The sequence below is a fragment of the Elgaria multicarinata genome, chromosome 3, assembly GCF_023053635.1.
Source record: "Elgaria multicarinata webbii isolate HBS135686 ecotype San Diego chromosome 3, rElgMul1.1.pri, whole genome shotgun sequence".
In the NCBI taxonomy this organism is placed as follows: domain Eukaryota; kingdom Metazoa; phylum Chordata; class Lepidosauria; order Squamata; family Anguidae; genus Elgaria; species Elgaria multicarinata.
In genome coordinates, this window is record NC_086173.1 from 115,698,421 (window position 1) to 115,832,129 (window position 133,709).

General features: G+C 42.3%; 2 protein-coding genes across 4 annotated transcripts; both read left to right on the forward strand.

The window, feature by feature from the left end:
• Positions 1-10,902: 10,902 nt before the first annotated feature.
• Positions 10,903-108,261, forward strand: FLNB (filamin B). 3 transcript variants are annotated; one of them, XM_063121340.1, is made up of 47 exons: positions 10,903-11,207; positions 46,127-46,375; positions 46,835-46,932; positions 48,607-48,754; positions 49,799-49,917; positions 51,324-51,401; positions 52,817-52,979; positions 54,218-54,415; positions 56,451-56,588; positions 59,463-59,589; positions 61,908-62,044; positions 62,794-62,987; positions 63,504-63,617; positions 64,375-64,518; positions 64,916-65,039; positions 65,285-65,445; positions 67,335-67,425; positions 67,676-67,845; positions 71,641-71,758; positions 74,015-74,277; positions 75,080-75,677; positions 76,233-76,406; positions 76,706-76,868; positions 77,474-77,634; positions 78,726-78,893; positions 80,664-80,756; positions 81,590-81,713; positions 82,712-82,868; positions 84,445-84,634; positions 86,051-86,298; positions 88,663-88,740; positions 89,384-89,486; positions 89,736-89,876; positions 91,828-91,956; positions 92,767-92,940; positions 93,928-94,086; positions 94,597-94,800; positions 96,178-96,330; positions 96,732-96,854; positions 99,572-99,838; positions 100,091-100,228; positions 100,331-100,446; positions 102,435-102,567; positions 103,558-103,734; positions 105,499-105,717; positions 105,929-106,132; positions 106,562-108,261. In XM_063121340.1, exons 1-47 carry the CDS (start codon positions 10,916-10,918, stop codon positions 106,747-106,749), a joined length of 7,908 nt encoding a protein of 2,635 aa, XP_062977410.1. In that variant the 5' UTR covers positions 10,903-10,915; the 3' UTR covers positions 106,750-108,261. The 3 variants fall into 3 exon arrangements, with proteins under 3 accessions (XP_062977410.1, XP_062977411.1, XP_062977412.1); XM_063121341.1 differs by lacking the exon at positions 80,664-80,756; XM_063121342.1 differs by lacking the exons at positions 80,664-80,756; positions 88,663-88,740.
• Positions 108,262-110,560: 2,299 nt separating this feature from the next.
• Positions 110,561-114,132, forward strand: LOC134396812 (protein SPMIP1). The gene is made up of 2 exons (XM_063123393.1): positions 110,561-111,037; positions 113,496-114,132. Exons 1-2 carry the CDS (start codon positions 110,599-110,601, stop codon positions 113,612-113,614), a joined length of 558 nt encoding a protein of 185 aa, XP_062979463.1. The 5' UTR covers positions 110,561-110,598; the 3' UTR covers positions 113,615-114,132.
• Positions 114,133-133,709: the final 19,577 nt, after the last annotated feature.

Below are 133,709 nucleotides of genomic sequence, written 5' to 3' on the forward strand. Positions count from 1 at the left end.
TTTGCCAAACGTTCTCTTGTTTACTTAAAAAGTCTTGGCTTGGCTGTGATTCTATGTAGGTTTGCATACTTTTGTTAGGCAGGGCCAGGATGAATTGTAGATAGAAGTGTCAGGAAAGAGACTTGGAGCAAGTATTTTCTGGCCCTATTCAAAAGACACCTTAACCACAGCTTTAACCATTGTGGTTAAGCCAGAAAGCTGGGCTGTGTTCAGAAGACACCTTAAACCATGGCTTTAACCATGCTTAATAAGGCTTTTTACCTTTTTCACCATGGTTAAAGCCATGTTTAAGGTGTCTTCTGAATGGGGCCTCTATGTTTCACAAGCTTGACCCAGAAATAGAGATGAGGCTGGGGTTGAAGTTTGTAGGAAGTTGTGTTTGTGGGCTTGCCTAGGTGAGGGCTGAAAACCAGATTCTATATTGATGCCAGGTTGGGCTGATCCAGAACATTTTGCTGCCTGAGGCAGAGCAGGAAATGGCCCATGCCAAGGTGCATAGTACCCAAACCTAGCTAAGTTATTTTGGCATGTGAGGCAGAAAATCTCACAAGCACCTCCATGGCAGTAAAGAAACCAAGAGTAACAATCAATTAAATCAATAACAATTTGCTGCCCTTTCATGACATCCAAGATCTGCTGCCTGAGGTGGCCACCTCACTCTGCCTAATGGCAGGGCCAGCCCTGATACCAGGCCTGTCCAATCCAAACCCGATCATAATGTGATGTTGCACAGTTTTATTCCCCTTTGTGCTGGAAAAAGGTTTATGAACTGAATGTGCAAAGTCCTGGATTGCTCACTTGGTTCCAGCCTCAGATTATGAGGTTCCTGTTCAAAACCCCTGGTTCTCATATGATGATCTTATTTTTGAAAACAGTAATGAAGGAAAGGTAACATGCCAGAGCAGAGCCTTGACACATCTCCATGAAGTGCATTTTTGTGGTTCTCACACTCACTGTGATGCAGTGGTGTGGCCCTCCAGATGTTAGTAAACTGCAACTCCCATCAGCCCTAGCCAATGGTGAAGGCTGCTGGGCACTGCAGTGCAACAACATCTGGAGGGCCACACGTTCCCCATCTCTATTCTAATTTGTGAATGTGCCATTCACAAAGGGAACAGTGAATTATATTTATGTGGTGCTGTACAGACATGGAAAGAAGGATGGATGTTGGTGCATGAAGTTCCATGCCCATGCGCCTTCTTTCTCAGATACTGCTATATTTTTTAGTTTCTCAAAGCAAAAGTAAGTTCCTAGGCAAATGTGCCCACCTTTTAAAACAACAACAACAACAACCTCCATGTAGAAAGCTAGCATACCAGGGGAAAGGATTCTCACATAGCTAATCCCAGACATCCTAGTTTTCCATGTGCAGGAAGTTTTTTTAAAAAAAGTACTCAGATATGTGACTCTTTCTCACTCCACCTCAGTATTCTGAAATGGTACAATTTCTGGAGGGCTCTATCATGTAATATTTCTAGGCATGCAGTTTGGCTCTGCATATAAGGAGGACATATTTTGATGAGTTGGTGCATGCAGTTGCAATAATGGAAACATACCAGTCATCCTGCCTGGTTTGCTCCAGTGCTTCCACAGCTGAAAGCACTGACCTGATGAGCATGCATCCAGTTGCCCAGGCATGGCCCAGTCTTAGTTTTGCCATAGGATGCTAGAAAAATATATGCCCCCATTCCACCAAAAAGGTGGCCACATTAACTTTTGTTTTAGAGGGGGAAAACTTGCTAATTTGCGACAACAACAACAATATAATGCTGGCTGTCCAAATATATAGTTCTCCTCTTACTGGGTGTTTTTTTTAAAAGCTGGGTAAATGTCTACCACTTGGATGACTTAGGTTTAGGGAATCTCTTAATTCAGTGGACCTGTTCAGACAACATGCTAAGCCATGGTTAGGATGATAACCCTTTTTCAGCAAATGGTTAGTGAGTGTGTTTAAACCATGGTTATGTTGCCACCATGGTTAGGAATGGTTCACATGACATGCTAAATCACGGTTTACGTGACACGCTAAACCATAATGTTTAGCTAGAAATGCTTAACCACTGTGGCTTAGTGCATCATCTGAACAGGGACAGTGTAATGCATATAGCTTAACAACACTGGAGGTCTCCTCCAGTCTTATGGTTCTATAAATAAATACCAACAGCCCAGCAGAAGATATAACACCATCAAGCTACAATGCTCTGAATAGCACTTTGATAGGCAATTAATAGGACAATGTAGGATATAAGTTATTAATAAGGAACATCATGTTCAAGGAGTTATCTTTTGGCAGGAAGAATCTATTTAGTAGTTAAAGTAACACGTCTCCCTATCATTATTTCAAGAAAATGAGAAAACCATAGTGGAAAATGCCCTCTAGATACATATCTGAACTGTGCAATATGTAAGGATTGATGAGGAAACATTCCTTCTCACTGTTTGCCATAGAAGTCAAACAAAAAGGAACAGGATCTGATGCTGACTATAGTGTTGAAATACATATGTGTGTAATGTACACACATACACAAACATTTGCTCATAAAATATACAGCCAAGGTCTTTCTATGTGAGCTAGTTCCCTTGAAATAATATACAGTACCAGGAAGATATTCCAGAAAATGCAGACGTATGTTTCCAATGTATGTTTTGTTTCAGTGTCTCCTGATGAAAACATAACTTGGAACATGTGCTCATTGTTAATGAACATTCAAATTCAGTTTACAAGCAAATGTTAGTGGTGCTCGCAGCCAGCATTTGGGGGCCAAAGCCTGGCCACACAACAGTCTCACTTAAAGATCATGGATGGCATACTTAGCCCTCTGCTGCATTATTGCAAGGGTAGGGATTTTACCTCCTCCCCTCCCTCATCATCCTGTCTCAAAGCAGCTACAAAACCATTCTGTGATTACAACTGCTGTGTTATATATATCTATTCATGGGAGGTCCAACCATCTCTATGGAACAGTGGGGCTAGAGAGCTGCCACCTACATAGCTTTCGGCTCTCACTTTGATCCGCAAGAAGGATATATCCAAGAGGGGTGGGGAATGACCCTTTATTCACTTAAATATGTACCTAGTTCTGAGGCTGATTGTATACAATCATATAGACAACATGAGCCAAGATGGTGCTTGGAAGGTAGCTGTGTATCAGAAATTCGGAGTGTGATCTACCCACCACTCAATTACTATTTTAAAGCATATTTGCCATACTAATTTGATGGAATAATCTCAACTAATAATATATTTTTGAAGACAACTGTAATCTCTTGCCTGTGAGAATCCAGCCTTCTGAATAATGTTGCTGGAGAGAGTGATATTCTTCCATTGCAATCTTATGTATACATACCTGGGAGAAAGCCTCATTGAACAGAACAAGAATATTTCCAAACAAACACGAATAGGATTGTGCAGATAGAAGTGGAGGTGATATCAACAAACAGACCTAACTATTGCAATGTATAATTCAGGTTGCCCCTGAAGACTATTCAGAAAAACTGCAGTTGGTTCATAATGTGGCATCTGGATTATTGACTGTTACTGGCTGTTTGGAACGTATCTCACTAGTATTTAAACAAACAAACAAACAAACAAACAAACAAACACGCAGCCTCCACTGGCTCCCAATTTCCTTCCAAGCACAAATTCAGGGTCCTGGTTTTGACTTGGCATAATAGAGTTAGAGGGTCTTGTAAGTGATCTATTCCAACCCCTACTTGATACAGGAAATCCAAAGCTAAAGCATCCCCAACAGATGGTTGTCCAGCCTCTGCTTGGAGACCTCCAGGAAGGGAGAACTCTAGGCATTTGGTTCCATTGTTGAACTGCTTTTGCCATCAAGAATTTCTATTAATATTCAACTAAATCTGCTCTCCTGTAACTATTTAATTTATAGCATTTTTACTTCACTCTTCAGCTGAAAAGGGCTTCCAGAGGAGCTTACAAAGATTAATAATAAGACAGTCCCTGCCTTCAGGCTCACAATCTAAAAGACACAACACAAAAGGAAGAAAGGACTGGGAGAGAGGAGGAAATAACTAATGGAAGCACCAGTTCTTCATTATTTAAGCCCATTATATTTAGTCCTGACTTCCAAGGCAGCAGGGAAGAAGTATTTGCCCTCTTCTGTGTGACAGCCTTTACAGCATTTCAACAGTGCAAACATGCTCCAACCCCGCCCCACACATACTCACTTATAAAACTTTAAATGGTTCCTGGAGTATCTGAATAACCACCAGCCTCCATTTGAACCTGCCAATTCATTAGGATCTTCTGCAGGGCCCTGCTCCAGGTGTCCCTCTCTAGAAATTAGGTAGGTTGCAGCCAGAAATGAGGCCTTTTCTGTTCTGGCACCTTGGCTGTGGAATTCATTTCCCAGTAACACTTGGCTGGCTCCTAGCCTGTTTTAAGTATCAGTTAAAAACATTTTTTTCTCGTGCAATTTTAATGGATAACATTTTATTGCACCATTTTGTAGGGTTTGTTTGTTTCCTTGGTCTTATTGTAGTTTTCAGCTTTTATTGTTGCTGCATTACTTTTACACTTTAAGATTTTTTTTGCTCATTGTCATTTTAGTGATTGTTGTGATTTTTAATATTGTTTTCACATTTTTTGAAACACATTTGTTGTAATTAATTACAAAATGGGCAGTATCCAATGGAGGAACAACCACTTATATAAATTACATTGCACTAGTATTTACTATGTCTAGAGCAAATCTGTTAGCAATTGCTGGCATACTGTTTTCCCCAGAAAATACAACATACCAGCTAACACTATGGGGTTGTGCTAGACATAGTTATTGGATACTGCCCAATGTCTTTAGAACACAGTTGTCTAATCAATGCTACAAAGCATTATTCTTTTTGAAACAATGTTTAGCCAAAGTTTTGACTTCTATGCAGCTACCATACAAGAATGCCAAGGAGGAGCTGACGTAATAGCTAGTGAGTCCAGCAACCAAATAATTTTTCATACCAAAGGCCAAGCATTCATGTTGTAGCCAGCATCATGACTTTATAAGGAATTCCTTTTTCTTCCATTCACCAGGCACTGAATATTGATGGACTTGTTGCCCAGCTACAGGGGAACCTGGACAGGAATTCCAAGTGGGCAATTCTGAGAGCTAGTGACCTTTCAGACCTTAGATGCCTCTCCTATCATGATAACGGCACCAGGTGCACATTCCTGTATCTCACTATGTGTGTTCTTCTATACTCCCTGGATAAGACAAGTTGTATATCACATAGTGTATTATTCCTAGTACAAATAGTGATTTGTCCATGGTTGCCCTCTGAGAACATGGCTGAGTTAAGATATTAACGTAGGTATTCCAGATCCACTGGCAACACTGTATCCACTGGACCATAGTGAGTTCAATAGTTGTTAGTTAACCTCTGCCCAGAAAATTAACGCACCTGTTCTATTTCGCTTTTTTAAAAAACCCATAGGTTAGAATCTGCCCATTGCCTCCCTGCTTACCACTCTTATCCATTGGCTTGGCTGCTCTGATGTCATGAATGTTCTGTTTGCTCATGGTGACCTTTATCATACAGTTTCTATGAAGTTAGAAGTCAGTTTGGCTGGGGGAAATTTCAAGGTTGGATGAGCTTTCTGGGCAGGCAAGGAAGCCAGTAACTGAAAAACTAAGTGAGATAAAGATCAAGGGAAGTAGGAAATCAGATATGCATATCCCTAATAAGGAATCCATTTCATATTGCTTTAAGAGGACACCTCCTTAGCTGTATGTCTCTCAACTAGAGTCTCAATATGATGGTTAATTGGAGGGGCTATTCCACAGGGCATAGCTATAGTTGGATGCTCCTCCCAAGGACCATACAAGTCAATCAGGTTAAATAGACACAACAGAGACGGATTCAGATAAGTGTGAACAGGTACAAAGCAAGACATACATTCCAGATTGACTTTGGGGTCAGGGGCAAGTACGTTCTGTGGATTTTAAGACAGAGTTACTTTCTAGTGCACCAGCTTGCAAACATTTTGCTAAGTGGATTGTTAAAAGAAACTTTTTTTAGCTCCTTGTCTAAGAAGTTTGTGTAAATGTTTCATAACATCACTTACCATCAGTTGCCCACACCAAGCATCCCCCTTGTCAATGGCATAATTATTTCCCCCCTCCACAGGAAGAACTGGAAAAACTAGAACTAAAGCGTTGCAGGGACATGCAGCATAACCATGAGTTTCAGCTGACAACTGGGTGCATCGTCCTCTATCTCCTACAGGCTCAATACCATGTGCAGATGACCTACTTATTCAGTGGGTGGGCTATCCCTGTACCAGGGTTTTTTCATACTTGTAAATAAAATGTATAATACTTTTATGAGCAGGGCAACAGCAAAAGTTTAAATTCAAACAATGACATGGATATGCATATCCCTAATATGGACTGCACAATATACTCTGATTTGAAAAGGTTATTATGAAAGGGGAATATCAAGATAAGTATTGCAAAACACTTTTCACATTTTTTAAAACAATGAGCAAAGAAAATCTCTGCCACCCAGTTCTACTGCGCAATATAGACTACCTGGAACACTGTAAAAGTGCAATCCTATAATGTCTTCTCAGAAGTAAGTCCCACTGAGTTATTTGGGACTTACTCCCAGGTAAACGTGTATGTAATTGCGGCCGGATAACTGCCTCCGACTACACCATTTGCCTCTGACCAACTGGGTTTGACAAGGGACTGCAGCCAAGAAAGCCCTGTCATGCATTCCCACCAGTTCCACGTCTGATTCCATATTTATTCCCCCACCCCACCCCGTCCCCATTTCAATCACTCAACCTCTAGAAATATGGCAACTGGCCACCATTCTTCTGTGAAGCAATCTTTTTTCTGCTGATTGGGTTCAAGTTTGTTGTGAACATTTATCAAAAATCCAGTCCAACTGGAATGAAGGGGACACTGCTCCTCCGCCTATTTGTTTATTTCTAATATTCATTTGCAATTTAAGTGCAATAGTTGCACAGGCTGCTGTTCTTGTGTTAGCGCCTCAGAGAGCAAATGCAGGTTCCTCATTCTCCTATTGGGAGTTGATGCTCCTGCGCCAGGAGCAGGACAGCAAATGGACTTCCTTCCCTCTGCTATGGGCCATTGTTAAATTGGGATATTTGGTCATCATTCTATTGTTGCATTTCAGCCAATAAGGATGAAACACAACTGTCCTTCTTGAGCTGTGACCAGTGCCGGCTCCAAGTTTTTGATGGCCCTTGGGAAAGACACCCTCAATGGGCTCCCTCTCTCGGTGAGTCTACTTTCTCATCCTAATTGTCACCAGCTGCTGTTGCTCCGCCACTTCTTCCTTATCACTGCTATCACCTACTGGCTTGGAAGGCAGAAAGCCAGCAAGCAAGAAGACACAGGTATCTGCTGCTCGGCCTTCTCATGTAAGTCCAGGGAGCTCTTGTGGGCCCTCAGCAGGAGCCCAATCATGCCTGTCCTTGACATCAGCCTGGCTGTGATTTTTGGCTTTTGCCTTCGAGTGTGATTTCAGTCTTTTCCCTCTGTGCATGTGCATTTTCCCTCTGTTCACTCAGTTGGTTCTGGATCTGTGATGGGTGGTTTGCATAGTGATGTCCTCCAAAAATATTCTGTCATGAGGGAGTCAGATGGCAGTGTTTGGGACTGCATCAGCCTGATTTCTGAATGGAGCTTATGTGGACAAAAATTGAACATCAGAATGGAAATTCCAGTCAATGGGTATTAAACGTATTCCCCAAGGGATGAAACCCACAAGTATGGCTCACTGCCTTTCTGATAAGCACCACTATAAAGGGACTCTTCTTCAAAGCTTCTGCCTACTGTGTTTGTCTTCCTTTTTTAAAAAGCATGTGTTTGGCTCCTCCAGCGCTATGTGCCCAGACTTCTTGTTGACATTTATTTGGAACGACGTAGGAGGATGGAGTCTGGCAATTACAACCTGCTATAGCCAATCCTAATTTCCTTAGCTACGCAGACGTCCTTTGAAAAATGGCACCTGTGGTGCAAATATCTGCAGTTGGCTTCCCCCTGCAACCTGAGGCACAGTGTAGCTGCTGTTGCTTAGTTCCCCCACCGGTCCATCTCCATAAACACCTTGGACTTGGCATCAGCTCTGGGGGCACCTCACAGGCATTGCTCTTCACGGCGTTTCAATGGTTGGCTAGGAAATGCAATGACTCTTCCTAACTAGCATGATGACAGGAAAAGGAATTATCCAAGTATGACATATTCCCTTTAAACTTCAGGGAAGGGCTTCCGGGAGCACACCAAAAAAACAGAGCAGATGGAGGCGGCTGGAGTTCTTCCCCACTGTGCCTCACTTTTCACTCGGGGGACCAAAAGTAACAAGCAATAGAGAGTGAACTGGCTTTGCCACTTAGTCAAACGGGTATGCTGTGTACCTCTGTTATCCTGGGTATGTGTCAGCTGCATCCATGGCAAATGGCTCTTCATTTCTGTGTTGTGGTTGAGCAAATGGCTATGCACAACGGTATAGCAAGCACTGAATGACTAATCCAACATTACATAGAAAGGTATAGGAACCTGAGCTCAGGATATTAGAGCCCAGTTGCCCGTACCAATAAATCCAAACATAGAACAACCCACAGTCTTTCTTAGAAAGGATCAGGCTCTTAGCCAGAATGTTTGTGGTGAGGGGCAGGAAATAACTGAAGACAAAAATGCAGGTAATCTAAGTATGTATAAACTTCTTAGTGAGCAATTGAGTAGGAAAGTGCCTGTAGCACATACACTTAATATCTCCACAAGTAAAAGGATCATATGGACTGAATTTTTTCAATGAAAGCTGAAAATTTAAGGAGGGCCTGGAATATTGGTCAGTCGCTTGCCAGCACCTCCTGGGCCAATGGTCTGGGAGAGGACTTTCAGTTTCATGCTAATAAATGGCTTCCTTGCTGGTCAGCAGTATTCCTCATCAGAGATGGAATTTGTTGCATTGTAAACCACACCGTATATATCAGAGATGCAGAACCTCCAGCCTGGGGGTCAAATTCAGCTCCCCAGAAGGCCATGCCCCTTTCATCTATCTACATCCTCTCCCCCCCCCTCACTGATTTTTTTTGTGGTTTACCAGCTTTCATACAGTTTTTCTCCCTGTTCTGAAAAGTTGAAATATCTCTGGGGGGGAACTTCACCCATTGGATTCCTCCTAGTCATGGAGCCGTTAAAGGCATAGAGGCCCTGTCAGGAAAGAAAGGGGCAATCCTAGCCCCACATTTGAATCCCACTCTAGATCAGTCATGCCAAAGGGGTGGGGAGGACTCTTGGGCAAGTTGCCCTCAGTAAACCTTCTCCTGGTTGCTTTCACAATTGTCCATTTGCACACCTCTGGGCCAAATCTGAATCATTGCCGAAAAGGAGAGGTCAAGGCAAAGGGAAGGGTCTCCTTTTCTTTTCTCTTGATGCTGCTTACAGGCTTGACGATTACAAGTAGCCCAGCAAAAACAGGGAGGCAGAAACAGGAGGGGGGGCATAGGAACCCAGCAACAGGCCCCCTGCATGGGGCTGGCCTTGGCAGGTGCCTGACACAGCCAACCACTGGCCTAGCCATAGCTGGATGGCATTATTTTCTTTTTGTTGTTGTTTAGCTCAAAAAGCAACAAGAGCTAAGAGAAGAACCTATGAGATGCAAGGAGAAGGGTTCCTGCACATCTTGTGTGGCTAATTTCTGGGATTTCCTCCCTGTGACAAACTGGCCTTGCTGAGATCCTCTTTTCTACTCAGATGGGTAGCGACCTCCACCTGTTAAAACCATGAAAGACTTGTTGGAGTACTTTAAGCACCACAAATATATTATGGCATAAGCTTCCATCCACCAAGATTTCTGACATAACACATTTGTTAGTCTTCAAGGTGACCCAAGTCTCTTTGGTGGTCCTTCTACACATGTGCCCCACTGATCTCCTTTGTATCTGGCCATCCCAAAAGGCAAAAATGTGCGTGCGTGTGTGTGAACGTGTGGTAGTGTGACACAGCATATGCAGTAAATCCAGAGGCTGGATTTGGGACAAACAGGGCGGCGACCCTTCACCTCTCCCCCACCCACCTGTGGCAAAGAAATCTCCCCACAGCCAAGTAGATTTTCTTCAATGCACGGCATGCACGATTACCACCCATGATCTCCCCCTATTCTCCGAATATTAGGTACCTGCCCTGCCCACCAGCCCTAATGAGCATCAGCCGCCGCTGAGTAAAACAATTACAACCGGGTCAGGCTGGGTGTATCGGTGGGTCATTATTCTGATAAGATTAAAGGTAAGTTAGATAAGGGATTGGGCCTGGCGCCTCCGAGGGGAGGGCGGGTGAGGGGGACAACGCTTTCCGCCCTCCGCCGGCTGTGCTGTCTTGCCGGCTCCACCCTTTCTCTGGCCAGGGTCCAATCCCTTGGTCGGCGAGGGGTATTTAAGCTCCCTGGGAAGAGACACGCGCCAGCTAGCCGTTTTCTCTTGAGGGCTGCTTGTGAGCGAGCACGTGTGGATTCAGCGGGAGAGGTTGGTTTGGGCTGGGCGAGCTGCCTGGAGCTGATGTTGCTAAGCTAACAGAGCTGCTCTCTTTCCCTCTGCAGAGTTAATACCGTTTGTATTTGGCTGCGGCCCAGCAGCGGGCGGGAGGAAGCCAGCCAGCCTAGGAGGGCGGACGGGTTGGTTGGTTGGTCGGTCTGCCCGCTCATTACCTCCCGGAGGAGGCGGGGCGGCCTCAGCATGAGCACGCAGGCGCGGGGCCAGGCGGCTCGCAGTGACTGGAGCGGAGGCGGCAACTGCAGCGAGCAAAGTCACGGCTTGCAGCCTCGGCAGCGGCAGGAACAGCAGCCAGAGCAACAGCAGCCGGAGCAACAGCAGCCACAGCCACAGCCTCCCCCTCACCCCCTGGGCCGTTGCGAGGTGGACTGCGCAGCCATGCCGGTGACCGAGAAGGACCTGGCGGAGGATGCGCCCTGGAAGCGGATCCAGCAGAACACCTTCACCCGCTGGTGCAACGAGCACCTCCGCTGCGTGAACAAGCGCATCGGCAACCTGCAGTTCGACCTGAGCGACGGGCTGCGGCTCATCGCCCTGCTGGAGGTGCTTAGCCAGAAGCGCATGTACCGCAAATACCACCAGCGACCCACTTTCCGACAGATGCAGCTGGAGAACGTCTCGGTGGCGCTCGAGTTCCTGGAGAAGGAGAACATCAAGCTGGTCTCCATCGGTGAGTTTGGCGCGCGCGCGCGCGGTGCCCGTCGGGGCTGCTGGTGAGGGAAGCGAAGCCTCGCCTCGCCCCTTCGCTGCGCGTGGCTCTCTGGCTGGTGGAGATAAACTGCTTGGTTCTACCCCCCCGCCCCACCCCGCAATTTGAGGTGTTTGCACGCGCCCCCTCCCCTATGCCAGGTCAGATTAAGGGGCTTGGCTTTGCCTCGCACACCCGCAGCCCTCGTAGCGCCCCTTTGGCTTGCTTTGGCGGGTGAAAGTTTTGTCTCCTTCCCCGGCTAACATCTGCAGCCGCTCTGAAATGAGCGGGATGTACCGGGGTCCCTTTCTCCCCGTAGCTTATCGTGCTAGGCGGGGTTCGCCTGGCTGTGAGTTGGAGGGGCGCTGAGCGGAAGAGGGTCGTCTGTGTGGGCGAGGCGGAGGGCGCGGCTTCTCCGACCCCCAAAGCAACCAAAGGTCACCGCGCCTGCTTTTTCTATCGGTGCTGCTAAAGAGACCCCCAGGAGCAAGGGTGGAGTGACTGGGCGAGGCTGTGGGGGAGGAGCCCAACCTGACACGCCCGAGGAGGATACCCGCTGGCATTGGTTTTACCCGCTAGGACGGCTTCGAAGCAGTCCAGCTCTTACACCCGTGTCCGCCGAAACAAAGCACTAAACTTTCTAGAGTCCCCATTGTCTTTTAGTGGTAGCCCAGGCAGGATGAGGGTAGCAAGTTATCTCTTCCCTGAAGGGAGAAGGGTGCTCCTGTTTGGGGTGTTTGCATGCTCTTCTTGCCCCCTCCCTCCCATTAAACAACCTACAAACCTCAGGCTAGTCTGGAACCCTAGCAGGAGATCCCAAACATGGTGTTGGGAAAGTGCAGAAATGGCTGGCCCTGCTCAGACAGGATTTCCTGAGGTGCCTCCCTCCCAGCAGGTAGAGCCACTTCCTTTTGGCTGCAGGACTTTGATTTCTGTGCCTGAGGCTTATGAAGGGTTTGCACTGTTCAAAGCTTGGTCACTCGAATTCAGAGATCAGCCTTTTTCACTGTTGGTCTTCTTTTCAGGGAGAAGTCTGCATCAGGCTGAGCTTTGTGTCAGTATAAAAAAATAAAAGAGCAGTGTGCGTAGTGATGCTGGCTTGTCCAGGAGGGTTCTGCTCCTCAAAAGACATCTGTCAGGAAAAACAGCCTGCCCACTTCACACCTACTCTAAAGAATATGTGAATTAGCCAAAACAAATCATGCAGTTGGGTGTGCAAAATTTATGCAGTGGGTCCAAACAGGTGCAAGGAGCATTGGTAACTTCTCACCTAATACTGTTAACAAGCAACTTCTCACCTAATACTGTTAAGCATTCGGAAGTCCTTGGTGTAGTAATATTGTAAACTTGTGCTTTGGCTGTTAAGGTTTGATTACTTCCTAGACTAATTCAGCAGATACTTGATTACATCTTTTCACTGATAATGCACTATCCTGCTGCTCTCTGTACAGAGAACTCCTGTGCTACTGGGTTAGAGGCAGCTAGCTTCCTGGTGTTATGGGTGGGGTTGTGGAAATTAATTTGTTCCTTTGACAAGAAGTCCACCAATTGGAGTTGGGTGCAAAAAAAGGTGCAGACAGACATGGGTGCAAAAAATGGTGCAGACAGATGTGCTAAGAATTAAGGAACAGTATTAGAGACTGTAAGTCTATATACACCAGTGCTGGGGAATATGGGCAGGAGGGTGCTGTTCCACACGTGTCCTGCTTGTGGGTCCCCAGATGACAGGTTGTTGTAAACTGTCATCTGGGTAAACAGAGTGCTGGACTAGATGGACCTTTGGTCTGATCCAGAATGGCTCTTACATTATGGTACTTCAGAGCACATGCGCAGCTCAGCAATTTGTGATCACACAGGAGTGTGAGTCTTTCCTGTCTCACACTCCTGAGCCAGATCTACTACACCAAGCAGGATATGACACTTAGAAAACAGTTTGAAGAGTGTATATTAAGTGTGTCCTGGGCCCCAACATTTCTTACCCCCAAATGTCTAACAATAACTAAAAGGCTCCCATCCCCCAAACGATTAGGTTGCAGAGGAATGTTTGGAGGAAAACCACAGCAGGATCATTCCTCTGCAATCTAATTGTTTGGGGGATGGGAGCCTTTTAGTTATTGTTAGACATTTGGGGGTAAGAAACCTTACCAATCTACTGAAAATCTCCCAGACGTCTACCAGTCGCTGTAGCTTCTGCCCACCTTAGTGCTAGTCTAAGAATACATATCTGACATAATTCTATGTCAGTCTAAACATATGTATGTAATTGGACTCCAAGTAACTGTCCCTTTTTTTTTGGTGATACCAGAAATATTATGCGATACAAGAAATACTAATGTTTATCATGGCCTAAGCTTTCATGAGCGAGAGTCCACTTAACTCTTATTTTCTACTCTATTTGAGGTTGCATTTTGCTTAGATTATATGAATTGGGGGTGGGCCAGGGAAGGAAGATACTACTAAGCTTTAAAGTGTCTCATGTGCATCCATTTGTGAAGGACTAGACATTTGAAAAGCAGTGATTCAGAGGTTGCCAGTGTTGTAAATGAACATGACTAATACTGACTTCTTGAATATAGCTCAATTATAAAATGGATAGATGTAGTGAGACTGAATAAAAGTGCTGCCTGTAACATGAGTACAAGCACTATTGCTCTGAGTGGCTAGGTTTTGAGTATATTTTGAGAAAACATTTAGCAAGACTTAGTAATTATGCCAAAAAAGCAGAGAGAGATTTTGAGTATTGTTTGACTAGACTTCTGATTAATATCTTGAGGCTAAACCTTGTAGACAGTGAGGAAGTATAATTTGTATTGTTACTTATAGCTCTTGTCATGGAAATGCTTCATTGGTATGATCTCTCTCTCTCTATACACATACACACACACACACACACACACACACACACACATACATACAGTTACTCTACTTGAGCCTTGAAATGCACTTCTCTATATGGGACATACCATATTTCTTCAATTGTAAGATGCCATCAATTGTAAGACGCACACTAATTTCAGTACCACCAACAGAAAAAAAAACCCTAAGACACACCCGCGATTCTAAGATGCACCCCATTTTTAGAGATGTTTATATGGGGAAAAAAGTGTGTCTTAGAATCGAAGAAATAGGGCAGTAGCTTTTCAGCAGCTGAATCTCTGTACCATCCTACCAAGACAAAAATGCATACATCTGCTTTGAACAGCCACCTAAACCTTTATATGTTTCCTGATAGATATGTCCAGGGCAGATAATTGGAATTTACTTCCAAGTAAGTGTGCATAGGGCTGCAGTCCAAGTAGATTCGTATAGTCTGCTGCAGCAAAAAGTTATTTTAAGCTTCAGCCTCCTCCTCCCCCCCCACTTCAGCCTTTTTTCCACATCAAAGAAGATATTTGTCCCTAGTATAGTGGCAATTCCTATGTATCATAGCTGCATGTTATTTGAAAGTTCTGAAATTAAGCTGGAAACTATACATGACTACTGGAAGAGTTCTCGTAGAATCAAAATAGGAAGACACTATTAGCCAGCCAATCCTGTACCCCCATCAAAACTGAGTATTGCTGTTTTATTCTGTCATTTTTATTGTGCTGTGGCTTTCATTTTTGTATGCTGCTTTGGGAGGGATTTTCTTAAAGAGGCAGCTTAAAAACTTCTTAAACAGAATACCCTGAGGCAGAGCATCCCCAAGAAGATACTTGTCTAACCTGTTCTTGAACTTTTATGGATGGAGGCTACAGTGTGCAGGGAGGAACTTGTGTCTCTTTATGACTGTATTAAGATCTGTAGATTGGTATGAATTATCAGTGTAGAGACAAACCCTAATAACTTCTCATGCAAGATGAAAAGGTGTAGGAAATGAGTTATTAGCTGGCTTTTGCACTTCTGCAAATGAGCGCTCTCAGCTGTGGAACAACTGCCACTGGTCTTTGTTGGGAAGTTTTATACTGTCAGATGTATGTACAGATCTCTCTCTTTTTTTTAAAGTGACTGGTCCTCCAGAAAATGGTTTAGGAAAACATGATAGCGTTGCACTAGTAAAGATAAGCACATCTCATCCTGCTTGGTGCTTGGATAGACTTTGGGAGCATCATATGCTATTCCGAGCTTTCCAAAGGAAGTGTAGGGACAGGAGTATAATAGTCTAAAGTGAAGGCAGCCTTTACACTTTTAAGATGTTAATAGTTAACCATTCTCATAGCCAAATCTTGCTATGCACCCAAAATCAGCAGCCAAGTAGTAGCATACAAGTGGTGTGTTAACAAGTAAAGCAAAATAAAACTAATACCTGCCTGTGGGAGCTAAAACATAACTTTCTAACAATTGTTACCCTGTTTGGTGGAAGTCTGTCTGAATTTTAACTAGGGAAGTAACTCGGTTCTCTCTGCAGTTTTGTCTCTGGAGTATAAAACTATGCTGTTATGAGCAAAACGTGACCTTGAATTAGAGACCTGAAGCATAACTTCAGAGACGTTGTGTCTGTGTAAATAGACTTAAGGCTTCAAGGAAAAGTATAGGAGAAGGAATGTTGATTCTCCGTATGTAATCCATATGTTTTGAAGCAGGGAAACCTTGCTGAGCTTTGAATCAGCCTCCTTGTGGGAAAATACCCCTGACAGCTGCTACAAACTTGCTTTTCCAGGAATTACTTCACTCTACTTTTCAGTTTAAATATTAACAGCAGAAAGTATTGTGTAAAGTGCCAACTGAAGTAACAATAGGAAATGTGTACTCTTGCACTTACTCATGCTGGGTGCTGCTAGTATAACTAGAAGAAACTTGGCAAACATTTTGGGTTGTGTGGATGGGGTTGTTTTCACATAATGGTGGCAAATCATGGGTTAACCCACAATTTGCGATAGCACATGTCACCAACATTTCTTCAATTCATTGGAGGTTGCTCTGTGATCTCCAGGCCCAGAAGCTATGTATTAATCATGAGTTATACAACCTACAGTTAACCTAAAAACAAACCATGGATTTACTGTGGTTTGTTTAACCCCATTAACCCATGACATCTTGATTCGGATGTCACAGAGCAACCTCCAAACGGAGGTTTCATATGCAAAATGGCATTAACACATACCAGCATGCACCGTGGCAAATCTTGGTTTGATTAACCCAGGATTTGCCACCATTACCTGCAGACTGGGTCTCTGTTTTTCACTAAGCAAGACCCAACTACTTTTATATTGAACAAGGGAGATGATTGCTTACTCTTATAAGCTGGTTCTACAATTAATATTTGGGAGAACAGGATGTGTTTCCTGAATCACTAGATAGTTGTAATGTATTGAATTCCAGCAGACTTACAAAGGCTACTACTTGTTGCATCAAGACTAATTCTAGAAATGGCTGCTTCAGACAGTCTTAAAGTAAGGGAGAAATATTTCAAATGCCATTCTTCAAGCTGTTTGAAATTGGTGACTTGTGGCAGGAGATTTATCCTAGCTTATTTTTAGACCAGGAGATGGCATAGATATAACTCGTTTAATTGCAGTATCATTTATCACAATCTTGGTACAGGGTGGTGTCAGAGGATCAAGCTTTCCTTGACAATCTCTTCAGTTTCCCATGGGGGCTTCCTTGAGGCACAAAAAAGAAAGCTTATGGGCCTACAGGGGCTATCTTCCTTCCTTTCTCAGACACTTTGTCCCTTACCCTGGAAGTAAGTCCCAGTTCAGTTATTCCCAGTTCAGCAGGTACAGGACTGCAGCTTAAGGCCAGAACTACACCAAGCAGGATAATAACATTTTGAAAGTGGTTTGGAAACGGTATATGGAGTGTGTCATGGGCCCCAACAGTTGTCAATACTGTTATAAACTGTTATAAAGCAGTAGTGTAGATCCTGCCTAAGTCAAGAGAAAAAATTTCAAAATCGATGAGGGAATACTATAAGAAGGAAACTTCCTGTCAACTTTAGCTATGCTTAACATACAGAGAACTGAATGGTCTCAGTAGTTTGGCACTTAGGCTTTCACCACATCCTAGCCTTGCCTGAAGTATCTAGATCCCTGAAACTAGTAGATAAGTTGCATTGCCTTTTAAATTCCCCTTTCAGCCGAGCATTGGTTTATAGTTTGGCATTTCAAGTGTCAATATATCACAAGAAGCAAAAATATGTGCTCGCAGTGTGTTCTGTCCTCCATAGTCCTGGTAATTTTTATCTAGATGCAGATTTCATTAACTATGCTAGTGATTTTAGCCAGCATTTAGACTTTTGACATAGAAGCATTCGTAGTGAGCAGCCTTGATATTGAAAGGTGCTTTAGTCATCAAGAGACATATTAATCACCTCCCCTTTTGTTGTTGGAAGATACATTTTTAAACACCTGTGTGTTTTGGCAGTTACATGCGGCTAATGACTGACTATCAAATTTAATGGCTGGTATTTTACTGAATTGTTTTGCTTCACTTTCCCTAAGCAAGTTACAGTGTAGCTTTCTGCTTAGTCTTAGAATTGGCTCACAAATACAAGCCTTGTGGATGCTACAAAAATGGGAATTCATCCAAACTTAAAATTGTTGCATGATTGAGAGTGCCACTCCTGAAGTACGGGTTATGGTGTGCCTTGTGTTGTAGACATTACCTGATTTTTATATGGGAACAGTAAACCTGGTAGTTCTTTTTTCATGAGCAATAAAATGCTAGTTACTAGTTTAGTGGTTGCACTAACGTTCTGGAAGCCTCACTCATACAAGCGATCATGTTGCCGTCAATGAACCAGACTTGTACTCAATGCAGTAGTCTGATGGGAGTTGAATGATGGGCTTGGAGAAAACATGGAATAAAACTCCATGAACCTTATGCGAAACTATTTTTCTCCCATGTCAATTTATAGTTCTAAAGTCTCCTAACAACCCCTGCAACATGCTGTCCAGATATAGGTGCATGAGTGGAATGAGGTAGTCATTTTGGGAGTGACCAGACCTTTACCACCACCTCTTGGTGTCAAAGGGTAGAATTTTTTTAAAGAGAGAAAGCACCTTGTCACACCCATGCTGGCTAAATAAGGGTTGACTCAGTTTAACAGGAACACTGATAAGCAACCTTCTGATGATGACACTGTATGGAGCTATGCCAAGCCCAGTTCCCACTAGGTGTTTAGTTCAGTCACTTAACAGTTGTACTATTATCAGTGGCTCACTAGGGTGTGTTTTTGGGTGTGTTGACGGAGCTGCAATTAGTAATGCTATTGAAGCAACTTCCAGTCTTCATGTTGCAGTTCAAGTAGGCAACCTGCACTCTGCTTGGATTTTAGGGTGTAGTAGCTCAACTGAAACTTTTGATTTATGGGTTTCCTCATATGCAGTTGCCTTATTGAACAAAAGTTGTAGCTTTTAAATAGAAGGGTGGTTTCATTGCTGCTAGGTAATGTCCACACCCCGTGTTTGTTTATGTATTTATATATTGAAATACCTAGGTAACGGCTAAAGTAGCTGCTATTACCTAGGGATTTGGTGTGTGGGGGTGGAAGTTGCTAGATTTCTAATTTATACAATGTGGGAATAATTTGTACAATTGTAGCATAGATAGGTTAGGGACCCCCACCCCCATTCATGCGGCTTTCTTATTAATGCAGTATTCTTAAATGTTGCAGGCAAGTAGCAAAGAGCTGAAACATCTCCTTCCTCACTTTCTTCTCATCACTGCCTACCTGCTTATGCCAGCCTTCTGTGGCCAAGGAAAATGTCATAGCATAACATTTACTTTGAGCAACATTAACACTAAGCTGTTACCTTAAATCCAGGGGCTAACTTCAGTCACCACCCCCTAATTTAGAAAAATGATAAACACAAACCTAGAAGTTTTGGGGGTTGGATAGATACCTTATACTGAGTAGGATTTTATTTATTTATTTATTTATTTATTTATTGCATTTATATATGGCTCCCATAGCCAGGACTCTCTGGGCGGTTTACAGAAATTCTAAAATTGAGGTAAAAACAAGTATACAAAATTTTAAACTCTAAAGCACATAAAACATTAAAAACTGATTAAAAACTAAACATGTGGGTAATTAGGATGTGCCACCATATGCCTGGGCAAAGAGGAAAGTCTTAACCTGGTGCCGGAAAGATAACAGTGTTGGTGCCAGGTGAGCCTCATCAGGGAGATCATTCCACAGTCTGGGGGCCACCACCGAAAAGGCCCTATCCCTCGTTGCCACACTCCGAGCCTCTCTCGGAGTAGGCACCCGGAGGAGGACCTTAGATGTTGAACGTAGTGACCGGGTATATTCACGTCGGGAGAGGCGTTCCGTCAGGTATTGTGGTCCCAAGCCATGTAAGGCTTTATAGGTCAAAACCAGCACCTTGAATTGGGCTCGGAAACATACAGGCAGCCAGTGCAAGCGGACCAGAGCAGGTGTTATATGGTCAAACCTTCTGGTTCCCGAAATCAATCTGGCCACTGCATTTTGCACAAGCTGCAGCTTCCGAACCGTCTTCAAAGGCAGCCCTACGTAGAGCGCATTGCAGTAATCTAACTTGGAGGTTACCAGAGCATGGACAACTGAAGCCAGGTTATCCCTGTCTAGATAGGGGCGTAGCTGGGCCACCAACCGGAGTTTGTAGAAGGCACTCCGTGCCACTGAGGTCACCTGAGCCTCCAGTGACAATGATGGGTCTAAAAGAACCCCCAAGCTACGAACCTGCTCCTTCAGGGTGAGTGCAATCCCATCCAGAACCAGTAGAACACCCCCCATCCTGTCAGCGGAATCACCTACTAACAGCATCTCAGTCTTGTCTGGATTGAGTCTCAGTTTATTAGCCCTCATCCAGTCCATTGTCGCAGTCAGGCACCGATTCAATACATCCACAGCCTCTCCTGCTGAAGATGAAAAGGAGAAATAGAGCTGCGTGTCGTCAGCATACTGATGACAGCACACTCCAAAGCTCTGGATGACTGCACCCAGCGGCTTCATGTAAATGTTAAACAACATGAGGGACAAAACCGACCCCTGCGGGACCCCATACTTGAGAGTCCACGGGGCCGAGTAATGTTTCCCAAGCACCACCTTCTGTAATTGACCCGCCAAATAAGAGCGGAACCACTGCAGAGCAGTACCTCCCACTCCCAGCTCAGCGAGTCGTCCCAGAAGAATACCATGGTCAATGGTATTGAAAGCCGCTGAGAGGTCGAGGAGAATCAACAGAGTCACACTCCCTCTCCTGTCTTTCTCCCAACATAGGTCATCATACAGGGCGACCAAGGCTGTTTCCGTGCCAAAACCAGGCCTGAAGCCCGACTGAAATGGATCCAGATAATCAGTCTCATCCAAGAGTGTCTGGAGCTGGCCCGCAACCACCCGCTCAAGGACCTTGCCCAGTGTTTTAAATTATAAAACAATTTAGCCCAGTGTTGGTTATTCTGAGTGGCAGCTGTTCATTCTACTGGACAGGAAGATAATAGTCTGAATGTGCAGGGATTTATATCTGTTTCCTTGACATGATGAGACCATTTCCTTTTGGGATTTAGGCTTGCTGTAGCTACTTCCTCTGCAGGGGTGGGAGACCTATTAAGATAGGCCATCCTTGGAGACTAATGAATTCTGATGGTTCTGGTTCTCTCCCCCACCCCCACAGCTAGTATGGAGGGTGACCCTGTTGAAACCATGGTCACTCTGTGGAATGCGGAGATGATTTCGGATGACATGCTTGATTTTGAGCACCATCTTTTGCATGGCACAGCATTGTCGGCTTCTTGGTATACTTTTAAGCTGAGGGCAATTAAGCAAGTTGGGAGATAAATATACCACAGGCAGAGGAACACTTTTCAAATCAGACTGAACATTGGAGTTTACTGTTGAGCCTACTCTGTTGTGGTGACAGAGACAGATAATGAGTCTTTCTCCTCTACCATTGCATCTTCTCAATATTGTCCAGTGGAACGCTTCCAAGTGCTTCAGGGCCTCTTGCATTCTATTCCCATGGGAGAGCTGATGGAAATCTCAGTAGCATGATGTGACTTGTAAGTGACGTTATTCTCAAAACATCTAGCAAACATCTGTCATGACTTAAACTTGTGCAGTTCAATCAGTGGAGGTATCCAGGGTACTGATTGGTGGGATATTATTGGATGACTTTCAGTTTCAGGTTAGGCCAGCTCATTGTTTGCTCGACCGCTCTCATGGCTGACTGCAACCAGCAGAAGGGATGATGAGCTGGGTCCTGGCAGTTGGAAACTTCTATTTAAGAGTGGGAGTAGTCCTTCCTCCTTAAGCAAAGCAGCAGTGCAACCACTACTAAAAAAATGCATATTTGAACCTATAAGACCTTGAAGCTAGTGGCTGACATCCACTTCTTGAAGAAGGTACTCAGGTGCAGGTGGCCAGCCAGATACAAGGGTTTTATTGTATTTAATTGGATTGTACATAAATACACAGTAACATCAATACATTTCCCTGTAGTGGAATTCACAAGTTGAATGAATAATACAAGCTAGTGTCCCCCCAAAAGGTGTACTAGTTCAAGTAGGCAAAACCTTTTTTCGAACAACAGGAATAGAAAATCATGGATTCACATGGCCAGGTAGCTTTCTTAATGAAACTGAAGCCTATCCTACACAAAAATAGTACCTTGCAATTTTGGGAGGCTTCCATCACTCAGCCATGATGTGACTTTGGGTCTATTGCATTGGCTTTGACATGGTCACAATGGGCAATATTTAAAAAGGCAGCCTGTAAGGGGAAGAAGTTAATATATGCTTGGGTCCATTATTCCAACCTGCAAAAAATAAGTAGATAACTCATCAAGCCATGACTACCATTCCTTGGCAAAGAGAAGCCTTAGGAGCAGCCTTCCCCAACCTGCAACCCTCAAGATGTTTTGGACTACAACTCCCAGCATTCCTGACCATTGAGCATGCTGGCTGGGGCTGATGGGAGGGCATTGAGTTGGAGAGGTCTGATTTAGCGTATAACAAATATTATCTGGAAGGTGGAAGAACCCACTCAAGAAAATGCAATTGGTTTAGAAATTTTCGCTTTAGCTGGAGGGTTGACTGAATTGTACAGAAATCATGGTTGCCTTTTAGCCAAGGGAAAAAAAAATCCTATCTCCTGTTCAATACGGATGGTTTTGTTTAGGCTGCTCTGTCAAAAGAACAAAAGGTTTTAGGTAAAATTAAAATGGCTTTGCTTATAGCTAATAATTTTTTTTAAAAAAGGTAAGAACCTTTGCCACTACTTCAAGTTTTTTTTTTAATGGTAAAAAAAAAATCTGCTTAGACTGTGGTCCTTTTAACAAGAAATGGAAATATAAGATACTTAAAATACTGTGGCATTGATAGCTCAAAGATTCATTCATGTTTTGCTAGTAACTTGGCTTTGCTGATTCCATTTCAGTATTGTACATCTACATACTATTCTCTTTTAGCTTGTCTGATCAGAACACATGGTGTATTTTATAACTTACTGTTGAAAGTAATGTTGGCAGTTTTTCCTCTTTTCTCCTTCCATGTCACAAGCCTGCATTTCCAAAAGAACCCTGTATGGGAATGATAAATGCTTAGAGATTATCAGAATGGCAATGTTCTGCAAAGCCCAACTCAACGCCTTTGCTACTAGAGCAATGATTTAATACACAGACTTCCTGCAGAAGAGACAAGGTTCAGTTATTGATCTCTGCCTGATGATTCGGTCCTTAATCATTCTTAGTTGAAATTTCTTTATTCTTTGTAAAACTAAATCTTATCTTCAGACTGAGTTTCAGCTGGCGTCCCTACTTTATTGAAGGCCAAATTATGATTCCTATGATGAGTTGGGTTTTAATAAGGGGTGATTCAAAATCAATGCAGATAAAATGGTTTTCACCCAGCTCACAGGTTATGATGTGGTGTCCTCAAACACTGACTCAGACACTCCCTCTTACCACTTGTGGTGATATGATGTCACTGTTCATGTTTGTGCACCTCATTGCCTGGGCATTTAAGTGTGCTGGTAACTTGCAAGTGAAATGTTTTTCCACCCCTAGCAAGCATGGGCTAGATTAATTTCTGCCCTTGGCATATGCCAGATTTCCCAACCTGGTGCCATCCAGATATTAGTCTGCATTCCCATCCACTATGACCATACTGGTTGGGGAAAATTGGAATTGCCATCCAAAGCAACTGGAGGGCGCCTGGTTAAGGAAGACTGGCATACTTCTACTTGGTTCACACATAAGGACAAACTTGAATAATTGTGGTTGTTGTATGAGAATCCTACATTGTGATTTAACTATAGGTTGTTAACCACAAACAACCTAGAGTTCACAGACAACAAATCATGGGTTCTCTCCCTTGGTTGTTCGTGGTTAACAACCCATAGTTAAATCATAGTGCAGTGTTTGCACATAACGACAACCCATAACTCAATGACAGCCCAAACTTAACCTATACTCTGGGTTATTGCTATGTGTGAACCAGGTCATAGTCTTGTGCATATATAGTGCAGGCAGATATAGATGCAGTGCAGGGCTTTGATCCACATAGGGACTACCAAGTAGCTTCTAAAGGAGACATTGGTTTCTTGACTTACTCCCTTTTATTTTGAGAGGCCTCTCCTTTAAGAAGGAAGCAAATACATTTGGGACTTTATAGACTTGAAGGGTCCACAGGATTAACTTCTCAACACATTTCTGAAAAAAAGAGAATGAGAATCTGGCTGTGCTGCTGCTGGCAGCAAAATCATGTCGTGTAAAAACGGAACATCTGTGCTGAATTTCATTGTTAATCTAAAGGATGGGTATTGGCAAAGTTGTATTCCATGCATCATTAAGTGAAATATGCTTCTATAGAGCTTTAGAGGAGAAAGCTGTAGGCCCGTCATAATTTTTGCAGCTATTGAGCTGTCCTAGTGGAAGTAAATAACCAGGCACCAGGTTATCTGAAGGAACAACTTCTCCAGCATAAATTTTTCCATAATTTGAAGTCTTCTTCAGAGGACCTGTTTTAGGTACTGAAACTAAGAGGTTAGGTTGGTGGCTGCACAAAACAGGGCTTTTTCTGGAGCAGCACCTCAACTGTGGAGCACCCTCCCGAGGGATGTCAGGCTGGCTCCATCCCAGTTGTGTTTGGCTTTTAAAAAGGTCTTTGCTCTGTGTGTGTGTGTGTGTTTTTTAAAAAAAATGCTTTATTTTTGTCTTTATGTTGTGGTTTTATTTATTTCTTACATATTTATACTTCCCAACAGCCTAGGCTCTCTGGGCAGTTTACAATTAAGACCATAATATACCAATTCAGATTAAACTTCAAAAGTCACGTAAAACTAGTATTAGTTACAGTCCAAGAAAGGCTTGTCTAAAAAGATATGTTTTTAGGAGGCTTTTAAAAGATACTACATTTTCCGCCTCCTGAACTGCCCGAAGAAGGATGTTCAGAGGGTGGGTGCTGCTACATAGAAGGCCTGCTGTTGAGGTTCTTCACGATGACCTTCTCTTCGCCTCAGAATGACGAGCAGGGCCTCCTCTAAAGATCGTAATGTCACCTGGGTGTATATAAGGAAAGGCGGTCTGCTAGGTATCCTGGTCCCAAGTTGTTTGGGGCTTTATAAGATAATAGCATGACCTTGTACATGGCTTGGTAGCTAACAGGCAGACAGTGCAGTTCTTGATGTTACTGTATATAGTTTTGAGAGTGCTAGTGGGCAGAGCAGTGATACCTAACTACTTTTAATAATAAAAATAAAATAAAAGGCTAATGTGCTTAATATGTGATCCAATAAGGTTAGCTGAATAGGATTGTCACATTTGATGCCAGGAAGGAATAATTTCCTTGACTCCAGATTTGTTTGGCGCTGGGCCTTCTCATTAATTCTCATGTAGGAGTTTGCAAACAGGGCCACCATTTGTAATCTGTACATTTAATTCTGGCTAATGCTACTTGAAGGAAGGAAGATTTTCTTATGTTTACATCTTGCCTTTCTTCCATTATGAAACTCTAGGTACTGTATATGACAGTTCTGGGTGGACTCCCATCCAAGTACTGACCAGAATGTGGCCTTAGCTTCACCAAGATGGCTGCATCATCCATGCCCTGGGGTCCCATTCCCTTTCCTGAATTCTGCACACATTGTGGAAAACCTTGGCTTGGAAGGTGTCTCTTACTTTGTGGTTAGAGTTCTGGCCCCTTAGAAGTCCTCTAGGATGCAGAGAACCTGGGAAGGAGTAGGTATTGTTTCATGTTTTCCTAAGCTTGGAAAAAGGTGGAAGCAACATATCTCTCTGCTTCCAGCCTTTCTCATAGTGGCCTCTTCTGACTTTTCTCAAAGGTTAGCAGGAAGTGAGATGAGAACTTTGCCTCTCCTCATGGGGTTCTTTACACAAGCTACACATATTCCTGCTAGGTGAGGGGAGCAAGATCAGTATCTGATAACAATAATGGCTACCTAGCCCAATCAATTTGTGGACCCCTACTCTTATGGATGGGAGCTAAGGTCCTGAGAGGAAGCAATGAATTGAAGTTACAGCTTGCTACTTACCTGGGTTAGTGCCATCTAAAGGTCATACTACATTTTACTTTAAAGATTTAGTAGCAGCTACATTTCTGTTCTTAGTCTTTCAGTAAGAAAAGTCAACACAGGAGATCTGATCTAGATCAGGATCTTAGCAAGGGTGATAGGAAGGTCTTTAACCCTCTTCTCCCTGCTGCAATCCTGATCTGGATTGGGACCTGCAATAGCCATTGCCAAGAAGGGATTGATTTAAACTTCTTGACAGTGTAAATTGTAGGGGCAGAGCCTCTGTCTGTATAAGGATCATGGGGTGTGAGGGCAAAAGATTAGATACATTTTATTTGTCTATGGTACAAAGGCTGTTACAACCACAACAATAAAACAAGATGTCTCTACAAGAGCCCAAATTCTTACGAATAGGGAGATAATTCATTAAAAGAACCAAACTCAGAGAAAAGGCTGAGATTTATACTGTTGAAAAAATGATACAGACCCTAGTAGCAATAATAACAGAGAATTATATTATAACAAGTGGTCCCATCTGCAATCTACACCTGATTTCTTTAGAAAATTGTGGTGAATTTTTTGAGCTGCTGCAGCAAACATTGCAACCTTGGTTGTAATTGCTTTACTGTAATCTGCTAACAGATCACAGATAATATCAGCAGTGGACCAACCTGCTCATGCTTTCATGAGATCTCCCAGAAAATGATTCCTAATAACTTTATACAAGGAGCAGCGTAACAAGTAATGAACTACATCTTCCACCTCCCCCGCACCACAGATACATGTCTGCTGGTCATAGGGAACCCCTTTATACTTCCCCTCCAGGTAAGCTGTAGGCATTGTTTGGAAACTGAGGGCAGTAAAGGCCTTTCTGAGGGCAAGGAAAGTCAGGTCTTGAAAATACAGAGGTAAATTTTGTTCTCTTTTAATAAGGCTAAACCACAGGGAAAAGGCCTGCAGCTGGCTAGCAAGTATGTTTTTGTAGAAATCTGCCTCAAAAATTCTTCTTGATATTAAAAAAAATATCCTTGTGGTCCAGCAGAATCTGAGCATCCTCTAAACAAGAATGTGAGAGTGCCAGCCAATTGCAAGCCCACCCACCTTTTGCAAGCTGTTCTGTGAAACATCGTTTCGCCAAATTGCTTTCCTCAAAATGCATCAGTCTTTTCCCATAAAGGATGATTGCCTTGTGAATTCTTGGCTTAATGGAAGGCAAGTCAACTTCCAATCTTAGTAAAAGGGAGGGTACTCCAGGCGGGAGTGACAGCAGTTCTTTCAAGAACTTAATTCTGTAGAATCTCTGCAGTTGGGGCAAAAAACCTGGCCCCATAACTCCACCCCATATAGAAGTTGGAGGAGTGCCTTAGCTGTATATAGCTTCAGAACAGGGACTACTAGGGAGCCACCTTTGTCTCCCATAAGATAGAATTACTTTTGCTGTTCCCCAGGCTGAAAGTTTTGCAGCCTCTAGATGAGATTTCCAATTGCCATTATATGAAAAGTGTATCCCCAAATATTTAAAGCTACCACATTGTTCCATCAGTTGTCCATCTAAGCACCATTTATGAAGGTGTTTTCTCCTAGAGAAAACCACCACCTGCACCCCAATAGCATGCAAATCCAGTTCAGGTCTCCTGTGCTTACGCTTGAGAGAAAAAGTTATCTGCTATCTGTAGCTTTAAAAGAACAGGTAGCTTTAAAGTAACATTGACCCTAATTCTAGGAAAAATGTCTGACATGTGGACTGGGGACTTGGCTACCCAGAGCCCTTGCCCCCTATTCCTGTTTAAGACAAGTTGAAGATACAGCATGGAGCCCTGTGACTGTGCAAATATTGATAGCAGTTGTGCAATGTAAAAGTCTGCTAAAGCTATGGTATTACATTCACATGGCCTTCTACAAGAGGCCACCCAAGCAGTGAATGTTCAAGGCACACTTTCTATAGCTATGCCCTGTGTTATGGAAATATTTTAAAGAGATATGCAAACAGTCACCATGATCAGACAAGTTAACTGGGCCTTTGGCCAACATTCTTATCTCTAATGTTAGTTAGAAATGTGGTGGTGTAAACCTGACCATCTCATGTACTGTACTGATCTGATTTGTCACTGTGGGATGCCTGACAATGATGAGGTAGAAATAATATTTAAAGGCATTCTTTCATTTTATGAATGAATTGCAAAATAGTTTAATATCTTCAATGCCATAGCTTTATTTGCTGCTGCTTAGTAATTAAAGGCCCATCTGGCATAACCCAAAATCTTATTTTGAGTGGTAGTATAGAATCAGGTTTTGGCTGCAGTTAAGTTAGTGGGGGGTGGGAAGGAGAAATGCTAAATGAGACTTCATTTCGGAGTAATGGCTGAAATAGGATAGCTGCATTGCATCCTCTTGTAGTTTCCAAGTGTGGCAGCTTGAAAATATGCTCAGCAGAGCTGTTTCTTGAACTCATCAAAGCAGCCTTCCTCAACTTGGTGACCTCCAGATGTGTTAGATTGCACCTCCCATCATTCCCGGCCAGCAAGGAGGTGCAGTCTAACACAGTTGAAGGCTGCCAGGTTGGGGAAGCCTGCCCTAAAGGAACTGTGCAAGCTCAACAAGCCCTTACCTCTGTGGATCTTGATATGACAATGCAAGAATGGGATTTCTGAGAAAGAGCTTGTAGAATTGGAACTTCAGCAGAAAACTGGTTCTGCAGCCCCTGTAGTTTCCATGGCAAAGGGAAATTGTGACCAACCCCAAAACTAGGAGGATCCTCATCTGAGGCTGTTGATGATAAAATTATGCTTGAGTTGGTGTGGAGTCAAAGAAACCCTCTATAGTTAAGTCTCTCTGTGTGTAAATAAATTGGAAAGGGACAAAGAATGCCAAAAATCCTTCTCTATGGCTTCCTCTCCTGTGAAAGTGGCTAGCTTTTCCAGGATATTTCTAGGTGGCTTACAATCTATGCTTTCAAATCATGGCATGTTAAACTGAGCATGGTGGCCATCAAAGTACCTGCAAAAATACAGTTTTGGAAAGAAAAAGAAAAGTAGCTTCCTAACCTCATGATTATCAAGGGTTTGTGAAAATAAATTCTTCAGTATGAATTACCTTGCCTAGGCACAGAAAGCATCTAATATCTGTAGAATGTTTGCATGAATCTTTTTTGAGGAGTTCTTCCAGCCCCACCTCATGGCAAAGCCTTCTGGGGTGGGGAATGTTTGCAGAGGCCGTGGGAGTTGGTTTTGGGAAGTGCTGTTCACCTGCATCCCTTGGAGGCACAAGTGAACTATTTCCTGTGGCTGGATAGCCAGACACGTTCCTCCATGATATTGAGTAGAAAAAGATGGCTTGACCTGCCATGCAATATATTTCTGACCAAATTTAAACCCAAAGATCAGTATGTACACCTTTTCCTTGTCAACCTCTAGTGATATACAGGATGCATGCAGATCAATCTCAATTTAAGCAAAAGAAAAACCCTGAACATTATGTGCTAACAAATACTTTGATTACTTACAATAAAAGTCTCACTTGGCAGAACGTGAATAATGTATATTATGCTTTATACTTCAGAGTCCAGTCTCCAAAGAAGCATTTTATATTGCTAAATATAAGGAAAGATGAGCAAGACCTGTATTTTAGTCCTGTGACAAGGCTTCCGGCTGTTAAAGGAAACAGCTGGATTTCCTCTAATTCTAGGTGATATGGCAGCTGAAAAACAGGATGGCTCTACAATAATATGCAAAATATTAAGGACTGTGAGTTGTAATGCAGTAGGGGTGGAGATGAAGTAACCCTTAGGGAATAGAAACCGCATAACTAAGACTGAAAGTTGTTCCTCTTGCCGTAGTAACCTTGATGTGCCAGCTCTTAAAAAAAAAAAAGCATCAAGGTTCCTTCACTGTTTAACTTGGCCCAAGGCTGGATGTGGTGCCCATGTTAGGACATGAATGAGCCATCACTTGCAATCTTGGTTAGCCAATTAAAATGGGAGTACCTTTGGGATTTATGTTGCAAGTCTGAAGTTACCAGCATGATCTTGATCAAGATGCTTTAAAGTGTTAGCTTGAGGAAGTATCATGTAGTAGTGTCAACTTTTGAAGAGGTGTAACAGGTAGTGAACTTTAAAATGTTTTCTTGAACTAGAGCCTTTGCTTTTTCTGAATGCTGCTTTTTGGCTGTGATGAAGCCTGGCTGAACTGTGCATGCTTGCATGAATGGGATTTCTTCTCGCCAATCCTGTTAGTGTGGTGACTCTGGATGGTTTCACATGGAAAAACTGAATCAAAGTGTACATTGTAGTCAAGGATTTCCCCAAACAGTAATCACTTTTGATTACTTCCAACGTGTTGGTTTTGGCTTTAAAACTCCATCCACTGTGGCTCTAGTGTTTGGCGTGTGCTGCACAGAAGAGATTTGGCTGCACCATATCTGAATAGCTTCAGTTATCTGTGCAGTCCTCTGCTGGCGGCAGCTGCCTAGAAGCATCTTGACCCACACCCAGTGTGAGTAAACTTGCTTGCTAATACCGGGGATGTTAGTCTTGGAAGCTTCCTAGACTTTGTCACTAACGTGCTTTCTCTAATATTAGCTGATTCAAGACAAGCTGTTATCGATGAGTAACTGGAATTTTTTGAAATGGCGTTGGGGAAGATGTCACTAGATTGAACTGTTTTATGTGGAGCAAACACATGGCATTTAGGATAAGAAATAAAGAGAACCAAAGGTTGACTAGAATAATAAAATGTTAAGAAAACCGGCTGTGGAAGGATACCCATTCTCATCTTCATCCCATTTCTGGCTGGTCTTCAATATCTTGAATTTGCTCTTATATGCAGAGTAAACCAAGACATTTTGCTGCCTGAGGCAGAGCAGTAAATGGTGTCCCCAACCACCCAAGTTAAGGTATATAGTATTGGTTTCTAGTCTTGTTTCCAGGTCCAATCCAAAGTGCTGGTTTTAACTTTCAAAACCCTAAACAGCTTGAGGGCAGTTTATCTGAAAACCTGACCTGTCCACTATATACTTGCCCAGATCTTAAAGTCATCTTCAAATGTTCTTCTCCAGGTGCCCTCACCAAATAAGGTCACACGGATGGCTACTAAGTGGTGGCACCATGGTTGTGGAATGAGTTTCCCAGAGAGGCTTGCCTGGCGCCTACTATGTGCTCTTTTTGGCACCAGGTGATGATGTTATTCTCCCAGGCGTTTTAATTCTTTAGTTCTTGTATTTATATCTGTAATTATATTTTTAAATCTTTATACTGCTGCTGGTTTTTACTTTGGCGTTATACTGTTTTGTTCAGTACTTTTTGGTTTTAATTGCTGTGAACTGCCCAAAGAGCTTGGGCAGTACAGAAATGTAATGAACAAACAAATAAAATCCATTCAACTTATTTCGGCACCTGAGGTGGAAAATCACACCATTGTCTTTTCCCTCACTAGCAATAAAAAGAGCGACAATAATGAATAAGTAGTTACCCTCATGACCCTTAAAACCGGCTGTTCCACTCTGCCTAATGGTAGGGCAGACTTGACTGTTCCTCTCCCGTGTTAATTGAGCACTTCTGACCCCCACCCAGACACCAGGTGGTGACTTGCTTGCTATGGTGCTGGTGACAAATGAGTCCAAGGCATAAAAGGAGATACTCCCTGAAGAGTTCTCACAAGCAGCATTGAGTTGTCAAACTGAACAGGATCCACCAGCTGGGTTGTTTGAGGCCTAGCTGGACTATTACCTGAAATGCCAAACAGTAATTGGCATGGTGTTTGGATTGGATTGTAAGTTTGGATTGTAGCTTCAGCAAAAGCTAATAAAAACGAGGCTCCTGCTGTGCTTTTTAGAGACAACAAGGTCTAATAAGAATGGCCGGGGTGGTGGTGGTGTTAACTGCCTCTCTTGTCTTCTCAGTCCTGTAATAATAAGTTTTCTTGGGGCAATGCCAAGAAAGTTCTGATTTTCTCTAAGGGAAAAACCTGAGGTAGAGCATTCTGTACAGAGGCAAAAGGTAAATGCATCCATCTAGTTCATATTAGAAAAGGGCTCTTCTGTTCATTCCTCATTTTATGCCAACATGTACCTAGGATGTAGTTCCAATTTGTGCATGTAAACTGCAAATAGCAATAACTGTCTGCACAAACCATATATTTTACAAGCCTGTGTATTATCAAATGAGAGGGTATTGAGATTGGGGAAATGAGAAGGCAACAGCTGGCTTCAAGCTGACATAATTTGTGCTCTCACATTGCCCACAGACACTGAGCCAAACATGTCTAAAAGATAACTGCAGGCTTAAATGAGGGTCTGTTGTCTGAAACTGGTGAATTAGGAATGTGGTACTGATGGTCCTTCCAGCCTCAGTCTGAGGTGGCACTATTCTTGTCCTCATGGGAAGCTGCCACTCCTATTAAAGATGTTTACTTGCACTAGAAGGATATGCATTGAACCATGGCATATGTCAATGCAGGCTGTGTGGGTTGTGAAGCCCACAGAACCAGCATTCCTCTGCCTAGTCTTTCTGGAAGCCTTGTTTTTTGCCACAGCCTCTTAAATGTCAAATTGAAAGACTGGCCTGCCTTTTGGAGAATAAAGTATGTGGCTAGTGAAAGAGGCATTTAGTGGAAACCAACAAAAATAAATAAAAAATGCCGCTGCAAAATAAAAATGGGCTAAATCTTCTCAGTATTTTCCTATTGTATGTTTTAGATGGATTCTCTTTCGCTCTAAGCAGTGTGTCTATGAGTTTTGGCTGGCTGGCTTGGCGAAACCAGAATTTGTGCTTGCCAATTCCCCTATTTATCAGGCTCCTTTGCTGGCCTTTTTCTTGGGAAAGGGGGGAGGAGTGAGCACACCTTGTTGGGATTTGCTGCTGAAAGGCACCCTGTGCACCTTTCCAGCAAGAGAGCCAGCCCTGCTATTAGGCAGAGAAGTCTAATATTCCCTCTCTCCAATCTCTCCTGAGGGAAAGATCAGGTGGGCAGGGACCTCCAGCTACTTTTGTGTGTGTGTGTGATAGAGAGAGAGAGAGGGAGGGGGGGTGGAGGGAGGGACAATTTGGTCCTGCGAGGTCATGGCTCTTCATCTTGGTCATACAGGTGCCAAGCAATCCTCAGCTTCCCAACTCTGAGGCGGGGGAAGGGACAGGGATTGCGCAACTGCCTGGAGGAAAATGGGTTGGTTGTCATGCTTGCCAATGCATGGCACCACACAACATACTGGGTTTATTGAAGACTGAGTGTGTTGCTTTTAAAAACACTTTATGTCCCCCGCAAACTATTGTCATAAGATCGTTAATGTGTGTGTAGTACTCAATGTCCCCAAACCCTAATATTTCCTAACAAGTGAATAACATACACTACACTGAGAGCCAGTGTGTTGTAGTGGTTAGAGTGCTAATATCTGGGTTTTAGTCATCACTTGGCCATGAACCTCACTGGGTGACTTTGGGCCAGATGCAGACTCTCAGCCTACCTCACCGGGTTGTAGTGAGGATAAAATGGAAAGGAGGAGGACTATGTAAGTCACTGGGTTCCTTGAAAGGGGGGGAGGCAAACTATAAATGTAATTATAAATGACTAGGATTTTAATAATAACAATAGAAGAGTATCCAGTGATGGGTACAGTTCACTCAAGAGTGGGGACTCCATTGATGCTTTTTAAGAAAAGGCCAGGGTAAGTAGGTTATTGAATAAATGCTCCAGGCCTCATCCTTGAGTTGTAAACTTCCATTGTTTCTCATGGAAAATGGCAGCCATGAACAATTTTGTGTGGAAATACCTCTTTATTGAGGTAGTGACATGGCTGAAATGAAGTGCAGAATTAAAGTATTAATCAACAATGCTACCGTTGAATACTACTATTCCGATACAGATGGATCCCTAATTACTGGGCTTTCCAGACAGCAGTTTCTCCTACTGCTTAACTGTATACTGCTGTATCGTTAAAAAAGTTCTGTTAGAAGTAACTATGAAAGGTAATAACTAAATTTCTCATAGCCTGTAGTCTTGGACTGTCCCACCCATGGTGCTTGTGAACTGTCACTTGGGCTATCAGTGATTAGCATAGTCATGTGTCTTGAAGGTAGACATGACCATTGGGAGTAACTTGCACTGGGGGCTCTTCTCCTTGATTGTCATTGCCTATATCATCAATACATTCTACAAAATACTTGCTTCCATAGCATCCCTCCAACAAGAGTACTTAAAACAATGGCCTAAGTCCTAGGTTCTCTTGTGGAAGATGGTGTTCACCGAGATTGAGCAGATTGTTGGAATGTACATTGATGGTGCTATATAAATAAATAAATAATAATAATAATTGGAATGAAAATAGAGGACACACCAAGGATTGCATTACTCTCACTGCAAGAAGATCTTAAATGTACCAGAGAAACTAAGGAACTGATAACGAATTTGCTGACGGCTGCAAGGTTAATCGTAGCTAGGAACTGGAAGACACAAGGAGATTATTGTATTGAAGAATGGTATAAAGAAGTGTGGGATATTGCTATTAATGATAAATTGACATGTAATATTAAAATGAAAAGAGGTATAGTAAAAAAGAACGATTTTGAGGGAACTTGGAAAAAGTTCTTAGTATTTGTGTTTTCTAAGGGAAGCGGGAAACCACCAACAGAAGGAACTATGAGTTTCTGGAAACAGGAATGAGATCCCGAGGTGGGGGGTGCACTTTTATGTTTAGCATGAATATGTTTAATAGACTATGATACAAATGCTATTTTATGTTTATGTATTATGTTTCTTTATTTTTGTTAACTGTTGTAAAAGTTAATAAAAAGAATTTTTTAAAAAAGTCCTAGGTTCTCTTTCTAATTTTGACCTGCTTTGTTCATTGAATAAATCTCTCCCAGGTGACAATATGGGGAAGGCTTCTAGGGGAGGTTTCAGGACCTTGGATCTAGATGGTTCAATTGCACAAGTAGTGAGAACTTAGAATCCCAAAGCACTTGAGGCAACCTGCATTTAAATGAATAGCTGTATTGAGGAAGTGGCTCTGTATACTTGCATGTATAGGCTAGTATCGCTGCCAAGAAAAATCTCCCTGGAATACTTGCATCGATACTCAGTTGCTTTGGAAGGCATCATTTCAGTCAAGGCAGTAACTAAGCGAACTGATCTCATCTGCAGTTTCTGGGGGCTTTTCACATACATGGGGAACTAGAGGTGACCTCACTAATGTGGAATGTGCTTTGCTAAGTGTAAGGGGGGGGGGCTGCTTTCCTGGGGCTTACTGTTAGTATAACAAGTTTGTCAATGATGTCATTTATCTAAAGCATGCTGCAGCAGGCTTTAAGGACACAGGAAGGACTTGGAAAGTTGAAGTTTCTGTTTTTAGTAATAAATGGAAGCAAAGTTCTATAGGCTGGGTGTAAAAAAGTGAATCAGATACAAAAACAAAAAAAAAATGGAAAAGGAAGCATTACCAGGTGCTGACTCCTGTTGGACCACCACTGCCAGATCTTAATAACCAAAAGGCTCTAATTTGCATTTGCCACCACAGTTTGAAGTGATAAATAGAACTGGTGACAAGCTTGAGTCTCTAAACCACAACAATGGCCACTCTGGTATTCATCACAGTAATATGTAGAGCCCCCGCCCTGCCCCTATGCCTTGGTGTAGTTCTGCCATGATAAATTAGGGTGTAGCACACCACAGGGGATACAGGCAGGAGTGTATGCCTGATGCTGCTGATACCAGCACACTAGTCTTATTGCTCTTGTAAAGATGTGTCACAAATCTTATTCCCTATGCTACTTTTGTAACTGCTCGGCAAACAAATAAGAACTATGAGCTGTGGTTGTTAATTTATAAGCAGTACTTATATGAAGATTGGTTCATACTATGTGCCCAAAGTGAGCTATGAAAACAAAAACTTCACATTTTTGATACTTTAGTTGGAAGCAGCAGGTGATGGAAAGTTTCAGATCGTGTTTATACTTTCAGTTCATGTTTATATGTTACCAGACAGTACTCTGTGAGTCAGTAAGGAGGGCAGGTCGCAAGTACTATCCCTAAATACTGGAATGTTTCACACAATGCCTGCATGACTAAAACCTTCTTATAATAACCACAAGGGCTGAAATGTACTTTAATGTCAGACCGAAATGGCTTCTATGTTACATATTACAAGTGCAGACAACAAACAGCTATGGCTAAGTATTTTGTGTTTGTGTACTAAGTACTTGGAATCTTTGACTAACACTTGTCAAAAGCTAGAGGCCTTCTAATAAAGGAGCTGCAGGAAATAGGAATAGTGTTGTCCTCATGGTGATTGGGAGCATAAAGGTTCTTCCCTTAAACTATGCCACAGATGTGTCTGCTGCAAGCTCTTGATAGACTGCCTGCTCAAAATATTCTATTCATCCTCCCTATTTTGCAAACAGCTAAGGAAGTACTGCAGCAATTTTTAGGCAGTTGACAAGGCTATATGCAACCATTGTGTTACTTGACACTAATGCCATTCTCTGGTTTTGCCTGTCTTGAAAGACCAATTTTGAGGGGGGGACACACACGTTGATTTAACGGGGGGGGGGGGGGAAACAATGTTATGTGGCAATTTAAACACTAATTTACTATGGGATAAACTTTTGTGGAGTTGACTAGTCCATGAGAACTTATATTGCAATATTTTTTTAGTCCTGAAGGTGCCATAAGATGCTATTTAGATGAATAAATCGGTCCTCTTCAGATCACAGTTCTGGTTGAGAGCTTGCTATGCTTATTCCAATGACATTTGTCCTGTGCACCATAATTTGGAAATCTCAGTCCCTTTCTATGGATGGACCTAGGAGCTAGATTCTTAAAAGACATATGAGGTGGTTTGGACATCGTGATAAGCTATGACTTACTGACCTAGTTTGCACATAATGGTGGCAGATCATGGGTTAATTAATCCAAGATTTGGCATGGTGCATTCTGGGAATGTTCAGCTGCCATTTTGCATATACATCTTCCAGTCGACCTGATTGGAGGTTGCATATGCAAAATGGTGGTGGATTGTGCTTGGGATGCATCATGACAGATCAAAACAAATTGTGATTAATCAAAAATGGAAGCAAAAGCTTTGAATCTTCTCCTTTTGGCTGTGTCAGAGGAGGGGGTGTGTGAGCAATGCTCAAGCCAGAAGCTCACTAATGAGCTTATCCTTGTAATGCTAAACCATGGTTTATAGTGATGTGTGTATGTGGTTGCTTATCACATGTGGGGAGCCTTTACTGTGGCAGTTGTTCACATGGAGCAACTTCAAAGTTGTCAATATTTGGAAGAAGGTTACTCTTTCATAGAATCAGACACTTGAGTTCTCTCCTGTACTCTCTTTGCTTTATAAAACGCCTCTGGTTGTGAGGGTTTCCTTTGGTCACCTTAAAAGCAAATATCTATCATATACAGTGGGGAATAAGGCAGGATTTAACTCTTAGACATGGAAATGACTCATGGGAGTCATGCTGTGTCTCTAAACTAATTGGGAACTGCTTCTCATATGTATCTTATTTCTTAAAGTATAACTGTCTGTTTTTTACTTCACTATATTTGATCAGGATTTCACAAATTCAGTTCAGGTTGACATTAATAATCTCTTCATAGCAGCCATGTTTGTGAATAAATATGAAGAGAGATGTTTCCTCTCCAGGGTTCTCTTTGTATCAGAATGCAGGAGTGGTGTTTAGGCTCCTGCTGGACAGGAGAGAACTTGTCACTCCTTTGGATCTTTCAGTGGGGGCATCTTCTCATTTTACATTGGGCTGGATGATGCTCAAGAGTGGCAATACTAATAATAAATAATAAATGTATGTCTTACCCGCCTCTCCCATTTTGATCGAGGCGGGGAACAACAGTAAATATAAAATACATTAAATTGAATTAAAACATAATATACTTTGTTAAAACATCCTAAAGGCATTCTAAAACCATCCCAAAATCTCTTGTTTGCCTCAGAAAATCTTTGAAGTATGGCACAAGGTGAGAGGATGAGTGAATTCTCTCACCTTTCAATTCTGTGAAAGGGGGCGGGGCAGCATTATTCACTAATCTTGTGCCGTGCTTTGGAGGTACTTGGAAACACTGAGATATTTTGCTCCTTCTAAATGTCATCCCGCCTGGCACAGTTGTAGGCTGATATTTCCCCACACAAATTCTGGGTATATTTTTATTTTATTTATTATTATTATTATTTATTACATTTCTATACCGCCCAATAGCTGAAGCTCTCTGGGCGGTATATGCTGGAGGACCAGGGGAGGTAGTTTAAGTGACCGTAAGTAAGGGCTGCTTACAAAAGCCATCCAAAACTTGAATACTTCTGTATTTGATTATCATTCATGCAAGGTAAGTCACTGCAGTTCTTTCATATGGGAGAGCTTTGGCTATTGGGTGGTATGGAAATGTAATAAACACATAAAATAAATAAAATAATGCTTGTTAATAACAGTGGTGCACATATGCTATCCCCTTTTCCATGGCACATGAGACCAGTAAAACTGGAAATTTGGGTATTGATCTTCTGAACCATGGCTTACTGCTATTTAAAGTAATCTTGCTAGCTTATGTCCAGAAGTCAATACATCTGTGAAAGAATTTATCAAGTTGTGTTAATTATTACCTGTTTCCTGACCATAAGCAGTTTCCACTTAATGTTTTTAGGTAGGTCTAGACTGCTTCAGTTGTAGGCAATGTTCTCTGACAAAGGCGCACACTCTGCCAACTGATTTGAAGATATATTTTCCCCACAGAGGATGTGGATAATGGCTTTAACAGGGAGAGTGTTTGGGATATGAACATATACAGTGCATTGCAGCTGAGCTTCTTCTGCCCTTAAGGCATTTAGTAATTTCTGCTCAGTGTCTTATTACTGGCTTTGTCAATGGCCCAAGCAAATGGTATGAAAAATAGCATGCCTCAGGGTTGCAATCTGTTTCAATGGTCAGTTTGTCATCTGAAATTGTGAATGTGTCTTTAGGTCTTTCCCCTCCCATTCCAGCAGATAGCCCCGCCCCGCAGAGGAAAGGTTCTTTGCCCTCCTGGCTACCAGTTCTTGCATAGCCTGTAGTGAAGTCCACATCTTTGACAAGAGCCAAGTGCAAGGCAAAGTAGCCACATCATTAGATGTTTTTTATTCTTTTTTGGTTGAGGAATCTTTGGTACATGTGATACCTTGCAGAGCACATCCCCTCTCCCTGCTCTCACCACACAAAAGTAAAAACTTGGCAATAAGTAATATGACAACTACAAAACTTTACAGAACCTAAGGGGATCCACAGAACCCTGATTGAAAACACACACTCTACCTTAGACTATAGAAAGCGACAAGTGTGTTGCTAAAACACTAGTTGAGGCATCCCGTTCTGAATGCCTGGAATCCAACACAAGAAGATACCCAAAGCAAAAGGCCCGTTTGGTCACATAGTAAGCCCTGCACAAGCTGTTGTGGCCAGCATTCTTCACACGCAACAATGAATGGGAGAGAGCACATGTGCTCCCTGTAGCTGTTCTGCCACTTTCACTTTTACTTGGCAACTCACAATTGGCTCCTTTGTAGGCTGTTGAGCATGACATCTGAACCAAGACTGCTGGGTTGCTTAGGGGCTAAACAACCCAGCGGTTAACCCAACAACAAACCATGGATTAACTGCTGGGTTCTTTAGTCCCTAAACAACCCAGTAATCTGGATTTACACATCACACTCAGCAACTTTTAAATTATCAGATCGTGAGTGCTGTGTAAAAGCAGAAGTGGTGCACATGTCTGGTCTCTTGCACTCCTGCATGACAACACTTGGGTTGTTTAACCAATGGATTGTCATTATGTCTGAACTAGGTCAATGGTGAATGATTAGATATTATTGGTTGGGGATATTTTCTTTGGAATAATTGGAAGTACAATGGCTACTAGTCCTAATGACTATATGCTACCTCTGGTTTCAGAGGTAGTATGCCTATGTACACCAATTGCTGAGGAACAGGGGTCAGAGGATGCTGTTAAACTCATGTCCTTGCGGATTTCCCATGGGCAGCTGGTTGGCCACTGTGTGAAGAGAATGCTGGACTAGATGGATCTTGGTTTGATCCAGCATGGCTCTTCTTATGTTCTTAATTGATGTTAATTTGACCTGAGTCAAAGGGATGGGACAGAACAGAATTTTTAAAGCATGTCAAAGTGGCATTGTCTGCAGGCACCAAGTTCATAAATAACAGATATATCTGTCTGCCTTCTGTAGGAGATGGATGTGTAATCTCAAATCAAGGCTAGACAATGAGGATAAAACAGCTTATTTACTCAACAAAACTCCTTACTGATGGGTTTGCATAAAGTGGATTTGACCGCTTTATGTGTTACAGAAACTGGGTGGCAAATTCATACAAGTGAACTGGAGGAAATAAGCTTTGATATGCCCACTAGCTACCACCAAAGAATTAATGGCAGTTAAAATGACCTATATTGGAATGGATAAGCATGAGTGTTGCTCTGAGCTGTTGAGCTACATAAAAATAAAACAATCCAACAATTCTGTTGTCTCTAGAAGCTCTGCTTCTCATCCCTCAACTTTCCTCATTCCAGCCACCCTAAGCAAGCCCAAATTTCTTCTGGGCTCAGGCCTAGGAAAATCTATTGGAACAGGAGGGCAACTGCAGTGGGGAAGTTGCTCCCTCTTCATGCCTTTGCCCTTAAGCGGATGCATTGGTGCTCTGTTACAAAACAGTACCAAGTTTGGAGTGCCTGTCTGGATTGCACGGTCTGCTGAAGAAACTGCTTGCTTCTGAAATAAGTTCAGATGAGTGTCAAGCCACTTGATAAGTTCAGAAGCATGTTCCCAACATTTATGACCAGTAGATCAGAAAGAATGTAATAGACAGAATGATACCCCAGCAACGCCACATCCAAAGTTTGTGCGCCTAATTCATACCACTGTTCTGTCCACATGACTTGCAGAGTCAGGCTTGGTATAGCAGATCAGTTAGCCAGGTTCTTTCAATCTGCTGAATCCAGTTTATACTGTCCTTTCCTTGTCCATGTTCTAATCTCGTCCTTGCTTATGTCAGTAAAAAGCAACACTCTTCTGTGTATTCTAGTTACCAAGGAAACTGACTACAGTAGCTTATCATGTTTCCGTTAATTGTTTAACAGCAAATTCCTTGTAGTATTGCAGCAGGACAAAGTTCAAGAAACATCCAATTTATTTAACTCTTATGTTAAGTGTTTAGTCTTTGAAACCCAATGCAGACAATTCTATGGGTTGTAAGTTTTCTTTTGAACGGCAGCATGGTTCACTAGTGAGCGCTGCCTGATATTTGGGAGAATTTTAAAAGCAGTTTGCATTGCTGCATGGGGGAATGATTATAGAAACTCAAAATATCGTATTGCATTTAATTTTTTTAAAATTGTGTTTAATGTATTCTTTATCAAGTTTTATTAGGGATTGTAAGCTGCCTTGAGTGCCATATTTGGAAGAAAGGCAGGATACAAGTCAAATGAGTATTGGGTCACACCCTTGGGTGTGTTTACAGGCATTCTTTGGATTGCAACTTAGCTTTCAGATGTAACTTAACCAACAAGCAAGTGCCAATAATAAAACCGAATGACCATCTGCACAGGACTTTAGTAAATATTTAGCATTGATCTCCAGGATGAATAATTACCAGAGATTGCTAGTACATACCTATGAGATTGCTCAGTCTTGGTATTGATCAGTCATGTGGACTTCACAATTGCCTGTGCATAGGAATAGAACAGAATGCTGCTACTGTTGAGTATATCTCAGTTTTAAAATATTTGGATAGTGTCCAATGGTGTATTGGAGCACATTTCAGTATGTGAACTCCATACTTCTGTAGAACTGGTATTTGACAACAACAACAATAATAATAATACCCACATATTGAAATCATTCACTTAATAGTACGATAGCAAGCCATTGGGCTAAATCAAACTGTCTTCTGAATAACTCTGGATGCTAGAGGGCACCATACCAGGCCATGAGGCGGTCTCACCAGTGCATTTGCTATGGACTTGGTAGTAGCCTTAAAACCAGGGCATGTTACCTGTGATGCCTATAACACAGTGGTGCCTGATCTGAGCTTCTGTTTCCATCTTTTTTTGGCCTTGTAGGCCCCTTCCAACTCTGCTATTCTATGATTCTATGATTCTTCACAGGTGCTGGCATTCAGGGCCTACACTTGAAGAATACCTGGTGCACAACATGAAACAGCTAAATATTTCCCTGTAGTTCATGCCTATTACAACTATTTAACTATATTTCAGACTTAAATCTTAATTTCTCTAGCACTCGTTCTCTGTGCAACTAATTTAGGGTCAGTCCTGATATGACTGACTCTATTTTAAGTTAAGAACTAGGATTCAATAACTTTAATGCAACGATAAAAAAAAGGCTTACTACCAAATGCCTTAGCTTTTGTCTAAAAGATTTCCATGTTAAAAGGAAATCTTTGGGATTATCATTGCCAGTTGGGCCTTTCTACTAATGTGAAAGGAGTTCCAACAATTTGAGTAAGGGATAGAATTCTGTTAGGCTCCCATTTTCTTGCAAGTTTTTTTTTCCTGCTATGATCTGAAATGTTCGTGAAATGCCTTTTATCTTATGAGCATGTTATGGGTGTGTACTGCATTGAGTAATATTTTTTACAAGTTAAGTCCTTGCATGTTAAAGGCTAAGATGTGGCCATAAAGCTAATTTATCAGCAATTAAATCTCTACCCTGTAAACTTAGTTTGTATGTCTGCTTCTTAAATGATGCAATTTAGCTAAACAGTAATCCTCAGGCCATGTACCTTAACAATCATAGACTGATGCTTAATTGCTTAAGCAGTTTAAGATTGCAATTAACAAACTACAGTAGCTAGATATAAATTACTGTTAATTGCCTATGCGATAGATCAGGGCTTGGGGCCAGAAACATCACAATAAGGAGGTATGTATGTGGAATGATGCTGATCATGCAGTGGTCACTTTGAGAATAACATGAAGGTCCCGCCTTTAGTCAGTTGGCCTGCCAAATAATTTCTGGTAAAAAACCCTTAAAAACTTGGGGAGTTCCCAAGGCTTACATTGTATGGCTTAGGAGAATTTGTTTTAGAAGAGGAATTTGTTTGTATAACAAAACAACTTTAGACTTCCTTGGTGTGACCTGCAAACTGCATCATAAAGTTTTTAACTATAGTAACCCTTCTTGCACTGTCCCATTTTACCTAAGTTCTTTTTCTAGATCTCTTTTTGGTGCACAGCCTTAGCTTTTGTAAGAGTGCTTCTATTTAAAACCAATCCTTGGTTCTTGAATTTGCACGTGGTAGTAGGGAAGCTAACTTTCCAAATCTATTCTGTCAGCACGATGGCATTTTAAGAACATATTAATAGTTTCGCTTTCTATTTTCTAACACTGAAGTGTCCAGTGCAAACTTTGATGATAAAAGACTGTGGAATTTCTAGCTTGGAAGATAGTCTATTCTAACAGTTTAGTGATAAGAGGGGAAAATACTTGCAGTAAAAATAAAAAAAAATCTTCATATAGATGTGAATAAGCAATGGCCTAAAATAAGTAATGGGGAAAAATGTAGCTTGGGTAAAAGCTTCTTTTGTTCTGTAGATTCTAGATGACTGATACAGCTGGACCAGTTTTGTGTTTCTCTATCACCCTGCTACATCATGTCTACTGATTAGAACAAAAGGACCATGTTGCAGTAGTAGAGCTCATGCTCTGTATGTAAGAGTTCTCACCATCAAACCATGGTATTTCCAGGTAGAACATACCTGTCCACTTTCTCCTGAAACTGATCCCGGGTGTTGCACAGTTGATTTACTACTGTACAGTGCCCTGAGATCTTAATGATATAGGGCGGGATATAAATGTTTAAAATAAATAAATAGCACAGTATGGCTGAGATTCTGTGTCATAAAATCTTTACTTTTCCTTCCTACTTAGGGCTAGAAAGACTCTCTGTATGAATCCCTGGAGAGTCACTGCCAGCCAGTGTGGACAATACTAAGCTAGATGCAATAGCTTTACTCTGTATAAAGCAGCACCCTATGTTCCTGAAGGGTTGTTTAAAGAAGGTTGGCTGCAAGTTTTAATCAGGGGTCGATAAATCTCATGCTAAGATGTTTAGTGGGATATACAGGATAGATGAATGGAAGTACTTCACACAGCACATAAACTATGGAATTCTTTACCACAAGGCATAGCAATGGTCACCAATTTGGATGGCTTTAAAAGGGGGTTAGACAATTTCACAGAGAATAAGGCTGTCAATAATTACTAGTCCTAAGAGCTCTGTGCTACCTCCAGTATCAGAGGCAATATGCCTATGTACACTAGTTGCTGGGGAACATGGGTGGGAGGATCCTGTTGCATTCATATCCTGCTTGTGGTTTTTCTTTGGCTCCTGTGTGAACATAATGCTGGACTAGGTAGATCTTGCTCTTATCCAGAATGGCAGTTCTAAAGTTCTTAGGTTGGGCATGAAAACTATCATCTCCGGAGCATATAAGTATTTCTTGCAGTACTGTGATCTTCTTTTGAAATATGTTAAATAAAATGCATGGTAAAACTCAAATGTAGTTTATAGGCCAATCCAAATGGCTGTTTTGTCATGAACCCAAAAGCAAGTGTTCAGATTGCAGATTGCCTCATTCTACAAAAAGCCTTGGGAAGCACTGGGTGTAATGACTCATAATCTAGCATTTGATCCCTTCATAGAACTATCAAAGGCATGAGGTACTAAATAACAACAACAACAAAAATAATATATTTCTTACCTGCCTCTCCCTCTGGATCGAGGTGGGGAATAACATCAAATACAAAAATATTATAAAATACATAAAACTGATTAAAGACATATAAAACTAATACATTATTAAAATAACAGCCAGGCATATTAAAATTTGACTGGGTAGGCCTACCAGAAGAGATCAGTCTTTATGGCTTTTTAAATTCAGAAAGACTGTTAAGTTGGCAAATCTCTCCCGGCAAGCCCTTCCACAGTCTGGGAACGGCAGAAGAGAAGGTCCTCTGGGTAACAGTTGTAAGTCTAGTTTTGGCTGGCTGAAGTGTGCAGGGTGGATTGCATGGGAGAAGGCGATCCCGCAGGTAACCTGGACCAAACCATGTAGGGCTTTAAAAGTAATAACCAACACTTCATACTTTGCCCGGAAACTAATTGGCACCCATTGAAGTGATTTTAAAATTAGTGTAATATGGTCGGTCACCCCTAGGTGTTCTGGTGTCCAAACTGGCTGCCATATTTTGAACTAGTTGAAGTTGCATTTAAATGCAAAGATTGTTCTTGTGATTAACAATGCACTGTATAAACTAACACAGAACTTGAATCTGTCGGTAAATGGACCATTGGTAGCTTGCGCCTCTAGAAATTACATGCCAGCCGCTGTCTTAGAACAGTGTCTTAGTTTCAGCCTCCAAGCCATGTGGTTTCCAATCTACTTCACTGAGCTTGAAACAGTAACCTGGAATCTCTAGGCAGATGGCTGAAACACTAAACTTCAAGAATGATTCATTCATTCCTGAGAACTAGAACAAAGGATTTTCTACCTTTTCGGATATCTACCCAAAAGTTAGCTTGCCTTACTGCCAGCTATCACTACTGTAAGTGTATAATAAAGCTGTATAAACACGATTTTATCTTCCCCTATCTTTTTATAAGATATCTATAAAAAGCAATAAATATAATAAATAAAAGGTCTTGGACTGAGGACAAAAGGGCTAGTTGTCCTCTAGTTCCCAAAATCTTAGTATGAGCTGGAGGCTGACAGTAGACAGTTGCATGTACGACCTGAATATTAACTTGAAGGGAAGCTGTTTCAGTACTGAATCAGGTGCAGAGTGGGCAGACTCTAGGCTTGTGGGATCTGCTTTTCTTTCTGCTAGAATCCTGAGGTGTACACCAACTGGAGCCAGTTGCAAAATAGTAGCTCAGGAAGGTGGACACAACTGCGGAGTAAGCTGCCTCTGAGCACATACTCAGCCCAGAAATTTGTTTTCAGAGCCAGGAATTTGCACACAGATCCTTTCACACACATCTCTATTCCTGTTTCCCTCAAACCTTCCTTGATTTCAGCAGCTTAATTTAGGGGGGAAATTAGCCTTTTTGTTACTGCCATTGTTAAACCATTGAGAATCAAATTCTTGCTGATCTACTGCAAATCACCTGGAGATCTACAAATCTATCCCTGTCTACCTTCTGCCTACCCCAATCTTGTGTATAACACAGTGCGGTCTAGATGCTGCTATGCCATGAAATTGTTCTTCTTGTCTACCTGGGGCTGGGTTGTGTCTGCCAATGTACATGTTATCAATATGGGTCGAGATAATGGATAAATTAGTGGTTCAACCTAGCAAATACCTCTCAGTTGATTTACTACTGAAGTATCCTTTAGCTTCATAAACATTCTTTATGGTGGTTTGAGTAGTAATCTTGTTTCTCTTTGTTTCTTTTCAGATAGTAAAGCTATTGTTGATGGGAACTTGAAGCTAATCCTAGGGTTAGTATGGACCCTTATCCTCCATTATTCAATCTCTATGCCAGTGTGGGAAGATGAAGGAGATGATGATGCCAAGAAACAAACTCCTAAACAGAGACTCTTGGGATGGATTCAGAACAAAATCCCTTATTTGCCAATAACAAACTTCAACCAAAACTGGCAGGATGGCAAAGCACTGGGTGCTCTCGTTGACAGCTGTGCTCCAGGTAAGTCTCCTCCTCCTCCCTTTTCTCTCCCTCTGGCAATAACTGATGGTTTATCATATCAGCCTTAATGTAAATGAGATTCCGTTGTTTGAAAAGTGTATTAAGTTGAAAGTGCATGTTGTTGTTGTTGTTGTTGTAAAATGAAGAACACGTCCTCGTGGGAAACTCACATAGGTGACAATATTGAGTGCTGGAAGCGCCAACAAATTGTTCAGCAGCCAGTGTAGTTGAGTGGATATTATGGAGCTCTGGCATGATAGATTTTTGCATTGCTTGGCCTCAGTTTCCCCTGGCAAGGAATGCTTTAGCTGAATTCTTTTGCTGCCAATCCTACTTCACTGCGTTACAAGTGCATTTCTGAAGATCATAAAGTTATTAGCACAATGCTATTTAGTCTGCTTAATTGTGAATGCTTTTTGTAAGTCCAGAGCTTTAACCTTCGTAATTCCTCCTCCTCAGGTCTCTGCCCAGACTGGGAAACCTGGGATCCTAAGAAGCCTGTTGATAATGCTCGTGAAGCCATGCAGCAAGCAGATGATTGGTTGGGTGTCCCTCAGGTAAGGAACCGAGAATGAGACTTCGGCTTAGCATATCCCACTGTTGGGATATAAACTGAACAGTCACTTTTCACTGGTGGCAGCTGATAACTTCTGCCCTAGAAATTCAGCAACGCTTAGGAACATTATTTGCCATAATGTGGAATATCACTGGCTCCAGTGACAAAATAATGTGGTTGCTTGAATTAGTGTAGTTCAAATTGTGTACTTCCCTTTGCAAGATGTTAACTCCGTGAGAAGCCACCCTTTGAAAAGCTGTCTTTTAGCATATTGAAAAACAAGATTCCTCTCATACACATAAGCATGGATACAAGTTCTCATTTTTCCTCTCCTTCAGAGGGTGAGCTGGATCCCACCCTTACCTTGCCTAGCAATTCTACTAGAGCTAGCCTTGTTCAGACATTCAAGAGAATGCGGGGAGGGCTTAAAGTATGTACTGTGATGGGGCCGTGCATGCTGTCCTCACCCCCAATGTCTCTGGGTGTTCCAGCCCTGCCTTGATCAGTTCATATCTTGCCATGTTGAACAAGCAAGGTCTGAAAAGGAGTTCTACTTGCATCTGCTTGAACACAAGTAGAACTCTCAGTGTGATTGGAAATTCTCATTAGGCAGGGTCCGGTTCAAAATGGCAAGGTCTGAACTGAGAGTAGGGGCAGGGTTGGCACGCCTGGAAATGGAGGGGGCAGGACCAGCTTGCATGGCCCTGTCCAGTACAGAACTTAAGCTCTCATGCCTTTCCTTGAAAGCTTGGAACAGGGCTATTGTTTTGGCTTTGTTGGAAGAATGCAAATGTATTATGCCTATGCCTGAACTACTAAAAGGTGGTAGTTGATCCTATTGCATTGGTGTGATAACATCTATCTAGCTGCCCTTGATCTGTTTGCCATGGCTGCTCCTCTGTACATTTGAGTTCATGCTACTGAAGTCATTTGACAGCTTAAAACTGTTTCTGCAGAGTCTTGAATGAGACTCATGGAAATGAGCAGAACATTTAATGCAACTTCCTCAAGAATTGGGCTAGATATGGGTGTCATAACTTCCTTATTTCTCCTTTGGACTGGTAATACTAGTGTTTTTTTTAATGCGCTTTAGCTGTGTAAGACATGTATGAATAGAACACTATGTACACTGTCAAAAGATTCTTGCTCTTAAGAGTGCTTTCACCTTTCTCCTCCTCCATCATCATCATCAACATATTTAATTTATAAACCACTTAACATATTTTAAAAAATATTTCTAAGCAATTTACAATGAGGCTTAAATACATTAAAATACATTGCAATATACATTAAAATACTGAAAAAAACATTAAAACCAATACTCAGAACATCACCGGTAACAAGCAAACAGGGCAACATGATCACTTAAGAAAGGCCTAGGTAAAGAGATGGGTCTTCAATTGGCACCTAAAGCAGACTGCAATTGGCGCCTTCCAGATACCAGGGAGGAGGGCATTCCATAAGGCAGTTACCAACATGGAGAAGGCCCAGTTCTGGATTCCTGCAAAGTAGCAATCTGCAAGTTGTGGTACAGCCAGCAAGACTTCCTCCAATGGTCATAATGATCACTTAACCATATTTCTAAACTTAGAGAAGTATTTAAAAGGACAGTGATTTAGATATGTAGGAATGTATGATGTAATTTTTGTTAAATTTGTCCATAACTCTTTACCAGGTAATCGCTCCTGAAGAAATAATTCATCCTGGTGTGGATGAACATTCTGTAATGACTTATCTATCACAATTCCCCAAAGCAAAGCTGAAGCCAGGTGCTCCTTTGAAACCTAAACTTAATCCAAAGAAGGCAAGAGCCTATGGCAGAGGTAAGGTCTTTTCTTGCTAGTTAGCAGTTTAGTATGGTATTATTCACAAGTGTTTTTTTTTAAAGCTGATCCTTATTTAAATCCTGTTTGTAGAGAAACTTCCATGTTCTATTGTATTTACTTGGTGCATTGCTTGAGATTCAGAGACGTGGAAATAGTCCAATAGCCACTCCTAATTTTATATGAATTCCCAAACCTCTAAGAACCAGTTGAGCTAGCTCGCTGTCTTGTATCTGTAATGTTTCCCTGCACCATATTCCTGAGTGGGCTCATTGTGCATGCTCCTTCACACCCTTTTTAAAGGTGTAAACTTAAGCATCAATAATTCCATCACTGTCAGGGGGGCATGATTAGTTATTTGACTTCATGCAACTCATTTGCAGAGAAGGTGGATTTAGTGCTGTAAATATCAGGAGAACAGGAAAATGTTTTCCTCTTATGATGGAAGCTGCTGCATGTTAATGATGTATTACTGATTATTTCATTATCAAAAGTGCCCCATAAATGCATAGGAAGCTTGAAAGAATGGATGGAAACATGGAGGTGGTTAAGTTGTGAACTTGCTTCAAGCAATCTTCTTGCACTGGGGAGGGAGGATCAATAACATCCTGGAGACTTTTTATGAAACTACGCTTTGTGGGGTAGAAGAAAAATGTATCTATTTGGAACATGAGAATGGTGGGTCACTGGTTCAGGACTATAAAGGCATTGCAAAGCAAATCCTCTGATTAACAAGTACTTCTGGCCACTAGATCGGATGACTTTGGGCTCCCTGGAGGAAAAGGTGGGATATAAATGTAACCGACAAATAAATAAAACGTCTATTAAGCATGATAACTACATATTTATTGGTGGTGTGTGTGTGATAATCAGGTGATGGGGACAAATAGGCTCGGACCCTCTTTTTTATGCCCTGGTAGTACTTTTAAGAGCAAGGATAGCTGAAATTTTATGCTGGTAACTGAAAATGCTGTCTTCACGCCAGCGGATTAGTAAGTGAACACTTTCTCATGTCATTTGAGCCTCGCCTTTATGTGTTTGCAGGAATTGAACCTAATGGAAATATGGTGAAGCAACCTGCCAATTTCACTGTAGACACTATCAGTGCTGGCCAGGGTGAAGTAATGGTTTTCATAGAAGATCCGGAAGGAAACAGAGAAGAGGTGTGCCTTTGAGAGGTTTTGGGGAAGACGGGATTGGTTGACTGCTTGGTGTTCTTATACACTTGGAAAGTAATGGCTTTGGATGAGTGTTGAGTGATTTACAAGCATGGTTCAGTGGAAGAGTGTGCATATAAGAAGTCCTAGGTTCAGTCCCTGGCATCTTCATTTAAGCGGCTTGGATAGTGGGTGATGGGGAGACTTCTACCTGAGCTGCTACCATAGATGAATAATCTAATCAGGTATGGCAGCTTCATGTGTTACCATCAGATTTAGCATTACAGTCCCTGATAGCTTGAGACTCCTAACAGTATGCCTCTGAATACCAGTTGTTGGGGAACATGAGTGAGCGGGTGGGTGCTAGTGTGCTCATGGCCTTCTGGTGGGCTTTTCACAGGCATCTGGGTGGCTACTGTGGGAACAGAATGCTAGGCTAGATAGTCCTTTGATCTGATGCAGCACAGCTGTTCTTCGCGATGTCTGTGGAGTAAAGAGTTAAGTAGGAAAACTGACCATAGTCAAAGAGTCTCTTCAGATATTTTAATATGTGCTTTTGTAGCTTGTCATCCTTGCACTGCTCTGTTGATGCGAGAAATTCCAGGTCCTTTGGGAGGAGCTCACAGCATGGTCTTTCCCACACCAGCATTTCTTTAGTTTTTGGAAGGGATGCTGTTTGTGTGGGAAGGAGCTGTCATTGCCAGCTTTTCCCACAGTATTCGGGATGTTTCCAGAGCAGCGTAGGGAAGATGTCTGTTGCTTCTGGATTGCTAAAGTAACATCAGAAAGTTCCCGAAGTGGGAACTGGTGAGACATGGCGGATCAGTTTTTCTCTAAGCCGCTAATTATTGGACATCTTCTGTAATGCTGCTGTAGGGGAGAACAGGGCTCTGCTCATGTCTCTGAGAGAGCTATTGCAACTCCTAGTTGGCTTGAAAGAGGTGCAGTCTGGAAGTGTGTTCTGTTGGGGAGGAGCATATTTCAAAATTCCCATTTAAAGCAGTGGTGCAGAACCTCAGCTACTGGGGTCCAAAGTGTCCCATCTGAGGTCCCAATCCAGCCCTCTGCTGCTCCCCAGATGGCCCCACCCCATTTTCCCCGACCACCACTCATTTGGTGGTTTCCTGGCTTTTGTGCAGTTTCCTCCCCTCATTTCAAAATGTTGAAATGGCTCTTCTAAGGCTTAGTTATTAGCAATAAGAGCTTTAAGCTAATGATATTCCTGGCTGCCCCTTTTCCCTTCAGTCCCGTCCACCCCGGGAATGTGTCCCCCAAGAGCTTCTCCACAATGACATTTGGCTCTCATGCTAAGAAAGGTTCCACACCCCTGATTTAAAGCCAGACAAGCTGGAGAGGGTAATGTTGGAGGTGCTTACTGGAAAGATAGACGAAACATTTCCCCTCTTTCATAGGCCAAGGTGACCCCTGACAATGACAAGAACAAGACCTTCGCCGTTCAGTATGTGCCAAAGGTTACAGGACCTCACAAGGTAAGAAGACCTGAAGATGCTGGGCACTTGAGTGTAACTGACATGCACACTTGCCCAGGGCAATGTCATAACAAACCAGGTTGTTTAGTACAGTAGCTTTATCTGGGAGTGGCAATTCCCTGCCCTTATATAATAGTATGAGCTTGTCTTCTCGGAATACTGGCTGGCTGATCTACCAGTTGTTCAAATAAAACAGGACATGCAGGCATCATCATCATCATCATCATCATCATCATCATCATCATCATCATGTCTACTTAATAATAATGATGTCTACTTAGCAAATAGCTGTAAAGTTGTGTGTTTCTTAATGAAAATTTATATGCAATTTCAGAGCTGGTTTATCAACCAATTTGGTCCAAATAAGATGTGAAGGGTTTGGATCTGTTTGGGCTCTACCCTCCTGTCCTGTGTGGTCTAACCTAGTAAATAACTTGGCAGTGCATTTGAGTTAACTAATAGGAGAAGGCATTTCCTCCAATGAAGAATTATTTATTTGCAGTAGTAGTCTGTAGAACATTGTGCAGAACATGTGGCCCTCCAAATGTTAATTGGACTGCAACTCTCATCAGACTTAGTAAGCAAGGCCAACAGTGAGAATTAATGGGAGTTCCAATCCAACAGTATTTGGAGGGTTGCTAAAGAAATTGCTTTGATGAAGGGGCTTTCAGGTCTCTTCTCCTAATTATGGAATTACGGCATCATTTTGACCAGCCTGTGAGACCTTGAGAGGCACAGTTAGTGGCTGTGAGTTAGAATAAATAATAAATAAATCCATCTGTCTCTCTGTGCAGGGTTGGGGAGTGTGTGTTCTTCAGACGTTGTTGGAGTGCCACTGCCAGGTTTAATACCTACCCAGTGTAGCCAATGGTGTGGCATGATGGGAGTTGCAGTCCAGTTTTATCTGAAAGGTCAAACATTCTCCATCCTTGCTCTGTGGGGCTGGAAGTCAATACTTCTATAGTAAAGGTGACAACCTGTAGAAACTAGTGCATGCTTCAGCGTTCTGCAGACAAGATACCCCAAAGGCTGCTATGCTGTTTCATTGTTGGGTATCCCATATTCAATCAGAACTGTTGGGTAACCAGTATAAAACGTTGTGAACCACCCAGAGAGCTTGGGCTATGGGACGATATAGAAATGTAAGATGTGATGTGTATGTAGTAAGTCAAGCTCTCGTTGTAAGGGCAAGAGATAACAGACTTTCTGAAATGTATGTAATTTATCTGAATGTGCTAGCTGGTATGCAACTCTATATCATGCGTACAGATGCCTGTCTCCAGATGTTTTTGTTTTTTTAAAATTAGCACCTTGTGGATTCATAATTCCTTTGGTTCTGCTAGTGGACAAAGGCAAAGTGGCTATTAGTTTGTGTTCCTGCACATCTAACTTGAACACTGTTACTAAATTTCTAGGTTACAGTTCTCTTTGCTGGCCAGCACATTTCAAAGAGCCCGTTTGAAGTAAATGTTGACAAAGCTCAAGGAGATGCCAGCAAAGTAACAGCAAAAGGCCCTGGCTTGGAAGTAACAGGAAATATAGCCAATAAACCTACCTATTTTGAAATTTACACAGCAGGTAAGACAGTCTAGACAACGTTGGTATAGACTTTTCACTATATAACCTGACAACTGTGCACCTGTCTTAGTTTCCCTCATTGTATGGGCCAAAATGTGTTTCTACGGTAGTGTCCTGGATATGGCTTAAATACTGCCTACCTACAAAAAAATCTAAGGTTAGGAAGAATTCATGACAGTCTATGGGTAAAGCTTGATTCAGAATGAAACCTAATACAGCCTGAGTGGACCTCTGCTTGCTTGGCAAGGCTTTCTCCTCTTCATTCTCCTCCCCTTGCATCTCCCCCAAATCTGCTCTAGAGGATCCCCAATCCACTGGAGCAGATCTTGAGGATAAGCAGTGGGCTGCAAGGGTGATGAGGAATCACCTCCTCCACATCCCATTCCGTTAGTGGGATGAATTAATTGGATTTCACTCATAGGTCACTCAAGGTGCATTAGATCCTTCAGGGCTCCACTTGGAGCTCATTACTGCATTACTGTTTGCCATGAGGGATGCACTTTGTATCAAATCCATACACTCTACCTCTCTTCTTGTGTTCAGTTTCGAAGTCTGCCTATTGCGCAGTGTGTGTTCTGTGTAGATATAATGCCAGGGTCTGGATATAAGCCATTTTGTATAGCAGTTGCACTCAGCATGGAAACTTAATTTGCAATCACCTTTTTTGTTTGCTAAATATAAAGAGGAATTTCCTAACAGGATGCTTAGTTTTCAGCCATATTGCAAAACTAAAATTGCCTAAACCATGTCAGGTAGCGAAATTAATAAATGATAGTTTAAATGAATCTAGGAAAATGGCCTGGACGTTGCTAAAAGTAAGAAGAATCCTCATTTTTGTGCCCCAAATATCAAGTGTGTCTTGGGCATTTTACAACTCTTATGTTCTGTGTGCTGCAACCACATACTCCACCGTTCACAAGTGTGTGTGTGTGTGTGTGTGTAAACTATGCTGAAAATTCACAACAAAACACAATACACCTAAGGACAGAATTGTATCTTATAAGATGGCAGTCCTATATAGATTTCCCCCTTCCTAATACCCCAAATTCATCATTTCCCTTCCCCTTGCTCCAGGCTAGAATGAGAAATTAACAAACTTGTCTAATTTTGGAAACTAATAAAGGGTCCCATCCAATGTTAGTCTAATGCAAGTCCCATTCATTTTGATGGGTCTACTATAAGTAGGACTAACATTGCATACAACCCTAAATTTTGAGCTGAACTTTGCTGTCTCATAGGGGCTGGTGTTGGTGATATAGGTGTTGATGTTGAAGATCCTCAAGGGAAGAACTCTGTTGAAGTTACGGTAGAAGACAAAGGGAATCAAGTGTACCGCTGCATGTATAAGCCTCTTCAAGCTGGTCCTCACACTGTTAGAGTGGTGTTTGCTGGAGAGCATGTTCCCAAAAGCCCTTGGAGTGTCCTTATTGGTGAAGGTAAGTCTTAAGGGCTGGTGTATAAGCTGCTTGCCATATTTCTGAGTTTAAGTACAGTCTTTATGTTCACTTTTTAAAAATACGTGAATTAGCCTTTTAACTTGAAATAAAGTTATTGTTATTATTATTATTAGGCTTGGTAGTCCTTTAAAAAAGACTTCTAAGGCTGCAACCCTATACCCATTTACCTGAGAGTAAGCCCCATTGAACTCAGTGTGACTTACGTCGGGGTAAAGATGTGTAGGGCTGCACTGCGTGTGTTGGTATCTTTTCACATAACTAGCTGTTGAGTCTGCCATCCTAAATGGCCGCATTGCTCCTCTTGACACTTCTGCGATGAGCTCTTTCTTGCTATATCTTTTAAACCTACTCTATTCACTTAATTTTTTAAAAAAATCACAACTCTGTTTCCCCCTTCTGAACTGACGCTTGGCTTTCTATTCCATCCTTGCCTGCTCCTGTGCTTTCAGACCTCTGCTCACCTTTCCTGAGCTACTCTCAATTTGTGGGATGTTGGACCTCACTGCTATTGGCTTCATAGTTGGGCAAGCTCTGTCGGTAAGAGGGTGTGCAGGTGATCTTGTGTTTGCTGGGCTTTGTTTTGTTTCTGAACACCTTGTTTGCAGCTTGAAGCAAAAGCTTGTGGATTGTACAAAAATGATGCAAGCAGCTTGTTGCGGGCTGTTCATAAGCAGTCTTGCAAAAAGTCAAACGGCTTAACCACAAACTGTGAAACTAAGTTGCAAGAGCTTGAAGCTGAACTTTGCCTTGCTGTTCTATCCCCATATTGTTTGGGTGAATAGATGGGCCTGTAGTACAATTAGTAAGTGCAGACTGGCTGGGGGAAGAGAATTGCCTACATGCTCGTAGCTGAACAGTTGTCCTGGGGTGAATTGTCTCTCCCTCCAAGGAAACAGTTGCCAACTCCAAGGAGACATATTTGCAGTTGAGCTGTTTGAAGCACGTATTTGCATCTCAGAGGCCCTCGGGGTGCATGCGCATTTTACTGTACAGGATCATAGCTAGACAAATATTGATGAGTGGGTGCGCAACTTAAATTCTTCTAAGTAGACTTCTGTGTCCCATTAAGTTTTACTGTGTGTGGGTGTGACCTTTTCCATACTGCATCTGATGGTATTTGTTCCCTCTCCTGCATACAGACATGTTTTCCTGGTGGTAAAGATGTTCAGCAAAGCATGTGAAAGCTGGTTTCCCTGGGTGCAAGAGGCCTTGCATACAAGTTTATTTCCCACCTCATGTTATCGTTCATTTCAAGCCCATCTGTGTAGGGCTTCTTCTGGGGAGCAGATTTGCTGATTTATTTACTTATTTAAAACATTTGTATCCCGCCCTATATCACTAGGATCTAGTGTTATTTGGCAGTCCTAGTTCCCACATTCTCATGGATCTTAAACCTGCAATGGTCACCTGCTATTCTGCATGGCATATGGGGACAATAGCAGGATCGGCACAGCAACACTACCTCACCCAAGATGCAAATGGGACTCACTCATACTATGTTGTATTTCTTTCCTTCCTCTTCCCTGTCCCCTCTAAATCCAGGGTTTAATCTGAAAGTCTGGTTCAAACCAGGGGTCTTATTTGCATGCAGGCCCTAAGCCACATGGCTCCAGGAGAAATATAAATGCCTTCTATGTTTGGAGTTTGGAAGTTAGAATACTTCGCTACCTTTTGCTGTTGTCAAATTGAAAAACCTCCTTTAAACTGCAGAAACTGATCTCAGATGTTTAAAAATTTGTTGAACTTTGGTCCATTTCAGTGGGATTTGTGTGTGTACAAAGTTCAGGACTTTAATGAAATATTGCAACCCTGAGGTTTTTTTGTTGTTAATATTATATTATCAGCCTCAGTCGTCCTTAAGACTACAGAATGGCATTTAGGTTTTGCATTTCATAAAGTAAATCTCATCCATCTTAAAGCAAGCTGAGAGAAGCTATTCCAGACTGGCTTGGTTAGGTTAAATATCTCTAGGAATCAAAGACTGCATTGATGTCTGTCTGCAATTTGCTTGTAGCCTGCAATCCAAATGCCTGCCGTGCCAGCGGTAGGGGCCTCCAACCTAAAGGAGTTCGGATCAGAGAAACCGCAGACTTCAAGGTTGATACTAAAGCCGCAGGGAGTGGAGATATGCATGTGGCAATAAAAGGGCCAAGTAAGTGTTCAGCTTCTTTGCATTGCATGGGCTTTGGGGCGGGGCTGGAGGTGTTTGCAAAAGGCTTAAAGTATATTGACCAGCCTGTGAGTCTGCTATCTGCATGTTGACTTTGCCCCCCAGGGAAACGCCAGAAATGAAATAGAGCTCCTCTTTCCCTCTGACATATCTATTTAATTGCAGGAGAGGAATATATAAACATGGCTGGAAATATGAAATGACCAATTCTTTAGCTGTAGCAGCACCTTTGCTTACATGTTTGTGCAGAAGTAACTTGAGCTGTGCCACTCCTTTAGTGGGTTTGGAAAGCTTAGTAGACTGAACATATACTTTCAGAATAGAAGCATATATTAACGAGACTCTTAGCCAGAATGGGTGTGTGTGTGTGTGTGTGGAGGGGGAGAAACCTGTGTTTGGTGATAACACTAAGCTTTCATGACAATAAGGCTTAGAAAATGTAAAGCCGACTTGCGCAATGGGAAGAAACTTTGGGCTTAACTAGACAAGATAGTAGCCAGTCCACTGGTTCAAGACTGGGGCTGGGTGTGTCAGACTAGTAGCAAACAAGAGTGAAGAGTTCCCATCAGTTTCAAAAGTGCTTTGCCATGGGGAATGAGCAGGGCTTGCAATTCTGGTAGCTCAGAACCACTGTGTGCGAACAGAACTAGTCACACCATACTTTAAGCTTCTGCATTCTAACTATTGGTTGGGAGGGTAAACTTATTTCTCATTTCTACCTGGAGTTGAACCTAGCAGGGAGGAACTGAATCTATCCTAAATGTAGGATTCCTTGTATTTTAGGCAAGTAATGTTGCCACAAAGCAGCCCTTATTTTGGCCACAGTGAACTCTTTTGAAAGATACTTCTTGTGGTTTAACTCAACTACCTTCAAGGCTTCTTCCAAGTATGAACATTGGAAACTAATGCAGGAATTTGCATTAAATGTCTGATTTGCTAGATGTAAATAACTTCTTTAACTGCCTGAAAGATAAGAACATAAGAAGAGCCCTGCTGGATCAGACCAAGGGTCCATCTAGTCCAGCACTCTGTTCACACAGTGGCCAACCAGCCATCAGCCAGGGATGAACAAGCAGGACATGGTGCAACAGCACCCTCCCACCCATGTTCCCCAGCAACTGGTGCACAATGACTTGTTGCCTCGAGCACTGGAGATAGCACACAACCATCGGGGCTAGTAGCCACTGATAGCCTTAACTATCACATAGTTTGCCATTTAATGCAAATGATGTGACTATTTTAAGCTTCCGAAATAGTCACTCTTCTCTCTGCCTCTGGACTTATAAAACAAGTGATGCTATAGGATAAAACAAGTGATGCTATAGGATACTACATCTTGCATGTTCCTGGAAACTCAGAATCTAAATAATGTGGAATTGGAGAAAAAGGCAACTAAAATATTCAAGGAGCTGGAACAAATCCCTTACGAAGAAAAGTTACAACATCTGAAACTGTTTGGCTTAGAAAAAAGGTGAAAAGGGGGAGACGTGATAAAGGTATACAAAATTATGCCTAATGTGGAGAAAGTGGATAGGGAAACATTTCCCTCTCTCATAATACTAGAATCTGAGGTCTACCCATGAAGCTGGTTGGTGGAATTCACTACTGCAAGGTATAGTGATGACCACCAATTTGGATGACTCAAAAGGGGATTAGACAGATTCAAGGAGGATAAAGCTCTCAATGGCTACTAGTACTGCTGGCTACCTCCATTGTCAGAGGGGCTACAACTGTTTCTACCAGATGCTGAGGAACTTGGGTGAGAGGGTGCCTTTGCACTCAGATCCTATTTGTGTGTTACCCACAGGCAGCTGGTTGGCCACTGTGTGAACAGAATGCTGGACTAGATAGACCCTTAGTCCTTATTATGTTCTAACGTCACGTAAAAGTTGGGGGTTAACAAACTTACATATGTGTGGGAATTATGATGTACAGGAAGTTACGAACTGGCTTGCTCATCCATATTGAATACTCTTAGAACAGAGGTGGGGAAATCCAGCCCTCACAGGATTATAATTCAACCCTCCAGGGTTCTCCAGATGCCCCTGCCCTTTTCCTTGGCCCCACCCTTCTCTCTCAACCACTAATCATTTGGTGGTTTCCCAGCTTTTGTGCAATTCGCGCCCCCCCCCCAATTCGCAGAGGTTGAAATGCCTCTCCTAAAGCTTAGTTACTGGCACCAAGATCTTTAAGCTAAAATATCCTGGCATTTCTTTTGCCCTGCCTTTTTTGCCTTTGGCCCCACACCCTTGCCTTTGGCCATGCCCACCACTGGGATGCACTCCCACCCACTCCGAGAGCTTCTTCGAAATTGAATTCAGCCCTCAGGCTGAAATTTTAATTCGTATCAATAAAGCACTTGCAAAAGTACCTTGTAAAGTAATGTTTACAAGATGGTGCTTGATCATTGGCTAGGAAATGTTGCCAACTGTGTGCCCTGTTAGACAATAGTCTTGTGTCTCAGCATATTTAGACTATCTCAAGGAAACTAAATCAAGTAGGCATTCTCCAAATACTTGTGGTCATGAGGTCTGACAAAGCTTAAGCTTTGCTTGTTTTAACCTATGACGACATGACGTGCATAATGCTGCAGACTAAGGAATAACATAAGGGAATGAATTAAACATGGTAATGTAACACTTTCACTCATCATTCTCTTCTGGAAATGTTTATGCCATCTTTCTTACATAACTAGTGGTGGTTTCTCTTCTTGCAAACTGTTTCTAGTTGAGAAAAAATGACTTCATCCTTGGCCAATGATCTTACAACACTAGAATAGAAGGCACAAAATTCACCTTAAATTAGAAAATTTAGAAATTAAGGAAGGCTAATGCTAGATTGATGATATTTCCACAGAGGGCTTGGAAGAACTTGTGAAACAAAAGGAATTTATGGATGGTGTGCATTCATTTGAATACTACCCAGTAACCCCAGGAAAATATGTTGTCACAATCTTGTGGGGAGGTCACAACATCCCCAAAAGGTGAGTTAGAACATTTCAGATAATTCCTTTATTCATGAATATGTATTCACAGTGAAATGTTTGGGGCAGCATAAGCTGCCATGGCTGCTTAGAACAAAATTAATTGCTGCTAGTATGCTGGTATACAAGGAATACTATTCCTTATTGAGCAATCCTGTATTGAAGAAGCTGTGTGTATTAGCCCTAGGCCTAGGCATCAGATTTCTAGCAGGAACAGGATTAACATCTCAGTATAAATTTTGTGTATACAATAGGCAAATTTTAATCTCTACGTTACTCCTGCCGCTCTCTATATCTCCCTACCCACAAATGACAGATCTTGTGATGCGGAATGGAGTCTCAGCTCCCATATAAGCACCGTCTACCCATATTTTTTTCTTGACCATGGTATCCTTCTGGATAGGTTGTCTGAGCTGGGAGTTGGAGGTACTGCGTTGTAGTGGTTCCGCTCCTACTTGGATGGCCGATTCCAGAAGGTGGTGCTGGGGGATTATTGCTCTGTGCTATGGCTCCTAAGCTATGGGGTTCCGCAGGGCTCTATCTTATCCCCTATGCTGTTTAACATATATATGAAGCCGCTGGGGGAGGTTATCCGGAGATGTGGACTGAGGTGTCATCAATATGCGGATGATACCCAGCTCTACCTTTCAAACCCAGGTGAGGCAGTGGCTGTTCTGAACCAGTGCCTGGGCACGGTAATGGACTGGATGAGGGCTAATAAACTGAAACTCAATCCAGACAAGACTGATTTACTGTTAGCGGGTGGTTCATCTGTCTGGCGAGGTGATGTTTGCCCTGTCCTGGATGGGGTTGCACTCCCCCTAAAGGATCGGGTCCGTAGTTTGGGGGTGCTCTTGGATCCAGAACTGTCACTTGAGGCACAGGTGAACTCAGTGGCAAAGAGCACCTTTTACCAGCTTAGGCTGATATACCAGCTGCGCCCTTATCTGGACAGAGATAGTTTAGCTACAGTTACTCATGCTCTGATAACCTCTCGTTGGGATTACTGCAATGCGTTCTACATGGGGCTGCCTTTGAAAACGGTCCGGAAACTTCAACTGGTACAAAACAGGGCAGCACGCTTACTAACAGGGACCACATTACACCAGTCCTTTTCCAGCTTCATTGGCTGCCAGTCCAGGTCCGGGCCCGATTCAAAGTGCTGGTATTAACATTTAAAGCCCTAAACAGCTTGGGGCCAGTTTATCTGAAGGAACGCCTCCTCCAATATGTACCTGCCCGGACCCTAAGGTCATCCTCAGGGGTCCTTCTCCATGAGCCCCTGCCAAAGGAAGTGAGGCAGGTGGCTACCAGGAGGAGGGCCTTCTCTGCTGTGGCACCCCGGCTGTGGAATGAGCTCCCTAAGGAGGTTCGCTTGGCACCTACATTATATGTTTTTAGACTCCAGGTGAAGACCTTTTTATTCTCCCAGCATTTTAACAATCTATAAATACATTTTAACTTGGTGTTTTAAATTTGTAATTTTGCATTGCTGCTGTTTTTATCTGGTTGAGCTTTTATATTGTATTTTATATTTTGGTTTTATGCTGTTGTTTTATTCTTTGAATGGTTTTAATTTTTGTGAACCGCCCAGAGAGCTCTGGCTATTGGGCAGTATAGAAATGTAATAAATAAATAAATAAATAGAGGCTTTAGAGTGGACTAAGGTGATTCTGTTCTACATTCAGGCCTGGATGGGTATACCAAAAAGGAGAGAAACATCTCAAAGATTTTATTTATGGAAAGCCCAATGTATTTTGGCTTATTTATTTTTAAGGCCTTCTTCATGGGGTTATAAAAACGTCTGCAGAAAATCTAATAAAATATCTCCAGCTGTAATTCACTAGTGACTAGTCGCCAGTGAATTACAGCAGGAGATAATCTTGTTATAAGAATATCTGCAGACATTTTTATAGCCCCTTGAAGAAGACTTTAAAAATAAATAAGAGGCTGACACATGTTGGGCTTTCAATAAATAAAATTCTGAGAAGTTTCCTTTTTGTCTACTTTGGGTGCTTACTTGCCTCTGCACCCTCTACTTAGATGGGGATAGTTGGCCGTGTAGTTAGGGATAGTGGTGAGTATTCTAGTTTCTATTTCCAAGCTTTGCATTGGTCACAGCTTCATCATATCCTTCCCTTTCATTCCTGGTGGCAGGGACAGGTTTTGTGATCTGGATCCAGTTCATGAGCTGCTTATGGGAAGGTGGGGTGGGAAAGAGAACAATGCAGTATCTTGTTAAGTGGTTCTCTGTAGTTTGACTTGCGCCTCAGTTTGTCCCTTTATCTTAATCGTGCTTTCTGGTATTTCTCTTGTAGCCCCTTTGAAGTTCAAGTTGGTTCTGAAGCTGGTCCTCAGAAAGTAAGAGCTTGGGGGCCAGGCCTTCATGAAGGAGTTGTTGGTAGATCTGCTGACTTTGTGGTAGAATCCATTGGTCCGGAAGTTGGATCCTTAGGTAAGGACTTGGCTAAGTGCACTGCTAATTTCCAAAATAGATATGGCATATTTGTCACCTAATTATTTTCACAGGGAAAAATAATTTTTCACTATTAGAAATGGAAGCAGATGTGGAATCTCAGCCATATGTGGCTCCGATGCCCCTCCTTATAGTCTCCAATTGTATTGGCTTGTGTAGTACTTCTGGCAGTAACGATGGCCACCATATCCTACCCCAGTTTGAACAAGACTAGCAGTAAATAATGACTGGCCCTTTGTTTCCTCAGGTATGTAGGGCTGTGTTCTCTGCTAACTTCATTATTGGCCTTGCCTTTCAACAGGCCCTAATGCCTGTTGAAAGGCTGACACAGGGTAGACAACTTGGTGCCCTCTAGTTGCTTTGGACTATTGGCTATGTTGACACGTGCTTCTGGGAGTTACATTCCAAAACATCCGGAGGGCATCAGATTGCCTACCGTTGCTGTGAAACAATGGGAAAGACTTCCTGACCAAAGTGATGGGATATGCATATCTGGGAACCAGCTACAACTGCACTAAGAGCCATCGGTTGCTCTGCAACATAATGTTTCTCTGCGTGAAGTGCACACAGGGGTTAGCTCAAACAATCTGCTGCTAATAGGGATATTGGTATAAATGGAAAATCTGCTTGTGACCAGACAACCAGATTGGTTGAGTTCTTTGAATCCTACCTGCTGAAACATGGCATCTCTGACAGTGCCACAAATATTCTTGCTTGCTTCCTTTTAGGCTTTGCCATTGAAGGCCCATCTCAAGCAAAAATTGAATGCGATGATCAAAATGATGGATCATGCGATGTGAAATACTGGCCCAAAGAGCCTGGTGAATATGCTGTTCACATCATGTGTGATGATGAAGACATCAAAGACAGCCCCTACATGGCATTCATCCAGCCATCTTCTCTAGACTTCAACTGTGACAAGGCAAGAATATGAGGAGCTGCTTCTTAGGAAGCTATAGTCTATCAGAACTTTTTGAATAAGCTAGGATATGGAGGATGTGTTAGGATACATACAAGGTCAAGACTTAGCCCCAATGAAAGGAAATCCATGTTAGAGCCCAAAACATTGGAAAATATTAAGTTCCCTTTCATGTTGCTGCACAATAGATTAGTGTGAGAAGTTTGGTTCTGGAGAACTGCCACAAATGCTTGTTTAGTGTTGTAAAATATTTCCAAGACCGTAAAATAAAAAACCTATTTATTTATTACATTTCTATACCGCCCAATAGCCGGAGCTCTCTGGGCAGTTCACAAAAATTAAAACCATTCAAAGTATAAAACAACCTACATTTTAGCAGGGACATATAAGACGTATCTAGGTCAGAGAAGCATCTTGACTGGGTCCTAAGAACAAGGATTGGGCACTGCAGTCTAAGCAGTACAATTATCTGTGAAGATATTTTGTCATATTCTCCACTTTTCTGCTCATCTTTCATAGGTAAAAGCCTATGGTCCAGGTCTGGAGAGAACTGGCTGCATTGTGAACAATCCTGCAGACTTTACTGTTGATGCAAAGGAAGCTGGGAGTGCTCCTCTGAAGTTATATGCGCAAGTAAGGCCCAAGATCCAAGTAGCATTTGCTTCTAATCAAGAACATAAGTCTTGGATTCAAAACACTTTGAATTATGTGCATGCTTGGCAGAAGTTAGATATTTGTTCTTAACCATAGTCTGAGCTAAAATACTTACTCTAGTACATAGTATGGTATCTTGATAGGTCCTGATGTTTTATCTGGTAAAGTTTTGCCTTGGTGCATATTCACACATGCCAGTATTGTAAACAGTATAATTAATTTAGATTGTCAGATACTGCCTTGCAGGCTACAGATTCTTTCAAGGCAGGTTACAAGCAACATCTGCATTGATAAAAATCTCAGTACACAATATTAAAGCCATCCAGATCCTTCCCACTGAGGCAGCTGAGTGTAGATGGCCCCCTGGGGGGGTGGACATCCAGCTGGAACAGGCAGGCACATGGTATTTATCTTTGCCTACCTCCCGCACCTGGAATCCTTCCTACAGGGCAAGTGGTGATAGACGTTGTTGTAGCAGAGTGGGGTGGGGGTGGACAATCCAGCTGGAGCAGGTGCTCTGTATGGAAGACTTCAGTGGTAAGCCTACTGGCTATGTTAAACTAGCTTTCCCCAGTCCTGCAGTCCGATGCACCAGGTCGGGGGAAGATGTGTTTAGATTGTATGACTCTCCATCGGTGGGTGACTATTTCTGACCAACTAATAGTGATGAGACTCTAAAGTCACGTCAGTCTGTATCTAGCCCCTTTAAGAGGCTCTGTACTCTTCCTTTTCTTAGGATGGAGATGGAAACCCTATTGATATCCACATGAAGAGCAAGCCAGATGGCATCTATGCCTGCTCTTACATTCCAAGCAAACCAATCAAGCACACCATTGCTGTCACTTGGGGAGGAGCTAATGTACCCAATAGCCCTTATAGGGTAAGTATTAAAGTAGCTAAAATAGCAGCTGTTTGGTCTCCAGGTGTAGAATGCCTTATGTATCCCTTGCTTATGTTAACTGCCATTTAGTAGTACTGTTAATCTAAGCACAATTCTGTCACTAGGGGTGCGGAGTGAGGTTGGGAGGAATTATGACCATAGTATAAAAGAAAAGGATTGTGCAATCAGAGGGGATCACCCTAAAAGCACAATGCAGCCTTCCCCAACCTGGTGTCCTCCAGAAGTTTTGGACTGCAATTCCCAGAATTCCTGACAATTAGCCATGCTGGTTGTTGAAGTCTGAAACATCTGGAGGGCACCAGGTTGGTTTAATAATATGTTTAAGTGAACGACCGCTTTCATCAAATTAACTTTTAAAAATGTATATGCCACCTAGATCCAGATTGGACAAGGCAGCCATCCCCAGAAGGTGAAAGTTATTGGACCAGGGGTGGAGAGAACTGGTCTGAAAGCCAGTGAACCTACGCATTTCACAGTAGACTGCACAGAGGCAGGAGAAGGTAAAAACAGACCATCGTATTTGCAGCTTTGCTTTCCACACAAATCTTTTAGGAAGTTGAGCCCTATTTGCTGTTAAAGGGAGAACACTTGACTCCTATGGAACTGTTCTTCTAGAATGATGTATGTTTGCATGGAGGTGATTGACAAAGCTAAGTACGTAAAAGTTTTAATCAGCAAGTTGTGGTGTGAGGGAGCAATTGCGAAGTCATTTCACTAACTAATTTTTCCCCCTCTTTCTTGCTAGGTGATGTGAGTGTGGGCATCAAATGTGATGCTCATGTACTAAGTGAAGAAGAGCAAGACATAGAGTTTGCCATCATTCCTAATGCTAATGATACATTCACAGTGAAATACACTCCCCCTGCTGCTGGGCGCTACACTGTCAAAGTGCTGTTTGCTGGAGAAGTATGTTATTATGGTGGGGAGGGGCTTGCGGTTACACCCCGGTGCAACCATATTAGTTGGCTGAAACTTTTGTATGTGTTGGCATTAATGCATGACTTGGAGCACAATCCTAAAGGACTTTCTCTCTAAAGAGACGGAGGGTTCCAAGACCCTCTTGAGTCCTCTGCCCATCCGATGCCCTGATGGCAAGAACTGTGCAGGGTGGGAGGGATGCCAGAAGCTTTTACAGCCTCACTGTCCTTCTTTAATAGTATCTTTAGCTATACTGGTCTCTGAGCCCATCTAGCTTGCATAAATTCCTGGGTAATGGAGAGGCTTTAGGATCCTGGTCTCCTCCTCCCTCCCTCCCCTCCCACCAAGATGCCCTTTTCCACCATTCACATCCTCTACCAATGTTGCTGAAACGGGCCAACATGGTGAGAGGGAAGATCCACTGTGGTGAGAAGGAAGATACACAATCGGGTCTGTCTATGGGCACAGAGGAGGAGATCCACAGTAACCCATGACACCCCAGATGCTGACCAGGGGCCATAGGATTGCACTGCCCTTTATTGTGACATTTAACCAACCCTTCCAGGGTAGCTTGTGATACAAAATAATTAGACGTTTATCAAGTCTATGAATATAGATTGCAGCAGGTAAAAAGATTTTTAAAGATCAGTCACTTCAGAAGTTAAGAACATTAGTGCCATGCTGGATCAGACCAAGGGTCCATCTAGTCCAGCGCTCTGTTCACACAGTGGCCAACCAGCCATCGGCCAGGGATGAACAAGCAGGACATGGTGCAACAGCACCCTCCCGCCCATGTGCCCCAACAACTGGAGCATACAGGCTTATTGCATCAAATACTGGAGATAGAACACAACCATCAGGGCTAGTAGCCACTTATAGCCTTTGCCTCCAGGAATGTATCCAACCGCCTTTTAAAGCCATCCAGATTGGTGGCCATCACTACGTCTTGTGGTAATGAGTTCCATCATTTAACTATGCGCTATGTGAAGAAGTTCTTCCTTTTATTTGTCCTGGATCTCCCACCAATCAGCTTCATGGGATGACCCCGGGTTCTAGTATTTTGAGAGAGGGAGAAAAACGTTGTTTCTGAGCACCTTACAATTGTCACTAATATTGGAAGACTAAAGCGAAATATATTGCACTTGCTCTTTGTATTTAATACATTGTATGTTACAATAAGGAACTGATTCCAAATGACACATTTAAGAGATTTTAAAAATGTAGCTTCAGGAAGGCTTAGGAAATGTCTAAATGCAAAGACCAAGGAATAGGACTAGTTTTTTTAACACCAGTGCCAGAAAATGGCGCCAAATTCAAAACACCAGTTCTGATCTTCAATTGAGGTGTATGACCACATTGTGGCATTTGCTTAAAGGGCCACTTAAGTTTATGAAATGTTCCATAAAGTTTGCATGTTTAGGCTAATCTTGGTCTAAACAGGAGAAACACTGCCATTTGAGCTTCTTGAAGAAATATTATGATGTATTAGAGGACTAGTTTAATATTTGGGCCTGGAAGTACCCAAGAATAAAATCGATGACTTAATCCATACCACTGGGTTTTTTTAAAAAAAAGATGCTTCTACTGCTAATAGTTGATACTGTTTAGTATTCATTGCTTTACATTGAGGGAAAACTAACTTGGTAATCTGGTAGCGGTTTAGAGGTGCAATATGTATGGGAAGGAGAAGTGTTCCTGCAATGCCTCAAGAGTTTTTGTAAATCACCCAGAGAGCTTCGGCTGTGGGGCGGTATAAAAATTTAATAAATGAATACATTTAAATTTAATAAATAAAGAGCTATGTCCTTTTGCTCTGTAGTAATCATGCTGGGAAAACTGCTACTTGCATTAAATTACTTTTTTTCCCTATCTTGAAGGAAATCCCTACCAGCCCTTTCAGAGTGAAAGTGGAACCTTCCCATGATGCAAGTAAGGTAAAATCTGAAGGGCCTGGACTAAATAAGACAGGTGAGATTTCTGCTAACATGGTATGTGAAATTCAGGGGTTATCTAATTTGCTCTTTGTGTGTCTGTGTTGAACTCATAACACACTAAAGCTCTGTATCAAGGACAGATTAGTAAACTGATACTAGAAAAGTAAACCTGGGGCATGAAGTCTTAAGTTTGGTATTTGCCTGGCTTCAGCATTCTGTCCGCAAAAGCATGGCATGCTTTCCTTCCAAACAGCTCTAAGGAAGTAATTCTTCTTTCTACTTAGGTGTGGAGAACGGGAAACCAACACACTTCACTGTCTTCACAAAAGGTGCTGGGAAAGCCCCTCTGGATGTCCAATTCAATGGACCAATGGCAGGAGATGCTGTCAAAGATTTAGACATCATTGACAACTATGATTATTCCCACACTGTAAGATACACTCCAGTACAGCAGGTAGGCTCTCCTCCAAAGGGTAGAAATTGGATTTTGCTGCCTCTTGACTTGCAGCAAATTTAATACACAGCATTAGAGAGGATTAACGTTTGCTATTATCTTAAACAAAATGGTTTTGAGTTCCGCAATATGTTGTTGATACCTCCTTTGTTGAAAATGTTGTCCGGGAAAGCTGCCAAACGCCGACGCTAGATAACACGCTGGTGAAACTCACAGAAGTGCAAAGGTATTTTATAGTAGCACACACAGGAAAGCAGTTACCGGATGGGCAAACAGGAGACACGGACAGGAACGTAACTGGGAAGGATTGGGACAATACAAGGCAAGAATCCAGGCTTACAGCAATTAGGGTGGTCAGTAGCAAGTCCAAGGTCAAGGGCTACGGCAGGCAACGTGGTCCAGAGTCAATCCTAGGGTCAGCACGACGAGCAGGCAACGAAGTCCAAACACGGTCCAAAGGTTCAGCAAGGCAAGAGCAGGGAGACATGGCAGGTATCAAGGTAGGAGTCCGAGTATCCAGGCAAGGGAGTCACAGGTACCAAAGACCAGGGCTTTCGCCAGGGAAATCAGTTAACCTCTGACAAACTTCCCTTGGCTTCCTGCTGCGTATTTAAGCTGAGTCACGCTCCCCCAGGTGCTCCTTGATTGCTCGGCGTTTTAGCTAAAGCCTGTGGGAGCGGCGCCTAGATTTCCTTTTCCGCCCGCTGCTGACTAAATGACGGAGCTGGTAAGTCTGGTTCTTCCTCTGGGCTATCAGGACTGGCGGAGCTTCCTGCTGGCACGCTTGTGCCTGGCTTCTCCTCCTCTGGCTTGGCAGGAACCTTTGCTGGCCCTGGTTCCACGCTCCCTGAGCTGGGCTCCTCGGCACTGGGTCCAGCCTCCTCCAACTCCTCATCCCCTGACTCCATTCCCACGCAGGGCATGACAAATGTCATGTAGAGCAAACTACTTGCACATGCAAATAGCCCAAGTTGATCAAAAGATTTTCATAAAAACTGCTCTCAAAACTGCTTTGTACTCATTTTATATTTCAAACTCTGACACTAGTTTATAACTTCCAATTTTTCTCCTGGAGGGTTTAAGGATGGTTGCTGATTGCTATTTGTTTCTGATGAGTGAGATTACGATTGGCCGTAAGACACCTCCTTCAAGCAAAAAGCCAAGCCAAAGATCAATGGGTCTTTCTGGATTAGGTTCCAAACATTCTTGTGTAACTCTTCTAATCTTTAGAAGATCTGGCACTGGCTTCTATCCTATGGGGCTGTGAGGTTGTTGTCTTTATTAGATTGTAAGCCTATGCGGCAGGGTCTTGCTATTTACTGTTTTACTCTGTACAGCACCATGTACATTGATGGTGCTATATAAATAAATAATAATAATAATAATAATAATAATTTCTGTTTCCAGTTATGATTTCTCCCCCTAAACACTGTGCATTTTCATGTTGTATGGTCCATTGAGTGTCTTGTACCCCAAGAACTTTGAGATGTCCATCATTTGGAATATCTGTGGATTCTGTAGATGGCTTTGCTTTAGTTGGATCTTGGTAGCAGAAACTCTGATGCCAGCTTTCTCTTTGGCATGGTGCTAATGGACACTGGCCGGCGTAAATGGAAATTGACTTTATGAATTCTGAAACAGTGGTGCTGTGTACCATACTCCAGTAAACTTGCAAGTTTGCAAATGTGGGGTGTGTTTGAGGGATTATCTTCAAAAGCATGGCTGACTGTTGTCAAATGTGTCCTTTGGAAGGCAGTTAAGTGTTCCTGGCTTGCTTCCTGTTCAGAAAGTACTAACTTTTTCCTAAGTTGATCAAATCCAACATACACATTAATGGCAGCTAACCCATTTTACAATTGACACAGAATATGGTAGAATTGTAGATTGTAACAATTCAAGGCAAGGCTTATTTCTAAATGTATCTCCACGTGAAAAGCTCCTTGTGTGTCATAAACTAACACATCTTGGAGAAGGCTACACTAGACCTTAATCCTACGCTAGACCTACATCCTACACTAGACCTAACCAATTGCATGCTGGGAAGTTTGTGTACATGGGGAGCATCAGAAAATATGACCCGGTCACAGGCTAAAGTGGTACAACCCTGACTGTTACCACCAGCTTGTATGTAATGTGTGGAATATTTGGCCCTTGGGCTCCCATCTTAGAGAAAGGAAATGGAGACAAACTAAGGAAGCTGAGTGATGGCATTCTGCCAACATTCTGTCAGGGACTGAAAATGTATAGTAGGTGGTGGCACTGTTAAGAAATGCTGCCGTGTTTGAAAAGTGCACCATATGTTACATCTGTATTTTTGAAGCTAAACTGTCAAGGGCTCTGAAGGGGGAGGGGAGAATGAGCAAGTTAAACTGAATAAGGGGTGGAGTAAGCAAACATTGCAGGCAGATCTTTGCTCAGTCGGAATTGTAAATACAGGAGTGACAGATACTAGTTATCAAACATTAAACTGCTTCTAGCCCTGTGAAAATGTGATTTTCATTCTCAAATGCTTATCCGAGGGATTATGTTTCAGAAATGCCACATGATACGCACCTTAGTCACAGGGAGTTAACGTGTTTATGCGCTTTTGGCCCTTGCTCAAGTTGCTTAGTTGAAAAATCTGGATTTCAAAGTATTCTTTCCGTAGCCAGTCTCTGCTCCTTCAAATTTATTAGGGATCCACAGAAATGAAACAAAGGAAGGCCAAAGATTCTGAATGCCTTAATCTTGTACCCGTACGAGAACATTGTAGACGGCAGCATGGCGGTTTCTAGGCAGTAAAACGCTTCTTATTTCTTGGCACCTGATTAATCTGCTATACAGAAGCAAGTGAAAGTGAAGTTGCCCATCTGTCTTCAGTGGGGACGATAGGTGCAGTTCAGACTGCAGCGGGCAAAATGACATGAGTTGACGGAGAACTGGAGGGAGAAGGGACAAATCTGCTGTGGTTGGAAATATTTTCATGGTTATTAAAATTTGGATTTTGAATTGTTTTGGTCTTGACAGGTTTAAGCTACTTAGGTTCACATGTAAAAGGCATTTTTTTTTAATACAAAGAGGTTTTTGTTAAAGACTCTAAACTAAGACGTTGCAATTCATTCCTTAGTATTCTTCTTGCCCCGTGTGTGTGTGTGTGTGTGTGTGTGTGATATATATGTGACTACAGAAACAGCCACACATAATTATCCAGCATGCATTGTAGATGGCAGTATCTTCTGTACTACTGGGTAAAGGGTAAAGCAATAAGTGCAGTATAAGCACTGAGTAAAGCCTTAGAATTAAGTCTGAAATGTTGCTGCAGCTAACTGTAGCATTGTCAATGATGCAAGTGAAAATAACTGGCTCTTAGTGGATTTCATGGAAGGTTGATTAGGATGCAGGCTGTCTGAAACACAATAGGCTAAGAATAAGGAAAAAGTGAAGCTAGAGAAATATGGACCCTTGCAAAGAGGGATGAAGTCCTTTACCTAAAACACACCAGAGAAACCTGGAGTACTAGCCAAAATATAGTAGCTTTTAGTATTTCAGTGCAGATCTTCTAAAAGCTATATATCAAGGCTGTATCTGCCCAAGTCTGCTTCCTCTACAGAGTATTTAGTTTCTCTAGCACCTGGGTTCATATGTACTACCACAAAATTTTGAGCGGAAATCTGAAGATTATACCTGCGTGACTTCTGGAAACATACATGAGAATTTAAAGGGGATCGTTGAATACCAAACTGTGAATACTGTGGTTGTTGGGATGTCTCAAATATTGAAATATAAATTTTAAAAAAATCTGTCCAACCTCTCCAGGGTAACATGAATGTTCTGGTGAACTATGGTGGTGATCCTATCCCTAGAAGTCCTTTCACTGTAGGTGTTGCTGCTCCACTTGACCTGAGCAAAATTAAACTTAATGGTCTGGAAAACAGTAAGTAACTTGCCTAATATGAGCTTTATGCTAGATAAGAAACGAGAAACTGAACACAACTGCAGAAAAAACTGCTTCAAGGCAGAGCTCAAGATACCAATAGGCACCTGGATTTAGAGCAATAACTACTTTGTGTGTTCTGTAGCATTTCTGGACATGCTAAAATTGGAAGATTTGAGTGGGATATTGAATAAATGTATATATGTGCTAGCTTTTAAACTGCGATTGGCAAGTCTCTGCAAAGAGCAGCCAATTGCAGGCAAATACTTTCAGTGAAATCTCTGCTTGTACTGGTAGTAAAACTGGTTGTAGACTTAAGAGTCAACCTTGGCCTAACATTTCTTTTCTGATAACCTCTCAATACCTCAAACATAGGGGTAAGAATAAAATAATGTAAAATGTGGAAGGTTTCCTAAATTCCACCCATTAGCTATTGGGAACTCAGACAGGCATCTAGGTTTCTGAAACCTTGGTCAAAGTTGCCTATGTATTGCATTTGCTCTCACTATTATGATAGGCTAGGATCCAAAGAGACCCACTGGCATGAAATGCTCGTCCACCTCTGTGTATTTCCACAATTTTCACTCACCTCCCATACAGCTGCAGTCTCCTGCATAGGATCTCATGCTGGCCTGGTTTGCACAATCACAGCAGCTGAAACAAGTTACCCACCATGCGCAACTGCCATGTCATCCCCAACTGGGTACATGGCTTGTTTGAAGGGGCAGCCACCCTGAAATAACCCATGGCCCTTGAGGGTGGCTGCCCACTCCAAACAAGCCGTGCCATCAGGGTTTGGATGACATGGCAAGCTGTGGCAGTGTGGGTCATTAGGCAAATCCTGCCGGCATGCACCCAGCACATACAGCTGCTGCAACAAGCCACAGTGGTTTGTTTCAGCTGCCATAATTGTGTGAACTTGGCCTGTGTGACTTTTCAGGGGGAGTTCAGTTGTATAAATTGTAACTATAAGGACTTTGTTCTTGTGTATGATACATTGTGAGCCACCCTGTTTAGCCTAGCCCTGAAAGGCAGCATGCAAGCATTTAAAGTAAATAAATGGGGAGGAGGGATGGGAAAGACAATTCTATGGGCAGAGTTCTACTTGTGGTTTGGATCCAAGCCATGATCTTCAAACAAACCACAAGGTGATTCACTAGGACTTAGGCAGGATTTTAGGGCTTAGGTTAAAGACCGTTAGTGCTCCTAAGTCTGGGCCGATGGCTAACTGGAACCTAAGTTATCCAAAGAGTAGCCTACTGGCTACTAAGCTAGCTTCTCCATTCTAGACCTGTGTGAACATCAAACCGCAGTAATATTTTTGGTGGGGCAATGCAAAAATGGCCTATACACAAAGTAGGCTGACCCTATGAAAAGGAGGACAGGGCTCCTGTATCTTTAACAGTTGTATTGAAAAGGGAATTTCTGCAGGTGTCATTTGTGAACCGCCCAGAGAGCTTCGGCTATTGGGCGGTATAAAAACGTAATAAATAAATAAATAAATAAATAAATAAAAATAAATATATGGAGAACCTGGTGAAATTTCCTTTTCATTACAACCGTTAAAGCTGCAGGTGCCCTGCCCTCTTTTAAAACTGGTCACCCTAGTATAGCTTCTGCAGCTTTAACTGTGGTGATGAAGAGGGAATTTCGCCAGGTTCCCCATATACAAATGACACCTGCTGAAATTCCCTTTTCAATACAACTGGTAAAGATACAGGAGCCCTGTCCTCTTTTTCATATGGTCAGCCTTCATAAAGTATCTTTGAAATAGCTCTTGCCCCCAATTTCCTGATTACTTGAGAACTGTGTTGCCACTGAATGAAGGATGGTTAACTTGTGGCCCTCTGGTTACTTTGGCCTATAGTTCCTATCATTCCTCACCATTGGCTAGGGCTGTTGGGAGTTGTAGGCCAAAATCCCTGGAGGGCCACAAGTTGCCTACCCTGCAGTAACTTCACTTATTCTCTCCAAATCATACTTTAATGGCACATTTCAAAGTCTGTAATGTTTTTCAAATGAAGGTGTGCAGGTGAGCTGTGGCACAAATCTCCATGTTACCTAGTTTGAGTATTCCTCTGGTTCTGGCTTGCAAAATGAAATATTTAGTCATGTGGGATGCAAGCCTATCTGATACATTGATCTCCCTCTGTCTCCCTATTCCCCACACTGTATTGATCGCTGTATGAATTCTGAATATGACCTACAGTCAGTGGAATTAGACCCATTTCAACATATTCTTCTTATTTTCTAAAGGAGTGGAAGTAGGGAAGGATCAAGAATTTCTAATTGACACAAAAGGAGCTGGTGGACAGGGTAAACTCGATGTGTGCATCTTCAGCCCTACCAGGAAAGCTTTGCCATGCTTAGTAGAACCAGTAGTAGGCAAAGAATGTAGCACTGCAAAGTATATCCCAAAGGAAGAAGGACTTCATATGGTCGATGTAAATTATGATGGGAATCCAGTCCCAGGAAGCCCTTACACTGTGGAAGCCGCTCTGCCACCAGATCCCTCCAAGGTAAGGATCTTGCTAGTCCCTTTTTATATGCATCGGTGAGAACCCTGGTGCTTTCGTTGCTTAGGAAGTTGTGCCCTATTTGTCATGTGCATTATGCTGTTTCTAGGTATTGCCTTTAGATATGATATGCAGAAAGATATAACTTCTTCTTGGCAGTTCCAGAATAGTGCTAATGGAGAATTCTGTGATCAAGAGCATAAAGTGGCTTAAGTTTTTATAAATTGTAAGTTAATTCCTTGTTGAATATTTCTTGGTCTGTCTGTGAGGTGACTCTTCTTATTGCAGTCCTGATAACTTAAGAATTCTGGGTCAGCTGAGTTTACACATCAACCTCATCTGGGCCTGTTTTGTCATGATCTAATCGTTGCTTGTGTTTATTAAAAGGCCTCTTTCTTCTCAGTTCTTGTTGAAGGAACGATGGGAATTAAAAATAAATAAATAAATAAATAAACAATAGATTACACTTGACCATTTTAGCTTTGTTTCCTATATGCTGATTAGTTTAGCCCCCTTGCTTTCAAAATCAATTAGACTAATGAGAATCAAGTTGATGATAAAGCATGACAGAATGCTGATTTGGCCAACTATTCGACAATAACGTCGCTATTTTTAAAAATAGAAAATAGTGTATTGAGCTTGAAATCTTGCTGGCGTTTAGTATTGTGTCTTCAAATAGTATAGGGATACATTTGTATTCTTATATCACATTTGAGACTGCAGGGCTAAGCTTAGAATTCTAAAACTGACTGAAATGATGTATTGGATAAATATTCAATTCAGTGCTTTTTGCTAACCTTTTAAGGTGAAGGCCCATGGCCCAGGCCTTCAAGGAGGCCTCGTTGGAAAACCTGCAGAATTCACAATAGACACCAAAGGAGCTGGAACCGGGGGTCTTGGGTTGACTGTTGAAGGACCATGTGAAGCCAAAATAGAATGCTCTGATAATGGGGATGGAACATGCTCAGTCTCTTACCTGCCTACAAAACCAGGTGAATACCTTGTGAACATCCTGTTTGAAGAGGTCCATATTCCTGGCTCTCCGTTCAAAGCAGACATTGAAATGCCATTTGATGCTTCAAAAGTAATTGCTACAGGCCCTGGACTTGAACGAGGTAAAGTGGGTGAAGCTGGATTGCTCAATGTGGATTGCTCAGAAGCTGGACCTGGGAAACTGGATATGGAAGCAGTGTCTGATTCTGGTTCTAAAGCAGATGTTGAGATTCAGGATAATAAAGATGGGACCTATGCGGTTACATATGTGCCCTTTTCTGCTGGGATGTACACACTCAAGATGAAATACGGTGGAGAACCAGTGCCAAACTTCCCTGCACGGGTCAAAGTTGATCCAGCTGTGGACACAAGCAAAATCCAAGTGTTTGGGCCAGGAATTGAAGGGAAAGGTACGTCTGTTTTCCTTTTCCTCTAGGTTCATGGATGTGTTGCAGACCACATTTTGCATACCACATTATTGAAAATACAAAAGAATATATGCTTTGATGTGCCTCTGGCCGTTGACAGTGCTTGTACTTCTCACAATGCTAAATTGCTTGGCCTACTTCCTTACTTGTATGGGGCTGTTAGTGACTCATGGGGCTAGGAAAGCACCTTGATGACAGTGGGTGGATGAGCACCTCTGTGGGAAGCTGTGTGGGTGGCGGAAATTATGGGAGTGATGCTTTTATTGTACACGTTGGCTCTCTTTAGCATTGTTGCTGTGTCTTAGGCTGTTTCTACACCTGCCTTTTTTCCAGGGATCATCCCAGGATCATCCCTGTGCATGCAAATGATACACAGGGGATCCCGGGAGCAGGCAGAGACGATCCCTCCATTTTCCTGGGATAATCCTTAGGTGTAGAAAGGTTGAACCCACTTCCATGGAAGAAAACATCTATATGTATGTGTGTCCAATGAATAGTTCTGTCCAAATGAAACTATTTGCCAACTTTACTTTGCAGATGTCTTCCGTGAAGCGACAACAGATTTCACTGTAGATGCTAGGCCCTTGACCAAAACTGGTGGAGACCACATCAAGGCACAAATTGCAAATCCCTCCGGAGCTTCCACAGATTGCCTCATCAAAGACAATGCTGATGGGACATATGCAGTAGAGTTCACTCCATATGAAAGAGGTAAATGGTGCTAGTTACAATTTCCTTTAGAAGAAGGGGCAAAGGAATAGATTCTACAGATCAATACCATTCTGTAGGAGGCTTGCTTATTCTAGAATAGATAAAACACCCTTGTATACTGAAGATATGCAGCCAGAGGCCTCTACTCCATTTGTAAAATAGCTGAAGATTTCTTTTAATTACCAAGATTACCGGGACGTCAATATTTTGAGTTAGGGAGAACACTGCTTGTGCCATGTCACTCTTGTAATGTAAAGCTTCAGAGAGCTTCCAAACGAATATTCATTTTCTGCTTACAGGCCCTCATAGTGTTGAAGTGACCTATGATGATGTCCCTGTTCTAAACAGCCCTTTCAAAGTTGATGTCACAGAAGGGTGTCATCCTTCACGTGTGTTGGCCGAGGGAACAGGGCTACAGGAAGCCTTCACAAATAAACCCAACCCATTTACTGTTGTTACTCGGTAAGCATTGTAGACTGTATTCCAAAATACTTGTGTGGGAAGCTAAACTGTGTGTGTGTATTTTTAAACTGCAAGATTTGATTGTAGATGCATGAAGTGGAATTGTGGGTCTGCTTGCCACTCCCTTCTTCCAAAGTAACTGCCTAACAAGGACATGCCACAGGCTAGATTACAAGTAGCACAAAGCAAGTCAGAGCTACTCCTGGCAATGCCACAAGCTTAATAGTTGGCATGATTTATGATTCCTGTTATGATTCCTGACAAATCCGCCCACACACCTTGAACTCGCTGCTTCACTCCTGATGACGTTCCCCGGACCTTCTTTGCATGTGGTTCACATGCCTGCCAACTAATGTCCTCACCTCTAATGTCAGCGTCCCCCAGGCTAAATCAGTGCTAAAGAAAACTTTAGTCAGCCATCGCTAAGACCTATCTGTATGTCAGGCTTTCTTCCCAAGTGCCTCATAGAGTGCTGCACTTTGAGAGAATGTAGCAGAGCACAACTAGTAAGCAGTTCTACAATGCAGTAGTGGCTTAGCAAAGTAAACTCAAAGGTAAAACGTCACGAACATAAGCATGCTAACTATGTATTTTTATGTTCACAGAGGGGCTGGAATTGGTGGCCTTGGAATAACTGTTGAAGGGCCTTCAGAATCCAAGATAAGCTGCAAAGATAACAAGGATGGAAGCTGTAGTGCAGAATATATCCCTTACATTCCAGGCGACTATGATGTCAACATAACTTATGGAGGTGAACACATCCCTGGTAAGGCTGCTTGCGTTGTGAGAGTAAAATACTTTGAATTGACTACCTAGTTTGAGAACATACTAAACACATAATTTTTGTGGAACTTTGCTTGGTCTTCGTAACTCTGGATTTTGATTCTCTGGATTTTGGATATTTTATTCATTGACCACCATTACTACCTCTTGAAGTTTTTTTTTATTGAATTCTGATAATGGAGGTTGTATCTAAATGTGCCTTGCACCTGGGAAAATTAAAGCAGAAGGTCTTTGCAATGCAATTCCCAATAGTCGCCAAGAGAGCTTCAGCTATGGTGTGGTATATAAATTGCTCAGGAAGGGCGAGCTATTTCCAGAAACAGAAGGATTCCTAATAGCTGTACAGGATCAAGTTACAGCAACCAAAAACACATCATAAAAGATAATGTAGCCTACTTTCTAATTCAACTCACCTGAGCCATCTTACCTCTTGGCCAGCTTCTGTTGCTTTCCTGTTTTTCCCCTCCCTGATTTTGAGGTTTCTTCAGCCCCTTCCTCTTAGCATCAGTTTCCTGTTTCTGCCCGTTCCCTCAAATATTCTTTATTTATCCTTCTTCAATTTCCTGTTTCTCTGCAGTGGTTCAGCCGCCTAGACTCACAGTGACTCACAGCACTTTAGATTCCGTACCTCCTGGGATTTCTTTCAGTCATCAGCCTGTCCCACTTTACTCCTGTCCTTAGGACCTGTGTGAAATTTTCATTTCACCCTCACTGACAAATTCCCTTTCCCTCACAGAAACCATTCTGCAGACATTCTGACAGTTTTTGTTCCTGAACATTCTGAACATTCCGTCTGCTCAGGGAACATTCAACCAATTTTTGTCAAGCTTCACTGCCACAAACACAATACAGATAAAATCTATTGATAGATACTGAAGCAAAAAATAATAATACAAAATTAAGGCAGGCAACATAAATTGGATTACTGTTGGGATCAAAAGAGTCATATGAGGAGCTGTCTTGCTGAGGGGGTGGCTGCTGTCTGGTCTTCATGAGTAGTCACACTCCTCTCTTCATTTGTAGTGCTTCAGTAGGTATACTGTTGGCTAAGACTTGCTTTTGCTTTATTGACAGGAAGTCCATTTAAGGTTCCTGTAAAAGATGTTGTTGACCCCTACAAGGTGAAAGTTGTCGGACCAGGCCTAGGAACAGCAGTTCGTGCTAAAATTCCCCAGGTCTTTACTGTGGATGCTAGTAAGGCTGGAGTGGCACCACTTGAAGTTATGGTGACGGGACCCAGAGGTAATGTATTTCACTCCTACACCTTGACATTGAAATTTCTTCTACATGAGGGTTGATAGGTGTTGTGTACAGACATGAACGAGAACACCAGATCAGTTCCATCGGTTACAATAAATTTAGTTCAGTGCATGCCAAGTGATAAGAAAAGGTAGCAGCATTGTGTACAGTCTGAGAAGTACCAATTTCCTCTGGGCAACATTGAAAGAGCTATTACTTTGTCATGCTATAGAAAGTTGGGGGCGACGGTAATCAAGAGCTGAGGTGGTTAATCTCTTTGGCAGCAATTCATTGAGGAGCCCTTACGTCACATGGGAGTGGATCAGAACAAAGTGCTTGTCTACCTTTGACTGAAGTGCAGCAGCTCAGGCTGAGGGCCAAATCCAGCTCTCTAGAGGTCCTAATCTGGACCTCTGCTGTGTCCCAGAAGACCAATCCCTTTCCCCCTGCCTCTGCCCACTTCCCCCAGCCACCTCTCGTTTGATGGATTTCAGCTTTAGTGCTGTTTTTCCCTCGCATTGTAAATGGTTGAAATGCTTCTCTTAATGCTTAGTTACTGCCAGTAAGAGTGTTAAGCTAAAATATGCTGGCATTTTGGCTCCTCCCCTTTTGTCTTCAACCCCCTCCCCCCGGCCGCCATTGGAATGTGTCCCCTGAGAGTTTCTCCAAAATGGAGTTTGGCCCTCGGGCTGAAAGAGTTTCAGCATCCCTTAAGTAGAAGAACTGAAGGAAGGGAGGGGATAGAGGTGAAGACCTGAGACCATGAGTGAGTGAGGACTAGGAAAGTAAAGTTGGGAGAGGAAAAAGTCTATGATGATGTGGGGGGAAGATGACGAGAAGACCAAAGGGCTTTCAGTACTATCAAATACTAAACACTATTGCATGCCAACTAAACTAATACTGCAAATAGAGAAATCAAATACATTTAATATTAAACATCACTACCAAATATTTGAATATCTGGCAAATACTCAAGAGTATTTGAAACCCAACTTCAAATATTACATTTGAGGAGTACTTCTTGGAATGAATGCATTTCATGTCTGGTGTTGGCAGATCTAATTCAAGTTTACATCTATAAGTATTTCTTCACGGAGACTTTTGAAATCACTCCCCAAAGGTCGAGGGAGGCAACAGGGGTTGGAGTTACCATGAACTTGCACTAAATGAGACACAGGGCATTACACCATACCGGTGTAGAGGGAGGGGGGAGTATCTCACGATGATCGCTGGATCCCCCCCCTACATGTGGCGCGTGACGTCCCAGGAGGAAGAGGAAGTCTCGTCCAACATTTTGATTTTTTTTCTAAATCGGAGAAGAGCACTCCTGCACAAAATGTGAGTGCTTTTTTAAAAAAACAAACCCCGTTCCCCACCCCCGATGGGCAGAGAGCTCCTGAGGAGCTCCGGGTCCCGGGTCCTCGTGGTTACTCGCAAGGAGCCAGGACAAAAACGGGATGCCCGGCCACATGTCCCCCTGTCCTGGGGTCAGCCTGGGACCGCAGGAAAAACAACAATTGAAGGGTAGGGTGATATCCTGGGGCAAGGGAGGGATCATCTCTCCCTGCCCCCGGGATACCCTGTACATCACGTGGATGTACAGGGATGATCCCGGGGTGATCCCTGGGACATCGCCCTGTCTAGCCATGGCCACAGTTGCATGGCTGTTGCTTGTAGAGGCAATTGGCCTTTTTGTAATCAGTTTTAAATCAAACAAAGGCAACTTGAGAGAGCTCTGACTTCTGGATTAAGTTAATAGTTTTTTAATTCTAGCTGATGAGCCGGATTCCCAGTCATGGCGCAGTCCACTGAAAGCAATTTCAGAGTTCTTTAAAGGTGACCCACAGGGTGAATCTAATGAGACAGGTTTGAACTTTCACTAACTTATTACCTGTGCCTCCAATAAATCTTCTAAACTCTGTAGCTGAATATTGCTGCTGTAAACTTGCTTAATTAAATTTCTCTGTCAGCTGCTGCAGTACTAACCTCTCATTGAAATATCTTTTTACTAAAACATCCCCTTTTTGATTTATATGATCTAAATTGTGACTTCAGGCATGTTTAATCACAACTTCATGCTTGCAACTAATCCTGTGCAATGGCTGCCATGTACAAATCCACGCATTCTGATTTCCAGGATGGGCCTTACGGGTTCATCGTATCTGGAACTGGCAGATCATATAACTCTTACTTGGTAGTGCCAGATTTATTGAGCTCTCTTAACTCCTCAGTGGCACACTGAGTAAAACCGCTAACTGTTCCACACTAACAAGCCACAGTACTAAATTGGATGCTGAGCCTAATCAGTAGTAGTGTAAAACCAAACAAAAAAGCCTTTCTGTTTCTGGGAGCTTATATTTTAAGTATGCTCGATAACTGACCTAAGCAGCTGTCTAATTTTGGAACAATAAATTGTTCTAACCCCTCTTTGATAGGGGGCTCTTAGCTTACAGCTGTTGGAGTTGAGCCAGCTGAGGAATTGCTAGTGATTTCACTTCTTTCTAATTGGTGAGGTCACAGACTGGGAATGATGGGAATAAATTGGCTTATCTGAGCGGGCCACAAAGCAGATGTCTGTGCAGATTTCATAAAAAGCTTTCAATCAGTGTTGCGTGTTTATGCTTGAAGTGACACAATTGCTCATACAAAACTGAAAGCTCGAAGGAAGCTGAATTAATGCAGTCTGTTTCCCTACTTAGGCTTGGCAGAACCTGTTAACGTAGTTGACAATGGTGATGGCACTCATACAGTAGCATACACACCTACGCAAGAGGGTCCCTACACAATTGGGGTGAAATATGCAGATGAAGAGATTCCTAGAAGGTAAGGGTGAGGAGAAGAAAACAAAGCAGTTGGATGGTGCTTAAATGGTGCTTTTGGGTGGCCTCCATGTTTGGGGTGGGTGACGTCTTTGGTACATAGTCTTCGCTTTGGCACCTAATTCTAGCAAGGAACTTTGAAGTAATGGCTTCTGCTACAAGGGCTTCGTTCCTCCTGGTGGTTGTAGGAGAGAAGTTGTGTGTATTTCCTTGAACTGTAGAATGTGGCACACACTCTATAACTCAGGAGTGGGCAGACTTTTTCTTCTTCTTCTTCTTCTTCTTCTTCTTCTTCTTCTTCTTCTTCTTCTTCTTCTTCTTCTTCTTCTTCTTCTTCTTCTTCTTCTTCTTATTTTATATAGCACCATCAATGTACATGGTGCTGTACAGATTACACAGTAAATAGCAAGACCCTGCCGCATAGGCTTACAATCTGGCTTGTCGGATCTCCTTTGTGTTTTACTGGAACCCCAAGATCGGGCAACTGGACACCAGTGACAAAATTCATACAATTAAAAGTTTAAGAACAGGATGCCTCTGAGCACATTCTGAGCCTAGAAATTTGTTTCCAAAGCCATTCATTTCAGCAGCCTAATTTAGGTGGGAAGTCTCTTGGTGGCCGCTGTTAAACCACTGGGATTTGCCGATCAAATGCAAATCACTCCGATCTACCTTCTGCCCACCACTCCTGTAACTTGCTTAAGTGTTTCCTTCAGCTATGCAGAAATGGAAGGCCAACTCTTGCTTATTCCACCCTTCCCTCCAAACGCAGTTAGCTTGTTCATGTAATATTATGAGTATTTAGTACCCCCCTCTTCAATCTAAGATGGAGTGGCTAATTGATGAAAAGCCAGTGTTTGACCTAGGACCATAATAAGCACGTGTCTCTGCTTAACCTTTAGAAGTGCTTTCATTCTCATGCCAGTTGCAAGTATGATACGTACTGTGCAAACATGAAATGATTTTCAATGCTGAAAACTGTCACTCCCCTCTTTCAAATAGCCCGTTCAAAGTAAAGGTGCTTCCAACATACGATGCCAGTAAAGTGACGGCTAGTGGGCCTGGCCTGAGCTCCCATGGGATTCCAGCCAGCATGCCTGCTGAATTTCTTGTTGATACTAAAGATGCAGGCCAAGAGATTCTCTCAGTGCACGTAACGGTAAGATAATATCATCTCTTGGTAGTTTATCCACATGCACACACTTTTTCAACAGATTAGCTCAGTCTCCACATGCTGAACTTGAAATATCTGGGGTATTTAAGTATGTCAGGTAGGGGCTGTAGGACATTGCCTTCTGATAACATCATAGCAGAACATCAATAAGAGTCAAATGTAACTGTTAAATAGTTGGCACAGAACAGCCTTCCATAGAAAAATGCCATTAAGCTTCCCTTAAAAATATTACTCTTTCGTTGCCAACATTTAGCATGGCCCCTGTGTTCTAGTTCTGAATTGTTCAGGCAAAACTTCTGGATCCTATTAGAGGATTCTCTGGACATAGTACATGATAAAGTGCTTTTTAATGTGAACTATTCCTGGCCTTTTCAAATTCTCTAAACTAGGCCAGTCTGCAGTTTTCACCATGAATGAGCAAAGACAAGGTTTTGTAGAAGGGCAATACATGCTTTGGAGCTAATCATAGCTGTTCTGGGCTCTGTTTCTGGGCAGCTTTGTTAGAAGCTTTTTCAAACACAGGCATCGGTTTAGAAAGATACTAGTTAACCCTTGCAGTGAGTCAACGCTGTTTGCCTTGAATCTAAATACATACTTGTCAGAATAATGTACAGTATACCCCTTATTTAATGAACAATAGATGAAAAATCCCTTAATGGAAAATTTAATGCAAGCTTAGAATTTGCAGGGTAACCTTGATAAAACCACCCTACTTTCCCAAAAAGTACGCTGTAGCTAGTTTTGATTAAAAATTGCAGAGATACCACATGTAAAAGTTGTCCAGTGATTGTAAGATATGGTCTAATGGTTTCTCATTAGGACATTCCTAAACAGAGGCCTAAGCTTATACTTAAGAGGGCTTCAATCATTCAAAAGAGCAGTAAGTTAATATAAATGACTGTTTCCCATTGGTGCTTATAGTGTAACCTGAAAGGTGTAAGTTAAGGGCATTACCCAGATGCATGAGCCTCTTACACACATTCTGTGGGCATACAAAGCCCTTGATGTGTCATGTTTACTGCCAAAAGTTTTATCCCAAGGAATTTCTTATCATGGTGGAACTCCATAGGCAGCAGCTACTGATATTTCTATGATATAACTGCCCTTTTGTTACTTAAATACAAGAACCATCCTTCAAAATAAAAGAAGCATGTTAACAGAAACTGTGTCAAACTAAGAACACAAGTTTCTCTGAACTGTTGCTGCCTTCACATATCTCATACTCTGTAACAGAATTGGATGAGTTCAGAACAATGAATCCAACCTGTGAATTCTGCAACAGAATGGATTTTTCAAGTTGCGCGGAGTCCGCTGACTTGCAGACCAGTATTTTTCTTTGGAAGGGGATTTGCGCAAATGCATACTTGCAAACAAACACAGTTCTCGTGCAAAAAAAAATGATTCTGTCAATGAGCAGGTGACGGAATGAAAGATGCCTGACAATGCCTAACAACACATGGAATGGATTTAACAATCTACATCCTTACTTGTCTGTACACTCTGCCTCTTGCTTATGATTTGGGTTGCTAATTTTAATTGTGGCTTCACTTCTGACATTTAGGACCAAGAAGGCAAACCGAAGAGGGCAGTTATCCATGACAACAGTGATGGCACTTACGCAGTAACTTACATCCCTGACAAGACCGGTCGCTATTCTGTTGGTGTTAAATATGGTGGTGATGATATACCCCTTTCTCCATATCGAATCCGTGTATCGCCAGCAGGAGATGCTAGCAAGTGTCTAGCAACAGGTAAATTGCTCCCTTCTGACTTTCCTGTAAGTTACTTGAGCAAAGGGTGAGTAATCTATACACACTTTCTAGAAACCTTACATAGATGTCTTGAACTGGTCTAAAATAAATCCTGCAGGCTATATAAGAAGATTGACCTAGACTACTACTGCAATGTATGCATACTGCAGATTTGACTTTACCGAAGAGCATACTATGTTGCCCTTATAAAACTTTATTTCTAAAGCATTGTAAAGAAAAAACAATAAAGCTACCTTGAGTTGGCAACTTGTGACTCCAGATGTTCTGGCCTACAACTCCCATGATACCTCCCTATTGGTTATGCTGGCTAGGGTTACTGGGAGGTATAGGCCAAAACATCTACAGGGCCACAAATTGCTTTAAAATATGTAGACATAGAGACGTTGGAAGCATTCAAAGATGTTATCTGTAGGGATTTTAATAAAATTGGAGTGCCTTTTAAATGAGAAACAACTTGATTGCAGTTGAATTTCTCCCCAGCTCTTCCACCTTCACAGGTGGCAAGCTGTCCTGGAAAGCAGCTTTGCAACCAGCCACTTTTCAACTTACCTACATGGGCTGTGTGCCCAGACTGGGAAGACCGCCAGGTACCAGCAAACACACCAAATGAAGAGATAACACTTAATTTGTATTTCTCACACAGTTCAAACATAAAGAAACAGAGCAGTCTTTCTGTGCTTACGCCGAAGTCAAAGCCAGTCCATAAATCAATCCAGTCGTCATAAAGGGTCCGTGAGAGAGGGTCACGAAAGTCCACAAAGCCAGTCCGAGTTCCAAAGGGCAGGAGAGAGTCACAGAGTCCAAGAAGTCCGTAGTCCAACCGGTGTAGCAGAAACACAACAAGGCCAAGGTTTCAAGTTCCAGAGCTTTCTCAGGCAAACCAGATTAAGTCTGACAAGTTCCTGGCCTGCGCACGGTTACTGAAATACCCAAGCCCAGAATCACAGCTGTTCCCTGTTTATCTGGCGTTTAGTAGCAATACGCTTGGATCTGCGTAACGCCTCCTTCTCTGCCCTTTGTTGTTTGAACGATGGCACCGGTAAGATGTTTGTTTGCTCTTCCTCTAAGGCTGAGCTGGAGGGAGCCTCCGCCGGCTGCTGCCCAGCCATGCTGGTACTGGGTCCAGCCTGCGGCTCTTCATCCCCAGACTCCTCATCGTCAGATACCTCACAGTTCCTAACACAAGCAGACCCTTGAGCAGTGGCTTGGGTGAGGATTTGGTGTAGGCTTGCCTGTTTACAAAGCCTTCGTGGCAATATCTTTGCCTTTGAGGTGAGGTATTGGCTTAGCTTGCTGTGTTTGTAATGATGCAGATGTCCAAGAGGAAACTGCAAACAACTTCCTTGGCAGAGGATATGAAAAGTTGCTCTAATGTTCATGTCAATTATCTTCCAGGTCCTGGCATTGCAGCAACAGTGAAGACAGGAGAGGAAGTTGGCTTTGTAGTAGATGCTAAATCTGCTGGCAAGGGTAAAGTGACATGTACTGTCCTGACACCAGATGGTACAGAAGCTGAAGCAGACGTTGTTGAAAATGAAGATGGAACATACGACATTTATTATACAGCTGCTAAACCAGGAACCTATGTAATTTATGTCCGCTTCGGTGGAGTGGATATTCCGAACAGCCCCTTCACAGTCATGGTAAGAGGACTGACTGCTTAATTTTGAAACTTTTTGAGTGAACATGAGTCTCTCTGCCAGAGGAGACCGGGCAAGATAGCTTTAATAAGTAATATCCAGTTTGACACATGCTCAGAAAAGCTTTCTGTCCAAGTTAATATTGAAGATGTGCTCAGTGTTTTAGTCAAGTTCATTCTTGTGGCAAAAGTAGTGATTTTTTGTGGGGTGTGCATGCAACAAATATTACATCCCAAACTTTAATGTTGAGTACTCAATTTTTTTTCACCTGTTCACAGCCATTGTTCCTGTAATCTGCTGTTTTGCCACTCTTCCCCTTGTTTAGAATCCTTCCCCTTGTTTAGGGCTCTTCCCTTCCTCCACCACGATCCTAGCCAATCGGGACTTGTATAGTCAATAGGAAGTGAATAGGAAGGTCAACACAACACTTGATAGCCAGTTAAGTTCGGCTCTGTGCAAATGATACCGGGGGCAATATGTGTCATAGTATCACCAGACCGGGCTGTTAAGATCAGCAGGAGAGGCTCTTTTGAGGGCACCATTACCAGCAGACCCTTTTTATCTGGCATGTGTGAAAGGGCTTCCTCCTGCTTTGCCCCTAATCTATGGAACAATCTCCCTCAGCATCTACAATTGGGTCTCCACTCTCTTGGCCTTTAGAAAGGGTGTGAAGTTGCATTTTTAAAAAAAACCCTTTAAAAATATGTTTTAATTTTTTTTGGTGCTTTTTATTCTTTTTAATGTCCTTGTTTTCATAGTGTTAAAGTGTTATTATTTTAATAACGCCACTTTGCACACCGTCTTTTTAGCTGATAAGATGGTATATAGATGTTAATAATTTATATATTTGCTTAATTTATTTATCGCATTTCTATGCCACCCAATAGCTGAAGCGCTCTGGGCGATTCGCAGAAATTAAAATGATTAATAAATAATATAAATAAAGCAGAGTAAGGGCAGTGCGCCTTGGTTGGATGTGGCTCATGCAGTCGGGAAAATGAGGCCAAATTAAAAGTAATGTGGCCTGAATAGGCAAATTTTTACTTCATTACAGTGATCCCCCACATCATTTCAAGAAACACCTTGCAGTGCTAAGGCATTTACAGACACCCCGCCCCTGACTTCTGGCTCAGGTTAAGCTGTTATAGAACACTTCAATTCTGCTTAACAACTAGTTTTGCTGGAGGAACTTTCAGGAAAGGTTTTGGAGTAATCTGATGGGCAAATGAGCAATGTTCAAGAGCTCCAGGATTCTCCAGACATCGCCTCTCTGTTCAACTCATACCCAATTCCCATTTGCATTTGCGACCGCTGCTCCCTTTGTGCGGAGGGGAAACTTGCACAAATCGAGCAGTGATCGAATGGGAGATTTGCACAAGCTTCTTTCCTAGACTGAAGCGTGGCTGATTCAGTCTACAGAGGAAATTTGTGCAAATCGGATTGGGAATTGGGAACAAAATAAAGGTGAGATGTGTTTGATAATTGACAAATATTTTTGGGCAGACATGTGCTTGTGTTGAGAACTTTGAACGGGGCATGCTCACTGTTATGCAAGCAAAAAATATTTTTTCCTCATATGTCCCTGTTGCTGTCCACCAAAGTTGCTTTTTCTTTCATCTATTTGACAGTGGAAGAACCAAGCACCTCCCTTCTAGGATCCCAATTTGGCTCTAGGTCATCATTAGTTAGATGAGCTGTTGTAGAGTTGTGGTTCTTGCAGTTGGATAGGGACAACATCAGCCCACATCTAACCAGACTTTCAAACAACATTCCTACGTATATGTCATGTTCATGAGTGTTAACTGAAGTGTTTCTCTTCTGAATTGCCTGCCTTCACTCAAGTTGGAGGAGAGCTGGAAGTAAGAAAAAGTGTTTGGCCAGAAAAGTAATCTGTCAAGAGGGCCAGAGAGAAACCTGGCAGTTTGGTTCCTGTTCCATAGTGGGGTTCTTCAAAAAGTGGCTTTTGGCTAGTAGTGGCCCAGGGACCAAAGCAGGCCACTCAAAAGTGGTGCAGCCTGCCTTCCACTACTCCCTTCAGTATTGGCCACTGCTTATTTCCCCCTTCTTCAAGGAGTTGGTGGGGGTGTGGATGAGGGCAGCTTGGGAGGGTGTGTGCAAAACTGGAGACCATCACAAAGACTCTGGGGCACATTCTTGCTTCACGTGGGGCGGGTGGCTCGCTTGGAAATGCCATGCAACTCTTATGTGCTACTTTGGGCCTGGGTGGTGCCACTGCCCTGCGCTATTTGTGAAAATAGAGTCTGATGTGTATATTTGTGCATTATGTTTTGATGTTTTTGTAAACTGTATGAAGGAGAAGGTTTTTAAAAACCAAAACACTATACCTTGCCTTTTGCCACTAACCAGGCTACAGATGCAGATGACGTTGCAGTATTGTCTCAGAAGCCACTAAATGCAGCCTGTCCCCCTGGATTCCAGCCCTGGGTACACAGTTTTTTACACTTTCTTCCATGCTCCATTCAAGAAATGGCAGCCTGCCTCTTGGGATTGCTTAAGCTTGCTTTCATGTCATATCTTAATGGTGGCCAAAATGCTACTTTGGGAGAACTTGGATTTGATTCAAAAACTTCCTTCATTGCTGTGCTAATGACTTTTTGAACAACCTTTTAACACCACAATCATTTCAACTACGGTACTGTTTCCTTCGGAAACTCCATTATCAATTTCCTTCTTGCCATAAGATGACAAATGGCATTTTCTGGAGTACTGTTGCAAGTTTACATTTGCTGACCACGTTACTCTGGTTTTATGTTGTGGTGTCACTCCTGCTCTAAAAATAACTTTCTTCCGGACCATGGTCAGCTTCAGTTCTTTCAGATGGAACTATCCTGCGCCTTGTACGTGCCAAATGTCTTGCATTTTCACTGTCCCATTTGTACGTCTAAAACATTCTCTTCTGAATATGTTTCATGTTAAAGCATGAATGGGAGCAAAGTTGTGTGGTGGTCAGCCTCTGCAGTTGAATGGTGTCTTAATTCTGGAAGCAACCGTCTGAACTGATTGAAATAGTTAAGCAGATTGTTTTCTACTGAACACATAAAATGACACTAACTCTTTTCTGCTTTAGGTCACAGAAGAAGCTTATGTACCTGATGGTGACATGAATGGTGTAGGCTTTCAGCCTTTTGATGTGGTCATTCCTTTTGCAGTGAGAAAAGGAGAAATAACTGGTAAATAGCTTTCAGAACACAATTCTCACTAGGAGTATTGTTATACACCTTGTTAAAATCAAGTAAGATTCCTTTAGCTCTGTGTGTGTGTGGGGGGGCACGTGGCACCTTTTAGCGGTTTCTCACCCACCATCCACCCTGTCTGGACAATTGAAAGAAGGACTCCAATGCCCTGCAGGATTGAGGATGAAAATACTCAGGCTTTACTCTTGAGAAAAATTTCTGTTAATTTAATCCTTCTGATTTCAGGGGAAGTTCACATGCCCTCAGGGAAGACTGCAACAGCAGATATTGTGGATAACAAGGATGGCACAGTAACCGTTAAATATGCTCCTATTGAGGTTGGGTTGCATGAAATGCATATCAAATACATGGGTAACCATGTTCCAGGTGAGTTCCAGCTGAATTCCAATCAACATTCATACTGCATTGCAAAAATTGGGGGTGGGGCAGAACGGCATTTACATGCACTTACCTTGGATAGTGACCACTTTAGTCCTGTGAGTTTGCCCTGGTCTTGGTTTGAATGACATGCCCTCTGTGTGGAAGTACTCGACGGAAGGCAGAAAGAATTCTTAGTGACTTTACAGCTTGTGCCAGATTTGGGTTTGTGGAGTCAGTTTTGCGGCGTTTCCTGTACTGTCAAGTTGCAACTTAAAATTTTAGCGAGCTACTTCTTGAAATCTGAATAAAAAATTTAAATGCATGTCTAAAATATTAGGCCTCCTACCCTTATAATGTAATCCATGGGAAGGATCAAGCTGTAAAGAGCTGAACACAATTTCCGAGTGAATTACTAGGATTACAGCTTTTGCCTGCTTGCACCATATTGCTGGCTTGCATGCATCATGTAAAAATACAAACTGAATAAAAATCCTTCTGCCTTTTTTCCTTCTTAACTTAGCAATGTTTAGCTAGCTTACAGTTTAGCACTTGGCACTTAATATGGTATATGCTTGCTATCTAGAAGAAGAGATAAATCCCCAGTAGTTTAGGTTTTTCATACATAGTTATAGCTGACTGGTATAGATAGAGCCAGGAATCTTTCATGGATTGTATTGTGTATGCTAGTGCTGCAGGAGCCATGGTGAGGTAGGTATGCTTAGCGGCCTCCCACACTTCAAGTCACATACCGTTGCCCAGTGTCCCAATCCTGGGGTATCTATGCTTCCCACCCTGGTTTCTACTAACCATATGGATAGGTACTGATCTACTGTTGGCAGAACTATTCTGCATGCCCAAACTGCAGATACTGACCGTTTTTTAATTTATTTATTTTTTAAAAAACCATTCAGTTTGCTAAATTAGGGCACATCCAGATAACTTGGAGTTGGTTTGTTGCTGTAACTGATGGACAGGAACACATGCAACAGTGTGAGCATTGAAGCCTGTAGCAGAGCTAGAAATAGAAGTACCACTTAAGCCCCAGCCACAAGAACAATTTCTGTAGATGTCCAACATGACTTTTTTTGAATGGTTTTGGTTTTTTCATGTGCTCAATCATAGCTTGCTTAGTGATCATTGGGTAAACTCAAGTTTCATTGGCAAAAGCTGTATAAATTTATATAAACATTAGAATGTTTTATGTTGGCACGTTGTAGGACTTGAAGTTTGCTTCTTGGGCTGGAGGACAGAAGTACATGGGTGTACTGCACTGGGGGAACGAAGACAAGCAAAAGCCATAGAAGAATCTGTTTAACAGAAATTCTTTGACAGAAGGCTTGCTGTATATGCCCATTACTTGCAATAGTAGGCTTAACAAACTATGTTCCAACACACTTGGGTTGAGTGTGATGCATAGAAGTCGAACATAAACTGAGGCTACTAGTAAAACATTGAAATTGGATGAGGCTAACATTACTGGAACTGTGCTCAGTGATTGGAAACTGATCAAAGGCTTGTACAAGACAATGGTTTCCTGTATTTGTACATAGAAGCTTGCAAGAATCTCCAGGATAAGAGGCAGCCTGCCTCTGAATACCAGTTGTGGGGAGATAGCAATAGGAGAGGGCTACTGCTCCCATGACCTGCTTGTGGGTTTCCTAGATTGAGCCTTTGGCCTGATCCAGGAGAGCTCTTAAGTAATGCTAAAGAGAATCTACAAAGGAATTCAAGCGAACACCAATGAGTCATGGAAAGACTTCAGACCCTTTCAACTGCTACTGAATAAGCACACTTAAATTCTCCTCCTATGAAGAGGCAAGATGGACTTTAGACCCTTTAAACTACTAAATAAACACATTTGTCTCTTCAAGAGTGGAGAACATAAGATAGCCAGAGTTATTAAAAACATCCCACCTCAAGTGTGTGCAATTTATGCGTAGTCTCTCATTTTTTGCAGAGAGCCCCCTACAGTTTTATGTGAACTATCCAAACAGTGGCAACGTGACTGCTTATGGACCTGGCCTTGTCTATGGTGTAGCAAACAAGCCAGCGACCTTTACCATCGTCACTGAAGATGCTGGTGAGGGTAAGTGTCTAGCTTCCAAGTCTCCAATGCATTTGTTGTCAAAGCAAACTACGCTTGACTTTGAGCATTAACTTCCAAAGATGCATGCTTAGGAACTCTAATTGCAAGCCAAATGTTATAAACAGGCTTGAAGTAGCTGAATAGTGCTAATTCATCAGTGGCTGCATTTACCCGGGAACTTCAAGGGATGCATAAACATATTACCACATGTTGAGTATAAGCATTACTAACAGGATTGGGCTGTGTTTTGGAAGCACTTTGCAGATTTCATGGTGCATTACAACAGTTCTGTTTAAACTTGCAGTGACCCTATTATAGGTGAGACTGAGAGCTGCCCAAATTCACAAAATGAGCTTTACGGCTGAGCTTGGATTTGTATTTGGGCATCCTTCATCCAAATGCAATTATCTTAGATACTCAACTGTATTCTAAAAGGAATAATGAACTTTCCTTTATAGAATTAGAGTTGGCATGGGGTCTTGTAGGTCATCTTGGCCATCCTCCTACTCCATACAGAAAACCCAGAGCTGACTATAGAGATGGGTTGAAAAAGGCTAATTGTCTTAATTAAAAGTTGCATGTATGGTTTCTGTATTATGTTAATATTTAAGTTTAATATTTGGAGATAACCTGCATATGAAGAACGAGATGTACATTAAGCAAGCCATGATGATCTTCTATCAAAGCCTTCCCAGAAGGCTCCAACTACAAGTTTCTCTCAGTCTAAATCAGCTGATTTTGATTGCAGCCAATCTCTTGGGAAATGTAAGTTCAAAAGGGCTAGTAATGGTTTTCCTCCCAATGTGACAGGTGGTTTGGACTTGGCCATTGAAGGTCCCTCAAAAGCTGAGATCAGTTGCATTGATAACAAGGATGGCACTTGCACCGTCACTTACCTGCCAACACTTCCAGGAAACTACAACATTTTAGTCAAGTACAATGACAAGCATATCCCAGGAAGCCCATTCATTGCCAAAATCACAGGTATGAAGAGCACTTAAAATAGAACAGTTGCATTTAAGGGATGGGGTTAAAAACTTTGCATTTTTGCAATCTGACACAACTTTATATATTGAAAAAGGCTTGCCTTTGTACTCTGGGATGCTTTGTGTAATCTGGCTATTTTCCTATACACCACAACTGAGAACCGAAAACTTGATTTTGTGAGATACTAAGCTTCTATATTGCGTCGCGCCATCAAAGTTTCAGATAGCTTTTGGCCAGGAATTTAATTTCTACACTTTCTTTATATTAAGGGTCATAGAATCATAGCATAGTGGAGTTGGAAGGGGCCTATAAGACCATTGAGTCCAACCCCCTGCTCACTGCAGGAATCCACCTTAAAGCATACCTGATAGATGGTTGTCCAGCTGCCTCTTAAATGCCTCTAGTGTGGGAGAGCCCACAACCTCCCTAGGTAACTGGTTCCATTGTTGTACTGCTCTAACAGTGAGGAAGTTTTTCCTGATGTCCAGCCGGAATCTGCCTTCCTGTAATTTGAGCCTGTTATTCCGTGTCCTGCACTCTGGGAGGATCGAGAAGAGATCCTGGCCCTCCTCTGTGTGACAACCTTTTAAGTATTTGAAGAGTGCTATCATGTCTCCCCTCCATCTTCTCTTCTCCAGGCCAGTTCTTTCAGTCTCTCCTCATAGGGCTTTGTTTCCAGACCCTTGATCGTCCTGGTTGCCCTGGGTCAACTTTCCTATAACAAATTCTGAGTTGTTCAAGTATTATCCAGTAATGGCCCATCTAGAGTTCTAATTTCTTCGAGCTTAAATTTGTATTTGAGAACCATGGAAGTATTAATCAACAAGCAACATGTTGTCTGATCTGTATCAATTTGTGTTTATAAACTTGAAGCTAAAAGGCATTTGGATGGTTTACCCAAAATGTTCAGATCTGGTGGTGAGCAAGTAGTTGTTGAAAAGCTGTTTAATTTCCAATCTCAGTGGGAAATCTTGTTTCCTAAAGATGACAATAGGAGGTGTTCCCAAGTTAAGCTTGGCTCTGCTGCTGACTTCTTGTTGGACATCAATGAGACCGACCTTAGCCTCTTGACAGCCAGTATTAAAGCCCCATCTGGGCGAGATGAACCATGTCTTCTGAAAAGGTTACCCAATAACCACATTGGTAAGTATCTCAGACCTTGTAGGAGGCCACCATAATGGCACTTCTGATTGTGTGGTGGCTTGTGAAAGCTGGCAGGGTGGTCTCTGGAATATAGGAAGCTGCCTTATAGTGAGCTGGACCATTGATCCATCTAGGCCAGTACTATCAATTCTGACTGGCAGTGGCTCTCCGGGGTTTCCAGCATCAGGATTTCCAGGAGATGCCAGGGATTGAACTTGAGACTTTCTGCATGCCGAGCATGTGCTCTACCACTGAGCTATGGCCCTTCCCCAGAGGGGACATCTTGTGGATCAGGGACCCAACTGGAAGCCAATAAACTTCTTAAATTTGTGGCCATATTAGGATTTTGAGAGTACTGATGCTGCTTGTAATAATCTAATTCCAGCTACTTTTGTGTGTGTGTGTGTGGTTTAGTAGTTTTTATGGTGGATGGGAGAAAGTTTTGATTTTTTAAAAAATAAACAAATAAGCAAGTTACAAATCTGTTTGTCACCAACTTCTATCTGGCAGGTATCTCATTCATTCCACGGGAGGTGGGAGAACACTTGGTCAGTATTACGAAGAATGGAAGTCATGTGCCCAACAGCCCAGTCTCCATTATGGTGGTTCAGTCTGAGATTGGCGATGCAAATAGAGCAAGAGTTTCTGGACGTGGCTTGGTTGAAGGGCGAACATTTGAAATGTGTGACTTCATTGTAGATACAAGAGATGCAGGTCAGTGCTATACTTCCCTTCTTCAGAATTTCTCCTCTGGCAAGGACTTCATATGGGCTTAATCTAAGAAGTTATTCTGTGTGAGAGAACCCTTCTTGATAATCTGGTTGGATCTGCCACAACTAGGGGTGTGCATGGACCCGCCCCACTCCGCTTCACTTTCAGATCCGCCATTTTTCGGATCGGGCCGCTCCGCCCCGCCCCCACTCCGCCTATGCCCACTCCGCTCCGCTCGGACGGACCACAGACGGAGGCAGGTAAGGCCCCCCTCCCCCTTACCGGGCTCTGCCGCCGTCGCCACATGGGCGGCGATGGCGGCAGGGCCCGGTAACCCCCCCCTCCTCTCCCTTACCTGCCTCCGTCCGCGGTCCGTCAGCGTCTTCAATTGAGCCCGTGGTTCCAGCAGGAAGTCTGGTAAGGGGGAGGGGAGCCTTACCTGCCTCCATCTGCGGTCCGTCGCCGTCTTCAATTGAGCCCGCGGTTCCACCAGGAAGTCTGGGCCACAAGCGGCCCAGACTTCCTGCTGGAACCGCGGGCTCAATTGAAGACGCTGACGGACCGCGGACGGAGGAAGGTAAGGGAGAGGAGGGCGGGGGGGGGGGGTTACCGGGCCCTGCCGCCATCGCCGCCCATGCGGCGATGGCGGCAGAGCCCGGTAAGGGGGAGGGGGGCCTTACCTGCCTCCGTCCGTGGTCCGTTGCTGTCTTCAATTGAGCCCGTGGTTCCACCGCGGTACCTTTCCGGCGGAGCTCCGGATCGAGGCGAAGGATCCGCCTTCACCTCGATCCTCTTCGCCACGCTCCGCCGGCCCCCCAATCCTCTTCGTCTCCGCCTTAAGGGCAGGCGAAGCCCCCCGCTCCGCTTCTAATTCGCCGGTCCGATTAGAAGCGGAGCACATCCCTAGTTCCAACCCAATATTTTCTAACCATTCAATAACCTACAGTCACTGTAATGTTTCTTATATGCTGTACAGTTTCCATTAGCTGAACAGAACTAAATATCATGGATTGGTTCTAGACTTAGTCATACTTATAGTAGACACATTGAAATTGATGGGACTTAAGTTAGTCATGTTAAGTCCCATTGATTTCAATGGGTCTTCTCTAAGTATGACCAGGTCTGGAATCCAACCCTATATATCCTGCTTTTGACCTGTAAATTGTAACACCATAGAACATATGGTACCTTGGATACTTGCTGTGATGTGAATAGTTTTCAGTGTTTTGCCAGTCTGATAACTTACATAGGCTAAAACTCAGAGCTCACATGTAATGCTTGAACTCTAGAACATCCAGTTCTCTAAGTAGTTCACTTAAAGGAAACACTCTATGGAGCTCTTCACAGCTGTAGGCATTCATTCCAGCTTCTATTTTCTAGGTTATGGTGGGATATCACTGGCAGTAGAAGGACCAAGCAAAGTGGATATCCAGACAGAAGATCTAGAGGATGGGACTTGCAGAGTGTCTTACTTTCCAACCGTGCCTGGTGTTTACATAGTGTCAACTAAGTTTGCTGATGAGCATATCCCAGGTAAGAGAAAAGAGAAAGCTGGGTTTCTGTTCTACGTACCCACCAGCATTCATCCCTTGTAGTACAGAATCTGTTGGAGACTGTTTAAGTTTTATGTCAGGGTGCTGATACTCTGAAAACACTTAAAGGAATAGCTTGTTGTTAAAATTCTGCATGGTCAGATACGAGCATTTTGTAAACCCTTCAGTCACTTACTGGTCTGGTATAGGAAGCTGGTTTCCTTGGTGGTCATCCCGCTTAATGTCTATTATTTTTTTAATGCAATGATCCAATCTTGCTCAATGGGATGGAATTCTAAACTACAAAAATAACTTCTTGTCAGCAGTTTACAGCCTAGATGTCTTGTTACTTGTACTCTTGATAGATGGAACTCAGTGTGGTCTTGTTTGTACTAATTAAAGGTAGCCCATTTACTGTGAAAATAAGTGGTGAAGGAAGGGTGAAGGAAAGCATCACACGTGCCAGACGGGCTCCTTCTGTGGCCACTGTTGGAAGCTTGTGTGATCTTAACTTAAAAATTCCAGGTAAGTTTTAGTCTTGGCTATACTGTATTTGTTTCTCCTGAAACTCAAACAAATGAATCCTTGAGTCTTCTGAGCATTCTATACAAATTGGTTTTAAAAATGGAATGTCTGAAGGCTTTCATAGGCCAGGGAAGGCGGCCTCCTCCTCTTTCTTCTTGGTGCTTGCAGTGCAAAATGCTCCCAACCACTTGCTAATTGTTCTAGTCCCCATGATGTAGACCTGGCTTTAAAGTCCAGCACTTTATCCACTGACTCAAGTTTTTAATGTTCGAGGGGGTGGTGGTTAGAATGATCACAGAAGGCTCTGCTCTAGTCAATGCATTAAGGTGCTGCTTGCATTGCCCTTTGCATGTTTCTTTTCGGTTGATGAAAGCGCGGTTGCTACCATGAGATCTGTAATAGTAACTGATTTTCATTTTATTTATTTATTTATTTATTACATTTTCATGTGGAACTATAACGGGAACGTACATGAAATGAAACTTATTTGCCTTTTCTTAGCTTATTTTTGGTTAACTAAATACCTGCTTAAAAACTTGGATTATAAATACGGTATGTACACTCTCTTCCTTCTAGAATACATTCCGATCTTACATGATATACAGTTCAGCATGCTCCTGTTTCAGTTTAATACACATTGTGCCATCTGTTTCCTTCACTTTTTCTGCTGCTCTAATCAATCTTGCTTCTTCTGTCTTGTTTTCCTTCCTTTTCCTCTGCTGCCTTCTCATAGTTACATGGTTCCAAATGGCTCTATGTCTGGAGAGGCTGTCCTGTCTTTCACACCAGTTCAGTCCCACTTTCCTGTACGCTGAGCAGGAGGAAAACTGCCACGTTCAATTGAGAGAACCGCAGTGTCCTATTTTCACAGATACCCCAGCTATCATCAGAAGGCAAAGTTTCCAATCAGTCTTTTTGGGGGATTTGCAGAAGTATTACTTGCGTCGCTCTATAGGGGTAGTGGGTATGTTTAGTACTGAGGCTGTTCAATATCTGTATTCCACTTAAGTAAAATCTGCCTTAAGGCACAGCAAATGGCCAGTAAGTCATTTGGTCTTTGTTACAAAGATTTGTAACAAACCTTAACTGTGTGCCTAGTCTATGATGCCTCCTATATTGAGGGAAAGGGTTACTTTTTCAAAAATGCATGAAGAATAACTCTTAAATTCAGTTAAGAATGTTCTAAGTACAACCCTAGTTTTTTCTGTGCTCTCAAGTAATAAAAGTGGTAGGATATATGTGTACCTTTGTAATTAGGAAAACAGACTGAGGGCTTGTATAAATTCAGGATGGAGTGAGCATTCAAAAGAGGGTGGGGTCAAATGGAAACCCCTTATTATTATTATTATTATTATTATTATTTATATAGCACCATCAATGTACATGGTACCCTTGCTCGAATGCTTATCAATCGCAGTCATGGGGCTTGCTTCCCATTCCTGTTATTCCTTAATTTACAAGGCAAATAAGGCAAAAGTAAAACCCTTACCTTTGCTATATTGTACATCTATTAATTTTTCAATAAAGAGTAAGAGTCTGCAACTCCAAAGATGCTGGTTAGGGTCAAAGAGCAATCTGCTACTGAAAACACTTGGTGTGGTGGTGCTGTTTGTCTCTTCCCCATCCTGCCCTCAGTCTTTTCAAGACTGTAAGTGCTTTGAGTCTCCATTGATTTCAATAGGGAGAGTTAAGTACAAAACAGGGAGAAAAACAATCAGATTGGTGAACATTTTTGATGATGTCTCGCAAAGAGCGCTCACAAATTTTCAATGTTTTTTGAGATGAACAGATGAGCGTTTGCCCATCCATGGTATATATCCATGTACAGGTGAGTGTTGCTTAGAGACGTCGGAGAAATCTTCAACAGATTCAAATTAGTTGGGATTTTTATGAACTGACCTGCAGATTCCACAGGGGACCAGAATTTTTCCAAGATGAGTGGATTTTGTGGACTTGCACAAATGCACAGTTGTCTAATGTGCATTAGTGCAGTGGGTTGAAATTCTGGTACATCCCTTAAAATAATCTCCGATTCTGTCAGTGAGAGAAGGATGGAACAAAATATGCCTGACAAATATACAAAACACAGATGGAATGGATTTAACAAAATCTGTACATTCCTAGTGTTAGTATATACCCATTCATTTGATCTTTACAAGTGTCTGTTGCTGGTTGGACTTCTGGGAAGTTTTATTTTATTTTATTATTTATATCCTGTCTTCTTTCCTCTTGTAAGGAACCCAAGGCTGCTCACATGGTCCTCCCCTTCTACATTTTATCCTCACAACAACCCGGTGAGGTATGTTAGACTGGGATTCAGGGACTGGTCCAAAGTCACCCAGTGAGCTTCATGGCCTGAGTGGGGACTAGAACCCGGATCTCCTGAGTCCCAGTCCACTACACCACATTGGCTCTGAATAGCATAACTGAGTGGTTGAGTAGCATTATGTTCCCAATATATATTTATATCCCTGGCACATTGACTACATGTATGATCTTTACACATAGCACTGCACTTGGTTTGTTCCCTATACTAGTGTATACTCCTTAAGGGCCCTTTCAATGAAACATTTCCCCTCCTCCCCAAAACCTTTGAGTTAGCTGGCTTTAGAACTTATTGGAGCTCAAACCTCACTTGTGTAATCACCCAACAGTGTAAGATGTTCAAAAAATAAATCCTCCTTCTGCCTATTAACACTGGACTCTCTTGTTTTTAGAAATTGATATTGGGGACATGTCAGCCCGAGTAACGAGCCCATCAGGGAGAATGACAGATGCTGAAATAATGGAGCATGACAAAAACGCATACTGTGTCCGCTTTGTACCCCAGGAAATGGGGATCCATACTGTTGATGTGAAATACAGAGCACAGCATGTGCCAGGCAGCCCATTCCAGTTTACTGTAGGACCACTTGGTGAAGGAGGAGCCAATAAGGTCAGAGCTGGTGGTCCAGGACTTGAGAGAGCAGAAGCAGGAATCCCAGGTAAGATCTTTACTGAGTTCCCTCCATGACATGGGTTTGAGTGTCTTGCAGTGAAGGATAATGACTGTAACCTTAGAAAAAGGATAGTTAACCTCTTGGAGGAAATGAAGTTCGTCACACAGCTAGGTCCACAGGAATGCATTTTGGGAAGACTGCCCGAGGAATGCCTCTTTGTGGCACATAACCCCATTGCCACAAGAAAGGGATTGGAGTGTTGCATGCCTGGTTCTAAGTGCTGTCTTTCCTTAACAGCTGAATTCAGCATATGGACAAGAGAAGCAGGAGCTGGAGGGCTTTCTATTGCAGTGGAAGGCCCAAGTAAGGCAGAAATTGCTTTTGAAGACCATAAAGATGGATCCTGTGGTGTATCATATACTGCCCAAGAGCCTGGTATGAACTTCTAGTATTCATGATCTGAAATATTAATAAGATGCCCCAAAACAGTTCCTCTGCATCCTTTCGTTTGCTTAGTGAAATTCTCATTTCTTTCAGGTAACTACGAGGTGTCCATCAAATTCAACGATGAGCATATTCCCGAAAGCCCTTACCTGGTTCCTGTGATAGCTCCTTCAGATGATGCTCGTAGGCTCACTGTTATGAGCCTTCAGGTGAGACACAAGGAAATATCTCCGTAACTTACCACAAGCTGATTTCATCCTTGGGCTCTTACTGTAGCTGCTTACTAGTGACATTTCCTCTGGAGCAAGCAAGTAGGCCTTTCCAGATAGGAAAGAGCATTTGACAGGGGTCACTCTGGGTGCCCAATGTCACGAAACAGCTTTACATACCTAGCCAATAAGATGGTTTTGTCAGGTTTATTTAAGCACATCAGTGTATGACAGTGATCAGGAACAGGCAATGGTAATGGTAGTAAGTTGGTTTGTAGGATTGCGTGTCTTGCCTCACCATTCATTCATAGACAAGGCAGTGTAGGCCACCAACGAAGCATTTACTTTAGGTATGTCCTGAGAATGTACATGGTTCAACAAACGGGGCTTTGTGGTGAACATATAGCAGTAGTTTCCACTTGCGCAGGTGTCATCAAACCACAAATTTGTGGTTCGGATGGTTCCTAAACACATAGCCAATAATCTTTTTTGTGGTTTGTATGTAACTTAAATCAAGTAACACTTTAAATGCCTCTCTTAAAGTTAAATTATAAGTAACCTGGAAAACTCAAACTGAGCTTCAGCCAGGTAACATGTGTAGATCAGATGGCAACCCATTCCTGTATTTGGTTAAGTTAGGTATCAGTTAGATTATGCAGCCCTGCTGAATCTGTGCACAGGTACTTGGTGCATCAGTGTAGTTTTCTAGCAAAATCTCTACTAAAATGAGGAGTCACAAGGACGTTAATTAGCTGCTGTGGTACCGATGTTTTTCTTGTGTTTCATTTAAAGACTCCTGACAGAATATGTGGTGTCAGCTGACTGAAAACCCTGAAGAGGGAAATAAACTGATAGGGATGGGGGGGATGCAGAAATAATCCTTTTGCAAAAGCCATTTTTTTGCACTCTATAAAAACTCCTTGATGCATTTGAGTGGCCTTTCTGTATTGAAGCTTTTGCACCTGTTCCAATTTATTTCTCTCTTGAGGGTAAAGTTATAAATGAAATCTCAGGTAAGCTATGCACTGAAAGCAAAACCATTGTACTCTTGACTCCCCTGGTGATGTAAGTTTGAATTTCCCAGTGACTAAAGGCAGGAATTACATGTGCATAACATCTGAGACTGGCTTTTTGTATCTGTAATGACCAGTATAACGCAACAGGTGTGCTATCATATTTGCTTCTAGTTCCTCCCCCTTCACTGTTATGTTACCAGAAATCTCCCAAAACATGCAGCTGTTGGCATGGTGCAAGGCATAGGTTCCTTGAATAGAAAGCTGCAGGCATCATACTAGATAGGCATGTAATGCTGCATGATTGGCAAGCCACACAACTAATGAAGAGAGAACTCAAGTGAATATTGAATATATCAAAGCAGGTTTACTGCAAAAAGCTACATATTTGGACAACACAAACCTTTTGATGTAGCCTGATGTGTTTGGTAATACTTTCCCCCCAGCATCCTAAGTCATAGAAAAATGAGGCTCTTCTTGCAATATTGATCTTTAGACCAGAAAACAATGTGTGAGAAGAACAAACTTAAGTGATGTCTTGCATTGTCTTTCAGGAATATGTTTAGCATATTGATCACATCACTTCGCGGCTCAGGAACCAACAGGATAAGATCATGTTATTCCTTTGTGGTTTAAGGAAACAAAATGGCATCCCACTCCCCAGCCCCACAATTGCATAAGGCCTTTATATACACCAGGATAGGGATACTCAAGTCCTTGATAGGAGAGGTGCTAAAGTAAACATAAGACTGACCAGTATTTCCAAAAGCATGAATTGTATGACAGTCCCTTTCTTTTCAATGCAAATGGGATACAGGCCTGCTACAGCGCACATCGTGGTTTTGTGCTGCTTTTTAGGCAAAATGATGCAAAGCTGCTCTCTGCTTCAGAGGCAGCCAAGTATGGAACTGTTGCAATATATTCCTTGCCAGCCGAGTGTCAATATGTGTGGTAATCTTAATATCGCATTCTTAGGAGTCTGGGTTGAAAGTTAACCAGCCAGCAGCCTTCGCCATAAGGCTTAACGGGGCAAAGGGCAAGATTGATGCCAAAGTGCATAGCCCAATTGGAGCTGTAGAAGAATGTCATGTTTCTGAATTGGAGCAAGGTAAGGATGAATGGAGAATGTCATGCTAGATTTTCTTAAATATGATGACAACTGTCAAATCTCTCTTGGAGCATAAACTGAACACGAAATCGGTATAGATGCACGCTCCAAAGTGATTACGTGGTTTCTTCGGAACACAAATACAAGCGGTCATGTTTCACAAGAGGTTGAGAACTCCTTCCTTGATCACAACTAAGGAACTCCTGAGTAAACTCTTTTTGCGTACCCCTGTTTAAGCTGATCAGGATGTATACTTTACCACACCACGGAACTGCAGTTTGTGCACTTCGGAGTACTCTTATGCATAGAGTGTGATTGAAGGCCTGTTAATGACTCAGTTGGATATGCACTCCAGTGCATGGCAAGAGGCTAGGTCACAACATCTGAGTTTCCCATTCAGCTATAGTAGTAACATTAGGCAATATATTGCTACTTGTAGTATCTCACCTTTCCATCCTGCAACACACATCACTGTCTTTTCCTTTTGGAAACTCGTGGTATACTTGCAGGCTGACACTAGCAATATCTCCTCTGAGGTCCTTACCATTTATAGCAATGGGCTTGCATCTGTTGGATAATACCATGCTTCCAAAATGCTTGCCAGGCCAGCTACTGACTTCCAAGAGCAGGCTATATACTCAAATACTCATATCCCTCCTATAACTCTAATATTTTCTGTGGGATAAAGAACTTTAGCTGTCCACTAGTACAAAGGAATAACTATTTCCCAAGGTGGGTTGGCTGTGTATTACTGACGACTCATGGAAAATAAGCAACTTAAAATAGTGAAGTAATAATAATGGGACGGCGAAAACTCTCGTTTCCATCCTGTGTGTGTACATCACATTTCAGAGGCTCTGGTCTGTTTTGTGCACCAGAATTCTTTGGTCTGAGCATATAACCCATAGAAAAGTGGCACACTAAGTTTGGGGTATTGTGCTGTGTGCAGTGTCAAGTTCTAAACTATGTGATTCTTTGCCTGTATTATAGATAAATATGCTGTTCGGTTCATTCCACGTGAAAATGGCATTCATTCTATTGACGTGAAGTTCAATGGGAGTCATGTTGTGGGCAGCCCTTTCAAAGTCCGAGTTGGGGAGCCTGGTCAAACGGATAGCCCAGCCCTAGTCACTGCCTATGGACCAGGTCTTGAGAGTGGCATAACAGGTAATCAATCGTTACTCCTTTTTCGGTATTAGAATTCTCAAAATATCACCGGGTTCTTGTCCAGAAAAACTGCCTTCCATCTCATTAGCTAACAGACTGTACTTAGATTTTCCTAGTTTTCTGTTTGAATTATGAAGCTAAATGAGGAAAGCCAATATCAAGTCAACTGTAGAACTAGATGTAAAAACTATCAGAACAATTCCCATAAGTGGCGTGCCAGTTCAGTTTAGCTGTCTGTCCACTAATCATCCAAGGTCAAATTGTTCCATGGCTTATTGCCTATATTGGCCTTCCTCAACCTGATGTCTCCAGATGTTTTGGCCCTCAACTTCCATCAGCCATAGCCAGCATGGCCAATGGGAGCTGTAGCCCCAAATATCTGCAGGGCACCATGCTGTGGTCTTAGAGACTTCAAGAGGATACTTCAGCCTGATTATTGGCCATATTGGCTGGGGCTAATGGAAGTTAGTCTGAAATATCTGGAGGCACCAGGTTGGAGAAGACTACTTTAAACAGTGGGGATGGTGTCTATATATTGATCCCCGCAAGGGCCTTGGAGAAATTGAGAATACATTTCTAAAAATAATGCATTAGATTACGTAAGCATGGAGTTGGACTTAAGCTAGTAATAAGAGTTGAAAATGCTAACACCAGTAGAACTAGCTGGTGCAAAGCTTGGTTTAAAACTATATTAAACTCTTAAAGTTGCACTTGAACAAAGGGGAACCAGGATTCCCACATGCTTTTCTCCACTGAAAACCCTTCTGCATAGGAAAACTCTCATATTATCAATCAATCAATCAATGTACCTTTATTGGCATAAAACAACCACAAACCATACAAAAACATCTTGACATCCTCCAGACAAACTAGTACTCTTACATTGTGCAATTCAGCTAGTATAGTAGACAGTACTAATCTCCCTGCTGACTATTCCACCATGCCTCTGGGTTTAGCTCCCAGTCTTTGATAGGTCATTACATAATGGGCAAATAATGCAACATTTTCAAGCATTTCATATTGTGTGCATGTGTGAATTATGTGCTTCCCAACAAAGAAGACAATTAAATACATAGGATGTGTCTATCTACCTAAAGGGTTTGCACTTCTTACATAAGTGCTTACTGTTAAAGAAAAGTATATGGGGAGTGACCATAAGTTTAAACTTTCTACAAGCACAATTTGTTCAAGATCCTGATACTGAACTAAACATGTCAAAGAGACTTGCAGACTGTTGGACAAACTGGATCTTAATATACTTAGGCTGTAAATAATTTACATACTTATCTGTAAATAAGTCCTACTGAACTTAATAGAACTGACTTCTGTGTAAACATGAATAGGACTGTACTGTTAGGGAGAAAATTGAAAGAGCTAAACTCACTAGTAGTTTCAATAAATAACATTGCCTTTGTTCATAGATACTCAATAGAATGGTGCTATGTTCAATATTTGGCGACAAAGTGCGTAGAGGACATTGGCTACTAGATATTTCCACACTTAAAAACCGTATGCAATCCTTGCTCATTTACTTCTCAAGGAAAAGGTGAATTAGTCAAAGTTTTAATTCTGTTTGTTTAAATTCTCAGTACCCAGGGTTTATGGAACAGTTAAACGTAAGGATAGGCAGAGCCTTATCTATAAACACATGTACATCTAGGTGCTGCACTTGTGGCATATGCTTGCCAAACGGACTGCTGCATAATAGTGTGAACATGTTTCAATTTGCAAACTAATGTATTTTAATTGGACTTTGTTTTCCAGGATTACAATCAGCGTTTACTATAGACACCACCAAAGCTGGCCCTGGTACCCTTGCTGTTACGATTGAGGGGCCATCAAAGGTGAAAATGGATTGCCAGGAAGCTCCAGAGGGCTACAATGTAATGTACACACCTATGGCTCCAGGAAACTACTTAATTGGAATTAAATACGGAGGGCCTAATCACATAGCTGGTAGTCCTTTCAAAGCCAAAGTGACAGGTAAGACTAGTGAGTTATTATTAGAAGTGGCTTATGCTCATAGTGTGTCCCAGGGGGGACAGATCCAAGTGCAGAAGGTGGGTGGGGGCATTGTTCACTGAACAGACATCTGTTCAGTGCAGCTCAGAATTCTTCTTTTTTTGACTTCACAGTAGATTACTGCCATGCTGCTAAACTGTGCTCTGGTTCATTACCCTCTTGTTCTTTTAAGGTCAGCGGCTGGTTAGCCCCGGCATCTCAAATGAAACGTCCTCTATCATGGTGGAATCTGTCACCAGGTCAACAACTGATACCTGCTATAGTGCCATTCCGAAATCTTCATCTGATGCAAGCAAAGTTATCTCCAGGGGTGCAGGGCTCTCTAGAGCTTTTGTGGGCCAGAAAAACTCCTTCTCTGTAGATTGCAGCAAAGCAGGTAATTAGAAGTTAATGTATAGGTTTCTTAACCGGTCTTGTGACCGAAACTGAGCTCTTCACCTTTCCTGGGAGGCTTTGGATAGTAAATGTTCAGAAAATCTTTAGCACTACTTGCATTCTAGAGAAAACAGCTTAGTTGCCATTGACAACCTACCACTGCTGTACACAATAAGCAGAGTCGTAGGTAGCAAATTAACATGCTGCTAAGCAAAGCACTGGAACTTTTTGTTTCAGGTGGTAATCATCAGGGCTATTTAATAAATTTCCTTGGTGCTTTGCCTCTATAGAAACAACTTGCTTGCAAATAGCATGTTGCTTGAAATTGCGCATATCCTGAAATACTTAATGATTGGAACGCTTTAATCTTGGTTGAAGTGGAGTAGGAGTTCTGCTACCACTAGTGGTAACCCTCTCTTTTTTGCCTTAGGCTCAAATATGTTGTTAGTTGGTGTCCACGGACCTACAACACCTTGTGAAGAAGTATCTGTGAAACACTTGGGAAATCACCAGTACAGTGTGACATATGTTGTTAAGGAGAAGGGTGACTATATTCTAGCCGTGAAGTGGGGTGAAGAACACATTCCTGGAAGCCCGTTTCATGTTACTGTTCCATAAGTTCATCTTGTTTCAAAACATTCTATTCTTTGAGTGAAATCTTACAATGCAATACTGTGAGCGGTCCTGTGAGAAAGAAAGTATCTTCCTGTATGCAGATCATACTTTTAATGTACCCTAGATTAAATTGAATATTTTTAAAGTGGTTTTTTTTGTCATAAGTATCACTGCTATATCATGTAAATCCAATGTCCTTTTCAGATTGTACTTTTCTCAATTGGTATACAATCATGTAATAATGAAGGACAGTATCCTTTTTCTGGATTTTTGTATTTACACGTTAAACTGGAATTTGTCTTGGCTAATTGGGTATCTTAAACTACTGATTTATAATGGATGTTTTTAGACTGTAAACTCTTCATTTAGTTGTAGAATATCACTTTGGCTATTGCCAGTTTAAAAAATTTCTGTAAAGAAATGAGGTAAAACTGGTATACTTGATTGACTTTTAATACCTAATCACGAAAACTCAAAATAGTGTTACAGCTAAACACTATGGAATGCTTGGCTGTTTACATTTGGGGAAAGTGAAAATTGCTTTTTTTTTTTCTTTGAAGGAAACCAAAAGCGTCATCAAACTTGTTCCTGGCAGCCTTCATCACTAAGACTCAGTTATGATGCTGGCTTGCTTTAACCATGATTTTGTGATTGACAGGGTGCTGAACTAAGCCTGGCAGAGATGCACCTTGCTGGGTGCTTGAAGTCAGTTGTGATGCACCACACAAAACCTCCAATAACTTATTCCAAGAGTAGCTGTCTGTTTGTGCACAAAAATACCCCTGTTTGTGTAGCTCGCATATTGACCGTCATGGAAAGATGCTTAATTCCCAACACACAGACTCCTAAGTCCAGTTAAAAGCATCTCAGGACTTGCTCATTGTAACACTAGCGTAGGCAGTTAACCATTAAATGAATATCTGATTGTTTCTACTAAGAGTGCAAATTAATTGAGCCCATTGAAAGGAGAATTTAACCCAAGGAGTTCATGCACATGTGTTTATCCCCTTCATTGTTTTGGGATAAGGAAATGAACACATGGCCATTCTAAATGACAGAAGTTTTCTTAAAAAACAACAACCCTCACATACACATGCGTGCACACATTCCAAATGTGCAACTAATGGTTACTACAAGGCTGGTGTGGCTTTTAACAGAATATTTTTTTCTTGGAGCTTTAAATGTGCCTGATGGAGGAAGAGATTTAATGGAAGTAACTTTGTTCCATTCATTGTATTTAGCAAAAGATTTCTACTTGGTCAACTTTATTTTTGTAGTTGTATATCAATGCACTAAGTCTAAGCACAGCTTCTTGGAGGGGAGATAGAATAACAGGATTATTATTATTTTTACTGTGCTGTGTGTGCCTTAATGTGAAATGCTCACTACATTGTAAACTATATAGAAAAGCAAAATAAACTGGAATAAATGCAAGATTGTAATATTGTATCTCATAACTTATTAAAAACCATGAATGTTTGCTTCATGAAATAAAATGTGCATGTTAAAAACAAACTCAGGTGGGCTTCTCAATATTGATTTTGGTTCATGTCTCTAAATGGAGTAATTTGTATTATACCTTAAACAGAAATTCTTGTTGGTGGTTTTCTATAAGAACTGAAACCTAGAATAGCACAAGGCAGTAAGGACTGGTCTTGGGGGGGGGGGGGAGAGAATACTATAAACTTTTGCTCTTGCCTTGGGTAAATGGTCTGGCCTTTTTTTATTATTGCATTTATATCCCGCCTTTTTTCCTATAAGGAACCCAAGGCACCGTACATAATCCTCCTCTCCATTTTATCCTCAAAACAACAATTCTGTGTGGTTGGCTGGGCTGAGAGTCTGTGACTGGCCTAAATTCACCCAGTGGGTTTCCATGGCCTAGTGGGGACTAGAACCCAAATCTCCTGGCTCCCAGTCCAACGCTTTGGCCGCTATATCACACTGGCCTTGAGTTTATTACATGGGTAACCTAGAAAGAGAACAACCCAGTTCAAACTTGTACCATTGGTCCAACTAGCACAACCTTGTCCACACTAACTCGCAGTGGCTCTCCAGGGTTTCAGGCAGAAGTCTTTTCCAGCCCTATCTGGGTGTGTTGAGGACTGGATTGGGGACCTTTGGAATCCATAGCTTGTGTTCAACGATGGAGCTATACATATAGGGTTAGATCCAATGCTCACACAAGCCAAAGTCTGTTCGTGCAATGGGACTTCCTCATTTGCTTGCCCTGCCTGCAGCCCCCTTCAACTCTCCAGTGGAGATTTGGGGTTGGTTGTAAGAGTCTGCAGTGGGGAAGGCAAATTCTGTTCTGCTAGTGGTTCCCTGGTCTGATTCAGTATAAGACAGCTTCCTAGACTCCTATGTACCACTGACTGTGGAACTGATGCTATCATCTGACAAAAAACAACTAATTATTACTACTTTTTTTGCTTTCAGTATGCCTTGTTGGATGACAGTGTTTTTTCCACTGCAGGGCAATGTGTTTTCTAATGGAAGTCAAATTATCAGTTCTGTATGGAGTTAATACAGCTATATGCAAACACTTGGGTAGTTTATGCCATGCTACGCCTAGGCACAAGACAGTTTCAAAGTCCAATGCTATGGTGTTCAGAATATTCATATAATATATGCGCTTACTCACTTGTACTCATTGAAACTGGGGTGGAGGTCTGGCATTTGTATCTCTTGATTTATGGCTTAACTCCAACAATCTAAACTTTCCCATTTCTTATGGGTGTGGTAGTTCTTGCTCTGTGATTAAAGCATTAAAGAAGAAAACCAAATGGCTGGTATGGAGTTTCTCTCTATACAGCTGCGTTCCCCATCTCCCTAGTTATACACACTCCTGCATTTTGTTGTATTGAGATGCTTAGCTTTAAAGGGCAACTTGTTCAAATGAACACTGCAGCAGCAGGAGACAAAGAGTACATTTGCATATATTTAACTGCCCACTCTATGACTGTGCTGGGTACATTTCTCGGAAAAGGGTTATCCCATTTCTGTGCTACTATTCAGCTCTCACCATGGCTACTGTATTGTAAAAAGGGGCTTGGATTTTTTATGTAACATAACAGAGAACCGGTCAAAACCTGCCTACTTTGGCGCTGCCTTCTGCACCCAAACCCCAGGGTGGTTTCTGAGCAGGGCATAGAGCCAATTTAGTTGTTTCGGGGTGGGGGAAACCACACAGGCACCACATGGAATGGTAGCCAATCTCTCATTTTGTGGCTTCTGCTGAGTTTCACTTTGATTTTCTTTGGGCTGATTCCAGCACAGCTTAAAGCCAGGGAAATCAAGTTTGGCAAATCTTGTTACTTGCTTGTGTACAATTGAAGTTCAAGACTGATTCGGCCAGCTTCCAAAGGAATGTTTTGGTTAAATTGCTCTGATTTTAAATCCCTTATTTTATACTCCTCTCTCTCTCTCTCTCTCTGTGTGTGTGTGTGTGAGAGAGAGAGAGAGAGAGAGAGAGAATATTCTCTGTAGATCATCACGTGAGGAAGATGAGGGGAAATGCTCTTTACTGCTTTAATTTTGATTTAAAAGAGTGTCAGTAGTTTTATACGGTAATCAGTCACCCCAGCAAAGCTTTTCAGCATCTCACCACAAGCAAACAGACCCCCTCCCTCAAATGCTGCCTCTGAGTTTTATAACAGCAGTTTGGTTATGGCCGCGGGAGGGTGGGGGAGAACCATGTAAACTGCTCTCCCTGTTTAGTGGTTGTAATTTGAGCCTAGCTTCACTGGCCCTTTTGTGCACGTTTCCTTGGACACCAGAGGGAGGAAGCATTAGTGTATATCAAGCACATAGAGCAATCGCCACACCGGCTCTAGTCCTCTCTCTGGGGCCATGAGAGGCCTACTAACCACACAGGAGCAGGATGGCTGGAGGGAGCTTATTAACAAGGAGGCCTTCTGCAGGGTGAGCTGGAAAGCAAAATATGGGCACAAATACCCCCGGTGGGTGCCTGACTATGGGATATCCAAGAGAAAGTGCTTCTTGCCTGCTACTGGTCCTACAGAGGGCACAAGCTTTGCTGGATGTCAAAAAGTAGCTGCACAAGAGGAGGAAGAACCGCAGTTGCCAGAGGAGAAGGAAGGTCTGAGTCCTCAGGAACCCCTTCCAGAGATGCGGGCCCCGACCCCAGAGACCGAACAGCTGCTGTACCAGGGCTTCTCCCATGAAGGTAAAGGGAGACACCACTACCTCAAAGAGAGGAAGATGAAGTGTCCTGAGGAGAAATTCTGTTACCCAGTGCTATCATCATGGGAATATGGCTGGCGCTTAGGTAAGCGTAACTTAGTTGATGATTCGTTATCACTCTGATCCCACAATATGAGAGGCATGTGGTAGGCTTATGAAAATACTGTATTTGTGGCAATTCAGACATGAAGGGAGATAGCGAGTTATTCCCGTGCCCCCCCTTTTGTTGACTTTGTGGAAGAAATGCTTTTACACTTTGTGATACAATGGCCAAATTGGCCACTGCTGGAACAAGGTATTGTACTCGCTTCCTCAATTTACCAGACACCTGTCATTGCATCTATTACCACTTAGTATTCACATCTTATGCTACGTATATATGAGAGAGAATATCCCCAGCAGACTCCTGAATTGCCAGCAGCTATGCATTCTTGTGTAGATCCACAGGAACAGAGTTAAAGGCTGATTTTGTATGCCAGACAAATAAATAATGTTTCATTAGCCTTTTTCAGCCTTAGGGCCAAATTCCATTTTGGAGAAGCTCTTAGGCGCCCCATTCCAGTGGTGGGCAGGGCCAAAGGCAAAAGAGGTGAGGCCAAAAATAACACCTATCCCCCAATTCTGGCATATTTTAGCTAGGGTGACTATATGGAAAGGAGGACAGGGCTCCTGTACCTTTAAAAGTTGTATAAAAAAGGCAATTTCAGCAGCTGTCGTTCATATGCATGTAGCACCTGGTGAAATTCTCTCTTCATCACAACAGTTAAAGCTAGTTAGAGTGACCAGATAAAAAAGAGGGCACGGCTCCTGCAGCTTTAATTGTTGTGATGAAGAGGGAATTTCACCAGGTGCTGCATGTATACAAACGACAGCTGCTGAAATTCCATTTTCTATATAACTGTTAAAGATACAGGAGCCCTGTCCTCCTTTTCATGGTCACCCTAATTTTAGCTTAAAATTCATACTGCCAGTAACTGAGGCTCAGGAGAGGCATTTCAACCTTTCAGAATGGGGAGAAAACTGCAAAAAAGAAAAAAAAAAAGTGTGAAATCACCAAATGATCAATGATTGGGGGAAAGCTGCAGGAGAAGGGGGCATGGCGTTCTGGGAAAGTCCAGAGGGCCAGATTTGGCCTCTGGACCTGAGGTTCTGCACTCCTGTTCCATGGGGTTGAATAGGCATGTAAATTCATTCATTCATTCATTCATTCGATTGATTGATTGATTGATTGCATTTTTATACTGCCCAATAGCCAAAGCTCTCTGGGTGGTTCACAAAGATTAAAACCATCAAATACAATTCAAGGTATAAAACAACCACAATATAAAAACACAATATAAAAGTACAATATAAAAACACAAGCAGGATAATTCCGAGCAGCAATGCAGAGATTTATACAGATTTTAAACGACTAAGAAGGTAAACTGTTAAAATACTGAGAAAATAAAATGGTCTTCACCTGGAGTCGAAAGGAGTATAATACAGGTGCCAGGCAAACCTCTCTAGGGAGCTCATTCCACAGTGGGGATGCCACAGCAAAGAAGGCTCTCCTCCTGGTAGGCACTTGATTCACTTCCTTCGGCACGTGTGTGAAATGTAAGTACATGTGATGGTGGTTTACTTGAGTTGCCACCGTTTTAGAGGCTCTGCTCCTGGAAAATGCCTGCTTCACTGCTGTCTGACAGAAATTCAGCAGGTGAAGCTTTTGAAATAAAATGATGGGAAAGGCCGTACCAGTTACATTTCTGAACAGCCTGCCACTGTTACAGATGTAGAGAGAAAAAAATTGGCAACCTTTATTTGCACACTTTTGTGTGTTTTTTCTTAGGGGGGCCAACCTGCTGTTTTAGGCATTATTGTTTTATGAGCAGAGATTTGTTTAGTGGGAGCTATAAAACAAAGCAGATCCTCAGAACACTCAGCTTCCTTCAAAAGGACTGATAGTCAAAACAGAATTTGGTACTCCTCTTTAGTTAAGAGCAAATGCTGTGGTTTCAGCCAGTTACAAGCTGTACCTGAGCCTTGGGCAGACGGTGCTGTTGTAGCTACAGGTGGTGAACTCATGAGCTGGATGTTAGTCATAGCTGTTAAATGCCTGATGCAGATTTCACCACAGGCCAGGAAATGGATGACATGTTTATCTGGCTCTTTCCTTATCAGCTTACAACTTGTGACTGTTTTGTGAGGGAATCTGAAATTCACATCAGTTGGCACTCTGCTCCAAATTGTTCAAACAAGCTTATGATCCTAGGGATGCAACTGTAATGTTATTATGTTGTGTACTGACGTGGTTATTCTTATTACTGACTTTTAATGGATTTGTTTCATGTTGTGTTTTATTATTTGTATACCACCTTGATTTTAAATCAAAAAGCTTAGATTTAAAGAACTGTGGATATTATTATTATTATTATTTAATAATTATCATAATCAATAACAACAAATCAACAACAACAGGCTGTATCAGGTTTGAGGCATTGTAAATTTACCCTGTTTTACCTGTTAACACAGTTCAATTGCACCATTTTTTTCTCATCATCTAGGAGACGTTGTTAAAGACATCAAGACACCAGTTCATGGCAAATCCCGAATTGTAAAAGATACTTTCTACTTCAAAAATGGAGTCTTCTATCATCCATCAAAAACTGACAAGCTGTCATGAATATTAATACTGGCTGAAATGCAGAAAAGTTTCTGCAGTGGTGCCTTGAGTGGGTATTTGTTGTGGTATTGAATCACTCAAACACTGTGCATTGGATCCAGATTTAGTCTTATTTATTAAAAATATTTAGTTGTAGGGTTAGACTCATTGTATTTCAGTTAGTCATGACTAGAGTCCCATTGATCTATATGTGTCTGCTTTAAGTATGCCTAAATCTGGATCCAACCCCTTATAAACACTTCCCTCTATAATTAATCTTTCAGATTTAGAATTTGTCTCTAGCTTTGCTCTCTCTGTAATACTTCCTGTGCAATAGATGAACAATACATATTTTTCCAGAGTAACTTTGGGGGTTCTTCTATATCAACGGCAAGTGCACACATCTTCCACACATTTTGGACCACCTAGTTTGATTTGGAGCCATTTCATGAAGCTGCTCGCGATAGCTGCTTTTTCATTCAGCTTGTGGTGGCTCCATTTGCAGTGACTCCCTGACACTAGGAAGCAAGTCAGATGTTCAGAACACCAACAAAAAGGACCTGCTATGAGCTTAATTAAAAATAGGACATCTGCCACAAATGCGCTGGTCAGGTGAATCAACACACACACACGAAGTCAGAGGGATACTTTGAAATTCAGAAGGCTGTGCAGGTTTGTAGCTGATATTGCTCAAAAAGACAGGACATAGCTGTGTGGTGGGGCATGCCATATTCTGTTTCCGGCATCACAATTCCAGGTAGTGAAAGACCTTAGGTCTAGTCAGAGTAAGCACTATGAGACTAGATTGACCAACTGTCTGACTGATTTATAACTATAATTATGTATAAGTCAGACATGGTTATGCTGGCCAACTTCTTGTCATGGGAACAATTAGAAGTTAGTTAATAAACTTGGTAAAGGTGGACACAGCCTTCAGAGACAAATGTTTGTTATTTTTGCTGTGGCTCTTCAGAGATTAATGTGACTGACTTGTGAGAGCACCCTGGTTTCTTTGAAAGAGGGATGGGCAATTCTCCAGATGTTTTGGCTGACAGCTCCAATGAGCTCTAGCTAGCAGAGCAACGGTGCACAATGATGAGAGTTGTAGGCCAATATATCTGGAGGGACACAAGTTGCGCACTCTTGCTGTATTATATTCAGAGGACAGCTCAGATGGAGCATAGAATTGAAGTGTGGGTCAAGGTTGTGGCCTGCATGGCTTAGCTGCACTGGGGGATAGAAGTGACAGGCCCAAGAGGACTATGAGGCTCAAATGGGCTGTGAGGTGAACCTGGGCTACTCAAGTTCTCTTATTTTCAAGAGAACTTTTCAGAGGAGTCTGTTCTACAGAGTGGGGAATTGCTTGACGGTCCCTTTTGGAAATCTTAGAGCTGACAGGCCTCCATTGCTCACAGCTGCTGCTTTACAGCCAGGAGGGTGAACAAAAGCTTTGCTGTTGCAAAACTAAAACTTGTCTGGCATAAGAACATGAGACTTAAAACAAATTGGAGTTTATGTTTGTGTGGGTGCTCATGCCTTTAAGGGTGCACAAGGCAGGTGTGCTTTTCAAGGCTGTCTCTATAGTTGGGACATACAGGTATTTTAAATGAAAGTTGAGTTTTTTAAAATCTGAAGATGCTTCCTGGAACCAAGAAAAACTGCATTGCAGTCCAAAGATTGTATTACCCCCATTTTCTACACACTTGTATAATGGACTGTAATTTCAACTAATCTCTCTGTTTGATCCGAAACCTGGTTGGTAATGATTTCTTTCTTTCTTTCTTTCTTTCTTTCTTTCTTTCTTTCTTTCTTTCTTTCTTTCTTTCTTTCTTTCTTCCTTTCCTTTTGGCTTTAGTTGCTATTACTTAAGAAGTTGAAGAGATCCTATGACTCACTGCTCCACAGAGTCCACTTGACTAGAACAAAATATCATAAAACAGAGTGCTGCAAAATAAATTTAGAGAATGGGACCATAAATTTGGTGTGTGCTAATGTATCTAAAAGGTGCCTCCTTTTTAAGTAAATGGGAATAATTTTGTGTAGTGTCTTATGTCTATGATTTGACTGAAATTTGATAGCAACATTAAATACGTTTTGAGTTTTGTGATTTATTACAGGAATGTTGTCTAGGGGGGCACAAAGGAATAAGGAATGAAAATTTCAATCCACAATGAGATATGTTACTGATACTTTATCTGCTCTCAGTAAAGCCATAGCCTTCAGCTTCTGCTAGCCCATAGACAGCATCAAAGCTTAGAACAATACATTGCATTTCATTTTGGTTTTGGCCCTCCCAATCCTAGTACACATATCTCTACATTTGTTTTGTTCCTGCACCGAGCGGGGGGAGGGACTCGAGTTGGAAGCGGCCTTATATAGGCCCCTTCCAACTCTACTATTCTATGATTCTATAACCCATCCCGAGGCCCCAGGACAGATAAAAGTGTATTAAGGCTGTGTTCAGACACAATAGTCAATGATGGGTTAGTAGTCAAGTCCATGGTTGATTATCAAAGGGGTACTGCCCACATAACACGATTATAATCTACCTTGGTGTGGATTAAGGCTGGCGTTGGGTTGACTATTAGTTGGGTTGACTACTATGTCATTTCTTATGTCCTTGGGCTTACGTCATTGGGCTTAAGCAAGACTCTGGAGGAAGAGAATTACGAAGTCGAGAAAGCATAGAGAGCTCCCCTTCGTTTTGCTCTTGTAGAATCATAATGTTGGAGGGCACCATTTAGGCCATAGAATCCAACCCCTTGCTCAGTGCAGCAGCCCAGTTAAAAAACATCCCTGACTGATGGCGTCTAATCTCTGCTTAATTACCTCCAGCGATGGAGAGCCCACCACCTCCCTGGGAAATTGGTTCCATTATCTGACTCCTCTGACAGGAAGTTTTTCCTGATGTTCAACCAAAATCTGCCTTCCTGTAACTTAAGCCTCTTATTTTGTAGCCTACAGTCTTGGATGATAGATAATAGGTTGTGGCTCTCGTCTGCAATACTACCCTTTGACTATTCAGATAATAGAGAGTGGGCTGGCAGTTCCCTTCACTAGCAAGTTCTGGGAGCCTTATTTTAATGGACGAGCAGGGTAAAAATACTGTAAGCAAATTAATTAAATAATAATTATTTATTATATGCCTCTCCATTTTGATCGAGGTGGGGAACAACAATAAATATAAAATACATAAATAAGTTTCTATGCTGGCACAGAAAGTAAGGATGCTTCCAGACAGATGGCTCCTAGCGATACTAATTGGAAAACATTGTCTTTTTCTCCTTTCTATGGCAAGGAAGAAGCTGTGGAAAAACACGAGAAGGTTAGGAGAAGAAGGTGTCATGTGGAAACCCCCCCTGTAGAATTTCATGAATGGCATGGTGATGGCACCCTAAAAGCCTCCTCTGGAAACACCCTTAGGGACCAGGGCCCCACTGTGGTAAAAGGAGGGATGGAGGATTGTGAAATAATCAGGGATAGCATCTGCTCGAAATGGTGCAAAAGTATAATGAAACTCCCTTTAGTTTTTAATTATTTATTATTACATTTATATCCCACCTTCTTGCAAGGAAACCAAAGCAGCTTATATGGGCAGCCTCCTCTCCATTTTATTCTCACAACAACTCTGTGAGGTTGGTTAGGCTGAGAATCAGTGACTGGTCCAAAGTCACTCAGGGAGCTTCATGGCCAAATGGGGACTTGAACTCTGGTCTCCTGAGTCCCAGTCCAGCATTTGAACCACTACACTACACACTTACAATTTTTTTTTTAAAGAAAAGGGAGAGCCACGATCATGAAGGAGGTGAGCCAGAACAATTCTGGAAAAGTTTGTATCCCTCAGTTGAGATATGAAATGCTCATGCTTAATGCTGGAAAAACTAAGCATTTAATGTGTGAAATTCCATTTGTGGGGGAGGAGGTTGGAGATTTTCTCTCTCCCCCCCCCCCTTGAAGTGGGTGGGGAAGGTTTAAGCCTTCCCTCCTGGAGTATTGTAGTGCCCATCCGAATAGGGCCCATGCACATTTACCCAGGAGTAACAAAAACTATCACACATAGCTACACTATGCATTATTAGCAGAATGTTTAGTTTGGCACTAAGGTGTTTATAATAATGGGACATAAATGAGGAAATGATCCCTAAGTTAAGTATGGCTCTTCTGGAGAATCTGGGGCAAACAGGAAATGGCAGGACGTGCCAGAGCAATTTTCTCTCATCTTAATCAATAGTAAGCTGCTAATTTTAAAAGGTTATCAAAACAGCCTAATTGAATCTTGATTTTTAAAAACTTTTATGTTGACTTGCCAGAATTGGTAGTGTTTATTTTCCCAGAGATGTAAGAGAAATGGGCCTTTAAATTACAACAAATCCAGGCATTAATTTGCCTAATTTTGTTACAGAGATTGGGTCAAACAAACACGGTTTTGTGGGTTTCATCCATTCTGTAGCATGTTCATGAATATTTAGAGGCTGAAGCTTGAAGTGACACTAATTTGTACAGGAGTGAGAGGATTTAAAAGCAAGTAAGGTGGCTAGTGTTGTGTTTAGATGTAGGAAGCCATGTTTTAATTCACATTCAGCCCTGAAGGTGAAGGTGGTTTCACATAGTGGTTATTCTCTTTATTTCTGTGCAAGCAATGCTGCAGCATAATTAAATCTGAAGACTGCCAGAGAGAGTTTAGCTATTTTAGGGTGACCATATTTTGGAAACCAAAAAGGAGGACAACATGGTCACCCCCAAGGGGGCGTGTCCAGTACCAAGGGGGCGTGCCCACCCGAACATAGCCTTGGTCACGTCTGATTTTACAGCACACATTTAAGACAAATCTGTTCTACATAACTTCTTAATGTTAACATCACTGAAATAAAGAACAAGTGAGAGATTCAATGAATCTGAAATTAACTTTACTCACTCCTACTTTTGTAGGTTTTGCTGTACTTTGAAGCTTTTGCTATACTCTGTGTGTTACATTCTCCCCTTCCCTCAAATATCTTTTCTGACTGTACTTCACTCATTGCTAGCTGCTGTTGTTGTTAACAGGGTTTGCTACTGGCCCCAGATCTGTTTCAAATTTGGTATGGCTAAAGCTCTACCTAAAAGCTATCATGGTGCCAACTTTCAGCTCTTTATCTTTAAAAATGAGAGTTTAAAAAATAATAATTTTAAAACCTCATTTTTTAAAAAAATCCTAAAAAATCAATGGATGAACAGATCTGTTTTAAATTTGGTGTGGCTAAAGCTCTACCTAAATCCTATCAAGGTAGAAAGTTTCATCTCTTTATCTTTAAAAATGACGATTTTAAAAATAATAATTTTAAAACCAATTTTTAAAAAATTTCTAAAAAATCAATTGATGAACGGATCTGTTTCAAATTTGGTATGACTAAACCCCTTCCTAAGAGCTACTATTGTGTCAAGTTTCATGTCTTTATCTTAAAAAATGACGGAGTTATAATTTTTTTTGTTAATTCACATTAGAGCTGTTCTTTGAAAAAATCCGGATTTCCCCTTCCCCTCCTGGATTTGTCATCAAAACCCCGGACAAATCCGGGCAAATCCGGTCATATGGTCACCCTATTTTCCTTGTTTTAGGAATTTGTGGGTTTAAAAACGTGACTCTGTCACCATGACTTAGAAGGCTTAGGAGACACAGGAACTTGGTAAGAGCTTGATTGCCCTCTTAAAAACAGAACAGCAACAGGAAACTCCCTACTCCACCCAGATTCAACTAAGTCCAGCGCTGTAGCTGGTGACATTTTTGCAAATGATGGGCTCTTAGCAGCAGTACTTCAGTGGGTTTGTAAATTGAAAGTAAACCCTAGATTGGCTGGAATGCGCATTCACAATAACTAGTCTGTTCTACATGCAAACATGAGAGAGGCTCCAAGCCAGGTAATTAAAATCTTACAGCCATAAATATACTCTGTAATCTTAGATAAGCCACTAACTCTCAGCCTCAGTATCCCAATCTTCAATACGGGAATACTGGCTTCACACACGGCCTATCTCTTAGGGCCTGTTCAGACAACACGCTAAGCCACGGTTAGGCCGCTAACCCTTTTTCAGCAAATGATTAGTGAGCATATTTAAACCATGGTTATGTAGCCACCATGGTTAGGAATGGTTCACATGATACGCTAAACCATAATGTTTAGCTCAAAGTGCTTAACCATGTGGCTTAGCATGTTGTCTGAACAGGGTTTTATACTGCAATCTTATGCATGTTTACCGAAAAGTATTCCCTTTAAGGTTGATGAGACTTACTCCCTAATAAATGCATTTAAAATTGCAGACATAGGTAACCTACCTCACAGGGTTGTTGTGAAACTAAAATGATAACCTTGAGCCCCTTGGAGGAAGGGCAGGATATAAGTGTCTGTGAAACATACTGTTCAAGATGGGACAGACTCAGCCTAGAAAAGTCAACAGACACAAGATTTGTACTAATATGATGGAAAGTTTAGGGGCACCAATTCTAGTGACTGTACCTGTGTTCATTCTAATGGCTCAGAGCCATTTTTAAATGCATATAGATATAGACAAATTCTTGTTACAGGATGGTGAAAAACATGTGATTAGAAAACTACACAGACTGAAATGGATTGCAGCCTGAAAGAAGAACTTGGGTGGTATTAGGAGCTGCCAACCACAAAACAAAAATAACTTTCACTAACCACACAAAATGGTTTCTTTTTCTTTTTCCTAACAAACTGTGATGTAACAGAATATGTACAATTTGTGTGGGTGATATGTTAGGTACCTAGAAGGAGAATTATAAGCAGGAAAGGCTGCGTGAATCCACAACATTTCTGTTCCAGCAAAAATAAAAATACAAAAATAAATAGACACTTACATTTACTTTGGCATTACTTAACATATTTCCTTTTTGCTTGTTTTCGTCCTTTTCAGCTATGCTAATCTATGAATAGCAGGACAGGCATTATGAGGCACATTTTGGCTGGGTGGTTAAAGCACTTGAGATGTTGTGGTTTTGAGGAACATTCCCAAGTTACCACTGCTTAGTTCTGTTCTTCTAATTCTTAATCTTTTTTTTTTTTAGCCCACAAATCTCATTTTGGAGATTGAAATTTCATGAGCTTTTGTATTGCCGTAAACTTCCCAATGCATTCTCCCATTTTGCAATATCGCTGCTCACTCATCAAGGCTAAATTTAGACACACACCCATGTGTCCAACTGCTCTATTGCCACTTCATGCCTCCAAGTCTGATGCCTGGCTAGGTTTGTGGTAGCCGTGAAAGCTCAGTGACCTGCAATTTCCGCCAGATTCTTCTCATCTTTCAGCTGCTCTTCTTCAGTTTCCAGGACAGGCAACCCACAGTGGCAAACACAACCAGCTTTTAAGGGTTGCTCATTTGTTATAACGGGCGCAAATAAATATACATGCAAATCAGCTGCGGTGTGTTTTTTCTCTGGGTGCTACCAGATGGAGGGCTCCGAGTGCTAGCAATCATAAGAATATAAGCTGAGCCTTGCTGGATCAGACCAAGGGTCCATCTAGTCCAGCACTCTATTCACACAGTGGCCAACCAGCCGTTGGCAAGAGACCAACAAAGCAGGACATGGTGCAACAGCACCCTCCCACCCATGTTCCCAAGCTTACTGCCTCTGTTGCTGAGATAGCACATAGCCATCAGGACTAGTAGCCATTGATTCCTTCTCCTCCAGGAATGTATACAAGCCTAGTATTCATATTTGTTGTTGGAAAGCTTGTTTTAAGCATCATAAGAATTTAAGGCAAAGTTTCTGGGCGAAGTATAAAGCGTTGGTTATCGCCTTTAAAGCCCTACATGGTTTGGGCACAGGCTACCTGCTGGATCACCTTCTCCCGTACAATCCGCCCCACACACAGGTCCTCTGGGAAGAATCTAGGCTGACAAGTATTATCCAGAGGACCTTCTCTTCTGCTGCTCCCAGACTGTGGAATGGCCCGCCGGAGGAGACTTGTCAACTTAACAGTCTACTAGCATTCAAGAAAGCTATAAAGACTGATCTCTTCCGGCAGGCCTATCCAGTGGAATTTTAAGATGTTTTTAGAATGTTTTCAGGATGTTTTTACAATGTATATTACGTTTTAATTCCGTTTTCTGTATTTTATATTTACTGTTGTTCCCTGCCTCGATCAAAATGGAGAGGTGGGTAAGAAATTATGATGATGATGATGATGATGATGAGCCCTCCTGGATCAAACCAAGGGTCCATCTAGTTCAGCACTCTGTTCACACAGTGGCCAACCAGCTGTTGACCAGGGACCCACCAGCAGGATACTGGTGTGACAGCACCCTCTTGCCCAAGTTCCTCAACATTTGGTGTATAGAGGCTAACTGCCTCTGATACTGGAGAGCGTTGCGCAGCTGCTCTTGTTTTCTTCCTTAAGGGTTTTTTTTTTGTGGTAAGAAAAAAAGATGGAAGGAGTGGTGGGGCTATGAGTGGAAGATGATGACATCTGGATCCTTCATTTAATGTCCGTTAATGAGGCAGGACAATGGTACCACAAAAGCTTCATCAGAAGCGCCCCCAAGCACAGCTTTCTCCACTTTTGTAATGCATTTGACAAGCATACTGATGTGGCCAGTGAATCAGAAACTGGGGGGCTTCTAGACAGAGAGGTCCCAGTGCTACTAATCAGAAGGCATTGTGCAGGTATGCTGTCTTTTCTTCCTCATTGTATTTTTCTTGGTAAGAAAAAATACAGGAAGTAGTGGTGGTGGGGAAAATGGGAGGCTTACGAGTGGAAGATGCTTGCCTCCCCCCACAATAAAATTCTGTGAATGACGCAAGGTGAGCGTGTGACAAAAGCCTCATCTTGAAGCACACTTCCAGTGCGCCTTGCCCTGCCTCCAATTCTACAGATTGGTTGTTGTTGTTGTTGTTTAAAAAAAAGTTTAAAGAGTTGCAAATACCTTTATTCAGTTAAATGGACAGCCATCTACTTTTCAAAAAAGCAGAATAACATTTTTAAAATAGGGGAAAAAAACCTGGGTCAGTGATATCACTGGTTCCAATCAATTAGCACTGTACACAATGGCTTCAGTTTGATCTGGGAAAGAAGTCTGTACGCCTGAACAAAACACACCAAGTGCATTTGCACACTGGGTTGAATACCATGCTTTTCTTTACAGAAGTGTTTTTCGGAACAACTCTTATGTAGGAACGAGTTACGTTGATATTATGTGTGTATCTTTCATACGTCTCTTTAGCTTCCTCCAAAGTATCATAGCAATAATAGTTCGTCGATGTGCTGAGAACTTTCTCCATAGGACACGGGGTGGCCATGTGTCCGCTTTTACAGAGGACCGTCCTCTGTTTAAAGAGCTGTGCTGTCCAATTCCAGTTTAAAGAAAATGACCATAAAAACTGTTGCCCCATGAACAGCAAACAGAACAGGTGGGCACGTATAGGCCACCTGGTCACAGTTTTCCACACTATGGCGAGATGTACTGCATTTCTATTTTAATTTTAGTAATTATTTCTAAATTTCCCTCTATACATATCAATTAACATATGCAAATATTATGCAGATTGCTGCCCTTGTTGTCCTCTACAGAGCCACAGCACCCTGGGTTCTGTGAGTGAAGGGAAGGTTGACTTTTAAGCAGCTTTAAAATTAATTGGGGTTTTGCCTAATGACAGGGAAAAACATGTCTGAGTTGACTTTCCTTTCCTTTCTTAGGAAGAACTGGGAATGCTCCAAATCTATTTTGTTTCCATGTTGTGTAGTCACAGTGTTCTCTCCACCAAGTCCAGCTACAAATGGTGAAGCTAAGGGCAGACAGAGGGCTTGTCTATATGGCTTTCCCCCCCCCCCGACCTAAATGCGCATATTTGCGTTTCAAGACACATGACACAGCTGTCCATTTGCTGTAGCGCCGGGTTTTTAACATGATAATGCACATATTTGCATTCGCAATTTACCATGACTTTTAGATCATGTCTGGGTTTGCACCACATTATAGTTATGTGTCGTTGGGGGAGTTAAATCACATTTTGACATGTGGGCGGAGCTTTGAGGGCAAGACAACGTAATTAGCCGCTTTCGCGCCTATTGGCTGACTCGTTCCTTCGTGCCGTTTTTAGTTTGAATTCTCTGATTCTATGGAGGATGTTCAAGCACTTTGCTTATGCCATGGTTGAATTCTGAGCTGCAAATCACAGCCTTATGTGCTCCCCTGACTAACACACAACTTAGTGTGCTGTATGGCTTGGATGGTAGATCAACTTTAGAAGGAGCCCTGAATGCAAAGAGATTGGAAAACACAGTTCCGCAGAGAGAGCTTCTTAAAACAAAGAGGGGGAAATGGGCAGCCAGAGGAAGGAGGTGTGTTCAGTCTCCCTCTCGCATCCTCCTCTGCTGCCTCGTTCCTTCCCCCCCCCCCGGTTTGTCAGTGATATGAATTTACGGAGCGCTGCATATAAAATTTATAGCTTCCCTTGTCTCTACTCTGTAGCTTCATATCACTGTATATGCGCATATGCACATGTGCGCATTTATAACTGCACAACAAAAATTAATAAATTTAGGACATAAATCGCTGTTGCTGCTGCAGTGTGAAAAATCGGGTTTATATATAATGAGGAGCAATCCCGTTGTTGTATAGATGGGGGCAGAGAGAACTCTTTATGAAATGAGAGTGTGAGATTTTTTAAAAAACAAGAACAAAACATATCAAAATAATATTAAAACAATTGCAAGCACTGAGTTGCATGAATAAACAAAGGGATAGAACCATGTAAAATAAACAGCAAGGGGAAACGCATGGAAAGCATTAGTTTTATTTTAAGCATGAATGTATTTTACTGGGGCCAAGAGTTGATCATTTTTGGTGGAAGAAGACGAGATTGTGCATTTCTGGCTTCTTCTGCTAAGTGGAATGAAGCCATTGTAGAGGGATAATTTCATTCTTGACCAAAATTTCTGCAAACCATTATCTGTGAATATTCCCAGTCGAGTCACAAGGAAATGACTTCACTAGAGAAAATGGAGTTCGTCCTGAGTCAGAAATGCAGCACTGAACCCTCAGTTTTTCCTATCTGGGCTCTGTATTTGCTCCGCTAGGACTGCGCTAATGAAAACATGGCTGTCATCTTGGCTTTGGCCTACCAGTCTCCAGAGGATACTTCTAGCTGTAAAAGTGTAATCTTACTCAACATCTTTTATTATTATTTTTTAATTGCACACACACACACACACACACACAACCCACAAACATTCGTGCTGTTTGAAAACAAATCTCAGGGGAATCTTAAGTAAATAAAACATTGACAAAAATTCAGATTTATTTGTTTGGTGTAACAGATAAATCAAAGGAAGCAAATGTTTTATATTTGAGTGGTGGCCTCATTTTTTTTTAAATAGCAAGAAAGAGTTCATGCTCCCCCTGGTGGGAAAAATGGCATTAGAATCATAGAATAGCAGCATTAGAAGGGGCCTACAAGGCTATCGAGTCCAACCCCTGCTCAATGCAGGAATCCACCCTATATATATATTAAAAAATCTTGACAAAATGAAGAAATGATCCTATTTTAAAAGGCAAGCAAATCAGAGTTGTATTCGTTTATTTTATTTTCCAGCATTCTCTTAAAGCCTCACGGAAAGCTTGGGGGGAAAGGAGCTATTTATTTATGTATTGCATTTCTATACTGCTCAATATACTGGGCAGTTCACAAAAATTTAAACCATGAAGTATAATTTAAAGAATAAAACTTAAACCACAAAATGAAACCACAATATAAAAAATACAATCAGAATAAAACCAAGCGGTATACTTTAATATGGTTCTTGAGATTTATTTACACACGGTGCTGCCCATGCAGATGACAACTCATACAGAATGCCTCCTCTTGAGTGGTCTCACATGTGAATTTCGTGCACTGAGCTGGGGGTTGGACTCGATGGCCTTGTAGGCCCCTTCCAACTCTACTATTCTATGATTCTATGATATGATTCTATGAATTGTAGTAACCACATTATACCGATGTTAGCCATGTAGTTTTGGGCCTAATTCACTGGGCTGACTTTGACCTCTGTACTTGAAACTTAATTCCACCACCTCATATTTTATAGGAAGTCGGTCATCCTATGCCTGCTTAATTGACTTGCTAATCTATTGGATTTGCTCCGCACTTGTTTCTTACCTCCGAACTCAGTAGCCTTGCAGTTGATAAGCAGATGCAAATTTGTGTTATAGACCTCTGCCCTGGATCTTTTAAAAACCTAGCAAAGCCCCTGCTCAGGATCCTATCTTTTAAAAGCGTTTGGCTTCCTTCCTAAGTGAGGTCTGCCCTACCTTTTGACAATGGCTGCATTACACACGTACCATAGCTGTGTGAGCTAATCAGCAAGTTCTATTTTTATCATCATTTGCCTTTTGTCTTGGGTGAATAATAAAAGATGAGAAGGCAGAATTAATTTAGTGTCTCTTTTAAGTGACAAATGTTCTTGTGTTGTGTTTCCCCAGTAACTTCTTCCATTGTACTCTTAGCTTCAGTGTATCCTCCCTATGGGATAAGAACCTTATGGTGCTAATCTGTTCCCCCATCCCTTCAACACCTTTGTCTCATTTGTATTTCCCAATCCCTGAATGTTGAAAAGCATCCATTTTGGAAGACAAGATGGTTTTCTTATCTGGCTTGTCAAATTGCCATATTTAGAATCACAGTATCAGCTTTCTCTCTCTCTCTCTTCAACTGAATTGGACCAAAAAGGCCAACGTATATAAATGGGAATTGAATAGTATTTCATTGTAGGGAGGGATGGGGAAAAGGCAGAACTATCACAGAGATTTTATTAAGAGATTTTCTCATGGCATTTTAAAAGTCTGCATTACACAATCCTATGGAGATATTTGAGGGGTCAGGGCGGGAGGTGGGGGTGGAATCAAAGAGGTTATTTGATATCTCCATATGTCTCTCTTGAGGAACCACATTAGAATCTTGATCAATGGTGTGTAGAGGAGAATGACTGGATGTAAAAGGCAGGACGACTGGCTGACTGACTAGAGTAAGTGAACAAAGAGGGCATTGTTGTATTACTACTTGGCTGCTTGCCTGCACAAAAGGTAAATACGTGCGTGTGTGTGTGTGTGTGTGTGTGTCTCCCTCCCTCTGATATGTCATTGGTGGGTTTAAATATTTCTTCTTTACGGAAAATTAATTCTGTCTCTAATATAGAACCCCACTGTTGTAAATAACAATGGTGATATTATAAAAACAGAGACTGGGGATTATTAGGGCAAACATTTTGTGTCAGTTCTTATCCACTGATGGAAGTTCCTATGTTTTTCATCATTCATCATGCTATAGTTTCCATGTGCCATTTCCATCTATCAGCCAGCACTAAGTACAATAAAGCTGTCTGTTACTGGGGAGATAAGGAATGAAACAATCAACACTGTTTTAGATGAATGATTGAGGCTGCAATCCTGTAGTGACTGTCATGAGAACACGAACAGAAGCAAATGTTAGCTCAGTGGTAGAACACATACTTTGAATGTAGAAGGTCCCAGGTTCAATCCTTAACACCTCCAGGTAAGGTTAGAAAGGAATCCTGCCTGAAACCTTGGAGCATTGGCGTGCGCACAGCAGGTTCAAGAGGTTCAAATGAACCCCCTAATCCGCTGCCGCCGCCATGTTTGCCCCGCCTGCACAGTGAGCCACTTGAGGGAGAGAGGACAAGCGAGGCGCCGCTGCTCTGGCCCGAGCTCCTCTAAGCGCGGCCCAGCCCCGCAGCTGCTCTGCAGCCTTGCTTCCCAGCCAACTTTCACAGGAAGTAGGAAGGCTTGCAAGAGTTCCTGCGAGACTTCCCAGCCAGCAGCCGAGATCTCGCGCGATTCAAGAGCGCGCCGAAGACCCCGGCTGCTGGCTGAGCTGCACAGCACGAAGCACGAGGCGCGGCGGCGCGAGGGCCAGAGCTGTGGGCAGCGCGAGGAGGGAGGATGAGAAGCAGCAGCAGCAGCAGCACCTTACAAGGCGGAGGGAGTAGCAGCGGGAGGCCAGCAGCGCTGCCAGGGAAGGTACGTGGCCCCCGTGTCCATTCCCCATCCTCAGCTGCTTGGTTTTCGCCCGCCTCCCCCTCCGCAACCTCTAATAATGCCCAACCCAGATTGCTTCTCCTGCAAAAGCCCCCTAGAACAAACGAAGCTCTACTCCAAGGGAGGCTTTGTGTAGGAAACATGGGCTTTGGATTGTGTTTGTGCCGTATTGCTATCCTGGGGATAAGCACACGTCAGGAGGTTCCCACCATCTGTATCTCTCTCTTTTTCTTTAATGTAAAATGTCTTGTCTTCTGTGAGCTCAGCTTAAATACTTTCCAGAGAATAAAATCTTTGCCTATTCTTCTGTTATATTTTTTTCCCCAAAAGGTTACCGGTGGCTTTCTTTAATATGTTTTGGTAGTCTTCATATGTGGCAATTAGGTTCCCAATTCTGACAAATTTGGGAGAGATAAAAAGCTGTGTTTTATTTTTGTTTTTAATTTGACAAGTATTACTTGGAAGCAAATCCTCTCCAAGGCGGCGGGGAGTTACTTCTGAGTAAGCCTCTTGGTATTGTGGTGTTAAGCACATTTCAGCTGTTGCTGTATTGATATTTTTGAGAACTGGAGGGAGGAAGGGGAGGAACGCCTCCTTGAAAAGCTGAGGCTGTTGATCCAATGGTCTACCCAGTAAGATTGCCCGGAGCTGCAGATTGGAGCCCTCCCCCCTTCGGAGCTGCTGCCCTCCTCTCCCCATCAGCCCTGCAGGTACTGTAATGTTTGGGAGAAAGAGGGAGAAGCTGCATGTTTGCGTGCCTTCTCTCCTCATCGCTGCCCCACCGCCCACCCCAGTCTGGTCTCCAGCAAGAGAAAAGAAAGGGGGAAGAGGGGAGAACTGCAATGCCCCCCCGCCCCCAGGACCTCCTGGCTAAGGAGGGTTCATTCAGCAGCACCTTTTTCAGAATGCATGCAAAAACAATTCCTATCTGTCCTTGCTTATTTTAGGGTGTCCAACCCCCTTCTTTCAAGCCATTCTTTTGGTAAACATTGGATGTGTGCATCTTGTGTCACTTTAAAACAGAGCTGCAGCACAATCCTATGTATGTCTACTCAGAAGTAAGCCCCACTGAGATCAATCAAACTTACTCTGAGGTAAATGTTCACCGGATGCAGCCTGAAAATGAAGAGAGGATGAAGAAAGGACAGGAGAAAAAGAATTGTAGAAATAGAATTGCAAAGTAACTGTGGGATATTTAACCATATTAAGTACATCCCACACTGGGATATTTAACCATATTTAAAGACAATAAGTACAGCAAAATTAGTGCCCCTCTACTTCAGTCCCAATCAAATAATTACAACAGTGAACCAGCCAGGTCTTCCATAGGAAAACTCTGTACATATGTAATAGTCTTATAGACCCCTTTATGTCTTAAAATGCATTGCTTCAGTTCAAATGGCAGATATATCTTCCACACTGACAGCTGCTACATTCCTGATACTAGACCAATAGTATATATATGATTCAACACATGTGAGGAGTTTCACATTTTAAACTTATTTAAGGTGCAAGCCTGTGCATATTAGAATGTAAGCCTATGCGGCAGGGTCTTGCTATTTACTGTCTTACTCTGTACAGCGCCATGTGCATTGATGGTGCTATATAAGTAGATAATGATGATACCAGGTGATAGTTATTTTTAAATTTTAATTAAAAAAATATTATCCTTTCCTATAACAAAATGGTACTTACTCCTAAGTAAGTGTGTCCCACTGAAGAAGGAAATCCTATTTGATTCCTGTATTCCTGTTAGTGTGACATGATAAGTTAAAGGCACAATTTTATGCATGTTTAGACAGAAAAAAGTCCTTCAACTCCTAGAATCCCCTAGCTGGCATGGCTGGCTGGGGTATGCTGAGAATTGTAGGACTTCTTTTCTTTCTAAATATGCACAGGCTTGCACCTTAAATGAGTTTAAAATGTGAAACTCCTCACATGTGCTGAATCATATATATACTATTGGTCTAGTATCAGGAATGTAGCAGCTGTCAGTGTGGAAGATATATCTGCCATTTGAACTGAAGCAATGCATTTTAAGACATAAAGGGGTCTATAAGACTATTACATATGGTTTCTAAAATTGCTTAACACCATTGTAAGCTACTACCTGATTATGCAGAGAGAGATGCCCAGGCAATTACTATACTTTGCCATTATAGGCAGCGTGACTCCTGGCAAAGGGAGGAGTGGGTAGACTGGCTGTTGACATGTTCAGTGGAGTGCCATAGGCCTTCTTTACTTGTTGCTTCTTCCAAGCTGCCCAGGCCCCTTATCTGGGTCAAGGGGGCAGAAGTGGCACTGCAGCAAAAAGGGATATGAGCACCAATGTTTGGACTGGGGCAAAATAATACAGTATGTGGGTATGTGGTGTGGTTTGGCTTGAATTGCTTGTGTCTGGATTTCCTTTCTGGACTGTACTTGCTGGTTACATGACCCACAAGGCCAGGTTGTGGTATAGTCCTCTTCTTCTTTTGTGTTCAAAAGCCGTAAAGTATCCTGTGAGATCTGGAAGACTCACAACTTTATTATGGCACAATAAGCTATTGTCCACTGGCCTCAAGTGCCAAAATGACTTTACTGGCTTTGCACTGTGAGTTTGGGGGTGGGGTGGGGGGTCATGTCATTTGCTATTCCACTTTGGGCAGCAAAATATCTTGGGCCAGCCCTGGCAAGAGCTGGCTATAATTTAGATACTGAACAACATACATTGGGTTTCCTAGGTGTACAGGGCCCAGGTGTCTCAAGCAGGATCTACACTACTGTTTTCATAGAATCATAGAATAATAGAGTTGGGAGAGGTCTATAAGGCCATCAAGTCCAACCCCCCACTCAATGCAGGAATCCAGCTTAAAGCATCTCTGACAGGTGGTTGTCTAGCCGCTTCTTGAATGCCTCTCGTGTGGGAGAGCCCACAACCGTCCTAGGTAACTGGTTCTACTGTCATACTCTAACAGTCAGGAAGTTTTTCCTGATGTCCAGCCGGAATCTGACTTCCTGTAACTTGAGCCCATTATTCCGTGTCCTGCACTCTGGGATGATCGAGAAGAGATCCTGGCCCTCCTGTGTGTGTCAATCTTTCAAGTATTTGGGGAATGTTATCATGTCTCCCCTCAGGCTTCTCCTCAAGGCTAAACATTACCTCTGTTTCCTCTCCCCTCCGGGACACTCCTACCTTTCCTGTCTGCACCCTCTCTCCCTCTTCTACCCCCACACATAGGGGCATTTCTCTCTCTTCTTTCCCCAGGGCTCCCCCTACGCCAATCCTCTTCTTCTGCCCTTATTTTATTTAGAGTATTTTTATTTAGAGTATTTTTATCCCGCACCTCAGCCTAAAAGGCTCCCGGAGCGGCTTACAATTGATCAGTAAAGAAGACTGATGTGCCCTTGTGACGGTTTCCCATCCTCTCTTTTCTCCTTCATCTCCTGTCTTCTGCCAATAGCCCCTTCGCGGCCTTCCAGAGATGTCCCTACTTCCAGATCTCCTACACTCCCACAAGTTCTCCAAATCTTGCCAGCCAGCCCTCTCTTATGCTAGGCTCGCAGCCACCCCTCGTCCTCACTATATTCACCCCAGAAGTCTCTCTCCTGGACCTCATTCCAAATTCTTTGCTCAGCAGCACACAGGGCAATCTTTTAAAATCATTATTAGGGCATTTTATGTATGGTGTATTCTATGTATGGTGCTGGAACTTAAGATGACACTCGTTGTTAATGTGATAGAATCTGTTTTAAATGTGAATCTGTTTTAGAAAGTTTGGATTAGGTCATTATCTGATTAAATTTAAAGATGGTGAAAATTGACTGTGTCTTTATATATGCCTGGTTATCACTACAGCAAAAAAATAGTATTCAGAGTCTCCATTTTAAAATGTGTATTTTTAAAGTACAGATTACTTGTTAATTAAAAAATACAGTTTACTTCAGTTTTCATTTATTTTGTTTGTTTGATGAATGAAAAAAAGTCGTTTATTACTGTATATTTAATCAATGTTTACCTTAAAAAAAATCCCTGGCTGAACCCCCTAATGAAATGTGCTGCGCACGCCTATGCCTTGGAGAGATGCTGCTAGTCAGTGTTGACAATACTGGGTTAGATGGACCCATTGTTTGACTCAGTATAATGTAGCTTCCTGTATTCCTATGTACGTGAGTGTAAGCCCCATTGAATTCAATGAGACTTACTTCAGAAGGGATACATATAGGAAGTGGAAGGAAGGCCAGGCTACAAAAGAAGAGTACAGACAAGTGGCGCAGAAGTGCCGAAATGGCGTCAGGAAGGCTAAAGCTGTGAATGAGCTGAGATTAGCAAGGGATGCTAAAAGCAATAAAAAGGCTTTCTTCAGATACGTGAGTAGTAAAAGACAGAGGAAAGAAATGGTGGTTCAACTGCTTAATGAGGATGGCAAATTGATAACAGACGACAAAGAAAAGGCTGAAGTGCTCAATTCCTACTTTGCCTCGGTCTTCTCCCAAAAGCGGGTCTATGACCCCCCTGGAAAAAGTGAAGCAGAAGTTGAGGGGGCAGGATTGCAGTTTGAGATTGATAAACAAATGGTCAAAGAACACCTAATTTCCTTGAATGAGTTCAAATCTCCAGGGCCCGATGAACTGCATCCAAGAGTAATGAAGGTGCTAGCAGAAGAACTCTCAGAACCTTTGTCTATTATCTTTGCAAAATCATGGAAGACGGGTGAGGTGCCGGAGGACTGGAGGAGGGCTAACGTTGTCCCTATCTTCAAAAAGGGCAAAAAGGAGGAACCTGGGAACTACAGACCAGTCAGTCTGACATCCATCCCTGGGAAAATTCTGGAGCAGATTATAAAGAAGTCAATCTGTAAACACCTTGAAATCAATGCAGTGATTACTAGAAGCCAACATGGATTTGTCAGGAACAAATCCTGTCAGACTAATTTGATCTCATTTTTTGATAGGATAACCTCCCTTGTGGACTGTGGGAATGCTGTGGACGTCATATATCTTGACTTCAGCAAAGCTTTTGACAAAGTACCACATGACATTCTGATTAACAAACTAGCTAAAAGTGGGCTAGATGGAACAACTATTAGGTGGATCCACAGTTGGCTACAGAATCGGACTCAAAGAGTACTTATCAATGGAACCTTCTCAAACTGGGGAGAGGCAACGAGTGGGGTGCCGCAGGGCTCAGTCCTGGGCCCAGTGCTCTTCAACATTTTTATTAATGATTTGGACGAGGAGGTGCAGGGAACGCTGATCAAATTTGTAGATGACACAAAATTGGGTGGGATAGCTAATACACTGGAAGACAGAAACAAACTTCAAAGTGATCTTGATAGGCTGGAGTGCTGGGCTGAAAATAACAGAATGAAATTTAATAGGGATAAATGCAAAGTTCTACATTTAGGGAATAGAAACCAAATGCACAGTTACAAGATGGGGGACACTTGGCTCAGCAATACTACAAACGAGAAAGATCTTGGAATTGTTGTAGATCACAAGCTGAATATGAGCCAACAGTGTGATATGGCTGCAAGAAAGGCAAATGCTATTTTGGGCTGCATTAATAGAAGTATAGCTTCCAAATCACGTGAGGTACTGGTTCCTCTGTATTCGGCCCTGGTTAGGCCTCACCTAGAGTATTGTGTCCAGTTCTGGGCTCCACAATTCAAGAGGGACGCAGACAAGCTGGAGCATGTTCAGAAGAGGGCAACTAGGATGATCAGGGGTCTGGAAACAAATCCCTATGAAGAGAGACTGAAAGAACTGGGCATGTTTAGCCTGGAGAAGAGAAGATTGAGGGGAGACATGATAGCACTCTTCAAATACTTAAAAGGTTGTCACACAGAGGAGGGCCAGGATCTCTTCTCGATCCTCCCAGAGTGCAGGACACGGAATAACGGGCTCAAGTTAAAGGAAGCCAGATTCCGGCTGGACATCAGGAAAAACTTCCTAACTGTTAGAGCAGTGTGACGGTGGAATCAGTTACCTAGGGAGGTTGTGGGCTCTCCCACACTAGAGGCATTCAAGAGGCAGCTGGACAACCATCAGTCAGGTATGCTTTAGGGTGGATTCCTGCATTGAG

Excerpts from the sequence above, each read along its gene's own strand:
- LOC134396812 (XM_063123393.1), top strand. The coding sequence starts at position 110,599 with ATGAGAGGCCTACTAACCACACAGGAGCAGGATGGCTGGAGGGAGCTT. Across the intron at positions 111,038-113,495 it reads GGAATATGGCTGGCGCTTAG|GAGACGTTGTTAAAGACATC; the intron begins GTAAGCGTAACT and ends CTCATCATCTAG.
- FLNB (XM_063121340.1), top strand. The coding sequence starts at position 10,916 with ATGCCGGTGACCGAGAAGGACCTGGCGGAGGATGCGCCCTGGAAGCGG. Across the intron at positions 56,589-59,462 it reads TGTGGCAATAAAAGGGCCAA|AGGGCTTGGAAGAACTTGTG; the intron begins GTAAGTGTTCAG and ends ATATTTCCACAG. Across the intron at positions 62,988-63,503 it reads TAGACTTCAACTGTGACAAG|GTAAAAGCCTATGGTCCAGG; the intron begins GCAAGAATATGA and ends CATCTTTCATAG.